General features: G+C 39.6%; 1 protein-coding gene across 16 annotated transcripts; it reads left to right on the top strand.

The window, feature by feature from the left end:
* The first annotated feature begins 25,200 nt into the window (after positions 1 to 25,200).
* On the top strand, positions 25,201 to 143,419 carry ARHGAP12 (Rho GTPase activating protein 12). Of its 16 annotated transcripts, none has more exons than XM_027559788.1 (21): positions 25,224 to 25,370; positions 42,766 to 42,801; positions 44,804 to 45,567; positions 85,757 to 86,020; positions 92,568 to 92,708; positions 93,875 to 93,955; positions 103,662 to 103,787; positions 106,710 to 106,784; positions 107,139 to 107,153; positions 114,458 to 114,519; positions 122,617 to 122,698; positions 126,322 to 126,444; positions 128,257 to 128,358; positions 130,981 to 131,079; positions 134,022 to 134,124; positions 135,727 to 135,843; positions 137,604 to 137,702; positions 139,611 to 139,688; positions 139,791 to 139,925; positions 140,175 to 140,277; positions 141,044 to 143,419. In XM_027559788.1, the coding sequence occupies exons 3-21, from the start codon at positions 44,887 to 44,889 to the stop codon at positions 141,216 to 141,218; spliced, it is 2,661 nt and encodes an 886-aa protein (XP_027415589.1). In that variant the 5' UTR covers positions 25,224 to 25,370; positions 42,766 to 42,801; positions 44,804 to 44,886; the 3' UTR covers positions 141,219 to 143,419. The 16 variants fall into 16 exon arrangements, with proteins under 16 accessions (XP_027415604.1, XP_027415605.1, XP_027415606.1 ...); XM_027559789.1 differs by having other exon boundaries at positions 25,224 to 25,375; XM_027559790.1 differs by lacking the exon at positions 42,766 to 42,801.
* Positions 143,420 to 144,179: the final 760 nt, after the last annotated feature.

Raw genomic sequence — 144,179 nt, 5'->3', positions numbered from 1 at the left:
TCTGGTCATTCTGCTTCAACCTTTTTTCTCCGTGTGTTTCATTTTGGAAAGTTTCTATTACTATGCAGTATACTCTATTTATTTGGCCACACTGGGTCTTAGTTGTGGCCAGTGGGACCTTTTTTTTTTAGTTGCGACATGCAGGCTCTTAGCTGTGGCACGTGGGATCTAGTTCCACCACCAGGGATTGACCCTGGGGCCCCTGCTTGGGAGCTTGGAGTCTTAGGCACTGAACCACCAGGGAAATCTCTGCATCACTACTCTTTTCTTTAGTTGTGTCTTATCTGCAGCTATTCACATCCAGTATGTTTTTCACTGTAGACATTATATTTTTTGTACCTATTATGTTTTTTAAATTTTATTCCATTTTGTTACTTCAAGTGCTTACTCTTTTGTTTAGATTCTTAAACATATGGAATATATAATCACATATAATTATTAACATAACAACTGTTGTAATGTCTTTGCCACTAATTTTATCTTTGTCTAATGTCCATGTCATTTCTGGGTCTGTTTCTATGGATTGCTTTTTCTCCTCATGATTCATGGTATTTTTCTGCTTGTTTGCATGCCTGGTCATTTTTCACTGGATGCCAGACATTGTGAATTTTTCCTTCTTAGGTGCCAGATATTTTTCTATTCCTATGAAAGTTTTCTTGAGCTTTGTTCTGAGAAGCAGTTAAATTACTTGGAAAGAGTTCAATCCTTTCCACAGTTCTGCTAAGCTTTGCCAGGCGGGCTGAGAATGGCCTTCATTCCGGAGCGCATCTTGCCACTCCTCTGAGGCAGTGGAGTGGCTTTTTGCATGCTCCCACCTGATGCCCTGGGAATGATAAGGTTCTTCATTCCAGGATGAGTCCCTCTGGTCCTACCTTTGAGTAGTTTCCCCACACTCAGGGGCTGACCAGTCCTCAACTGAAGGCCCTTGGGGACCCTCCGCTGGTCTCTGGAGCTATTTCCTTGGGTGGCACTCCCATCACTGCCACTGGACTGCTCAAGGACACAATGTCACAGCCTCCCTGGACACCAGGTCCACCGGGGTTCCCACTGTCTGAGCTGCCCCTGCAAAACTCTCCAGGCAGTAGGCTGAGACAACCACAGTGCTCACCTCACTTGTCTCCACTCTCTCAGGGATTGTTGTCCTGGGGTGCAGTGTCTGAAAACACTCGTTTCTCGTATTTTCCTGTCTTTCAAAATTGTTTCAGAAAGGAGAAAGGTAAATCCAGTTGTTGCTGTCACGCCATCTGGGCCGGAAGTAGAAGTCCAATCTTTTGAAACTAATTGCAGTTTTTTTTTTAAACTTTAATCTCATGAGATTTCCCTGGCAGTGCAGTGCTTAAGACTCCTGGCTTCCATTGCAGGTGGCACAGGTTTGATCCTTGGTGGCGAGGGGCCTAAGATCCCACATGCTGTGCATTGGAGCCAAAAAAATCAATAAAATGTGTGCACAGATCAGAGCGTCTTCATCTTTGCATCTTGGAATTTAACACAGCAAGTGCTCAACATATGTTTAGTGAAAGGAACTGAAAACTGTGTATAATTACACCCAAACAGAGACCAATCTTCACTGTTTATTCCACAGTGTTTTTAAAGCTGTTACCTGCAAACGTGGGCTATAATTTAAACATTCCTATATTCTGGACTTGACTACATGTGTTTAAATCAAGTATGTCATTAGCAAAATTCTCAGCCATCAAAGGCGATTCTCAACAAAAGTGGTTTAGTTAGAAGTGTATTTCTGAAGCCCTCCTACTGATGAGGGTGGCAGACGGTTGGCATATGTCTTCTGTGCATTTGGTTTACTGCTTATGTTGAATATGAGATCTTCTAAGTGTGTCACAGATTTTTGAAAAAGGGCTTGTGTATTTACAGCTCATGTTGAGCAGAGTGCAACTGCAAATTCCAAGCAAACAACCTCATCATTTGCTTCCTCGTGTAGTGAAACCCTTCCCTGACCGAAAAGGAAGTCAGACCACGTCTCCAACAGTGCATTCAACCCTGTGGAGGTGAAATGGTTGCTCAGCAGTAATAGATGCTACCGTTTGATATTAGGCTTTTCAAGAGTCAGACCTCTGAGATTCTGTCATAGGTCTGTCCTGGACTGCACATTTTCTCATATGATTAAGTCCATCCACAGCCCCTTCTCAAACCTCTGGGATACTTTGTGTAGTTTGAGCTTAAACCTACTTGAGGGCTCAGTGCTTTCTTTTCTAACCTAAAAAAAAAAATATCCCAAGAAATAAGTGACAATGAATTCCCTAAGTCCAGTGCTTAGGGCTCCATAATTCCACTGCAGGGGGCACGGGTTCTATCCCTGATCTAGGAACCAAGATTCTGCATGCCATGTGATGCGGCCAAAATATTAATTAATTTAAAAAAACCTCTTCATATGCAGTAGTGTGGATGGACTTAGAGATTGTCATATGAGTGAATAAGTCAGACAGAAAGAGGAATACCATATGCTATGTCTTATATGTGGAATCTAAAAATAGGGTACAAATGAACTTATTTACAAAATGGAAAACAGACCCACAGACATGGAAAACAAACTTATGGTTACCAAAGGGGAAAGGTGGGGGAGATGGATGAATTAAGAATTCATGATTAGCATATACGCACTGTGTGCGCCCAGTCGCTCAGTCGTGTCTGACTCTGCAGTCTCATGGACTGTAGCCCACAAGGCTCCTCTGTCCATGGGAGTTTCCAGGCAAGAGTACTGGAGTGGGGTGCCACTTCCTACTCCAGGAAATATTCCCGACCCGGGGATCAAACCCACATCTCTTGCATCTCCTGCGTTGGCAGGTGGATTGTTTATCACTAGTGCCACCTGGGAAGCCATATATATACACTACTATCTGTAAGATAGACAATCAACAGTAACCTACTGTATAACACAGGGAACTCTGCCCAATACTCTGTAATAACCTAAATGAGAAAATAATTTGAAAAAGAATAGATATATGTATATGTATAATTGAATCATTTTTCTGTATACCTGAAACTAATACAACATTGTAAATCAACTATATTCCAATTAAAAAAAAAACTCTTAAAGACAAAATGCCCAACCCAAAGGAAACTCTCAAGTGCTAGAGTTTCAGGCGTAATGGGGATAAATATTTTGAGTACTTTTAAGTTGCTCATCTTACCCATACATAAGGCTAGCCCTGCCAGAGTATGGATGACAATCGCTCTATCACTAAATAGGAAGAGGGGTACTAGAAGAGACCATTTAAAAAAATTCCAGATGTACTGTTCCACTGCATCCTAAGAAACGGCTGCTTTTACTAACAGCAATGATATAAGTGAAACCTTATTCCCTAAAGGAAAAGATAAAAGAAAAATCAGTGGTTTGGAACCTTTAGTCTTTTCCAGCAACCTACTCAAGCCAACAATGACCAGTTCCATTGATTTTGTTTATTTTAATCTAATTAAAGTATCCAACAGCCACTTTCCTTCCCTCTTATTGTTTTGGGAAAATATCATGCTTTGAAGTAGTCTAATCTAGGCTGATAAAAACAATCAATGTTCAGATTTCTTTACGAAGATATACTAAATTCCATGATGACAGAAATGATGCTCACCTTTATTCTGTCCATTGATTGCTCTGTCTCATTTTGTGCCAATGGCATGTTGTTTTGATTCATGTAGCTTTGTAGTATTGTCTGAAGTCTGGGAGGATTATGCTGTCTGCCTTGTTCTTTTTCTTCAGTACTGCTTTGTCACTGCTGGGTATTTTATGATTTCATATACATTTTAGGATTATTTGTTCTAGTTCTGTGAAAAATGTCATGGGTAATTTGATAGTGTTAGTTGCCCAGTTGTGTCTGACTCTTTGTGACCCCATGAACTGCAGCTCACCAGGCTCCTCTGTCCATGGAATTCTCCAGGCAAGAATACTGGAGTGAGTATCCATTCCCTTCTCCAGGGGATTTTCCTGACCCAAGGATCAAACCTGGTTCTCCTACATTGCAGGTATCTAAGCCACCAGGGAAGCACATTAAATTTATAGATTTCTTTGGGTGGTATGGTCATCTTAGCAATATTAATTCTTCCAATCCAACAGCATGAGATATCTTTCCATTTCTTTGAATCCTCTTCAGTTGCCTTTATTAATGCTTTGTAGTTCTCAGCATATAAGTCTTTCACCCCTTGGTAAGGTTTATTCCTAACTGTTTTATTTTTTTGATAGAATTTTAAAAGGGATTGTTGGTACTTCCAAGGTGGTTCAGTGGCTAAGACTCTGAACTCCTAATGCTGGTGACTTGGGTTTGATCCCTGGTCAGGGAACTAAATCCCACATGCCACAACTAAGAGTTTGCATACCACAACTAAAGATCTTGCATGCTGCAACTGAGACCTGGCACAGTCAAGTAAATACGTAAATATTTTAGAACATAAAAAGTAAAATGGATTGTGTACATTCCCTTTCTGGTATTCATTGTTAGTGTAAAGAAATGCAACCAATTTCCGTATATTTATCTTGTATCCTGCTAACTTGCTAAATTCTTTTATCAGTTTGAATAGTTTTTGTGTGGAGTCTTTAAGATTTTTTTACATATCAAGTTCACGAATCTTTTCTTCTGTATCGTCTGATCTGCTGTTAATCCCATCTAGTGTCTTTTTTGTGTGTTTTCCATATTTAAAAGTCCAGTGTGGAAATGTGGATTACATCTTTTCTTTTTCTTTTGGCCATACTGCACAGCTTGTGGGATTTTACTTCCCAACCAAGGATCAAGTCTGTATCCCCTGCAATGGAAGTGTGGAGTCCTAACCGTTGGACTGCCAGGTAATTCCCAGATTACATCTCCAAGTATCCCTTTGTCATGCTTCTTTAACACATGCAGTATAACAACTGTTTTAATGTTCCCATCCACCAATTCTATCATAAGTTCCATATTGAGGTCTATGTCTATTGATTGATTTTTTTTCTCACTGTGGGTTGTGTTTTCCTGCTTCTTTTTGTTCTGTCATTTTGTGCAGACACTAGACTGTGAATTTTATATTGTTGGATGCAGGATTATTATTATATTCCTATAAGTATCTTTTGAGCTTTATCCTGATTTGCAGTTAAACAACTTGAAAACCATTTGATCTTTTCAAGGTTCACTTTTACATTTTGTGAGGTGGAGCCCAAGCAGCCTTCCTTCTAATCTGGCCCCTCTCCTGAGGACATATTCTTTTTAGTGTTTGACTTAATGTGTGGTAGTGAAGAGGTTTTTGTTCTGGCAGAGGTTTGGCCTCTAAGGAGTGTTCAGCCTCCTCCTTACAGGTGGTAGTACTTTCTCTAGCCTCGGGCTCTTTCCTCACAGGAATGTTCTGATCGCAGCTCAGCTGAGGACTTGAGGGAACCCTCTGAAGTTCTCCAAGGCTCTCTCTCAGAGGGTTCTCTGCTCTCCTGTGCTCTGCCCTGCAAGTTATAACCGCTTTCACTTCAGTTCTGTCATTTTCATGGTTCTTCAGCTCAGAGATTCCCTTGGGCACCATTTGCGTTTCTCCCTCCTGGAGCCGGAGAAGACTCTTGAGATTCCCTTGGACTGCAAGGAGATCCAACCAGTCAATCCTAAAGGAAATCAATCCTGAATATTCATTGGAAGGACCAATGCTAAAGCTGAAGTCCCAATACTTTGGCCACCCGATGCGAAGAGCTGACTCATTGGAAAAGACCCTAATGTTAGGAAAGACTGAGGGCAAGAGGAGAAGGGGGCGACAGAAGATGAGATGGTTGGATGGCATCACCGACTCAACGGACATGAGTTTGAGCAAACTTTGGGAGATAGTGAAGGACAGGGAAGCCTGGTGTGCTGCAGTTCATGGGGTCACAAACAGCTGGACTTGACTGAGTGACTGAACAACTACAACTCCTTGAGCTACAGCCTGGAAAGTGTGGATGGTGAGCTGGGACCCCTCAGGGGTTTCCTTATCTGAGGGAACACTGTCTTCTTCTTTGGCTATGCCATGTGGCTTGTGGGATCTTAGTTTCCCAACCAGAGATTGAGACCAGGCCTTTAGCAGTGAAAGCACTGAGTCCTAACCACTGAAAAGTGAAAGTGAAAGTTGCTCAGTCGTGTCCAACTCTTTGCAACCCAATGGACCACAGAGTCCATGGAATTCTCTAGGCCAGAATATTGGAGTGGGTAGCCTTTCCCTTCTCTAGGGGATCTTCCCAACCCAGGGATCAAACCCAGGTCTCCTGCATTGCAGGTAGATTCTTTTACCAGCTGAGCCACAAGGGAAGCCCCCTAACCACTGAACTGCCAGGAAATTCCCAGGAACACTGTCTTAAGCTTTTTTTTGGGTCCATATCTGTGAGCCAGTGTTTTATATTTCCAATTTCTTAATTAAGGTAAGAGGGTAAATCCAATACCTACTACATCATGGCTGGAAGCATAACCCACCTGATGTTTTTGATCCCACTAAGTGACCTTATTCATGGTATTACATCTGGTAACAAGACTAACAGGCCCAAGGAATTGCTAGGTGGAACAGTGGTTAGGACTTGGTACTTTCACTGCTGAGGGCCTGGGTTCAATCCCTGGTTGGGGACTAAGATCCCATAAGCCACATTACACAGTGAAACAAAACAAAGCAAAAAATAAGACTAACAGGCCTGTAACTGGAATGATACACTCCAGTGAATGATATACTTACTCAATAATGACATTTGTATCATAGGGTGACAAAGAAGTTCTCTTTAAAGTTTTTTTTAAAGACTAGTTGTTTGTTTGTTTTTTTTGGTCCCAATTTTTTTGGCCTCATGGTATAATGGCATCTTAGTTCCCTGACCAGGGATTGAACCTCACTGCCTGCAGTGGAAGCTTGGAGTCTTAGCAATTAGACTGCCACTGAAGTCCCCCAATTTTTTATTTAAAAAAATTGAAGCCTATGGAAACTTGAAAAAATTAAACAATGGAAATCCATAAGCCCTTCTGCTAGATTCACAAATTATTATTTTGCTACATATACTTCATTTCTCTATATATACTTTTCAACCAATTAAAAGTAAGTTTTACACCTAAATATTTATTCTGCATCTTCCAAGAAAAAGACATTCTCTTATATAATAAGAGAATTATCTTCTCTAAGAAATTTAACACTCTTACAATAATATTCACTATTATATAGCCTGTATTCAAATTTCCTCTAGTTGTATTTTTCTCTTTCCAGAATCACAGTCCAATCAAGAATCACTCACTGTCTTTGGTGCTTATGTCTCATAAAGCTCTTTTTCTCTGCCATCTTTGTCTTTTATAATGTTGACAGTTTTGAGGTGTTCAGACCTGATATCTTGTTGAATTTAGATTTTTATAAACAGTAATAGTGTTAGTAAATTTTATGACAACTTGGGAAAAAGAAACGCCTCATTGTTTTGGAATCATATTCATCCTGTCACTTTGAATACTATTAAATTTTGACTATGAATGAATCTTATGTTAAGAACTAATATATCTGAAAATTGCTCAGTGACTCAACTGTGCTATTACAAAACTTAGAAGTAGAAGCAATCTAATACTGTATTTCTCCCTGGTGAAGGGAAAGGCAATTGAGAAACTTTAGCTGTTTTGTTTTGTCATTTTTCTGTCTTAAGATCATAGGGTTGCTTAAAAACATAGTGAAACTTCTTTGCAAGCACAGTTCTTATAATCAAAATAGAAAGTCAACACTTTCATGTTGACTCTTAAGCAGCTGAACTTGCATACCCCTTCCTCCTCCAAGTGAAATGGAATAGAAAAATACTTATTCTATTTTTTTTTAACTTTTTATTTTTATTGGAGTATGGGTTCAATCCCTGGCTTGGGAAGATCACCTGGAGAAGGAAATGGCAACCTATTCCAGTATTCTTGCCTGGGAAATCCCAGGGACGGAGGAGCTTGGTGGGCTACAGTCCATGGGGTCACAAAGAGCTGGACACAACTTAGTGACTAAATAACAACAGTTGATTTACAATGTTGTGTTAGTTTCAGTTGTATAGCAAAGTGAGTCAGTTATACATATCCATGTATCTATTCTTTTTCCAAATTCTTTTCCCAATTAGGTTGTTACATAATACTGAGCAGAGTTTCCTGTGCTACATGGTAGGTGCTTGTTGGTTATCCATGTTAAATACAGCAGCGTGTACGTGTCCATCACTTGTCGTATTCAGATTCCCAGGAATATGCATGAGAGAAAGAAATGCATTTTTCTCCTGATGAAAACAACTTCATTTTACTTTCAGAAATTTCAAAACTACCATCTGGTAGTCAACCCTGTTTTTCCACCAGATGGCAATAATCCATAATGGCTGAGCACGATGAATGGAATGTACACAAGGGTGTGAGCATTAAAAGGGCTGTGAGTGCTCAACATGTAATGTAGGAAAAATGATAAGTCCCAGGAGAAGAGGATAAACAGTGGGTTGCTAAGCCTGACCCTCTGGGGGCCAACAACAACCGTCAAAAAAGGGATCACGTCACTCATCTTTATTATTGTGGAATCACAGAAGGAAACGATCTGCACCGTTTCTTTTCTTTTCTTTTTTTTTTGTTTCTTGAATCATAGTAAAAAAAAACAGAAGATAAGGTGGAGACGGTGTTGATATGTAAGTATCAACCACATTTTTTGGCCACATTCATGGCCAAAAAGATGTTGCATGGTTCCTAACAGGAGACACAAATTCAGGAAGGGTATTTTAAGAAAAAGGAGGAAGAAAGAAGTTGCAGAAACTGCTGATGAAATCTGAAGTTTGTGTCTCTGTCCTGCTGACACCAATTTGCTGGTCTTTCAAAATCTGTTTAGTTAGTGTATCTACTTGGTTTTGATTTTAGACGGCATCACAAATATCCAAGCCAACAGTGGACCATCTGGCCCACATGATGCCTGGTGCTCGATAGTCCAAACTCAAGGTGCAGGTCTTTCCGCGACAGGCTCAGGGGACAGGACTTCCGCCTCCCACTGAATAGCTGTCGTTTTCTCCTCCTCTGGGTTCTTTGTTTCCGAGTACTGGATAGTTCTCTGATAAAGGCCAGGCTGTTCTTTTTGAAGACTAAATAATACTGACTTTTATCATTGTTTTCAGCATTTTCCTTTTTGAAAAATAACAATAGAGTCACAAAGAAATTTTAAAAAGAAGTTCTGGCTTGTGAGTGAGATGACACTTCTAGAGTTCACAGTGAAGTGGGAAGAATGGAAACGAAGCTGTGTTTTAGGGCACATTCATACGAAATTTCCAAGGAGACTGTTAGCAATATTTCTTTTTGTTTTAGTTAATAGATCAAGTGGTCTATTTAATATAGGTGAGGATAGTATAGAAATCAAAAAGAAAAAATAATAGTTATGAGAGATGTGATCCAGGGAATTCAGTTTTTCCTTCAGACAAAATTGTTAAAGGAGATGGTCATGTTTAGTCGCTAAGTCATGTCCAACTCTTGCGATCCCATGTACTGCAGCCCTCCAGGCTCCTCTGTCCATGGGATTCTCCAGGCGAGAATACTGGAGTGGGTTGCCATTTCCTTCTCCAGAGGATCTTCCCGTTCCAGGAATTGAAGAACGGGGTCTCCTGCATTGAAAGCAAATTCTTTACCAACTGAGCTATGAGGGAAGCCCCTTTTAAAGGAGGCTATAATGAAAAATGTTAAGCTTTTATCTTTTTAATTTATTTTTTAGTCATGTTGTGTAGTATTCAGGGTCTTAGTTCCCTAACCAGGGGTCAAATCCATGCCCCCTGCATTGGGAACTTGGAGTCTTAACCACTGAATGTGCCAGGAAAGTCCAACCTTTTATCTTTTTCAAAAAATATTTTTATCACTATAAAAAATCCTAAATGATCAATATAAAACTATTGAAGAATGCAGAAAAATAAAAAAGAAGAGTTACCAATCTGAAGACAACTCCTATTAACATTTTAGCAATTTCTTTCATTGTTTTCTTTCTTCTAGAAATAAGTTTGTTTTTTTTTTATCTTTACGCAAAACTGTTTTCATGGCTTTTCTGACCTAATTTCCACATTATATAATAACATATCTGTTTTCTTATGAGATTAGAATGACTTAATTTTAATTGTTTCACAACGTTTTGGTAAGGATGAGTCATACCTAACTAAGCCATTATTGGACAATTATTTAGTGTCTCCTTTTTGGTTTAACAAACAACCCTATGATGAACACATCAATGTATACAAAATGGTTTCCATACTTAGACTTTCTTAGAATAGATTCCCAAGAGTGGAATTACTAGCTCACTGGTGGTCCAGTGGTTTAGAATCCACCTTGCAATGCAAGGAACAGTGGTTTGATCCCTGGTCTGGGAAGATTCCTCATGCCTCAGAACAACTAAGCCCCACAACTGCGCCATAACTACTGAGTCCACATGCTGCAAGTCCTGAAACCTGCATGCCTAAAGCCCATTCTCTGCAACAAGAGAAACCACTGCACTGAGAAGCCAGAGCTCTCCAATGAGGAGAAGCCACCACTTACAGCAACTGGGGGCTTCCCTGATAGCTCAGTTGGTAAAGAATCCGCCTGCAATGGGGGAGACTCTGGTTCAGTTCCTGGGTTGGGAAGATCCCCTGGAGAAGGGAAAGGCTATCCACTCCAGTATTCTGGCCTGGAAAATTCCATGGACAGTCCATGGGGTTGCAAAAAGTCGGATGTGGCTGAGCAACTTTCACTTCACTTTCACTTTCACAGAAAATAGAAAAAGCAGAGTGCAGCAAGACCCACCACAGGCAAATTTTTTTTTAATGAAAACATAAATAAATCTTTAACAAAACATGAAAAAAGCATGAAATATTTTAATGCTTTAGTTCTGATTTTTATCATTGCCAATTTTCTTTTTTGCAGAGCTGCTGGTTTCCCCTAGCAATGGGCAAGAAAGCAGCTTTCACACTGATGCCAATATTATCATAAACAACAAACAACAAACCACTTCCCTAAATGGTCTCTCATTAGTATTTTAATTTGCATGTCTTTGATTATGAGTGAGATGGAACCTTTTACCACTGTTTGCCAAAGACCTGAATTTCCTCTTTTGTGAATTGTTTACTTATGTCCTTTGTCTGTTCATCTCTTGGGGTCTTTGTTATCCCTACTTACAAAGAGAACTAACAAGCACTGTCCAGAGAAAGGCCTTCTGTCTGCAACGCTGTGAATTCCTCCTCTTTATATCATTCCAGACTCAGCATCCGAACAGCAGAGTCAAGGGGAAACTGGGAAGAATAGGAAAGACAAGTGATACATTTCTCTCTGTTGTAGAAGGGAAATGAAAGGTCATGCTACTGAGATAAAAGGCTCTGTTCTTTCACTAAACCCTGTTCTCATTTTAATACTGCTTTCTACACATTTTCAAATATCATATTATGTATATTATGTATCATGAGGCATATATCTCAGCATGAGCCACTGTGAAGCCATGGTGGCTTCACAAAGTGTCCATTCCAGGGAGATTTGTCAATGACTTAATTAGATGTTATTTAATTTGGAGTGGCATCCTTAATTTTGTAACCACTTCCTGAAAGGCAGGCACTTCCACGTATTTTTCTTCCCTGGATGCAATAAGAGCACGTACAAGACAAGATGGGGATATAAATACAGACTCCCCTGCTTTGCAGTGATGGGTCAGGAGCTAAATAACCTATTTGTTCTCACCTTGAGCTGGTGACTATGGAGAAAGTGAAAGTCGCCCAGTCATGTCCGACTCTTTGTGACCCCATGGATTATAAAATCCATGGAATTCTCCAGGCCAGAATACTGGAGTGGGTAGCCTTACCCTTCTCCAGGGAATCTTCCCAGCCCAGGGATCGAATCCAGGTATCCCGCATTGCAGGTGAGCCACAAGGGAAGCCCTTGTGACTATGGAGAACTAGCCTCAAAAAAGGGCAGACCAGTAACAGGAACTCAAATGCTAATAATGACTCTGCAACTGCTTAGTCGCTCAGTCGTGTCTGACTCTTTGTGACCCCATGGACTGCAGCCCACCAGGCTCCTCTGTCCATGGGGATTCTCCAGGCAAGAATACTGGAGTGGGTTGCCATGCCCTCCTTCAGGGGATCTTCCCAACCCAGGGATCGAACCCAGGTCTTCTGCATTGCAGGTGGATTCTTTACCGTCTGAGCCACCAGGGAAGTCCAATAATGACTCTGAACTCCCCAAATTTCTGCGTCTGGAAAATGGGGATAATAGTTCCTCATCTTATCCAAGGGGTATTTGAAAGATTACATTATACAAGAAAAATATTTTGTGGGTGAAAGGAAGAGCATTAAGTGTGATTACACTGCAGTGTTAGTTTTAAAAGTTAAGTTAAGGGACTTCTCTGGTGGCACGGTGATAAGGGATCCACCCTGCAATGCAGGAGACGTGGGTTCGCTCCCTGGTCCCCGCGTGGATAACATCCAGCATGACACAACGAAGCTTCTGTGTGCCGCAATTAAGACGCGATGCAGTTCAATAAATAAATAAATAAGGTTTAAAAAATTAAGACCCCAGAACGACTTCCTTTGTCAAATATCTTGAGGTGATACAGAGAATCAAGGAACACTGGGGATGAATAGGATCTCATCCCAGCCAGCTCTCTCGATTCACTGGCGGAGGAACTGAAGCTGTGAGAGGAAGTACCCAAGATGATACTTGTTTAAGATGACACTGCTAATTAATGACAGAAATGGACTGTTAATCTAGGGGTCTGAATTCCCTCCAGAAGTCTTTCTACTGCCTTCCTCTCTCCCCACACGGTCCAGTGAGTTGAAAGTTACTAAGCACCATCAAGTTAAAGAACTCAATTTGATTTTCTTACAATCTTTTCTTTTTCAGCGGGGTCCGGTGGCATGCGGAACTTCCCTGACCAGGGATCGAACTGGTGCCCCTGCACTGAAAGCCCAGGCTCTTAACCTCTGAACAGCCAGTGAAGTCCATTTTCCTTATCATCTTTGACAGAAACTGTTTCCAGCCCCATTTGTGTTCTATGAAAGCTAAAAAATTTTTGTATCTATTTATTTATTTGGTTGTACTGGGTCCCAGTTATGGCATGTGGGATCTAGCTCCCCGACTAGGGATCGAGCCTGGGCCCCCTATATTGGGAGCACGGAGTCCCAGCCACTGGACCACCAGGAAAGTCTCTAAATTTTTGTTGCTAGTAAAAATAATTACTTCACATAGGCTAAACTATGGGTGTAAAAATGTTCGACAACAGCATGTGAATTTATGTACATGTAAACGCTATACGTCTAAATGTTTAAGAAACAAGGGTCAAAGAGCAGACTTCAATCAAATGGACTCTTTTGGGACTCTGGCGTGCAAGGCACTAGCTCATTTTCTCTATTAGCCTAAGCAGGACTGTAAACACCCAGGAGAATGAAGGTCACCAAAATGAAGCAGAACCAGTTTGGCAGTGGGTGTGCGATCTCACTTCACTAGATGGACTAGGACGAAAAGAAATAAATCTGCTAGCCACTCAGAAAGAGGGCTCTGAGATCTTTTTCTTTTTTAAAATAAATATTTGTTCATTTGACTGTGCCGAGTCTTAGCTGGGGCACGCAGGATCTTCAGTCTTCATTGTGGCACGTGGGATCTTTATCTGTGGCATGTGAGATCTAGTTCCCTGACCAGGGATTGAACCTGGGGACCCTGCATTGAGAGTGTTGCATCTCAGTCACTGGACTACCAGGGAAGTCCTGGCTCTGGAATCTTTATGGTTTAAGAAAATAGCTCTTTCTTTTCAGTTCATTGTTTAAGGAAAAGTGTGTGAACTCCAGCAATGATGTGGACTGCCTTAAGACAACTGAATGTCAGTACAGGGGAGAATCTTCTTTATCAGAGACTGAGTGAACAAGCAACATGTTGGTTTATTTGCGTGAAGCTATGGGAAGTTGTATTAGTAGATACATTCAAATGGTCAAGAGTTCAAACACGTGAATTACAAGTGGGGCCAGAGAAGCCACGTGCTCAGATGGAGAGCTGAGATCATCTGTCAAACCAAGGGAGAGAGTTTTTTCTTTTTCCTCCCCATTTCTTTAACTATTAAAGAACTCTTAAATCTTATTTTTATTTTTTGTTGTAGTTGATTTACAATGTTGTATTAATTTCTGCTGTACAGCCAAGTGATTCAGTTATACATGTATAGATATATTCTTTTTTATATTCTTTTCCATTATGGTTTATCCCAGGAGGTTGGATATACAGTAGGACCTTGTTGTTTATCTGTTCTAAATGTAATAGTCTGGGGGCTTCCCTGGTGGGCTAGTGGTTAGGACTCCATGCTTTCACTGCAGAGGGAACAGGTTCAATCCCTGGTAGGGGAGCTAAGATCCCTCATGCTGCCTGCCCCTCAAAGGTAATAGTCTGCATCTGCTAACCCCAAACTCCCAGCGCATCCTTCCCTGCCCCTGCCCTGCCTCCTCCCTGGCAACCACTCGTCTGTTCTCTGCGTCTGTGCGTCTGTTTCTGTTTTGTAGACAGGTTCACTTGCGCCATGTTTTAGATTCCACATGTAAGTGACATTATATGATATTTGTCTTTCTGCCTTCCTTTACTTAGTATGATCACCTCTAGGTCTCTCCAACTACAAAAGAACTTTCATTTTCTATCACATGCTTTCTCCGTCCTAGTTAGGATTTAATGTCTTCTTAGATGTACAAAATCCTCTCTTTCCTGGCTCTGTGCAGGCCCATGCACGTGTGCAAAGAGTATGAGCGTGTCAATCAAACTGAAAACCAATGGCAAGAAAGTCCTATGTGGCAAGAACTTTTCTGGTGATTTTTCAAAGTAGCCATATTATCTGCCTCATTTTATTCCGTCCGTTAAACGGCATCTTTTCAATTTTGCACACTGTGCAAAATCCTCAGTGTTGCAGAGCCATTAGATGGCTCACTCAGACCTCACAGACCTTTCAGAATTCTATACAAAGCACAGAGGCTTTACCACAACCCTGGATTTGAATTGGATAGCTCTGACCATTTTAGATTCTGCAGCTGTTATACCATGGAATGAAGATAAAAAAAACACCTCATTTTGGCCATTAGTTTCAATCTTATCTTTTACTTTCAAACCAAACTGGTAAGGCAGCAAAAAGAACTGTTTTACTCTCCCAGTGACCTTGCACCCAAAAGGAATAAGTTGCAAATATGATAATATTTTTTTTTTTCATAAAAAGGGGGCAGAGGAAGGAATTTCCTGGCAGTCCAGTGGTTAGGACTCGGTGTTTTCACTGCTGAGGCCTGGGTTCAATCCATGGCTGGGAAACTAAGATCCTGCAAGCCAAGAGGTGTGGCCAGAAACAAACAAATAACCACAGAAAACATACCGGCAGCATGTTATTTAAAATACATACTAATATATGTTTGCCTATGGATGGCATCACTGACTCGATGGACGTGAGTCTGAGTGAACTCCGGGAGTTGGTGATGGACAGGGAGGCCTGGTGTGCTGTGATTCATGAAGTCGCAACGAGTTGGACACGACTGAGCAACTGAACTGAACTGAACTGAAAAGACAAAAAGGAAAGTAAAACCTGCCCACAGCACAAAGTAAAAGTTGGTCTCAAAATCAATGAAAATAGATTTTACAGGACTGTGTAATGAAGCCCCTGTGGCCAGTGTCACAGATCACAGAGTGGCTGCATTTTATGTCTCATATAAGGTACCCTGACAACGCTGAGTGGGAGCTTTGGTATTTTCCTGACTCACAAGGAAGGGAGCGTGCCATCAGCTGAATCATCCTCCTCGCTTCCTGGGGTGCCTGGTTGTTCCAAGACACTAATGGAGGATTAAATTCTGGTTACCATGACAGCTACGTAAATGCTGTCATGATCTTATCAACAGATGTCGTACAGTGCTCCCTGGAATTTGAATTTTTTTCCCTGTCAAAAATTCAATTTCAACATAAATTCTTCAATAACTAGGCACAGTGGGTCTAAAGAATTGGTGATATCCTTCCTTTTCTTAACTAGCTGTATTAAGATACAACTCATCTTTTACTTAAAATGTATTCCTTCTAGTGAATGGTGTTTGTCTTGTGATGTTGCTTATTGTGCTTTTAGAAATTAAAATGAATAGTATGAATAGAAATAAAAATGAAAAGTATAATCAATTCTCTTAGACTTACAGAAACTCAAATTTGAGAAAACAAATCTGAATACCTAGAGCATTAGCTGGCATCTAGTGGCAATGGGTTGGTTTTATCTGTAACGGCGCTAATGTAAACTGTTTTGTGTAAGGACCTGATGGTGGAGACTGTGTTTTTGGTAGATGTTCTGTCCCTTTCCTTTCTCCATTCCAATGGTTAGAGTCATCCCTGAGAGGCAGAGTAGCAGCCACAGAGGTTCCTGAAACTCTTAGTTCCTCAGTCGTGTCCGACTCTCTGCAACCCCATGGACTGTAGCCTACCAGGCTCCTCTGTTCAAAGAATTCTCCAGGCCTAGTGAAACCTGCATTTTTATTTTAAAAACTTTTCTTTGGGGAGGTTTACAGGTGCTTCCCAGGTGGCTCAGTGGTAAAGAACCCGCTTGCCAATGCAGGAGATGTGGGTTTGATCCCTGGGTTGGGAAGATGCTCTGGAGAAGGAAGTGGCAACCCACTCCAGTATTCTTGCCTGGGAAATCCCCTGGACAGAGGAGCCTGGCGGGCTACAGTCCATAGGTTGCAGAAAGCTGGACACAACTGAGTGACTAAACGACAACTTTTAGGATGATTGCCGCCACGCTTCAAGGACTAGAAACACTTAAAAGTCTTCCAAACCGACATCATAAAAAAAGGTCAGTGACCTTCAGAGTTCTTGAAAAGCCTTTACTAAATGTGTTCAAAACAGCTCTGAGCACTAGTTGCTTTTTGTCTTTTCCCTGCTTTTTATATAGTATTTTCTCATTTCACTTGCCTTCAGATGTTGGTCATTATTATTTTTGCTGAAGTATTCCTTGGAATCCTTCTAATTTCAGTGGCACAAAAAAATTGCCAAGGGCCTGTTATATTTCTTTGTGTTTTGGTCTGCTTTACATGGCTTGAGGATCCCAGTTCCCCAACTAGGGCTTGAGCCCTGGAGTGAAAGCGCAGAATCCTAACTACCAGGCCACCAGGGAACTCCCAGGCCTGTTATATTTCTAACCTGTTCCTGGTTAGGAAGTCAGTTAACCAAATGTATCAGCCAGGGTCCCATCAGGAAAAGGTCCAGCTAAGTGAATTTAATGGAGGTGCTGGAACTATTCTCGGAAGTGGGGGTAGGGAAAAGGAACAGACAAAGGAGTGAGGTTTGCAGCCAGAAGCCATCCTCAGGCCTGGCCTCTGGGTACAGGAGGAAATACCAGGGTCCCAGAGCCTGGAGAGAGCGCAAACCATGCAGAAGGGCTTCCTCAGGGAAATGCATTTGGGGTGGTGAGCAGCTGTCTTTCCACCAGAACTTTCGAGGCACAGAATGGAGGGAAGTGGACACCCTGGCCTTTCTCTCTGTCCACCCTCTAACCTCTGTCAGCGCCTTCCAACCAAGAGCTGCAGGGCAAGGGAGACTGGCTGTGATGAAATCGCAAGGGGTTAGCCTCCAGGGCATGAAGCAGGGCAGAGAAGGCTGGAGAAGGCATCTGGGGATGGTGGTTGTGATGGAGAATAACCAGCCTGATGAATTCAGAATTTTGGATCCAGTAAAAGTTCTGTGCATGAACTCTGTTCCGCCTCAGCGCCAACAACATGCCTTGCCCTTTTTTCTTTTTTCTTTTTTTGGTTCTCAGCTATTTGGATAGTCTATATTGCCAAGATATCTGATTTATAGTTGATCTGACTTAGAGTTTTGTAGTATCATCACATTTGGATTTATGCTGGGAATTGATATGGTTATACTTCAGTGTAGCAATAAAGAGGACAACATGCATTTTAATATTCTAATATTTTAAATATAATTTGGATTGTACAAAAACATGTTTCTTTTTTGAAATTTATTAAAATTTTTATTTTATGTTGGAGTATAGTTGATTTACAATGTTGTGTTATTTTCTGTTGTATAGCAAAATGACTTGGTTATTCATATACCTAATATTTATTCTTTATCAGATTCTTCCCTCATAGATTATTAAAGAGTTTTGAGTAGAGTTCCCTATGTTATACAGTAGGTCCTTGTTGATTATCTATTTTATGCATAGCAGTGTGTATATGTTAATCCAACCTCCTAATTTACTCCTCCCCCAAAATGTGACTTCTGAAGTGTGGAACTGAGACAATTCTCCAGGATTGATTCCTCAATCAAATGTTAGTGATGATTATTAGGGTGAATTGAAAGTACAAAGGCTGCAGACAATGTAAATTTTACAGGCTCAACTAAAAGTGGCCTAGGCTCCTGCTGTCGTGGAGCTGGAGGACTCATGGAGCGTATTTGGGAAAATGCAGTTGTGCTGGCCAGCCCCATCTGCACATGTTTCAAAAATCCCACGAAATAAAGTTTGTATTTGAGCTTAGAGCCACTCAGTTGTATTTGAAAATAAAAGAGAGGTTATTATTTCTTGGCTCTTAGAATCTGCATAGTGGGATTAACCGCTAAGTGCCTGCAGGCTGGATTCAGCACCCTGGAGTGACTGCCTTCTTCCCCATCTCACTTCCTCACCCCTAACACTGGTCCTTCCATCACCTTCAGTCTTCCTGCACTTTAATCCTTGCCTCAGGTCTTACTGGAGGAACCCAACCGAAGAAAGAGGTATACTTTCTTCTTCTACCTGTGTAAATCTGTACACTTTATAACAATTTTATAACAAATTACTCTTTTACTAAGAGTTGAAAAAAACTCTACAGAAGTTCAATTTTATCAATTACTGACTACCTGCCCAATGTTGGTCGTTTAGTCCCAAAGTCGTATCCGACTCTTGTGATTCCATGGACCGTAGCCTGCCAGGCTCCTCTGTCCATGGGATTTCCCAGGAAAGAATACTGGAGTGGGTTGCCATTTCCTTCTCCTGGGGATCTTCCCAATGTTAGGTGGCAGGAAAAGGGACTAGATGCTTTTATCTCATTTAATCCTCTGACCCAGCCTGATGCACCTATCATATGGATTTTAGTAACATGATTTGTTTGGATGGTTGGTAGCTCAGCTGGTAAAGAATCCACCTGCAATGCAGGAGACCCTGGTTTGATTCCTGGGCAGGGAAGATCCCCTGGAGAAGGGACAGGCTACCCATTCCAGTATTTTTGGGCTTCCCTGGTGGCTCAGCTGGTAAAGAATCTGCCTGCAATGTGGGAGACCTGGGTTTGATCCTTGGGTTGGGAAGATCCCCTGGAGAAGGGAACAGCTACCCACTCCAGTATTCTGGCCTGGAGAATTCTGGGACTGTATAGTCCATGGGGTTTCAAAGAGTCGGACACGACTGAGCAACTTTCACTTTCATCGATACCAAATTACATACGTTTACATAAAGTGTTATTTGCACATTTACTTATCACCAGTTACTTGCTAAGAAACACTGACACAATGTTGACCAAAAGTGGTGAAAGCAGATATCCTTGCCTTGTTTCTAGTTAGGGGAGTAGCTTTATTTTTAAATCAAGAAATAGTATTTCTACCTTAACTATGTTTCACGTGGAAACACTGCACTACTGTCTAGTTTTGGTAAACATTAAGGCAATGGCACCCCACTCCAGTACTGTTGCCCGGAAAATCCCATGGATGGAGGAGCCTGGTGGGCTGCAGTCCATGGGGTGGCTAAGAGTTGGACACGACTGAGCGAGTTCACTTTCACTTTTCACTTTCATGCATTGGAGAAGGAAATGGCAACCCACTCCAGTGTTCTTGCCTGGAGAATCCCAGGGACAGGGGAGCCTGGTGGGCTGCAGTCCATGGGGTCGCAGAGTCGGACACAACTGAAGCGACTTAGTAGTAGTAGTAAACATTGTTCATGCAGTGTGAAAGGCTTAAATAATGAATTATGGATTATTGATTTTTAGGATCATTTCCTTACTGCCTTTTTTAAATGTTGGAGATAAATACAAAAGTGAAATGAATGCATATTTTATTTGGAGGCTATAGGCAGAAAATATTATCAATACAAACATATTTGATTGGCTGATAATAGTCTAAATTTTACTAATTTTCAGCATTGGTCAGTTTTCATTCCAATCCCAAAGAAAGTCAATGCCATAGAATGTTCATATTACTATACAATTGCACTCATTTCACATGATAGCAAGATTATGCTCAAAATCCTTCAAGCTAGGCTTCAGCAGTAAATGAACCGAGAACTTCCAGATGTACAAGCTGGATTTAGAAAAGGCCAGAGATCAAACTACCAACATACACTGGATCGTAGAAGAAGCAAGGGAATTCCAAAAAACATCCACTTCTGTTTCATTGACTATGCCAAAGCCCTTTGACTGTGTGGATTACAACTATCTGTGGAATGTTCTTAAAGAGATAGAAATACCAGACCACATTATCTGCCTCCTGAGAAACTTGTATGCAGGACAAGAAGCAACAATTAGAACCGGACATAGAACAACGGACTAGTTCAAAATTGGGAAAGGAGTACGTCAAGGTTTATTTAATTTATATGACGAATACACCATACAAAATGCTGCACTGGATAACTCACAAGCTGGAATCAGGATTTCTGGGAGAAATAACCTCAGATATGCACATGATACCACTTTAATGGCAGAAAGTGAAGAGGAACTACAGAGCCTCTTGTTGAAGGTGAAAGAGGAGAGTGAAAAAGCTGGCTTAAAAGTCAACATTCACAAAACGAAGATCATGGTGTCCAGTCTTACCACTTCATGGCAAATAGATGGAGAAAAAGTGGAAACAGTAACAGATTTCATTTTCTTGGGCTCCAAAATCAATGTGGACTGCGACTACAGCCATGAAATTAAAAGACACTTGCTCCTTGGAAGAAAAGCTATGACAAACCTAGACAGCATATTAAAAAGCAGAGACATCTCTTTGCTGACAAAGGTCCATATAGTCAAAGCTATGGTTTTTCAGGTAGTCGTGTACAGGTATGAAAGTTGGACCATAAAGAAGGCTGAGCACTGAAGAACTGGTGCTTTCGAACTGTGGTGCTGGAGAAGACTCATGCGAGTCCCTTGGACTGCAAGGAGATCAAACCAGTCAATCCTAAAGGAAATCAACCCTGAATATTCATTGGAAGGACTGGTGCTGAAGCTGAAGCTTCAATACTTCAGCCCTGATGCGAAGAGCTGACTCATTGGAAGATCCTGATTCTGGGAAAGATTGAAGGCAAAAGTAGAAGGGGACGACAGAAGATGAGATGGTTGGATGGCATCATGTCTCAGTGGACATGAGTTTGAGCAAACTCAGGAGATAATGAAGGACAAGGAAGTGTGGCATGCTACAGTTCATAGTGTCAGTTCAAAGAGTTGGACATGACTTAGCAACTGAACAACAACTAATTTTCTTGTTCTAGAAAGCCCTACATATAATTTTTTTTCCCCCAACCTTGGCTGGACTGCACTACCTGTGGGATCTTAGTTCCTGGACCAGGGATTGAACTGGAGCCTCCTACACTGGAAGCTCAGAGTCTTAACTGCTGGACCGCTGAGGAAGTCCCATCTGCCTATATAATTTTGAAAAGAAGTTCCAGGTGGCAGTTTTCCCTAAGTCGTAATTATTCATGCCTGCACTTGTTTTTAATGGGTGTAAAAAAACTGATCATGTAAATTTATATGGTGAAAATGGTGAGATTTTACAAGACAATATTAACAAAGTTTTTGAAATCCTTAAAGAGATGGTGTTATGTAAATTGGAATGCCATGCCTATAATTATAATTCCCTTTGATATTTCTGGAATTTAAGCCCACAAATAAATACACTCAAATACTGAAACATATTAGGTAATATAATTTCTAGAGCATCTGTGTAACCTGTGGCAACAGGAGGCAGTTGGCATTACAAAGCGGACCAGTGAACAGATACATACAGAAACACATGCCTTCAGTGTTTTTTCTCAACCATAATTAGGAGATGAACAAATGGTCCATAAAATTTTTATTTTAGTATCTAAAATAGAGGATCCAATTCATTAAAACTTAAGTCTCTACTTAAAGAAAAATAAAGCACTCTTGAAAATGTACCTACATGTGATATGATTTATACTAAGCCCTAAACTAAATATCATAATTCTTAGATTGTTAAAGATAGTTGAACTTAATGAAAATAACTCTGAATTTTTAAACCTGATAATGTGTACTAATATACCTGATATTCTCATTCTAACCAGGCGAACTTTGATAAAATAGATGAAACCTGAATGTCTTAATAACAAAATAAAGATACTAGAAAATTTAAAATATTTTTTTGTTTGAATAGGTAAATCCTTTTCATGGTTTGAATATCAAAGTTTAAATAGGAATACAGTGAAAAGTCCTTTCTATATCTTCTATCCACAGACTTCTCATAACTCAAGTTACTTTGTCCTACTTTAATATATGTACATGCTAGTACATTATTCTGTTCCATTTTTCTGCTTTTTTCATGGAACAAAAAAATCTTGGAAATCTTTTTTTTTTTTTGGAAATCTTAATTTTTAAAAAAAAGCATTTTTTTTTTTGGCTGTGTTGGGTCTTCATTCCTGTGTGGGCTTTTCCCTGGTTGCAGCAAGCAGGGGTTACTCTCTGGTTGTGGTGTGCAGGCTTCCCACTGCAGTGGCTTCTCTTGTTGCAGAGCATGGGCTCTAAGTCATGGGGGCTTCAGAAGTTGTGGTTCCCATGGTCTGGAGTACAGGCTCAATAGTTGTGGTGCATGGGCTCAGTTGCTTCACAGCATGTAGGATCTTCCCAGAACAGGGATTGAACCCGTGTCTCCTGCATCGGCAGGCAGATTCTTTACCATGCAGCCACCAAGGAAGCCCCAGAAATCTCAATATTAAAACACGAAGAACTTTTTGTTGTTGTTGTTGTTAACAGCTACATAGTGGTCAAATGTATGGTTATATTGTAATTTAGTGTCTTGCTTATGGATATATTTAAGCTGTTTCAAGGATAAGAAATACCTTGTCATTTCTCATGTGTGGAACTACATATGTGGGCTAGATCCCTAGAGGTGAAATTGGAGGTTCAGAGTATGCATACATTTGTAATTTTGATAGACACTGCCAAATTCTTCTTTCTATATATTTCAGCCAAAGCAGTGGGGCCAGATATAATTTTATGCCTTTTTCATTTCATTCAGAAATGCACAAAGTGGGTTACCTATTAAAGAATAAGGAAGAAAGGACAAATTTATTCAGCAATTTAGAGTACGTTTTCACTCAAAAATACATTCAACAGAAATTTACTGTACATCTACTGCATGCCAAGTGCTTTTAGGCTTTTGGAGCTACCTACCTAAACAAATCAGACTCAAATCTCTGCCTCTGTGGAGCTTACATTTTGGAACTCTATGCTACTTCTTAAGACACAAGTTAAATGTCAATATCCTGAAAATGATCTGTTGAGATCCTGGGCACAGGCACCAGACGTATGCTACCAGTGTTATTTAAAACCGACTAGAGGCAATGTTGCATATGATTTCATAGCTTTCCATCAGGTCCTTTTAAACAACACACTTGGGCGAGAGCTCTTTTTATCTGACTCCATCTGCTGTTGGTAGTGATCAGCATACTGTGGGCACTGTTGTAGCATCTGAGATTAGGTTGTGAAATAGGAAGTGGAGTTATGTGCAGATCAGCAAGTGTGTGCAAACTGTTTAGTTCTATCTGAAGCTGAAACCACGGGTGTCCAACTCAGGCTTGGGGAACACGGAAGATAAGGTTATCAGCACATGCCCATCAGGGCACAGTTTCCCTTTTGCTGTCTGTCCCTGTTTTGATTCTATAAAGAGATCCCAGGGGTTTTATGGAAAACAGTGTCAGAAGCATACACCAGCAGTACTCTTGTCTGCTGAACAAGGGCATGCAAAATATTACTTGTTAGGAAGTAAGGGAGACAGAAAGGACAAATGATGCCAAGCAAAGTGGGTGTATTGTCCAGTGGATGGTCAGAGAAAGTATGGCCTCAGGCTTGTGCATGTTTTCTTTTTCCTTTCTTGGCTGTGCTGCAGGCATGTGAGATCTTAGTTCCTGGATCAGGGATTGCTCAGAGTCTTAACCACTGGACCTCCAGGAAGTCCTTTTCTTCCTAAAAGAAGATCTTAAAACTTTAGCTCCCCCATTAGATTTAATTTTATAAGAAGTCAGTAAACTACAGTTGTTAAAAGTCTTGCCAATATCCCACTGGGTTCTTTGCAGTCACTACAGGATAACTGGGAGTTCAGCTTGTGACGGGGAAGTCAGACACAACAGCATCTTCAAGCATGATGTGAAGAATACAAAGGAGCCAGTTCCAGAGACTGGCTCTTGAATCATACCCTGACCTTTTTTCTTTTGCTTGTTTTATTAAAATTTCATCTCTGCACCATAATAGACACAATTGGTTAGTAACCAATGTTTTCTGCAGTCCGAATACATAGCAGTGATTTTTCTGTCCTTGAATCTTAGAAGGAGGCTTTGGACTCGCCAACATGCTCCTTTCACAGTTGAGGTCGAGAAGGGCGAAGTGACAATGGCATGAGCCAGGTCTCTCTCCCGATTCCCAGTTCAGCAGAACTCCCTCCACAGGCTCCCCAGGGAAACCTGTTATGCCTCCGACTTCCAGATTCCGTGCTGTCATCCTGCAAGCGCTGCAAGCTGGGGTGACTTTGGGCAATGACATCGTGGCCCTCACGGGGTTTGCACATGGCAGAAGCCTCCCTGGAGCCGCCCGCCCGCCCGCGGAGTGTGCGCGCTGTTTTCGCACTCTGCCGGGTAGTCCCGGCGAAGGTCCGGGACCGGGTTGTGGACCAGGGTCTCCAGAGTTCCCTTCCGTCAGGTGAGGTCGCGAGGGGACTTCCTCCGATTTCTGGGCCCGGAAAGGCTGACCCTCGCCCGGCAGCGCTCCTAGCCGCACGAGAAAGGGGACAGGCGGGCCCACGCCCCCTTCTCCCCTGGGCCCCACTCCTGCCACCCCAGGGCTCGGGCCGTTTTCCTTCTGCCCTTCCCTCGTTTTCCCCACCGGCGTCTCCTCAACTTTTCCCACTTGGTGTTTAAAGGCGCCACCGCCCCCCTCCCTCGGCGAGCAGCTCGCGCGCCTAGTGCGATCCTCGGCCCCTCCCCCCGCCTCTCCCCTCCTCCTCCCGGATCCACGCCGCCCGCTCCCCTGGCGCCCGCCCGGCGGTCACGTGCGCCGCGCCCCGCCCCGTCACGTGGCCCCGCCCCGCCCCGCCCCGCCCCCGCGCCGGCGCGCTCCGACGTGCCCTGGAACTCACCCGCCCCCGGAGAGCCGCCTGCGGGGACGCGCCGGCCGCGGCCGCCGCTGAGTGAGCGCCCTTCAGGTTCGTCTGGGCGCCCCGCCGCCGCCAAGCAGGGCCAGGAGGGAGCCGCCCCCCCGCGAAGCCGCCGGGCCCTCGGTGAGGTTGGTGAGGAGAGGGGAGCCCGGGCGGAGGGCAGGTCGGGGCGGCGCTGCACAAAGGCGCCCGGGGCCGGGGCTGCGGGGCCGGGGGAGGCGTGTGCTGGCGCGCGGCGACGCCGGGGTGCGCGAGGTGCGGCCGGCGGGGTCCGGGCGCCGGGCGGGCGCGGGGCGCCGGGCCGCTGCCTGCCGCTCGGCCGACGTGGGCGACGGGGTTTTAAATGGCTGGAAGTTGTGGCTCCTCTGCCCCCCGGGTTTCCTGACTTCCTGTGAGAGGGCAGTGCCCGCCGCCCCGCCCCCAGGAAGGAGGGTGGCGGGCTGTGTGTGTGTGTGTGTGTGTGTGTAAAAGACTGGCGGTGCCGCCCTCCTTTCTGGCCTCCGGCCGGCGGCGAGCCCGCTCCTCAACTGCTGCAGGGGGTGCAACCCCCGCCCGCCCAGCAGCCCCGGGAGCCGATCTGGGGCTCCTCGAAGGCTATTGATCCCCCCAGACTGGGCATGGGGACTTCTGAAGCTTCTAGAGGTGCCCCGCCCCTGCTCAGTGGGCATCTGCTTCTTTCTAGCCCTTCTGCGAGGATTCTCCTCCACCGTTCTTAATTTCAGAGCACCCTCTGTGCTCTTCTCAGGTGTATGTGAGTGTGTGTGTGTGTGGATTGTCTTCTAAGGATGACTGTCCTTGACGTGTGGCGTCTGAAGTTACCGCAGACCCTTTGACACGAAAAGGCCACAGGGTCATTCTCGAGGCGTGGTGATGTTTTCCTCCTGACGGCAGCCGCCGTTTTCCAGGCACTCGGGAAGGCGAGCATGTTCAAAGCGTGGCTGTATGAAAGTTCTGATGTGTCTCCAAGTGAAGTATTTGTTCTCGGGACAGGTTGTTAACATTCGTGTTGCTTTTTGGTTAATTAGAACATGGGAGGTAATTAAAAGAAAAGATTTGTTTACGTTATTTTGAGCTGTGCTGGGTCTTCGTTTGCTGTGCGCAGGCTTTTTCTCTAGTTGCGGGAAGCAGGGGCAACCGTTCGTTGTGGTGGGTGGTCTTCTCTTTGCTGTGGCTTCTCTTGTGTCCTCTGGGCTCTAGAGTGCGGGCTTTGGTAGTTGGGGCAGGTAGTTGTGTCTCAAGGGCTTAGTTGCTCCGCGGCCTGTAGGATCTTCTGGGACTAGGGACCGAACCCGTGTCACCTGCATTGCAAGGCGGATTCTTACCCACCAGACCTCCAGAGAAGCCCCGGTGGTGGATTTTTTGGAACATTGAGGTATGTGTTCCTAACAGGAGGTGAATACGGGGAGGAAGGAAGGAACTTTGAATGAAGAGTCCACTCGGGTTCTGATTAAGATTCTGCCTCTCAACTTCTGAAGGTGAGACCTTGGAAGACTCTGAATGTTACAGTGAAGGGTGGCTCAAAAACGTCCAGCTCCTGGCCGCGCCTCTTTAATACCCAGACACTGGGAAATGGTGGCCTGGAGGTGGATCTATATCCAGTGTTCTTACCTGATCCGCAGGAGGGTGCCTGACAGGACAGGATGTCTTTTGTGTTATCTTTTGGTCGGAGTAGATGGTCTGGCTGCTGGGGCCAGTATTTCTCTCTTTCTCTCTGTTTTAGACAATGCCTCGGAAATGTTTCTGAGCAGAGTTTGGCTTGACTCAGCCTCTAAAGATTTGACCCTGAGTGGGGCAACTGGAAGAACCTGAGGAGCTGGGCATGTCGGTGTGACCCCTGGTTGTAGGATGCTCTGCTGCTCTGGAAAGGGACTCTCTGGGGAAGATGAGTTAAATGAAGTCTAATGTACCATATTGCACGTGCATGCCCCAGTATGGGGTGGTAGGTTTCTGTTCCTACTTTATGGAGGACAGAAGTTGGAGAAGATTGCTAACGCACTGATTCTTGTGATGTGATGTGATGCCATCTGTAGAGTGGTTGTCCATATATAGTCAATATTTTATGTATCTTTAGTTTTTTGTTTTTTTTTTACATACTACACTAGTTGTGAGGCACAAGTGAAAATACGTAAATACTGCAGAAAAAACAGTGTATTATTTGTAGTCAACCATTTGGCAGTTCTTTCATTAATAAGAAAGTATCTGCAGAGTGCTTTTTTTACTAGGTTGACAGAAAATGTGTTTTACGAATGTAAAGTGCTTCAAGTGATGCAGTTGACAATTCTGAGAATAAAAGGGTAACAAACAGTTTAAGTTAATTAAGACAGTGAATACAATGCTGTGTAAAATTACTAAGTGGTAGCTTCCCTGATGGCTCAGCTGGTAAAGAATCTGCCTGCAATGTGGGAGACCTGGGTTTGATCCCTGGATTGGGAAGATCCCCTGGAGAAGGGAACGGCTACCCACTCCAGTATTCTGGCCTGGAGAATTCCACGGACTGTGTAGTCCAAAGGGTTGCAAAGAGTCAGACGTGACTGAGCGACTTTCACACTCACACACTCATTTTTGCGTATATGAGAAAACTGGTGCTAGGAAAAAGCAGGTTAAGGTAAATCTGCCTAAAGTGGACATTACAGTTTTGTAGTAGTGAGAGAGAAGAGTGAAATTAAACTTTTATCTTATATGGAATAGTTTTAGTTGTACTTGCAAACATGCATTGTTTTGTTGAATGAATCAAAAGTGAAAAGGCACGATGGTACCACATAGCATCATTGTGCTTCAAAATCATGCTCTTTTGAGGAACCAATTGGGCCGCTATCTTTGTGGTTTCTTTAATTGTTAACTGTTCTAATTGTGCCACATCCTCATTTTTGGATGGCTTTGCAGTGATTCAGCCATTTTCCTGTTTTATTGACTTAATATTTTGCAGTTTCAGTGTGCAGTTGACCAGTTTTTTAATTGAACTGAACTACCAGATCATGACCTCTCTAAGCACCTCTTGCCTTGATAATCTAGTGCTTCTCAAATTTTAGTGTTTGTGGGAATCACCTGAACTTCTTAAGCCCCATGTAATACCAGTGCTGCCAGGACCTCACACTAGTGCTGTCACGTGGAAATGTGATGCCAGTCACCTTTGTAATTCTCAAGTGTTTAGTACTCACACGATAAGTAAGGAAGTTACAAAGAAGCCATGAGATAAATCTTATTATCATTTTGTCTGTATGACAGCTTCAGACTCCCATGTGTGTTTTACACTTAGAGCACGCCTCGGTTTAGGTTAGCCACAAGTTACATGCTCAGTAGGCACATTCGCTTAGCAGTGGCTGCTGTGTTGAACAGTGGTGGTTCTGGAGTCTGCAGTCTAAATCACTGCTGTTCTAAGTGAGCTTTCAGATTGGCTGCATCAGCAACCCTTGGGAACTTGTTAGAAATGCACATTTTTGGGCCCCACCTCAAACCTACTCTCATTGGAATATCTGGGATTTCATTAATCTACAGCATATGACTATAGAATGCGTATGTGGTGTTTTGGATATGATCACATGACAGGAAAAATTCATTAGGGGAAAATTAAGGAATATGGTCATTATTGTCAGTATTGGTTCATGGAGTGTGATGAATATACTGTACTAATGTAAGATGTTTGCAGTCGGGGGAACAGTGTACAGGGTATATGGGAACTCTGTACTATCTTTGCAGTAAATCTGTGAAGCTAAAACTCATCTAAAAGAACGTGTTTTTAGTTGTTGTTGTTTCCACACCGTGTGGCATGTGGAATCTTAGTTCCCAGACCCGGTGTTGAACCCGTGCCCCCTGCAGTGGACGCTCAGAGTCTTAACCACTGGCCCATCAGGGAAGTCCCAAGAATGTTTTTTTTTTAAAGCAGCTCTCCAGGTGATGCCGTCTTTCACTAAAAGTGAGACGCAGTGATCTGGATCACTAATATGACCTGCCCTACTACAGCTTGGGTGGCAGGATGGAGGCTACAGTTAGGTCTCCTAGGGTAATAATAGTATTTTAGTATTAAGAACTAAAACTTACAAAGCACTTAACATGTGCTAGGGATTATACCAAGTCCTTTGCGCATATTCACTTGTTTAACTTTCACAATATGTGATATATACTATTAATCAGCTCCCTTTCACAAATGGAAAAAACGCTGAGGCTCAGAGAGGTTGGGTGCCTTGTCTGAGGTTACATAGCTAGCTAGAGGCAGAAACAGGGACATTTGACAAGGTGCTCATTTTAAAAGCAATCAGTTCAGTTGTGAGTGTTCTCTTTGAGTAAGTGCTAATTAATGTGAGTGTTTTGTATCATGCATTCCAGTTTACAAAGTACTCTTTCTCTTTCCATTTTCCTAAGGATCTTTTGAGGTATGTATTGCTTCTTTAGTTTTATAGATAGTTCAGGTGCTGAGGGCCTGTGAGTTGCTAAATGGCAAGCCCTGATTTAAATTTCAGTCCTTCAACCCTGAGTCCTGTGCTCCTTCACCACTGGAGAATTCAAACTGTTAATACGTTTTGAAGTTAGAGCAGTGTCTTTAAAAGTTAAGCTGAAAATTGCCTGTATGTTGCTGTGTATTACTAGTTTGTTTTAAAAAATAGTTTTATTGAGTTAAAATATACATACACTAAAATAAAAGTCAACAATAAAACGGCGTGAGCAGCGACATTGCTTAGCATTGTTCTAAGCAAAACAAGCCAGACATTGATGGTTATATACTGTATATGGTTGGTGCTTTTCTGTCTCCGTTTGGTTTCCTTGAGGAAGCTGTGATTAATGCGATGCTTTTTTATCATGCTTTATAGTTTACTAAGTACTTTTTCATGTTTTCTCTACCCATTCTCACAGGGATCTTCTGAAGTTTGTGTTGTTTCCTGTTTTACAGAGGGTTGAACCACAGTTGGTTTAGGCCTTCACCACTTGATAGGCCTCTGGGTCATTTCCAGTTTCTGGCTGTTATGAATAAAGCTGTTACGGATGTTCATGTAAGGCCTTTGCAAGGACTTATGCTTTCGTTTTTCTTGGATACATACCTAGAAGAGGAATTTCTAGATCATATATTAAATGTATGTTTAACTAAGAAATTGCCAAAGTGCTTTCCATGGTAGCGGTACTACTCTGCATTACCACCAGCAGAGAATGAGAGTTCCCAGTTGCTGGTATCCTTGCCCTGCAAAATATCCTTAATGTGTATTTAAAGCCATTCTGGTAGGGGCGTAGTGATACCTGGTGTGGTTTTTTTTTTCTTAATATTTATTTATTTTTGGCTGCTTCAGTGTTAGTTGTGGCAGGCATGGTCTTTGCTTGTGTTGCACAGGCGCCACAGCCCTGGGCTCAGTAGTTGCCATGCACCGGTCCTCTAGTTGAGGCTCTCAGGCTTAGTTGTCTGGTGGCACGTGGTATCTTAGTTTTCCCACCAGGGATTGAACCCGAGTCCCCTGCATTGGAAAGCAGATTCTTAACTACTTGACCTCCAGGGAAGTCCCTGATATCTGGTGGTTTTAATTTGCCTTATTAGAGTTTTGTTTAACAGCTTTATTGAGGTATAATTGCTGTAAAATAAACTGGACATATTTTAAGTGTGCATTTTGATGAGTTTTGACATAGGAGTAGGCCTGTAAAATCATCACCATTTTCAGGATAGCAGACATACCCATCTCTCACCTCCTAATTTCCTTAAGCCCAAAGGTAATTCATTGCTTTTGTTCCCTGGTAACTATTTCTGTGTGTTTCTGATCTGCTTTCTGTCACTGTTTATTACTTTGTATTTTCTAGAATGTTATGTAGGTGTAATCATAGAGTATGTGCTCTTTCTTGTCTGGATTTTTTTCACTCAACAAAATTATCTTGAGATTCATCCAGTTTGTTGTGTATATCAGCATTTTGTTCCTTTTTATTATTGATTGATATCCCATCGTGTGGATATTACACAGTTACTTTATGTGGTCACCTGTTGGTGGTCATTGGGTTGCTTCCATTTAGGTGCTGTTACAAATAAACCACTGTATACATTCGTGGACAGGTCTTTATATGGACTTGTGTTTTTATCTTCTTTGGTAAATACCAAGGAGTAGAATCCCTGGGTCGTATGGTTGGTGTATATTTCAAGGTTTTAAGAATCTGCCCAACTTTTCCCAAAGTAGTTGTACTGTTCTACATCCCCACCAGCAGTATGTCAGAATTCTGGTTGCTCCACATTCTCAGAAATACTGGTATGGTCAGCCTTTTAATTTTAGTCATTCCAGTAGGTGTGTGATGTTATTTGTGTTTTTAATTTGCATTTTCCTAAGGACTAAAGACTTCGGGCATCTTTTCATGGACTTCTTTACCATCTATAAATCCTCCTCCTTGGATATGAATACTTGTCCATTCCTATCTTTTGCCCCTTTTTTATTGGGTATTTGTCTTCTTGACTTCTACAGTTTTTGTGTATTCTATGTATGAGTTCTTTGTTGGAGATAAGTTTGTGTCTGAGATATTTGTGACTATGTTCATAAGGGATATTGGTCTGTAGTTTTTCTCTTTTATAACTTCTTTTTCTGGTTTTGGCATGAAGACACGCTGACTTCATAGAATGAGTTGGGATGTGTTCTCCGTCTGTTTCAATTTTCTGTAAGAAGTTTGTTTAGAGTTGGTATTGTTTTCCTTACACTTTGGTAAAATTCACCAGTGGAGCCATCTTGGCCAGGAGTTTTCTTTGTGGGAAGATTTTTATAGACAGATTCAGTTTATTTAATAAACATAGAATGATTTAGGTTATCTGTTTCTTAAGCAAGCTTTAGTAATTTGTCAAAGACATGTATCTGGTTCATCTAAATTGATGAATTTATTAGCATAAAGCTGTTTATAATGTTCTCTTATTTTCCTTTTAATGTCTTCAAGATCTATAGTTATATCCCTTGTTTCATTCTTAATGCTGGCTATTTGTGTTTTTTCTCTTTAGTCCTTGGTCAATTTGGCTAGAGGATTGTCAGTATTACTGATCTTTTTTGAAGAACCAGCTTCTGGTTTTCATTGATTTCCTCTAACATTTTTCTGTTTTCTCGTTTACTGATTTCTGCTCTGATCTTTATCATGTCCTTTCTTCTGCTTGCTTTGGGTTTAATTTGCTCTTCTTTAGTTTCTTAGAGTGCAAGCTTACATCACTGATGTGAGACATTTTTCTTTTCTGATTGTTGGCATTTGGTATATAAATTTTCTCTGAGCACTGCTATGGCTGCATCCCACAAACTCTGAGATGTCACCTTTTCATTTTCACCCAATTCATATCTCTTATTTGATTTCTTGTTCGACCTGTGGTTTATTTAGAAGTATGTTGTTGTGGAGTTTTCAGAGTATATTATTTATGTTATTCCAGTCCTTACAGATTTATTAAGATTTGTTTCATGGACTAGAATATAGTCAACAGAACATGTATGTTTATAAGAAACTACTGAACTAGCTGTACCATTTAGCATTCCCACTAGTACTGAACGTGTGTCCAGTTGTTGGTATCTTTGTCAGCCCTTGATATTGTCTTTGTTTTTTAAAAATAACTTTATTCTAATTGGTGGGTAGTATCACCTTGTTTTGATTTTAGTTTGCATAATTGGTTTTCTAATGTTTTGTAAAACAATTTAAATTTGAATGAGAAGAGTCATGTTTTTTGTTTTTCCTTCCAGTAGAGGACAGGAACTTGTAAGGCCGCAGTCCCTAACCTTTTGGGCATGAGGGGTTGGTTTCACGGAAGACAGCTTTTCCACAGACCTGAGCAGGGTGGTGGGGGCGGTGGTGTTCAGGCAGCAAGCAGCCTGAGCGATGGGAGCGGCTGGGCTGCGCACCGGCTCCCGTCTGCGGCCTGGGCATTGGCAGCAGCAGCAGTTCATCACTGTCTGTGCTACAGAAGTGCTACTTTTCAGTTTTCTAAAAGGGTGAATGTTTATTTGCCTTTCAGTCTTTACTTTTTAAGAGGATTGAAAGCTGTGTGAGGATTGAAGTGATTTTTATAGTTTTGGGGTAGACTTGTATAAACTGATTTAAATTATATTCTCCATTTTACATTCCCACCAGCAGGGCACATGAATTCCAGTTTCTCCACCTCCTCACCTCCTTATTTCTGTTGTTATTTTTACAGTAGCCACTCTCATGGATGTGGCATGGTGTCTCATTATGGCTTTGATTTGCATTTGATTTGCTTATTGGTCATGTGTGTATTTTCCTTGGAAAAATGTCTATTCAGGTCCTTTGCCTACCTGACTCTGCTTATTGCAATTTATTTTGAAGTAGATTGGCATAATTTAACCTTTATAATGAGTACTTTTTTCTTTTTTTTTTTAAAGTAAGTTATTGATGCCTGACTAGACCTTTGCAATGACCCCACCATAATAATCACTATATTTGTTTTTTTGTTTTGTGAGCTATATGTTTTTGTTTTTTAAGCATGGAATTAAGTTGAATGTAAATAGTCATTTCAGAGATTAGGAGGGTAATGTGTATAGTTGCAGAGGAATATCTGAGTTGGTCAGGGTGGGGTGGCAGTTAATGCTTGGGTAACCAGTGGAGTCCTGAAGTGAATGGAGTTTTTCTTCTAAAGTGAATTATTAGAGGATTAGAGGTCTTATAAAACTTAGTAAACACCAAGTTTATGATTTTCTCTTTAATATGTAACAACGATTAGTGACGTGAACTGAGACCCTGGGCAATGAATGGGTGCTCCCCAGAGGGAAATCAAGGTGTTACAACAAGCACAGTGGGTGGGATGCCGCAGAGGCAAGATGAAAATTATGTGAACTGTAAAAATGATAATTTCTTTTTTTTTTTTTAAGCTAGTTAGTTAATTTGGCTACGTGGTGATTGTGGCTTGCAGGGATTGAGCCCCGGGCCATGGCAGTGAAATCCTGGGATTGTAACCACTAGGCCACTGGGGAACTCCCTTAGCTGATTATTTTAGAAAGTTCTTAGTGAAAAATTAAAATGTGTGACTCAGGTGTTCAGAATCTAGGAGGAAGAATCCATAGACTGGAGTGCATGTAGAAGGGAGTGAGAGCTGAAAAATGTGGAAGCCGAATGTTGATCATAGTTCAGTTCAGCCGCTCAGTCGTGTCTGACTCTGCGACCCCATGAATCGCAGCACGCCAGGCCTCCCTGTCCATCACCAACTCCCGGAGTTCACCCAAACTCATGTCCATTGAGTCGGTGATGCCATCCAACCATCTCATCCTCTGTCGTCCCCTTCTCCTGCCACCCTCAATCTTTCCCAGCATCAGGGTCTTTTCAGAAGAGTCAGCTCTTCGCATGAGGTGGCCAAAGTATTGGAGTTTCAGCTTCAACATCAGTCCTTCCAATGAACACCCAGGACTGATCTCCTTTAGGATGGACTGATTGGATCTCCTTGCAGTCCAAGGGACTTTCAAGAGTCTTCTCCAACACCACAGCTCAAAAGCATCAATTCTTCTGTGCTCAGCTTTCTTTATAGTTCAACTCTCACATCCATACATAACCACTGGAAAAACCATAGCCTTGACTAGACGGATCTTTGTTGGTAAAGTAATATCTCTGCTTTTTAATATGCTGTCTAGGCTGGTCATAGAGGAGTGATTTTAAAGGTTCATGGGAAGCTACTATTGTATAGTTAGCGTTTGGTGACATAGACTACGAAGGAAAAGGAAGTTTAACCTGTTGCATCAAGCAAATATTCCTTTTGTTTTTTAGTCTTTTTAATAATTGAGTTTTTTTACCTTTAGACTATCCCTCGTGGTAGCCTATGTCATCCCATTAAAATTCTTCGTGTGTGAGTGAATCTGAAAGGATTAAAAGCCAGTTTAATGGTTTTTAATGTGAAAGGGCTTGATCAGGACTGTTCAGTAGAGTACTGAATTTACAAATTTTTTGGGAATACAGTAGGCTCCTCATTTTCTGCTCTGTCATTTGGGTCAGTATTTATATTTCCATGTATAAGATGAGGTCACTTTAGAGTGGACCCAGAGCTATAACAACCACTGATAATGGAGAACTCGTAGTACCTCTTAAATGTAATTTGTGTTTTGATGAGAAAAGCATTGTATGAAAGTAAACAAGAGATGGAATGTAAGTTTATTTAAAGTGGGGCAGCATAATGTAAGATATGTTCATAGGAATGTCAAGTACGCATGATACCACTTTTAGTTTGAGTTACAGTTTAAGAAGACAGTTCTCTAATGATAGGAAGCATTGAAATCAAGCACATAAAAGCCAGGTTGGGAGAATGTGTCACTACAGGCTCCAAGCTCATCTTGTATATTTCCTGCCCCGGGCCTTGAATCAGTTATTTCTCCAAAAAGCCTTGGTCCTTTTATTTGAAGAATGGTATTAGAGACCTGTGTGTGAGTGCTGTGTGTGCTTGTTGCTGCTAAGGTGTCATTTCTTCTGACAGCAGGATTCATGTGTGGTGTACTAAGCATATAGCCATATATCTGTAATACTTGTTTGTGCAATCTGAATCTGTGGTAAACAAAGTGAGTTCACATTTCTGTTTCCAGGTCTAATCCGTTATCGCAGAATCATTCTAGCTTCCTCCCTTGCGTGTCTATAAATTCCAACATTGGGAAACTTGGCTCCCACCATCTACATTCTCTATACTTAATTTTTCAATTCCAGTGTGTGTATGCGCGTAGCAGTATCAGAATTTTTAGTTCATACTCCCACAGGAGATGTTGTTTATGTGTTAGTTATATGCAGTTCCTTTGTGTTCTTATAAACTTGACTTATTTCCACAGTAAGTGACGTCAGCCTCTGCCGCCATTCCTGCTCTGTTCGGTGAGGTCATTCCATCCGTGTGTAATACTGCTTGACCATCGAGTCACATCTGCTTCCCTGCTGGGATCCCCTCAACCTCCTAAATGATTATTTAGAATTTGAAAACATTGGAGTACATGCTTGTGTTGTAAAGATGAATGGGTTTTGACAAGTGCATAACGTATTGTGTACACCATTACAGCATCATACAGAATAGTTTATTGACCTGAAGGAATCCGCAGTGCTTCACCTGTGGAACCCTCCCTCCCTGCCTCTCACCCCTAGCAATCACCGTCTCTGTGGTTTTGACTTTTCCAGACTGCCACACGATAGAATCATTCTATATGTTGCCTCTTCTGTCTATATATTTTTCTTTCACTTAACAAAATAAATCTGAGACTCACTTCTGTCTTCATAGCTCAATAGCTCTTTTCTTTTTATTACTGAATAGTAATGAAAGGTCCATCTAGTCAAGGCTATGGTTTTTCCTGTGGTCATGTATGAATGTGAGAGCTGGACTGTGAAGAAAGCTGAGCGCAGAAGAATTGATGCTTTTGAACTGGGGTGTTGGAGAAGACTCTTGAGAGTCCCTTGGACTGCAAGGAGATCCAACCAGTCCATTCTGAAGGAGATCAGCCGTGTGTGTTCATTGGAAGGACTAATGTTGAAGCTGAAACTCCAATACTTTGGCCACCTCATGCGAAGAGCTGACTCTTCTGAAAAGACCCTGATGCTGGGAAAGATTGAGGGTGGCAGGAGAAGGGGACGACAGAGGATGAGATGGTTGGATGGCATCACCGACTCAATGGACATGAGTTTGGGTGAACTCCGGGAGTTGGTGATGGACAGGGAGGACTGGCGTGCTGTGGTTCATGGGGTTGCAAAGAGTCGGACACAACTGAGCGACTGAACTGACTGACTGAATAGTATTGTTTGGCTGTCTCACAGTCTATCCTTTCACCTTTTGAAAGACATTTTGATTGCTTCCAGTTTTGGGCAGCTGCTCTGAATATTTGCATGCAGGGCTTTTTGTAGAAATAAGATTTCATATCATCAACCTTGTTGCTAGATTGTATGGTAAGACAACATTCACTTGTGTAGAAACTATTAAATGACTTCCAAACTGCCTCCACCATTTTGCATCCCCACTAGCAGTGAGTGAAAGTTCCCATTGCTCTACATCCTTATCAGCATTTGGTGGTGTCAGTCTTTGGGATTTTAGCCATTCTAATAGTGGTACAGTGATATCTCATTGTTTCAGTTTGTTCCGTTTTCATTCCAGTCCCAAAGAAAGGCAATGCCAAAGAATGCTCAATCTACAGCACAGTTGCACTCATTTCACACGCTAGTAAAGTCATGCTCAAAATTCTCCAAGCCAGGCTTCAGCAATACGTGAACTGTGAACTTCCAGATGTTCAAGCTGGTTTTAGAAAAGGCAGAGGAACCACAGATCAAATTGCCAACATCCCTGGATCATTGAAAAAGCAAGAGAGTTCCAGAAAAACATTTATTTCTGCTTTATTGACTATGCCAAAGCCTTTGACTGTGTGGATCACAATAAACTGTGGAAAATTCTAAAAGAGATGGGAATACCAGACCACCTGATCTGCCTCTTGAGAAACCTATATGCAGGTCAGGAAGCACCAGTTAGAACTGGACATGGAACAACAGACTGGTTCCAAATAGGAAAAGGAGCACGTCAAGGCTGTATATTGTCACCCTGCTTATTTAACTTATATGCAGAGTACATCATGAGAAACGCTGGACTGGAAGAGAAACAAGCTGGAATCAAGATTGCCGGGAGAAATATCAATAACCTCAGATATGCAGATAACACCACCCTTATGGCAGAAAGTGAAGAGGAACTAAAAAGCCTCTTGCTGAAAGTGAAAGAGGAGAGTGAAAAAGTTGGCTTAAAGCTCAACATTCAGAAAACGAAGATCATGGCATCTGGTCCCATCATAGGAAATAGATGGGGAAACAGTGGGAACAGTGTCAAACTTTATTTTTGTGGGCTCCAAAATCACTGCAGATGGTGACTGCAGCCATGAAATTAAAAGACGCTTACTCCTTGGAAGGAAAGTTATGACCAACCTAGATAGCATATTGAAAAGCAGAGACATTACTTTGCCAACAAAGGTCTGTCTAGTCAAGGCTATGGTTTTTCCAGTGGTCATGTATTGATGTGAGAGTTGGACTGTGAAGAAAGCTGAGTGCCGAAGAATTGATGCTTTTGAACTGTGGTGTTGGAGAAGACTCTTGCGAGTCCCTTGGACTGCAAGGAGATCCAACCAGTCCATTCTGAAGGAGATCAGCCCTGGGATTTCTTTGGAAGGAATGATGCTAAAGCTGAAACTCCAGTACTTTGGCCACCTCATGCGAAGAGTTGACTCATTGGAAAAGACTGATGCTGGGAGGGATTGGGGGCAGGAGGAGAAGGGGATGACAGAGGATGAGATGGCTGGATGGCATCACTGACTGGATGGACGTGAGTCTGAGTGAACTCCGGGAGTTGGTGATGGACAGGGAGGCCTGGCGTGCTGCAATTCATGGGGTTGCAAAGAGTCGGACACGACTGAGCGGCTGAACTGAACTGAATGACACAAAGTTGAGTATTTTTTCATGTGCTTATATTCTTTCATGATGTGTCTTTTCAGATTGTTTTCCATTAAAAAAGTTGGTTCTTTTGTTGAGTTTTAAGAGTTCTCTGTGTGTTCTGGATAAAAGCCCTTCATCAGACATCTATTTTACAGATATTTTCTCCTTGTCTCTGGTTCATGTTTTCATTTTCTGTATCTTTCACAAAGCAGGAATTTGTAATTTTAAGAAGGTCCTCTTTAATTTTCTCTTTCATGAATTATGCATTTGGAGGTGCATTTAAAAATTCATCATCAAACCCAAGGTCATATTACTTCCTTTTAAAATTGGAATATTTTTGAGACTTCCCTCCTCTTCCAGTGGTTAAGAATCTGCCTTGCAATGCAGGGGTCAGGGGCTCAATTCCTGGTTGGGGAGCTGAGATCCCACTTACCACAGAGCAGCCAAACCTGACCCCTGCAATTTAGAGAGTCCATGCCCAGCAATGGCAAGGTCCTGTATGATGCATCAAAGATCTGTGCTGCAACTACGACCCAAATCAGCCAAATAAATGAATATCTAAAAAATAAATTGGAATATTTTCGCACTCTCATAACAATCCAAGAAAAATTCTTAGGTCCCCCTCTTTTCTGACTAAAGGAGGACTTCCTGGCATAGATCTTTCTGAAATACTACATGCAAGTATCACTTTTATTAAAAGATGCTTGCTTTCTGAAATACTTCTTTTGTTGTTTCCTCTTTTTGTATTTAAATCTGGTTTTGAATTTCCTTTATCAGTTTATGCTTGACTGTGTTTTCTATTGCTTTCCAGTTAACTGATTATTTCCTGTATCCCTCCTATTTTTACTGTTTCTTTTTTTTTTTTACTTTTTTTTTTTTTTTTTACTGTTTCTTTATGACCAGAATAGTTTATGACAACGAATCAGTATATTTTGCTTGTCTTCTTTAGGCCTAAAGAAATACCTTATATCCTATACATTTTTATTCTTGGAAAACAGGGATTGCACATTCAGAAGAAACCTTAGTATCCCTATCATGGCCTATAGTTTCTTGTTAAGTGAATGATCTAGAGAACTATTCGGTGAAATACTTTCTTATTCTGGAACTTATGCTGGAGTTGTTTTAAACTTTTTTGTTGTGCTCATTAAGGTCTATTTGATTTCTTTAGTAGAGGCCTATTCAGGGAGTGTTAAACAAGTACTTGTAAAGCTGCTGGAGGACTTCATGTCAAGAATTGGTACTTAAATTGTGATATTTTTAAGTGGATTGATACATATGTGAGGCTGTATTAGGATTTTGTTGTTCATGGTATTAAAATTGTTAAATATTTAGTACATATATGTATCAAACTTAAATTTGGATATTTGGTCTTAAATTTGGTCATTAATTATGGATACATTTGTCACAGTCCTCTTGAGACTTTGTTTACTTGTTTACTTCCTGTTGTACCAGGTAATGATCTCATTCTGTGAGATGTAGTTGATTAAAGCAGATGTCCAGGGGGAGGAAGATAGCATTTGCTGAGCTGTGTAATTTGTGCTCGGAAAGAAATGAGAAAAATTGTAGACAGAAAGGAGGAGGCCATTAAGAGTTTAAAATAGCAAGGTAGAAATGTATCTGATTTGGTGGGGAGCGAAGTAAAAGCTCTAAACAGTTGTGTGTCTGTTCTTATTGAAATAGCAGAAGGTCCATGGGTAAGAAGTGCTTCATGCCGCAAAGAGAAGCAGTGGTTGTTACTGGACAGTAGACATGCAGAGCTCTATCCTAATGGTTGGGTTCTTAGTAGTTGTGTGTGTGTGTGTGATGAAAAAGGGTAGAGGAGTGTGGTGATGGATGTTGAACATATTTCAGTAAGTGGAGTGTTGTGTTTAAGAGGGTGATGGTGTTAAATGAGTAAGGATGCTAACCAAAATACTTGAGAGGTTAAGATAGCAGGATAAACAGTAGTATGTAATAGGGCTTCCCAGGTGGCTCAGTGGAAAGGAATCTGCCTCCGGTGCAGGAGATGGGAGTTCAGTCCCTGGGTCAGGAAGATCCCCTGGAGGAGGAAATGACAGCTCACTCCAGTATTCTTGTCTGGCACATCCCATGGACAGAGGAGCCTGGCGGCCTATAGTCGGTAGGTTGCAAAGAGTTGGACCCAACTTAGGGACTAAACAACAGCAACAAGTAACCTAAAGGGAAAGGAATTTGAAAAAGAATGTGTGTGTGTGTGTGTGTGTGTGTGTGTGTAACTGAATCTCTGTGCTGTACACCTGAAACTTGCACTATATTGTAAATCAGCTATGATTCAATACAAAATAAAAAAGAATCCATAGTTTGGGGAATAGAGGAAGAAGCAAACCAAAATTAAAACCATAAACATCTGTTTTAATACAGCTTACGTTTTTAAATAAAAATAGGAGCATGAGTTATCCATGTATTTGCAGATCAGTTGCCCTTAGATCTCAGTTTTTAGAGTGTGTGTGTGCTGTGTGGTGGCATACTGTTGTTCAGTGGCAAAGTTGTGTCTGACTCTTTGTGGCCTGCTAGGTCCCTCTGTCCATGGGATTTCCCAGGCAAGAATACTGGAGTGGGTTGCCATTTCCTATTCCAGGGGAAGTATTTTAGAGCCATCCCACAATTTTATTTGTACATATAGTTTTTAATAGGGCTTTTCTCTTCATATTTGTTATGTCCAACTTTTCTTAGACCTTGGATTGCAATATATAATTCCTGCGATATGACTTTCTAGAAGTTTATTATTTTAGTCGTCTCAGGGGCTTCCCACTTCACCCCTCACCCCTATTCCCTTGTAGCTCAGTTGGTAAAAAATCTGCCTGCAGTGCAGGAGACCCAGGTTCAATCCCTGGGTTGGGAAGATCCCCTGGAGGAGGAGATGACAACCCACTCCAGTATCCTTGCCTGGAAAATCTCAGGGACAGAGGAGCCTGGTGGGCTGCAGTCCATGGGGTTGCAAAGAGTCCGGCATGACTGAGCAACTAACGCTTGCTTACTTACTGTCTCAGTTCCTGTTATTCGCCTCCTCTCCCTCGCGCCCCCCCCGCCCCGTGCCCTCTGGCTCCTGTCACCTGCCTTGTGTCTACCTACCTGTTTTGTCTGCGGTCTTTGAACTGCTTCTCCATCTTCCTCCACCCTGCAGTTCTCATTTCCTTTACAGTAATGAAAGCTTGAGTCTGGGCGTCCCATGCTGAGTGTAGTGAAACTGCCTTATGTTCTCCCTGACTCCTCCTCCTCCTTCTCCTTATCTGTGTGCGGTCAGTGGGGCAGCTGTGGTGGCAGGGCCGCCTCTCACTGCCCCTCGCCCCTCCCCTTGCAGTTTACTCCTTATTCTTTTTGCTTCCTTTGCTCCTTTCCTGCGGATCAGTGTCTGACCAGCTCTGGTTCATCTGGGCGCCCCTAGCCTTCTGTGGATTCCCTTATTTGTTCATTATCTTCAAAGGTGTTTCTTAAATTGTTACTTCCTGGAAAGTAACAAATTGCCTGAGGGTAAGTATTTCAGTGTGGAATTTTGAAAAGCTGTAGTGAAAACCTTTTCTGTAGGTAAAAGGATTAACGCTCCTGGTGACTAATGTTCTGGTAATGCTTGAAAGTAAAGGCGGAATGATTGGAAGCTTAGAATTTCTATTTACCGTGTCAGGAAGGACTGGGTGGATTTGGCAAGGTAGTTTCTGGCGGGGTAGATTCTGGATGTGGTGAAGTTTTGGGTGCCTGTTGGAACACCCCAGTGGATCTGGCGGTTGTGTCCTAGTTGTCTTTAATCTAGAAGACTCCCTCATTTCATGAAACTGTTTAAAGCATTCAGGTGTGTTTCTCATAGAATGTCTCACATCCCGGATTTATTCAATTTTTATAAAAGTTGTTTCTCATGTTAACAACTTTTAACATGAGAAACATGTTAAATTTTAAAAAGTCATTTCTGTCAGGATAACAAAGGTGGAAATGAAGTTGAAGCAAAGTGGAAATGAAGTAGGAGGGGCAGTGGTGAAGTATACTTTGTGTTTTTATGTGTTTGGAGGGTGTTGCTGGACACAGCCCTGATGTGCAGAATTGTTGGTGTTCCTTACAGCTGTTGTAAAAACAGTCATGCACTGCCAGTAACATCGCCTTTCTTAGTCTTCTTTCAGCAATCCTGGTTAAAATTAATGAAATTTATTTTTTTTTATAGGTTTAAATGTAATGCTGGATGTTTAGTTCTTCTAAGGTACGTTTCTTATTTTTACTATTTTTTGAAACAGCATTACTCTATTAAATTCATTATCCAAGTAATTTGTTTCTACAAAGTAAATTTGAGTTGCAGAAATTGTGTGACTAGTTATCACCTGGGCTTTATCTGTTTTGGAGGATGTTGTCCTCAGGGTGTGGTGGTTATGGCACATACGGCGTCAATAATGCCGTGCCCAGTACTTGGGTGCTGAGGAAAATTGGTAGGCCGTTGTGGGACCTTGTGTAAACATTTCTGGTGTAGTCAAGAGTTACTCAGGTTTGCCTGAGAATTCTCGAGTATTGGGCTGAGTGTGTTTTCCTGGGGCTGCTGTATCAAACAAAGTGCTGCAAACTGTGGACTTAAACTACAGAAACTTGAGTCATTTCCTAGGGGTCCAGTGGTGAGGGCTCTGTGCTCCCACTGCAGGGTGTGTGGGTTCAATCCCTGGTCGAGGAACTGAGATCCTGCATGCTGTGTGGCGCGGTCAAAAACACCACCAAAAAAACCGGAAATGTGTCTACTTGTTTTGGAGCCGGAGGAATAAGTACTCCAGGGAGAACGCTTCCTCGCCTGTACCAGCCTCTGGCGCCTGCTGGCAGTCCTTGGTGTTCCTTAACTTGTAGCTGCTTCATCCCCAAGTTCTGCCTCTATCTACACGTGGTCATCTTCCTTTGTGTGTCTCCTCTCCTTATCTCCCCTCTTCCCTCCTTAGAAACACATTGGATTTTAGAAAAAATAGAGAAAGTGAAGTCACTCAGTTGTGTGCAACTCTTTGTGACCCCATGGACCATAGCCTACCAGGGTCCTCCGTCCATGGAATTTTCCAGGCAATAGTACTGGAGCGGGTTGCCATTTCTTTCTCCAGGGGATCTTCCCAACCCAGGGATTGAACCCGGGTCTCCTGCGTTGCAGGCAATCGCTTTACCATCTGAGCAACTGGGGAAGCCCATTGGATTTTGGGCCCACCCTAATCAGCACAACTCATCTGAGATTGACTGTATCTGCCAAGACCCTATGTCCAAGTATAGTCACATTCACAGGTCCTGTGTTAGGACTTAGACGTACCTTCTTGGGAAACCGCCTTCATCCCACAGTGGTTGGGGCCTGACTTGAATTGAGCAAAATCGAGCTCCTGTGATCATTTTGAAGCCTAAATGCTGTGTTTTACAAGGTACTAAAATATTTGAAATTGGTATAGAAATAAAAGTGAATCCTAGATTTCTTAAGCCAGGTTAGGTCTGTTTCTAGTAGATTTTGAGTGGTGTGTATATAATTTATTTTTGACATTTACAACTAAAAAGATTGGATATTTGTTGGAGTTTGTGGAATTCAGCTTAATGAGGATTGTGGTCCTCCTAGGGGGGTTGTAAGAGGAAACAAAAGTAAATTAGCAGTTTATTTTCTCTGTGTATTTTGCCTAAAAATAACTGGTGTTTTTTTCCCATTAGTACTAGGAAATTAAACTTACATATTTGGATCACTTTTTTTTTTAAAGCTCAGTCATACCCTTGATCATTTTAGAAAATAGAGAATTTTCGAGAATTCATTGAATGGCATTGAGGATCATTGAAATTGTAGCTTCAGCTTCAAAGAGGGTTTTAGGTGAGACACACAGTGAACCTGGCTTAATGCCTGGCCCTTGGTCAGTGCCTAACATGTATCATTGTTAGTGAGCCTTTCTGAGAGAGAGAAGGAGGTGTGAGCAGTCAGGAAGAGAAGGAGAGTTCCTCTCACCTCTTATTTTTGATAGTCGTATGTCTGACTGGTTAGCGTATTTGCCATTTCAGTCATTGGTTTGGCTTTGGTCATAAATGATTGAAATATGTAGATTTCCTTTAGAATGAGAGCATTTTTACTTCAGGGTGGTAAATACAGTATTAGGCACAGGTTTAGTTTCTAGATTTGAGATTTGAAGGTATTGTTCTTTATCATGTGATGCTTGTGAATGAATATTAAAAATCCAGACCAGGTTAACTTTTTTCTGTATTCTCTTCCCCAGTTAAATAAAAACAGCTGCAGTGATCCACAAAGCCACAATGTGGCCAAGCGTCCTTTCTGAGAGGTGAATATTGCTGAGTGAAGATGGCTGACAGAGGCGGGAAGGCTCTTCCAGGGCCAGTGTACATCGAGGTGGAGTATGATTACGAGTACGAAGCGAAGGACAGGAAGATTGTGATAAAGCAAGGGGAGCGGTACCTCCTGGTGAAGAAGACCAATGACGACTGGTGGCAGGTCAAGCCAGACGAGAGTTCCAAAGCGTTCTACGTGCCGGCCCAGTACGTGAAAGAGGTGGGCCGCCGAGCCCTGATGCCGCCGGTGAAGCCGGCCGCGGGGCTGCCGAACCACTCTGTGAAGACGGCGCAGAGTCTCCACCTCCAGAGGTCTTCGGAGAATGTGAACAGGTTGCCCGAGCTGTCAAGCTTTGGGAAGACATCCTCGTCTTCTGTTCAAGGAACAGGTCTTGTTCGTGATGCCAATCAGAATTTTGGGCCCACTTACATTCCAGGTCAGACCATCAACCTCAGCCTGGACCTGACCCACAATAATGGAAAACTCAACAGTGACTCACATTCTCCCAAAGTTCCTGGCCAGAATAGGACACGCTTATTTGGTCACTTTCCCGGTCCGGAGTTCTTGGAGGTAGAGAAACCTGGCTTCCCCCAGGAACAGTCTTGTGATTCAGCGGGAGAAGGCTCAGAACGGATCCAGCAGGATTCGGAGTCTGGCGATGAGCTGAGCAGCAGCTCCACTGAGCAGATAAGGGTAAGACCGACTGACGGGTGGTGATGGAACACTTGTGCCACCTGCAGAACCATTTGATTATAGGTGTTATTATCTTTACAAATTTACTTTATCAAAGTATGGTGGTGTTAATTTCTGCTGTACAGCCGAGTAATTCATGTATACATATATATTTTTTTTCATATTTTTTCCATTTTGTTTACTACAGGATATTGAATATAGCTCCCAGTGCTATACAGTGCGACCTTGTTTTTTACAAACTCTTTATTATAGGTGTTATTTTAATTAAAATCTTTGTAAGACTTAAGAATTGTTTTGCTTTATGTTCAGAGTACATAGGCTTTTTTTTTAAACTTTATTTTCAGAGTACTTTATTTTTTTTTATTTCAAAGTATTTTTTTTTTACTTTATTTTTAAATTTTACTTTATTTTCAGAGTACGTAGGTTTATCCAGAGAGAGAGAGAGAGAACATGTGAAATAACTTTTTGGCTGATGGAGGTTCACTTTAAGGTTTCCCTAAGTATTCCTGTTCCTCTGTAGGACTAGAACTGCCCCAAGTTTGGACACTTTTCTTTTACTAGAAAATTTTTGTTTTCTGACTGCACTTACTCTGACTGGTTTTTACTAAGTCTTCAAGTAATAATGAAAGTAAGGGAAAATGTCATAGGAATACTAACTCTTGTTGTTTGAAACTTGTTTATTAATTTGGAATATTTTAAAAATACAAAAATATATATACATATAGAGAGAGAGAGCGAGCTTACACACTTTTATCTGTTCAAGCACTTTTGTGTCTTAAGTGTCTTGGAAAAAATTTTGTATCTATGGTTTGATTCCCCCCCGTGCCCCGCCCTCTTGTGTATTGTTTGAAATTAGTTTGTGCCAGTTTGTCAAGTAAAGTGAAGTAATTTTAAAAGCATGCATGAAATTGAAACCTGAATGTATTTAGAAAAGTTTAATATTAAGTGAATTTGATAAGTTTTGGGCCTAAAGCTCTGTTGTAAGATCTCATCAAATTAAGTCAGTGAGTAATTGTGAGGCTGCTCTGCAGTGTGGTCTGATTGTAATGAAACTAGTATGTTCTTTTTCTTTTATAGGCTTTAATTTTTCTCATGACGTTTTGAATGGAGATAGGAAAAAGGGAAGGTTCTCTAGAAAATCTTGTGATGCTTGAGGCCAAGGCAGTTGCATGAAGAGTGCTGCCAGCTTATCATCATTCGCCTTAGTCTTTTCTTCAGTCCTTTTGTGATACTTTGATGTAGAATATACAGCGTGTTCTGGAACTTTTCTGTACATGACTCCTTATTGTACCAGTTGCACTTGGGAAAGGCATGTGTTATCTTCTCCATCTGGCCATCACCACTGTTTCACACTTGAACTTACGCTTTGTGTGTGGGCACACTAGAAGCCCTCTGTTCTTTTCATTGTGCTCATCTTAAATTCACTGTGTAGGTCATGCCTCCTGATCTCTCATGGACTGTTTGGAAATCCTGTTAGATTTCTCTAGCCAGACCCTGTCCTAACTCTTCATGGCAGTTGTTTCAAATCTTTTCCATTTTATTCAGTTCTCTGATTCACCTGCTTTTCCCTGTTCTCTTACCAGAGAGTCTTTCCTCCTATATCACAGCAGAAATGTAAGCCTTGGAATGGGAACTGCTTCTGTTTGGGAATGCGTGCCCAGCAGTTAATTGAACTGACTTTAGATTTGAATCTGGATCCATCTCTCTCTCTCTCTCTTTTTTTTTAAAAACTTTACAATATTGTATTGGTTTTGCCATACATCAGCATGAATCCGCCATGGGTGTACACGTGTTCCCCATCCTGAACCCCCGTCCCATCTCCTTCCCCATCCCATCCCTCTGGGTCATCCCAGTGCACCAGCCCCGAGCATCCTATATCATGCATCGAACCTGGACTGGCGATTTATTTCACATATGATATTATACATGTTTCAATGCTATTCTCCCAAATCATCCCACCCCCGCCCTCTCCCATAGAGTCTATAGTCTATAAGACTGTTCTACACATCTGTGTCTCTTTTGCTGTCTTGCATACAGGGTTATCGTTACCATCTTTCTAAATTCCATGTATATGCGTTAGTATACTGTATTGGTGTTTTTCTTTCTGGCTTACTTCACTCTGCATATCTCTTACCAGCTGAGTGATGATTGGGGCAAAGTGCTTAACTTCTGTGTATCTGTTTGCTCCTCTTGATGTGGGGATCACAGGTGAGTTACTTTGTACCTCACATGCTTAGAACTGTGCCTGGCCTGTAAGTAAGTAGGTAGGTCTCTACTGCTGCTTGGTAACTTACTCTCAGATCTCCTGGCTTAAAACAGTAAACATTTATTCTCTCACAGTTTCTGTGGGTCAGTCATTTAGAAGCAGCGTATTTGGCGGTTTTAAAGGCGTAGGGTCTCTCATGAAGTTGCTGTCTCATGAAGGCTTGGCCAGGCAGGGGCAGCTGCCTCTAGGATGGTCACTCACGTGGGGCTGGTTGGGCCTCTCTGCAGATACTTGGATATTGCATCTAGCTTTTCCCTCAGAAGGAGGTGCGTTGTCTTCTTATGGTCTGAAGTTGGAAGTTGCACGCTGTCACATCTGACCACACACCCTGTTCTCTGTGGAGGAGACCCCGCAGGGTGTGAGGGTCAGATGCTGGACGCTGGGGCCGGCTGTCCCAGTGTGCACGCAGTACCACAGAGCTGTCCGCCCTGTTGTTGTCGTTGCTGTCACTGTATTGCCAGCATGAAACCTACGAGTGCGTCTGTCCACAGTCATCTCTCCCGGTGCAGGCTGTGCAGGCGTGGCCTCTCCTGTCAGAGAGTGGCCTCTTCATATTTGTTCCTTCTTTTTCAGAAACCTCTTATCAAACATTGTGTAGGGGTGTGCTCATGTGGCTTTAAAGTCATTATTTACCAAGTTTGTCCCTTCAGTATGTAAATTTGCTCATTTTTTTCTGTTTTAATAAAGCTTTTTAGTAGTACCTTCCCCTCTGAGCATCACCTTCCCCTCTTTACTGGCAGCTTCTGGGAAGAGTTGCGCGTGTTTACTTCTCTGCATCTGCTCATTTCCTGCTCCTTCCGTAATCTGTTCTCGTATGGCTTCAGCACCCCATGTAAACAGCTTCTGCTGAAAGCTACCCATGGTCTCATTGTTGACCAATTTACAGACAATTAGGATATTTTTATATGTAATCAATACCATGATTACAGTGAACAATATGAATAATCAAAAGGCAGTGTAAAGTAATTTTTCATTGAGGCATATCACGTAATCCATTGTGTGCATTGTACTAATCTTGATGGCTTTGTGCTTCTGCACAGCCGTGAGCCCCCTCTCAGTCAGCAGCCACACCCCTACCCTCCATTTTTCTGCTAGGAGATTTCCGTTTTTCTGACATACTACCATTGATCAGTCTCCTTTAATTAAACTTTGCATTCTGAGAAGATTGTAGCTTCTTAAGCAATTGTAGGAAGTCATTTGGAGGGCTCGCCTGTGCCCTCTGTACCTGCAGTGGTGACATCTTGGATAACACCACAGTTGAAGTGTCGACGTTGGTACAGTCAGATGCTGACCATTTCCATCAACAAGAGGACCCCTTATCACCACACCCGCTACCCCCCCACCCCCAAAGCTACTTAACCCCTCGTGGCCACTAATCTGTTCTTCATTTTTATAATACGGTCATTTCAGGAGTAGTATATAAATGGACTTAAAGCCTGTTTAACCCTTTGGGGTTGACTTTGATTCAGCATAATTCTTGAGAGATTGGTGCAGGTTGTTGCTGTATCAGTGTTCTTTTTGTTGATGACTAGTATTCCGTGGTATGGATGTACTGTGCTTCACCTGGCTATTGCCAACAAAGCTGCTACATGTAAACATTCCTGCACAGATTTTTCTGTGAATTTACCTTTTTATTTCTCTGCCGTAAATGCCCATGAGTATAATTGCTGTGTGCATGTTTGATTTTTCAAGAAACTGCCAAACTATTTTCCAGAGTGGCCATACATCTTAACGTTTATACCATTAATAGCGGTGCTTATGATCCAGGTTCTCTGCGTGCTCAGCAGCAGTTGGTGTTGTCACTTGTTTTTTCTCTTTTTTTGTCTCCACTGGGTTTTTGTTGTGGCACATGGACTTCTCTCTCATTGTGGGTGGGCTTAGTTGCCCCATCAGGGACCAAACCTGTAACCCCTGAATTGGAAGGTGGATCCTTAACCACTGGTCCACCCAGGAAGCCCCTGTGTCACTTTGGCCATTCTGATAGGTATGTAGTAGTAGGTTGTGGTTTTAATTTGCATTTCCCTATCATTGAACCTCTTTCATGTGCTTATTTGCCATCAGTAGATCCTTTTCATTCAGTGTTTCTTCATGGTTTTGCTTTTTTTTTTTTATTGTGATGGTGTGGCTTTGTGTGTGTTTTTTGGTATTTTGATATTTGTGTGGGACATGACTGAGCAACTGACACTCTCACTTTCACTTTGGTACTTATCGTGTTTTCAGTTTGGGAAATTTCTATTGACGTATCTTCACGCTCACTGATTCTTTTCCCATCCATGTCCAGTCTACTGATCATCACTTCACAGCCATTTTGTCTGTTACAGCGCTTTAGTTTGTAGCATTTCTTTTTTATTCTGTCTGAGATTTTCCATTCCTCTGCTTGAATTACTCATTTCTTGTAGTATTTTGTCTACTTTTTCTTTCACAGCCCTTAAGATATTAAAAGCAGTTATTTTGAATTGCCTGTCTGACAACCCCAGCATCTGCGCCGTGCCTGAGTTTGGCGCTGTAGTGTGGCTGGCGTTCTCAGTGCCTTGGCTGTGCTTGGAGTTTTTCCTGAGAGCCGCCTGTGTGTTGTTGGGCCTCTATTGTGCAGTGTTAGGTTGCTGCTGCTGCTGCTGCTAAGTTGCTTCATTCGTGTTCCACTCTGTATGACCCCATAGACAGGAGCCCACCAGGCTCCCCCATCCCTGGGATTCTCCAGGCAAGAACACTGGAGTGGGTTGCCATTTCCTTCTCCAATGCAGGAAAGTGAAAAGTGAAAGTGAAGTCGCTTAGTCGTGTCCGACTCTTCGTGACCCCATGGACTGCAGCCTACCAGGCTCCTCCGTCCATGGGATTTTCCAGGCAAGAGTACTGGAGTGGCTTGCCATTGCCTTCTCCAGTGTTAGGTTAACCTGGCTAAAAATTGTTGTTGTTGTTGAGTTGCTAAGTTGTGTTCGACTCTTGCGATTCTATGGGCTGTAGCCCGCCAGGCTCCTCTGCTCATGGGATTTCTCCAGGCAAGAATACTGGAGTGGGTTGCCATTTCCTTCTCCAGGGGGCCTTCCCAACTCAAGGATGGAACCCGTATCTCCTACATTGGGAGGCAGATTCTTCTTTAACACTGAGCCACCTGGGAAGCCCGGCTAGAAATTGGACTGTTTTTAATGTTTGATGTGGGTATCAGAGGCTTGAACTTCTTTAAGTCCACATGTTTTGGGCCTTCTCATTAGTGAGAGTTCCTCATTAGTGTCTGGTTCCCCAGTAAATCTCTGTGTTGCCTTTTCTGGCTGGGGGTGCTGAAATGCCTCATTGCTTGCCCCACATGGCCCCACTGATCTCCTGCTCAGGAAGGGCTCCTTGCTGCTCGGCACTGGCGGAAGCTCTGATTCCTCACTCAGCCTCCTCTGTTGGGCGTGTGTGTGTGGTGCGGTGGTGGTGAGGGGACGTCTGTGACCATCCGGCAGTGGTCGCCCTGGTTCCTTCCCCTGCCTTCTCTGACGCCACCTTGGTGGGGCTTTGGGGTGTTTGTCACCACTGGTGGTCTGTGGGTGGAATCGTTGGTTTGTTCTGTGGCATTTGGCCGGACTAGAGTGTTAATATCCAAAGCTTTCAGTCTTGCTGGTCTTCCCCTTTCCTGGATCTCTTGCTCCATCTGCAGCAGGGATTTGTTGGGGCTCTTTTGGTCAGTGCCTGTTGGTGTTTCTGGATTTGCTGACTTCCCTCTTCAAACTTGGATGGATGAAGCCACAAGTAAGCTCAGGGAGCTCATCAGCCTGTGGTTCCTTGGGTCCTGAGGTCATAGGAGGTTTATCTTCTCTCTGCCTTTGAGTCGTCTTCTGTTTGTTTTATATGTTTTTATTTATACCTAAGTGAGGGATAGGATAAAGTACCTTTCTTTCCCCCAGAACTGGAAGTGATTGGAAAGTTTTTAATGGTAGTTTTAAAGTGTTTTAAGTGTTCCGTATCTTGACCACCTAACAGTCTTGGTTAGAGGGTGGCCTCTCTGCCGCTCAGCAGTGGCAGGGGAGGGTCTCTCGTCATGAGCTTCTGCTGTGCCCTGTCCTTTTGCTTTGGTGTACTCATCACACTTCTGCTTGTTTTCTTTCTTCTCATGAGTCAGTCTATAGGAGTCTCCAAGGCCAAGCTCCCTACTGTGTCTTGTTCATTTCTGTATTTCCGGTGCCTAGGATAGTACCCGGTACCCTGAAGAGGGAAATGGCAGCCCACTCTAGTATAAGAATACTATGGACAGTATGGATGCCTGGGAAATCCTATGGACAGAGGAGCCTGGTGGGCTACAAAAGATTTGGACACAACTTAGTGACTAAACAACGGCAATGACGTGTAGTAGATGTGCCGGATATAATGAGGATCAGTGTTTAGCTATAGATACATGGAAGGGGAGACTTGGATTAATATCCCATCAAAGATGCATGTTTCTGTTTGAAGTCATTTTCTGTTTAAAAGTCATCCAAAAGTGCTGTGTGACCTGTGACACAGCATAGGGTTTATGAAGAATGTTATTAGAGAGATGAAGTTAGAGGCAAAAAGCTGTGATGCAATATAGATATTCCAAAATTTGAGTCAAAGAAAATCATAAAATTCAATTCACCTCCCTGCCCCACCCCCCATTAAAATAGACATATCATATGCAGTGTCTTCATCAGAACAACATTTTTTTTTTGTCGTGCCGTGTGGCATGTGAGATCTTAGTTCCCCAGCTAGGGATGGAAGCCGTGCCCCCTGCAGTGGAAATGCAGAGACCTAACCACTGGACTGCCAGGAAGGTCCCCAGAGCAACAAGTTTTTAGGTCATTTCAGAGTTTATACTAACGGTTGATCTGAGGATGAAACTGAAAAATCAGTGTTAGTTCAGTGCTCCAAGCCTTCGAACAGCTTAAAAAGAGTGCACTTTGCTCCTGATGTCCTATTTTTCTCTCATGATCTCATTAATATTCCTTTAATATGTGTCTTACCAGCCTTGAGTGTCAAGTTTCCTGATTCCCTGTAGTTCGAAAATGAGGTCTAAAGCTGGAGAGTCGAGATGGCAGACTTTCATCTGTGAGGCTAACGGGATGCCAGAGGGAGAACGATGACTTTAGGAAGAAGGCCAGAATGCTGTCAAGCTTAGAATCATGTTATTTTAAAAATACAATATGAATATTTATGATGACTGTAAATCTAATAATGTTTAAATTATGTTTATAATAGCTTCTTATGTTGGCAGATATATTTATAGAAAGAATTTCTTCTTTGACAGTGCCAACTCAATGTATTTCTGCCCTTTGAAGTCTAATATTAAATTAATCTGGAAAATTTTATATATGGAGCTGTTCATCAACATTTCAAGATGTTATCATTGTGTACTGGGCTCATAAAATCACCCCTCTAATTTTTATAGATTTAAGCTTTGTTTCTAATTCAAAAATATTTAAGTATTTCCTTTTAGTCTTCATTCCCAAATTATGTGGACTATTTATATAGATGTTTATTGTATTAAAAAATACAAGACTTTAATTATACATGCGTATGCACAGCTGTGTATTTACCAAGTAAGAGTCACACTGTGTGTGCAGTTGCACTCTAGGGAGTATTTAAAAGATACCTATTATACAAACAGTATTTATTAAACAAAGAAGAATGCTGAGAGATGTAATTTTTCAGGCTAATTGGATTTTTTGGTTGATTCAGGATTAGGTATAAAAGGTTTCAGTGTTTGTTAGAGATTTTCCTAAATCTGTTTCCACAAAGATGGTGCTGAATCTAAAAACAGATATAAATTAGCTTTGTATAGCGCCAGCTAATAATGTCCCCTTTCATCCAAATCCTCGTTTGCCATTGGTAGATCTTTCTGTTAAGTCCTTCCCCTGCCATGCTGCTGGAACCAGGACTTAGCTGTCTTAAAATTTGCTGAAATGCTGCTTTGTCACCTGCTCAGACTCACCACAAACTTCCTGTTTAATTTATTGCTTTACAGCAGTTCGGAAATTAGAAATTTTAGGAGATTTGGGGGCTGATGACTTCTGCTAGATAATGGCTTGACTATGTTTTGGTGAATTTGTCTGAAAACCTAATCTTCAGTATTTACATCATAATTGTCTTTGGTCAAGTGTGAATGAAGTCCAGTGTCTTACTTAGAAAGCAGTTGGAATTGTCTCTTGAGTACTGTTGTTGTTATTATTTTAAAATATTTTCTTGATTGCACTTGAGGGCAAGTGGGCTCTTAGTTCCCTGACCAGGGACTGAACCCATGCCCCCTGCATTGGAAACTTGGAGTCCCAACTACTGGTTTGCTAGGAAAGTCCTCCCGCCTCTCTTGTTTTGGGTATTGTTTATTTTAGTTTTAAAATTTAGGGCAGTGAACTTAGAATAGGTGTGGCTTTCGAGATTTGAAACCTGCTGCTGTGTAGTTGTATGTCCACGGGCAGGTTCTGAACTCAGTCTTCTGATCTCTGAAAATGGAGCTGAGAATTGGGCTTCAGCAGCTGCAGCTCGCAGGCTCTGGTTTAGACTCAGGAGTTGAGGCGCGTGGGTTCAGTCGGTCCATGGCATGTGGGATCTTCCCAGACCAGGGCTTGTCCCCTGCATTGGCAGGTGGATTCTTAACCACTGGACCACCAGGAAAGTCCCCTCAGTAATTTTCTTATCCTGTTAACCTATCGTGGCAAGTAGTAATGTGGTTTGATTGACATTTCAGTTTCACTCCATTTCTTTGACTGTCCCTTGCTTTGAGCATATAAAGTACTAATGGGTGGTAAGAAGTAAAGGAAAAGGATTCTAATAATCTGCAAAAATGATCACCACCTCCACACAATGGAGAGTTGTTGGTATTAAAATGGAATCATAGTGCAGTAATATTTTAATTAGTGACATTCCTGAGAGTGACAGGATCAGCAGTGTTTTTTTGGGTGGTATTGTTATTTTGACTTTTTCTTCTGTAATCAACCTGATCACAACTGTAAATAAAGAGAGCCACGCTTAGGCAAAATTGTGAGGTTTTTCAGCTGCAGCATCCTTTTGGCTTTGTTTTCTTTATATTCTCCTTCTCTGAGTAGTGTTTGGGAAACACCATCTTCTGTTTCTGCTCTCTGGGATCATCATCTGTCAAACTTTTCTACTAAATCAAAACAGGAAAGAATAAAAGTTTTTTTGTTTGGTTTTATGTGTTTGACTACATACACGTTCATACAGTCCCAGGAGTCTTATTAGAATTTGATGGAAAGTGAACTCCTTCTCAAGAAATGCACACACATTTACACCAAATTTTGCTCTAATTTCATGGTATCCAGAAACCCAGATTATTAAAGTGAAGATTTTGGACAAAGGAATTATGGAGTGAAAATTGATGAATCTTCTTTAAGGAAGTTTAGGCATGAATGTCTAATTATGTGGAAATTTGGGAGAGAAACTAGATCTGTTTGAAATTACAGATGGGTCAAACCTGAAGGCAAAATTAATTGAGATCTCTTAGGATGACTGCTCTTATTCTCCTTGGCATGCCTTCTCTTCTCCAGGAGAAGAGCACCTGCTTCTAACTGTTGGGGGTCTTCACTCAGAAACTGCTGGTATTAGAAAGTAAATGCTTTATTATCTGTCATTAGCTTCCTTCTGGAACAGAGCCTCTTAATTTAGCATTGATCTGCTTACCAGGCCCCTTTCTCTTGTTTGGTTGCGCCCTTTTTGAGCATCTAGTGAAAACCATAGGCCATCTTTCCAATAAAACACCTGTATGTATATTCATGCATGCCCCTGAGCTTAGAGTCCACATAGAACTTCTTACATTCTCCTCCTTTTCACGTCTTTCCTGACCTTTTTTTTTTTACCTTTTCCTTTTCTAAGACAAGTCGGTCTCTTCTTTCGGTTCAGTTGAGTTCAGTCTCTCGGTCGTGTCCAACTCTTTGCAGCCCCATGGACTGCAGCACGCCAGGCTTCCCTGGTCTCTTCTTTACCTTTCTTCTAACCTTTACCTGTCCTTCTGCCTCATGATTCCTAGATGCATTTTACCTTTTTTCTGCTTTAATTCTTGTCTTTTAGTCAGAGCTTAAGGGTAGAAACCCAGCTGTGTCCTGTTTAAGCAAAAGTGAATTTATTGACTCACATAACCAAATTGCAGGATGGATTTACGTATGTAGGTGTTAAGGGTGATTGGAACTGGGGCCTTTTCACTGTGAGGATTGCTTTTTTTAAAATATTTTTGGCTGTGCTGGGTCTTTGTCACTATGTACAGGTTTTCTCTAATTGTGGTGAGTAGGGGTCTTCATTGCTGTGCATGGGCTTCTCATTGTGGTGGCTTCTCGTTGCGGAGCATGGACTCTAGGCGCACGGACTCAGTTTTGGCGCATGGGCTTAGTCGCTCCATGTCACGTGGGGTCTGCCTGGACTAGGGATCGAACCTGTGTCAGGGAAGGCCTATCAGGATTCCTTTTATCCTTTTTCTCTCTCATCTCTGATTCTCTCTCCACGATGCCGTCATTCTTCCAAACAGACGTCTTCCCCATGGCTGTAGACAAGTTGCTGCTGGGCACTGGGGTCACATTCTTAGTTTTTCTATCAGAGCATCTGTTTTTCCTCCCGTAATTCTAGTTCAGAAAATCTTGGAGAAGGAATTGACTTGGCTTGCGATATTCTTATGCTTATGACCTGGGCATGGTTGGACCCTACCCAAACTGCATAGATGAAACCTGAGGAAAAGCACTTCCCCTAAAGAAGTGGCAGACATGCTGTTCCCAGAATAAGGGAGAGTGCTGGGCAAGCAGACAATAGCAGGTGACCACATCCTCTTCTGAGGTTCAGTCTTGGGTCTTCCTACTTCATGCCCATTCTGTGCCAGCTCAGTCACCAAGTGCTGTGAAGGCCAGGGGAAGAGCTGGCCACGACGCCGTTACCAGGCTGATTCTAGTCTGGCACAGGACGAGCAACGTGATATTCCCTGTGTACATGTCCTACCCTTCAGATTGTCGTCCTTAAAGCCAAAGATTGTATCCTGCCTATTTCTGCCAGCAAATTTCTGACAATATATAAGACAGTCAGTAATCTGTGTGGTGAAGGCAATATTGAGTTTTTTTTTTTAATTAAAAGAAATTTAAAAATGTTTTGGCCATGCTGCGTGGCATGTGAGATCTTAATTCCCTGACCAGAAATCCAACCCATGCCTGCTGCAGTGGAAGCGCAGAGTCTTAACCACTGGACTGCCAGGAAAGTCCCAGGGCAATACTGATTTTTTTTTTTAATAGCAACTTAGGGGAATTCCCTGGTGATCCAGTGGTTAAGACTCCTTGCTTTCATTCCTGAGGGGATGGGCTCAATCCCTGGTCTGGAAACTAAGACCGTCAAACTGTGCCATGCAGCCCTTCCCCCCAAAAAAGGTGGGGGGAGCAACTTAAAATGCTTAATGTGATATATCTGTAATTGATAATAGATGAACTTGTGATGGTTAAATTTTGTGTCAGTTTGGTTAGACCATGGTGCCGAGATATTTGGTCAAACATTATTTGACCAAATGGATATTTCTGTGAAGGTATCTTTTGGGATGAGATTAACATGTAAATTGGGAGACTCTGAGTAAAGCGGATTGTCCTCCATTTTGTGGGTGGGCCCCCTCCAGTCAGTTGAAGGTTTTAATAGCACAGAGAACAGAACCTCCCCTTGGTAAGAAGGAATTCTACCAGCAGACTACCTTTGAGCTCAACTGCTGTTCTTGCCTTGGTCTCCCGGCCTGCCTTGCAGGTTTTGGACTGGCCGAACCTTCACAATTTCATGAGCCAGTTCCTGAAAGTAAATCTCTGTGTCTGCCTACCTACCTCCATCCATCCATCCATCCATCCATCCATCCATCCATCTTACATCTTGTATCTCTTTTTGTGGAGAGCTCTAATACACAGGTTACAGCCATGGACTGCTCCAGGCATTTATCATCGCAGTCAGATCCAGAACAAAGGCCTGAAGTTCACGTGTGAAACCCTTTGCAGGGACGTCCCCCCTTAGCTTAATTGTCTTGGACTCATCTACGGATCAATTGCGCTGGTAGGTGGGTTGAGCACTCTTCTACATCAGCCCCTTCACAAAGAAGGTGTGAGGTGTGCAGGTGGTGTAATTGGCATTTCCATCAGAATCTCATCATTTGGTGGAGAGCAGATAATCGAAGAAAGGATGGGGCTGGTGCCTAGGTCCTGGAGGCTTACTCGGTAGTCAGAAGCAATAAATGTTCATATGGTACAATTATTTGCTGTACATTGGAATATATCTATCTTTTGGAATGTGGAATGATTGCATTCTTTATGTTTTAGAATTCCTGGATACTGTGTAAGATCGATTGGATATAAATTTCTTCACATCTGTAGACTGATTCTGATAGTCTTTAATGCATGAATTTTCCAACCTATGATTTTAAAAAGTCTTAGACATTGTTTAAAGATTAAAATCACAGTATCAGTTGACTTGAGATTTTAGAAATTTCTCTGTCTCTTTAGATATATGTATGTATACATACACAGACATAATTTTAGTATGATAGTAGTGAAGCAGTAGAAAAAGATGGTTGAAAAGTTGATATAATTTTAATAGTCATTAAAAAAATGTGTATATTAAAAATGTTCTATGTTTTCACCCTGTTTTCTTTCTCGGAAAGAATTTGTTAATCTAGGTGACATAGCAACAAAAACAACAGATGTGGAAACATTTTTGCTTTTTTGTTGAGAAAAATCTCATCTGTATGCATAGAATATCTTTAGCAATTGCTTCAGTAAATGCCAGACAGATGGTGTAAACTCAGAATGACTCCTCAAACAATTTTATCACAACAATTATTTTGAAGCATATTATAACAACACTCGAGCTCAGATTTCTGGGAAATCATGAATGTAACTAGGTACACAAAGAGGGAAAGGACTAGACTTCTAAACCAGAGAAATTTGTGTCTATGAGATGCTTAATTTCTAAAGCCCTCTTTTCATAACCTGTGGTTGAATACTATCTGTTTTTCTGTCTCATAGAGTGGAATTCAGTAACTTAAAAGTGGTTGAAGGTAGGTAAGTGACAGGTTGGCCTTAAAAGAGAAGTAGAAAAATAAAGAGCTAGAGGGAGTTCATGGATATTAATATTATAGTGAAAGAGAATGGTGGAAGGAACCCAGTCATTGTTAGTTGGGCATCTTTGCTGTGTCATGTGCTGGAATAGATGGTTACATGTGTGCTTGCTTCACAGCTCTCTTTTTACATTGAAGAAACAATTGCATATTTTCAGTTTATGAAGTCACGGGAGTATTTATACCCTTAAAATACTTTAAAATAATTATATCAAAATCCTGACTTTGATTGAGCTGTGTGAGTCTAACCAGTTTTTTCATGGAACACCAATTGTATTTGAAAGAATGGCGGACAAACTGCTTCTTCACAGCAGGCGTTTGTTAGACATTCTCTCTCAAAAATGAACAAAATAAGGCTGTCTCTTAGGGAAAAAAAAAGATTTGTGTTGCAAATGATAAAAATCAAGATTTCAAGTGAAAATTAGAATCTTGAAAACTTGCATCTGCTACCACGAACTTATAGTTTTTCAGTTTTAAGACTTTCCTGATGAAAGTGATGATGTTAAGGATTTTGTGTTCGGTTTTTGTTTTTGATATCATGTAATGAAATGTTTCAACATTTGGAAAATAAGATAAGCCTAACTCAGTAGATTAAAAATTTTCAAGTGATCAATGCATGATGGATACAGGAATCTTTCAAGGACAAGGTAGACCAGTGGATTTTAATTTGACAAAGTACTAATAGTTAATTGGTGTGATTTTATTTAGTTATTAAAAAATTTTTTTAAATGTCTTTTTTTGGCTGTGCTGGGTCTTCACTGCTGCACGGGCATTCTCTAGTTGTGGCAAGTTGGGGCTACTCTCTTGTTCGTAGTATCGAACTTCTCATTGTGGTGATGTCTCTTGTTGAGGAGCACAGACGTGGGCTTCAGTAGTTGTGTGTTCAGGCTTAGTTGCTCTGTGGCATATTGGCTTTTCCTGGACCAGGGATCAAACTCATGTTCCTGGCATTTGGCGAGTGTATTCTTGACCATTGGACCACCAGAGAAGTCCAAATTGATGTGATTGTAGATTCCACATTTCAATGAACCTTTAAGAAACTACTACTCATTGAGTTTTGGAGGAATGTCAAAGAATGTCCACAATTACCTGAAAAGCCTATTAAAATATTTCTCCTTTTATTATCTGCATAAGACCATTTTTTGTTTATGTACTTCAGCTGGAGCAACACATTGCAAAGATTTAATGTGGAAGCACTTTTGAGAATCCAGATAATGAAGAGATTTGTAAATGTAAAATGGTGCTGTTTCCCTCACTAACATTTTTTGGGAGACCATCATTATTTTTCTAAATACATATTCATACTAGCATGTGACAGGTTTATTATTTTGAAATAAATTTAACAATTAATTTAAAAATTTCCTTTTAGTTTTAACTTAAAATACTATACATCAGTAGATATAATCTCCGTGAGCAAAAGCTCTTCTGTATCCCAGGTAATTTTTAAGAGTGTAAAGGGGCTCTCAGACCAAAACTGTTTTTGAGAATGCTATTTTGGTGAAAGGGTGTGCACGTAGCTCAGAAAGCAGTATTTGAGGGAGGCCTTGTAGGATTCTTCTCCTTAGAATCAAATGCCTTTATGTACGGTTCAGGGTATATGTTAGTGGTTCAGGGCTTGATGGTAAGATTTTTTTTGTAAAATGTTTAACAATTAGGCTAGAGACATGTTGGCTAAACTGTATCTCAGACAGATGAATTATATGTTAAAATCTGTTATCAGTAAGTTTGGTAAGCCAGATAGTCAGTGATCTTTTAATCATACATAGAATTAAATTTAACTTTTTGTTGTAAATGTATATGGAGTATTGAGTATTGGAGTCGTGTGCCATTGCCTTCTCTGATTATGAACTATAGTAATATTAAAATGTTGAAAATTTTCTTGCCTTAGAAATGGTTTATACTTACATAAAATATTACTTACAGTGTACATAAAGAAAGTCCCGTCTCCCCAAGGAGGGCACAGTATGAAAATTCTCAGTTTCAAGATTGGAAAACCTTTAGTATGCAAAAATGAAGTGAGAAGAAGTGAAAGACTTGTGTCTCTATACAGATGGAAAAGAGGAAGGGATGATTTCCCGTAGTCAGACTGTGGAAAGTTTTTTTCTGTGTGTGCTGAAGTTAGAAACTGGAAAGGTTGCCAAACGGACAGTGGGAGGATGAGTCTGCCTGTGTGTCAGTTAGGCTTGGTATGCTGAGCGGGGATGCCTGCCTCAGTGGCGGGACTGTTTTCCCGGACTTTCCTATAAGATGAACTCAACATTGCTCTTCTTTTATCTGTTTAGCTTGTTGAACTAACATTTGAAGCAAGTTTGGATGAGGAGATAATTAACGTGAGTCTTAGGGAGTAAATAAATACGTATTTCTCAATGCACTGAAACCTCAATCAGTTTTTCTGGGGAACAGAAATTTTTGCCTAATTGAATAGCCAGCATCCATGTTTGATTCATCACCGATTAAAGGCTTTCTACATGCTGGAATAGATGCCACGTCTAGTCTGGCTTCTGCTTTTAAGGAGCTCATATTTTAGCATATTTCAGCTCACTCTCCAACAGAAGTAAAAGCATTGAAAGATTACCAGGGCTTTCTTTAAAGAATCAGACTTTTGTAGGCATCATCATTATTACGATTCGTTGCCTTTATAGCAGTATATTTATTAGTTTGTAGTGTCTCCAGGACATACGCAGTGTTACTTTTGAAGAAAAAAATAATCATACTATCATGTGTCATTTGTCTTAATTCTGCTAAAGTGGAAATGTTGAAAAATTCCAGTTAACAGTTTTGATTAGATAGGCTCTGATTACTATAATTTTTTTTAAATGTAAATGTTTACTTTTCTATATGTCTGATTAAAAAAAATTCATCTAAACCAAAAAACTTGTTTCTCCTATTCTGTGATCTGTTTATTTCTGTGTTCACTATTCTGATATTCACTTAAAATCCTACAGATGTGGACTTATTTTGATGACTCTACCTTTTGAATTTTACTTTTTGGCCTCTTAATGAGAGCCCACAGTGTATGTCTGACCTTATTTATCTTCCTGTCTACTAACTTTTCCACAGATAAAGACCACAGTCGTGTTAGTTAGAATCTCAAGGACCCAAGTGCATCATCTAGCAGAAGGTCCTGAGAGGAGGATGCTCGGCCTCCCTGTCTCTTTGAGCAACTAGTTGAGTGTGAGGCTGTCCCATCCCTGGCTTGGGAGAGCAGACAGGTGTGTAGCACTGTAGACAGAAGAGTATGTGAAGCTCATTTTTTTATATAAAACTTATTTATTTTTGACCACAACTTGAGTGGGTCTTCATTGCTGTGTGGGCTTTCCTCAAGTTGTGGTGAGCAGGGGCGACTTTCTAGTTGCAGTGTGTGGATTTCTCATTGCAGTGACTTCTCTTGCTGCAGAGCATGGGCTCCAGGCAAGCGGGCTTCAGTGTCATGGCCCCCAGGCTCTAGAGCACAGGCTTAATAGTTGTGGTGCACGGGCCTAGTTGCTTCGAGGCATGTGGGAATCTTCCCAGATTAGGGATCAAACCTACGTTTCCTACACTGGCAGGTGAATTCTTCACCACCCAGCCAGGGAAGCCCGTGAAGCTCGTATTTGAAAGAAATGGGTAGGTGTGTCTTGGCAGTTATTTTATAGTTTCCAAGTGATTGTGATTTTTTTGTTGTTGTTGCTTCAAAATACTGAAGAACCTTGAAAATGAATCTTGAGAATTCTTTTTTTGCTTAAAACTATCTAGTGCCCCATATTTGTAAATGCTCAGGTGTTGAATTATGTAATCTTTCCTAGTGGAACATACTTTCGGACTGTTAATTATCCTGCTTTTATGTTGCATCACAAAACTTACCAACATTTGGAAGTTGGATTTTTCATAGTGTTATGGTGCAGCACCCATGATGACACATTTGTCCTGACGCGTATAAGTGAGAATATATTGATGCTTCTGAGAACGAGTGGGAGGTAGTAAATCTGAACTAAGTTGATTGGCTGCCATGCTCACAGAGAGGAAACACAGTATTTAATTAGTTAAAATATTTATTGATTACTTTTGCTGTGTTCAGTTCAGTTCAGTCGCTCAGTCATGTCTGACTCTTTGTGATTCCATGAACTGCAGCCGCCAGGCCTCCCTGTCCATCACCAACTCCCGGAGCCTACCGAACTCATGCCCATTGAGTCGGTGATGCCATCCAACCATCTCATCCTGTATCGTCCCCTTTCCTCCTGCTCTCAATCTTTACTGTGTTAGGTTATGATTTACAAAAAGTATAAAACAGTATTCTCAAATATTTTACTAAAAGATAGGCAAAATGAAATTAAAGTGAAATAACTTAGCACTTAATATTTCTTAGTGTTTTTCTGTTTGTAACTTTAGGGAGAGAGAATGTGCCCGTTATTAAATTTCAAAATATTTTACACTGTAGTAACAAAAGTGTTCATTAAGCACAGCTCTAAGAAATTGGTTGGGACAGTATAGGTAGTGAGTAATAGCCTGGACTTTGAAATCAAACAGACCTAGTTTTAAATCGTAGTTCAGCAACTTCCTCATGAGGAGCAATTATGAAACTCCTGGGTGCTGAGAACAGTAATGAGATGAGTAAGTCAAGTGCCTCAGACAGAGTATATCCTTAGTAAATATTCATGTCTGTGTATTTTTGTTGTTGTTATTGCGAAAGGAAAATTTTATTGAGAAAGACAGTTCAAAACTCTGGATTTCTATTTGATAATCTTCAAAAAGGATTTTCTAACTTCTAAGGAGGCATGCCTGTTTTTTTAAAAAACACATGGTTGGCACATTGGTTTAGAATCTCTTTGAATGTGCTTTGTGTATTTTGTATACTGTATTGGGCCTCTTACATGTATCTGTGGGCCCAGGACATCTATTCCTGTGACGGTAATGTAATTGTCTTAGGCACATTTTTATTTTATTTTTTTTCTCAAGGACAGGAACTCCTTTCTGTCCTGTCAGTCAGGATGTATTGAACATTTCTTGAATGAATAAGCAAGTGAAGGAGAGCATGAAAGACCAGTTAAATCAAAAGACATTCATTCCCTGGTGGCTCAGATGGTAAAGAATCTGCCTGCAGTGCAGGAGACCTGGGTTGGATCCCTGGGTAGCGAAGATCCCCTGGAGACGGGAATGGCTACCCACCCCATTGTTCTTGCCTGGAGAACTCCATGGACAGAGGAGCCTGGCAGGCTACAGTCCATAGAGTGGCAGAGTCAGACACGACTGAGCGACTAACACTAAGTCAATGGAGGAGAGCCTGAAAGACTAGTTAAATCAAAAGACATGAAAAACTATGACTTCTCAATTCTGTTTCATAATTAACATGTGTGTTGTCAAACAGAGATCTTATTCACGGGCCAAAGTCTTATTCTTGTTTTTCCAATTTTAGCCTGTAATATACTTCCAAAGGCTAGTTTTTGTGTGCTTGCAGTACACAAGTTTTTTATAGCTTGTAACTGTTAACCTTTTCTGAAAATTCATTATTATATTTATAACTTTAATAAAATTTTTACCCATTAATGAAGGAGAGAGGCAGTATAGGATAAGACAGGCAAAGAGCCAGGTTGCCTGCGCTCAGTGTTCAGGTTGATCACATTTTGGTTGTCTAAACCTGGACAAGTACTTGAATTTTTCTGGAAGTATTTCCCCCTCTGTAAAATGGGACTTACCATAATACCTCTGTCACGGGGTTTTTATGAAGATTAGTTGAATTTATATAAGTTCTTAGAGTACTGGCTGGTCCACAAACTATGTAAGTCCTTTCTTAGGTGTACTCCTAGTACTAGATAGAACTATATATTTTTGACTTTTTAATTAAAAAATAGAAAAATATCAAAAGCCTAGTTTTATTATGCAAGATATAAAATTTATTTAGCAAGTGAATGAATGAATACAAATCATAGAAATACAATTATCTGATCAAAATATTAAAGGTGGAACTTAAATACTGAGGTAATTTGATGTAGATACTTACATGTATATGTCTACATTTGATTATTTTCTATTAAGTGATGTAAGGCTATGTTTTCTAGATAAGTATTTTTCTGAGACCATAACAAGACAGAATATTGAAAACAGAATCTGCAGTGTCTTCCCTGTAGTTCAGAGAAGTTTGGACACATCAAATTAAGCAGTAATTTTTTTCTTTTCCAATTGTATCAAGATATATTTGACATACAGTACTGTGTAAGTTTGATGAAATATAGCATGATGAAATGATTACATACATAATGAAATGAGTGATCACAATACATTTAGTGAATATCCATCATCTTATGTAGATACAAGGTTAAAGAAAAAAAAATGAGTTTGATGAGAACTTTTAGGATTTACTCTTAACTTTCATATATAACATACAGCAGCATTAATTATATTGATTAATCATGTTGTACATTACATTCCTACTGCTTATTTATCTTATAACTAGGTTTGTACCTTTTGACCACCTTATCCAGTTCATCTTCCCCGCCAACATTCCCCTTCTGCCTTTGGTAACCACAAACCTGATCTCTTTTCCCATGAGTCTGTGTTTTGAAGTATGATTGACCTACAATACTATGTTAGTTCCTTGTGCACAACATAGAGACACTTTACAGGATGATCACCACTGAACAATAGTTTTTTGATACCCACTGAGAACAATTGACTTTTAATAGAACTGTTAGATTTTTTTTGTACATATTTGTTAAATATTTTAATCATTTTTTTAATTTGGAAAGGAAAACACTGATGGAAAAGAATAAAATAGGAATCATGACTTTAGATTTACTGGAATAATATAGTCATACGTGCATTCCTTAAATATTTGTTGAGCACCAGCTGTGTATCTTGTATTGTACAAGGTTGTGGGTATTTGATGGTGAGCACACAGCATATCTTTTCATAGAGCTCTACTTTTGAATGAATACTGGAAACCTGTGTAGAATGGTAGATCATCTCTATTGCTTCCCTCTTCCTTCCCTGACCTCCAGGCATTGCTGAAGGAGAGACCTGCGGGAAACCTTGCAGCAGCGTGTGGGAGCCATTGCTGTGGCATGTGGGAGCCATGGAGGAGACTGTAGCATGACTCTGGTAGTGTAGGTGGCTGCGATTTTAGTTGAAGAAATTATGTGATACAAAAACTGCCAGCCTCCTGTCAGTCTGTTAGTCTCTGTTGACTTTTGTTTAAGCTGGAGCCAAATGTAAGCATGTTAGGTGATTTGTGGGGATGCTAGTAGGATAAGGCAACGAACTGGGTGATACAAGATAGGAGGTCAAAGGAAAAGTTTGTAGGGAAGGATAAGTTAGATAAGTTAGACAATAAGTAAGAAAGCTAGAAATTCTGCACTTAATTTTTGTGACTGTTTGACTTAGGCTAGGTTCTAATAAAGTTAAATGTTTTAAATAAGATTTTCCTTTCTTTAAAGGAAACCACTGAAGTTCTTTGTGGTAACTGTATTTTCGTAGTTAAGCAAGGGAAATTTTCTTGTCTTTGAAATAGTTGTTAAAATTACCATATAAATTAAAAAAAATGAGTTGACGCTCACTGTTAACAGGAAGGTGACACTTACATAGCTGAAGATTGCATTTTCTCTTCATCCTTTCTGAGGTCCTTATGGAAGGAGAATGTCAACCTTGAAGGAATATAAATTTTGTAGTTATTTGAAGTAATTACTTGGGAATAATGCAGTATAGTGCATATTCATCGAAGTTTTGTGTACTTGGTTTTAATAAAATCTAGCTTACAGTGGGGGAGGGTGTTGACACAGGAGTTGGCAGCTTTCTCTGAAAAGCCAGATAGCAAATACTTTGGGTTTTGTGAGCTGTATGGCCTTAGTCACAAGCATTCAACTCTACTGTTGTGAAATAAAGCAGCCAGAGACATTGGGGACAAAGGAGCATGGCTGTGCTTCAGTCAAGCTTCCTTTACAAAAACAAGCAGCAGACTGGGTTTGTTCCATAGTTTGCCTGTCCCCGTACCATAAGGAGATAGGGAAAAGCTGCAGTATTTTTTTTTCGTTTTTCGTATTTCATTTTAAAAGGTGTAAAATACAATAAAATATTCAAATACAAAACTACAGAAACATTGTTACACAGATAACATTTGAGACTTCTGAAACAGAATTGTTATTTAATTGCTCAAAAAGTTCATCAGCTGGCATAAGACAGTTGAGATTTTTATGTATTGAAGGAAACAGGATTTTCATTTTGAAATTATGGAAGTGCAGGATGTTTAAAAATTAAACATTTTAAGCAAAAGTTCACAGCATGCACCTGTTATAGTTACAGCTTCATTGGGAACATCAATTGATTATACTTGAATCAGTTTTTTGGAGGTTTTTTCTTTTTAATTATTTTCTCCATTTTCCAGTTTTTTAAAAAAGGGAGGTAGATTTCTTGTGCAGCTTATTAATATGTTACTTTTCTGGCCAGCAAAGTGTGGTTTTAAAATTTTATCATTTACGGGACTTCTCTGACAGTCCAGTGGTTAAGACGCTGTGCGTCCACTGTAGGGAGCATGGGTTCCATTCCTGGTTGGGGAATAAGGTCTTGCATGTGTGTGGTGTGGCCATAAATAAATATATATATATATATTTATCAGTTATCTGCTAAATATCTCCCTTGAGTATGTCGATTTTCTTTTATCTTGTTTCTATGTCATGTGGATGTTATTGCTAAATATTCAAGTAATGTAACATATGTAGAGATAAAAACTTTATAGAAAAACCATCTCTTTCATGTTTCAGTTAAAGTAATTTTTCTCATTGACGGTTTTGGTACTGTAATTTAAATGAGACTATGGAGAAAAATGATGTTTTTTCATCAGTTACAGTAACTTTTAATGTGTATGTACTCAGTCACTCAGTCATGTCCTGACTCTTTGAGACCCCATTGACTGTAGCCCATGAGACTTCTCTGTCCATGGAATTTTCCAGGCAAGAATACTGGAATGGGTTGGCATTCCTTCTCTAGTGGATTTTCCTGACCCAGGAATCAATCCCGAGTCTGTTGCAGCTCCTGCATTGGCAGGAGACAACACCGCCTGGGAAGCCCGCAATAACTTAACAGCCGGCTGTTAACTCTTGATACAATCAAGTGGGGGGAATGTGGGCTTTTTATCTTTTCAGCTATGGCTTTAAAGATTTAAGTAGGAATTAATAAATCTCAGTGTTCCCCTAAAAACAAAATGTACTGTAATAAGAAAAATGGTATCAGTTCAGTTCAGTTGCTCAGTCGTGTCCGACTCTGTGACCCCATGAACTGCAGCACGCCTGGCCTCCCTGTCCATCACCAACTCCTGGAGTCCACCCAAACCCATGTCCATTGAGTCTATGATGCCATCCAACCATCTCATCCTCTGTCATCCCCTTCTCCTCCTGCTCTCAATCTTGCCCAGCATCAGGGTCTTTTCAAATGAGTCAGCTCTTGGCATCAGGTAGCCAAAGTAATTGGAGTTTCAGCTTCAGCATCAGTCCTTCCAATGAACACCCAGGACTGATCTCCTTTAGGATGGACTGGTTAGATCTCCTTGCAGTCCAAGGGACTCTCAAGAGTCTTCTCCAACACCACAGTTCAAAAGCATCAATTCTTCGGCGCTCAGCTTTCTTTATAGTCCAACTCTCACATCCATACATGACCACTGGAAAAACCATAGCCTTGACTAGATGGACCTTTGTTGACAAAGTAATGTTTTTGCTTTTTAATATGCTGTCTAGATTGGTCATAACTTTCCTTCAAGGATAAGCATCTTTTAATTTCATGGCTGCAGTCACCATCTGCAGTGATCTTTGAGCCCCCCAAAATAAAGTCAGCCACTGTTTCCACTGTTTCCCCATCTATTTGCCATGAAGTGCTGGGACTGGATGCCATGATCGTAGTTTTCTGAATGTTGAGCTTTAAATCAACTTTTTTACTCTCCTCTTTCACTTTCATCAAGAGGCTCTTTAGTTCTTCTTCACTTTCTGCCATACTCTTAATATAGTTACTTGCTCTGATAACATACGTGCCATAGATTTTATGTTAGTCCATTCACCAAAATAGAATATGGAGCCTGAGAAGACTGTTCCTTCCTATGACTAGCTTTTTATTCTATTAAAAGGAACCAGACATTTTGATGCCACTTTCAATATATCTCATTCTGAAGAGCCAGCAGTGCCCCAAAATGACAGACTAGGCAAGAAGTTGGTAAATTGTAGCTGAATGTAGGTCTCTGCTGCAGATCTTCTTGTTTGTCTGCTTTTATATGGAGAGACTTCTGAATCCTGAATGGAAACCTTTTTATTTGTCCTGTGAATGTTCAGATACCTAATATAAAGGAACAGACATATAGGGAGCCGCTATATCTCACATGAGCCTTCGAACAGAGCAATAATGTCTTTAGATGACGATTGGGGTTAATTTGACTTAAGGGAAATATGTCTTGTATTTAGGAGTCTTCTCTGAAAATTCTGAACTGAGAGCCAGTTTTGATGAAGAGAGGTCAGCAGGGCCCTAAAAGGATACGAAAGATCTTGGATAACAAGCTGCAGCTTTGAGTAGCATTAACTCTCTGTAGACCTGGAGTACATTTGTTAGGTAGATATTGTTTTCTGCACTTTGAAATATAAGTAGAATGGCTTATGTTTTTCTCCCAGGGAATGCAACTGTATGAGGTGGTCGAGAGGAGCAAAAAGAAATTGTTTTTAAACTTAGCTGCTGACTGATTTTCCCTTTCTTTTGAATTAATGTTCTTTAGCTTGTGTGTAAGATGTTGGGAAGCAGAAAACACATGAAGTATCAGTCTTATTTTTTCATAAATGCCCTCTGAGGGTAGCAGTGAGTCTAAAGGAGTTTCAAGAGAAAAGGACTCTGAGTATAAATCTCTACCAGTCAGGGTTCTCCCAAGAGACAAAACCCATAGGGTATATATAGATACATATCAGAGCAGATGTTTTATAGCAATCGGCTCATGCTGTTCTAGAGACTGAGAAGTCCCACAGTCTCATCTGCTGTCTGCAAACTGGAGATCCCGGGAAGCCAGTCTGTGATTCAGTCTGAGTCAGATACGCTGAGACCTGGGTGGAGGGTGGAGGGGGTGGTCCAAGGCCCAAGAACCAGGAGAGCCAAAGTCCTTGGAGCAGGAGATGTGGGCATCTCAGCTCAAGCTGGGAGTAAATTTGCTCTCCCTCTGCCTTTCTGTTCAGCTGAGATCCTGAACTATTGGGTGGTGCTTGACCCCACTGGTGAGGACAGTCTTCTTGATGCAGTCTGCTGATGCAACCCTAATCTCTTCTGAGGATGCCCTTACACACACACACACAAAAGTAATGTTTTACTGTCTATCTGAGCATCTCCTTAGCCCAGTCAAATGAACATATATAGTCAGTCATCACAGGATTTGAAAGCAGGGGCTACAACAGATACTTGTGTGTCTATATTCATAGCATTATTCATGACAGCCAAAAGGTGGAAGCACCCTAAGTTCCATCAACAGATGCATACATAAGCAAAATGTTGGATGTGCATACGTAGAATGGGATGTTATTCAGCCTTAAAAAGAAGTAAATATTGACATATACTAGAGCATGGGTAGAACTTGAGGATGTTATGAAATAGGCCAGTTACAGAAGGACAAGTATTGTATAATTCCACTTATCTGAAGCACCTAGAGTAGTCAACTTCAAGAAACAGAAAGTGGAATGTTGGTTGCCTGGGGCTGGGGTAGTGGGGGCTGGAGGGTATTGTGTAATGGGTATAGAGTTTCAGTTTTGGAAGATGAAGAGTTCTAGAGATGAATGGTGGTGATGGTTCCTAAGAAAGAAGGACTCAGAATGATTACCTAATGTCTAGACAGGCCTCAACTTGTGAAACTAGGATGAATGGCTCAAAGAAGTGCTAGACTTTTGACCACTGTCATTACAGAACAGTCCCATTCCACCTGCCCTGCTTTATCCATTAGCTACTTGCAGAACTTGATAAAGGGAGCTGTATTCACATTGTGACTTCCTGTGAGGATCATAATTCCAAGTTCAGTGACTACACTTTTGGTCTAGAATGAACCCAGAATACTTACAATCATGATGAAGCACTTCATTCCTTGCCTGCTCTAGATTTTCTGGGTAACCTTGAAGTTTTGATGGTTGACCTTCATGGATATCATAAATGTTCCTACCTTTGTAGCTTAGGCTACAGAACTTCTTAAATGTCATTCCAGAATGGTTTTGTGGGTTTAAAACTAATGGCCCTTTTTTCCCCCACAGATTTTTAATCTTCAAAATAAATGTGTGCCTTGAAGAATAAATTAGAAAATGTAGATAAACAAAAACAAACAAACAAAACCAGCCATAAGTCCATGAAATAAATTGCAAAAGCTTACATGGTCTTTTGAACGTCTTTTGTACATGTATATGTGTGTGTGAGAGCGTACATATTTTTATATTTATAGACTCATACTGCTACGTATTTAAATACCTATTTTGAGCATTTGTAAAGGAATTCAGGGCTTTAGTATTTCTCGCTAGGCAATCAAAATGGTGGAAAATCATCTATTTTTTATTCACTTTGGATACTTCAGAGGTTTTCAATATAACTTTAAGGAGATAATGCTTCAAAACTTAAAACTAACACTCAGTTTGAAATTAATATAATAATAAATTATCCAAGGAGCTGTATTACACTGTTCTCATGCAGACTTGTTAATGAATTATGACATGTGGTAAGTTAGAAACACATTTATTTAGTTGTATTTATTCAGAGTAACAGTTTATAAATTCTTTTCCTTGGATAATGAAAATTTTTCAAAATATTTTATTTCTGGAATCTTTATTTTTTGAAAAAACATCAAAGAATAGTTTGGTGGGAATGTAAATTGCTAACAGCCACTATGAAGAACAGTATGGTGATTCTTTTAAAAAGTAGGAATGAAACTACCATACAACCCGGTAATCCCACTACTGGACACATACCCTGAGAAGACTAACTGAAAAAGACACATGTACCCCAGTGTTCACTGCAGCACTGTTTACAGTAGCCAGGACACGAAAGCAGCCTAGATGTCCGTCAATAGATGAGTGGTTAGAGAAAATGTGGTACATATATACACTGGAATATTACTCAGCCATAAAAAAGAATGAATTTGAGTCAGTTCTAGTGAGGTGAATGAACCTAGAACCTGTTATACAGAGTGAAGTAAATCAGGAAGAGAAAAACAATTATCTTATATTAAGGCATATGTATGGAATCTAGAAAAACGGTACTGATGAACCTATTTGCAGGGAAGGAATGAGACACATACAGAGAACAGACTTGTGGACACAGGGGAGGAGAGAGTGGGACGAATGGAGAAAGTAGCATGCTAAGTCGCTTCAGTCGTGTCCGACTCTGTGCGACCCCAGAGATGGCAGCCCACCAGGCTCTCCCGTCCCTGGGATTCTCCAGGCAAGAACACTGGAGTGGGTTGCCATTTCTTTCTCTGATGCATGAAAGTGAAAAGTGAAAGTGAAGTCACTCAGTTGTGTCCGACTCTTCGCAACCCCATGGATTGCAGCCCACCAGGCTCCTCCACCCATGGGATTTTCCAGGCAGGAGTACTGGAGTGGGTTGCCATTGCCTTCTCCGAAAGTAGCATAGACCTGTGTAAAATGCTAGCTGGGTAAGAGCCCAGCCTTGCGTTCTGTTGAGGATCTAGAGGGCTAGGATGGGGGAGGGGAGGGAGGCTCAAGAGGAACATTGTAAAGCAATTTTCCACCAATTAAATTAAAAGAAAAAATCATTTTTCAGAAAATGAGAGAAAAGATAGTGTGTCAACTCTTTAAATGTGTCCCATATTACTATTGATTAATTTTGTATCCTTTTTAAATTATTATATTTTTTATTCTTGCTGGAAACTTCAGCTTCTAAGATTACATTTGTACGTGTGGTGCATACTTTCAATAATTAAACAGAGCATTTTTTTCCCCTTTGTAATTGTACCCTAAACTTTTACCCTCTGGAAATTTCAGCAACAGAGTATTCTTTGGTCATCCCCTGGGTGCTGAGTGTAGAGTTACCATTCATGTCCCCAGGGAGGGAGATTTATAATGTGAATGGCAGCAGACTAGGCGGTTGCACCATGGCTTCATCAGCATAAAATAGTAACTAAGGCACGTTATTTCAGCAGAATGTCCTTCTGAGGAATTTTGTTTGCTTAACCCACCAAGGGCAAGCATCTCTGGCTGAATACTTTCAACACAGATTAATAATGAGGTTTCATCAATAAATATTAGTTCCTAGTGGCTATCTCCTTTACCTTTCTACCTTAAACATTCTGTGGACTGGGAAAGCAGAAATCATTAGACTGTTGAGTCAGAACTTCAGGAATCTTCAGTTCTAGACTTTGAAAACCTGTGATAATTAAGACGTGGTCTTGCTCTAAACTCTTCAGGGGCTTACAGTTTACCGGGAGGCAGAATGACAACTGATTACTATGTGATGTGCTGGGGACAGTTAGTACATTTGAGTACGAAGTGCTGCAGCCCGGCAGCCACTGGCCAAGTATGGTTGTTTAACACTTAGAATGTGGCCAGTAAGACGGAGGAACTGAGCTTATTTTAGTTATTCCAAGTTAAAATTTTAAAACTGATACTTGATTCATGTATTGGAAAAGTGTTTAAGATGGTTTAGAATAATTTGAATCTGTGAATCTACTTTTCAACTTTAAATTTTATGAAATCCAAATACATACGCAGTATTTTTGATGAAAGTTTTAAGATCTGAACTGAAAAGTGCTGTATAATACACTCTGGTTTTGAAGACTTAATAAAAAAGAGTTCAATTTTGACATTGATGATACAGTAGAATACTAATATTTTACATACTGGTTTAAACATACATTATTAGAATTCAGTTCACCTCTTTATTTTTACCTTTTTAATGTGGCCATTGGAAAATTTTAAATGATCTGGCTTACATGGTATTTGCGTTAGTGCTGCTCTAGATGCACAGGAAATCTGCAAATTCTGCCCCTGATGAATAGAGGAGCATCTCAAGAGAAAATGCCCTTTGAACCAGCTCTTTATGGTTTGTATGTGGTTCCTGGATTGCGGACAGTTTATCATAGATAGAGGGATAATGTTTTAAAATTTTTAGGAGCCTTAAATTGTCTGCTGTGAAATTTGAACTTCTACAATCATTGAAATGTTTGTTAATTTTATATATATATATAAACTTATGTATTGCTGGGCTGGGTCTTCGTTGCTGCATGGGCTTTTCTCAAGTTGCGGCAAGCAGGGGCTACTCTCTAAGTGTGGTGCACAGGCTTCTGGTAGCAGTGGCTTTTCGTCGCAGAGCATGGGCTCTAGGGTGTGTGGGCTTCAGTAGTTGTGGTGCGTGGGCTCTGTAGTTGCAGCGCCCAGGCTCTAGAGCACAGGCTCAGTAGTTGTGGTGCACAGGTTAGTTGCTCCTTGGCATGTGGGATCTTCCTGAATCAGGGATTGAAGTGATGTCCCCTGCATCGACAGGTGGATTCTTTACCCCTGAGCCACCAGGGAAGCTCCTTTTTGATGTTTTTAAAGTAGGTAAGTAATAAGATCAGATTTGTTTTCAGAGAAGGACTTGTGGGACTGGAGGACCATTTGGAAAAGATGAAGAAATGGGACTTGTACTCATTCAGCCAAATGATGGTGAGAACCCAAACTGAGGCAGTTGTCTCAGGATAAGAGGGGAAGGAATTCAAGTTAGAGTAGGAGAAAGAGTTGGTGGAAGCTCATGGAGGTAGAGAGAAGAGACGGGGTGACTCTGAGATCTCCCTGTGAGGAGCTCCTGATGGTGTCGTGATCGTCTGAGCCACCAGGGAAGTCCTGTGAAGATAGGAGGACAGTATATTATGGGCAGAGGTTGCGGCCGAGGAGGTGATGAGTGTGGGCTTCTGTGGAGGAGCCATGCTGGTTTTAGACACCACGTCTGCCGTCCAGGGGAAGGAGGTGGGTGTTTGAGAGAGAGTTTGGTTTTACTGAAGCAGTGCTGTCAGTTAAGATGTCCCAGGGAGACTGTAAACAGAGGAGTTGGAAATTAACTTCAGTGCATGGGTTTCATGACATCTTCTTTAGTTCCGTCAAAAGGATTTCCCTTCAGGAGCATCCTGAGGGCTTGCCATGTGCGGGTGCTGTGCTCAGCGCTGAAGAGGAAGAGAGAAACCGGGCAGACATTTGTGCCTGGAAGGTGATCCAGCTCCAGAGAGAAAGGCACACGTACCCCTGGGATGACAGTGCAGTGTTGTGAGCTCCGCAACAAGCTGCTGACCAGTAAGGCCCAGGGAGGACGCACGTGAGGGCAACAGGAGCTGATGCTGGAGAGGGGCGGGCTTCATTTCCAAGGGGAGATTTGTCATTTGTTCCTTTTTGGCAAATCCCTTACAACCCCCAGCTGTGCACACACCCCCTTGCGACTGTGTATGTGTGGTCCTTGGGACCCCAGGCTCTTCACTGTGGTATCTGTCAGATCCTGTCCACCCCCCGGTAGGTCCAGAGTTGTGAGTCACAGTGATTTTTGTTGGCCGCGGTTCCTGCAGGTTTGGTGGCACAGGAGTGACTCCATCAGTGTGTTTGTGTGGTTCCCAGAAACCAGCGTCCGTAGGCCTCCCGCTTCCCTGCTCAGGACCTGCCTTGTTATGTCTGTCAGGGAGGAGGCGGAGATGACAGACCTGTGATATGTGAAAGGGGTTTCAGGGTGTTGGCACAGTGATCAGAATGGGGGAGGACAGAAGCCAGGTGACACTTCAGTAGATGAGTGTCAGGCAGCAAGTCCTAGAGAAGTTGAGCGGCCTTGAGTTGCAATAGCTGGAGAACCAGTAAGAAAAATAAATTATCTACCATGAAAATAACATCTGCAAAAGCTTTCCACAGCACTGAACTCACTTAGCTACCAGTTATTGGAAGACTGCATTTCCTTTCCTTGGGTTATGTCAGTTTAAAAACATACGACCGTGTGTACTTGGAAGGTCCCTCCCCACTTCATGGAGTCCCCAGCTTCTTCTGCTTTCCTTAAGGATGCAGTTAACATCTGGTGGGAGCCTTTTCCTGACCATGTCGTACCCTCTTCTCTCTGTTCAGTGCTGTGCTCACCTCCTGCCACTGGAGGCCTTGCCTGCCCATCTCTCTCTTCACTCAGCTGCTGACCCTGAGAGGTTGCATCATGTTCGCCTCCTGCCTGGCTCACGTTGTTGCTGTTTAGTCGCTAAGTCGTGCCTGACTCCCTGCGACCCCATGGACTGTGACCCGCCAGGCGCCCTAGTCCATGGAGTTTCCCAAGGGAGAAGACTGGAGTGGGTTGCCATTTCCTTCTCCAGGGGATCTTCCTGACCCAGAGATTGAACCTGCATCTCCTGTGTCTCCTACATTGCCAGATAGATTCTTTACCTGCTGAGCCATCTGGCTCATTATTCATTTTTAAGTGATAGTTAAATAAGTGAGTCACAGAAAATATCAGTATACTGTTGAGAGCCTGAGATCTCAATGCTGACATGCTTTCGTCTCTTCAACTTGCAAGTTTTTGTGTTAAAAAATTATTAAAGGGTAATATATTCCTCTCCCCTCCAAATTTGACTTTTAAGGGAGAAGATTGTCTATTGAAAAGTCAGATTTTTCAGTTTAAAATTGATACAAAGTTTTCAGTTGTGAAACTAAAATTTCACTTCTATTTTAACTGAATATTGGCTTGTTGACAATTTTTTTTTCTTTTTGTCCTCATTCTGCTAACTGGCCCTAATGTTATTATAATTAGCAATTATGGTAAAGCAGAGTTTAAACAGGTAAATTACCAAAGGCAGTAAATGTCATTTTCCACATGAATTAAATAGAATTTAAAAAGTAATTAAAATTCTATTTTGGAGTCTGATGCTTTGGTAAATGTATTTTTCCTCCCATAAATCTAAATATAAAGGTATGATTATAGGTTGCAGGGACTTATACTGATTATTCAGTAATATAAATCAGCATTTATGGTAAGGTAGATATAATACTTAATACTGAAGTGTTAGTACAGAGTAGCATAGCTCTTACTAGTTAAGAAACAAGAGGTATAGCTAATATGTATTCTGTTCTCTAAAATTTATTTTACAAGCAGTTATTGAGCTAATGTCAAAGAGGACAACTTTCAGTATTTTTGCTATTAAAGTAAGGATTTAGGCACAATTGAAGTTTAAAGTTACCTTCTTTGTATGTGGTTCCCCAATTTTTCCTTTCTGTGGATAGTGGGAAGACTGTTTTCATCTGTGTATGGATAAAAGTGGAACAGGCCAGATCTTTTTTTAAATACCAAATTGGGTCATGTGCAGAGATACTGGTCCCAGTTCAGTTGTTAATTAATGACAGGTATGACCCATAAAATTAACTTTGTTTCTTTGTTCTCCTTTTGAAGTTTTTTTTTTTTTTTTTTTTTTGTATGAAAAATCCACTTATTTTTGTTGGTGGCAATCCATGAACAGTTCATGTTTGTTCACTTTAATCGTATAATAAGTTATATATTTGAAAACTGATTTTTCATTCATATATTGGAAGTACTTCTTATTTCCTTTGAATTGTATGCTGAGTAAGAAGTGATTGGTGGTATAGACTTTAAGAATTGTCTTTTAACTTTATATATATATATATATATATATATATATATATATATTATATATGCTGCTAAGTCGCTTCAGTCATGTCTGACTCTGTGCGACCCAATAGACGGCAGCCCATGAGGCTTCCCCGTCCCTGGGGTTCTCCAGGCAAGAACACTGGAGTGGGTTGCCATTTCCTTCTCCAATGCATGAAAGTGAAAAGTGAAAGTGAAGTTGCTCAGTCGTATCCGACTCTTAGCGACCCCATGGACTACAGCCCACCAGGCCCTCCGTCCATGGGATTTTCCAGGCAAGAGTACTGGAGTGGGGTGCCATTGCCTTCTCCATATATATATTTTGCTGGCCCAGACAGTAAAGAATCTGCCTGCAATGCAGGAGACCCAGGTTTGATCCCTGGGTTGGGAAGATGCCCTGGAGAATGGAATGGCAACCCACTTCAGTATTCTTACCCAGAGAATTCCATGGACAGAGGATCCAGGTGGGCTACCTACAGTCCTTGGGGTCCCAGAGAGTTGGACACAGTTGAGTGACTAACACTTTCACTTTTTTCATAGTTCAAGCATATTGGACCAGGGAACTGGTTTGCCATAAGTCCATTTAGAAAGATTGAGTATCTTCTGAACAATAGTGCACATAAAAATCACAAAGCATACTTAAAATTAGAGATTCTCCCCCCCCCCGCCCCCGCACCCCCCGCCCACCCGCCAAACACTTTCTTCCTTTCCCTTCCTTCTTAGTTTTTTCTTTTTCCTGTCACTACCATGTGTTTGGAGCTGATGTGATGAGTCTGTGTATAAACTCACTATAACTTTTTTTTGGCCCTGCTGCACGGCATGTGGGATCTTAGTTCTCTGACTAGAGATAGAATCTGTGCCCCTGCATTGGAAGCATGAAGTCTTAACCCCTGGATTACCAGGGAATTCCCAAGAAAACCAATTTTTTAAAATTGTAACTTTTGAATTTTTTCCTCCAATTTTATTGAGATATTGTTAACATATGGTACTGTATATGTTTAAGGGTATATATTATAATGATTTGGTTTACATACATCATGAGGTGATTATCACAGTAAGTTTAGTGAACATCCATCTTCTCATACAGATACAAAATTAAACAAATAGAAGAAAATTGGTTTTTTGTGATGAGAACTTAGAATTTACTCTCTTTCATATAAAACATGCAGCACTATTATATTTATCATGTTGTACAGTGCATTCCTAGTACTTCTTTATCTTACAGCTTTTGACCACCTTCATCCAATTTCCTCTGCCTCTGGCAGCCACAAATCTGATCTCTTTCACTGAGTTTGTTTGTTTGAAGTGTAATTGACCTACAACAATTCATTAGGTCCTGTTACACAACATACTGACTTAGTATTTCTGTCTTTTCTTTCCTTGTGACTTTCTGGCTGTCTTTGTTGCTGTGTTTGAATTCTTTTCTCTTTTCTATGTGTACTATTGTAGATTTTTGGTTTTGTGGTTACCGTGAAGTTTATATCTGTCTGTAAATGATTATTTCAAGTTGCTGATCTCTAAACACATTTTAACAACCCTGCATTTTTACTCCCCACTCTCCCACATTTACTGTTTTTGACATCATATTTTACACCTTTTCCTGTTTTGTATCACTTATTGTGAATATAGATGGTTTTACTACTTTTGTCTTTTAACTTTCCTATGAGGTTGATTTACTTCCTTTCCTGGATATTTGCCTTTACCTTTCATAATTTTCATGTTTCTGGTTGTAACCTTTTTTGCTTAAGAGAAGTACCTTTAACATTTCTTCTAAAGCTGATTTGGTACTGAACTCTTCCCTTTTGCTTGTCTGTAAAAGTTTCAATCTCTGCATTAGATCTGAGTGAAAGCCTTGTCAGAGACCCATAATGTTTATTAACTTTTTTTTTCTTCATACTTTAAAATTTTAAGTTGGAAGTGAAATGCACATTTCTATTTTGCTTTTCTGATTAACCTCATAAAAATTTTTTTGTCGTGTTCAGAAACCATTAACATTTCATTGCTTTTATGGTATTGCCTCGTATGTTAGGTCATTATTTACTTAACCTTCTGTTGTTGGACATTTAGATTGTGTCTCATTTATTTCTGATAAATAACATTGGAATAAACATCTTTGCAGGAAATTTTTTTCTATGTGTAGATTTTTTTATCTCCCCTTTTTCCTGAAAATATTTTTAAAAGCTTTTGAAACATACTGTCAAAATGTTTTCCAGAAGGATTCAGCTGGCTAAAATCACCAGCAATAAACTGGAGTTAACATTCATCTTCACCAGCATTATGTTCATTTAAAAACCCATAGTTTTGGTTCACCAGGAAAAAATGGTATGTAATTATGGAACCATCCCTTGTTGTAGTCAGTACATGTTTTGTGTACATGTAAGCATAAATTTGGTACTTCATTCTAAGTATTTTTTCTACCAAGAATTTAAATTTTCAAGAGTTCTTGAGGAAACTTGTTAGTGATCAATGAGTGGTAGTTCCCTTGAATTTTTCTGTCATTTAAACAGTTGGTAATAAACAGGGACAGTGTCTTTTTTGCCACGATCGGAATATTAAAAACACTGAGCCCTCTTCTGTTCTCTTTCTATACATTTTGGAAATTGAAGGTTTAAGTTGATCTTAAGTTTGTACTCAATCGTTCAGTCGTGTCCAACTCTTTGAGACCCTATGGGCTGTAGCCCACCAGGCTCCTCTGTCAGTAGGATTTGCAGGCAAGAGTACTGGAGTGGGTTGTCATTTCCTTCTTCAGGTCTAAGTTTGGAGTTAGTTTGTTAGAAAAACAAAGTTTTTATTTCTGCTGAAACTATTTGTAACAGCAAATGAACAACATTTCAAATGAACATCTGTCCAAACATTTAGTGGTAAATTAGAGTGTGAAATATTGAAGTTTTACCATTTGTCCATTGTCAATAAACCTCTTCTAATTGTGTGATCTACTTAGATTGCTGTTACATCTCTTGATTTCAGACATAACTCTTGTCTCTGTTTCTTGGTTTATCAGTTTTGAAGATTCTCTGATTTAAAAAAATTGGGGTCTATACTTTTCTCCTTTTCCTTTCTCCTCAATGTTTGATATTTATGTATTTTCTTTCTTTCTTTAAAAATATTTATTTTTGTTTAATTATTATTTGGTTGTGCCAGGTCTTAATTTTGACATGTGGGGTCTTTTAGTTGTGGTGTGTAAACTCTTCAGTTGCGGCATGTGGCACCTAGTTCCCTGACCAGGATTTGAACCCAGACCCCCTGCATTGGGAGTGCAGAGTCTTAGCCACTTGAACTACCAGGGAACCCCAATTTATATGTTTTCATTTCTTGTATTATTTCATTTGTTACCTTAAGTGGTAATTGCGAGCCTGTATCTCTGTTGTGTTACTAAGATTCCTAGACTCTTGGTTTCCCCTTGAGTTCTGGAAACTGCCTCCAAGCGGAAGTGCTGGGGGGCGGTTGGTGCTTGTCCTTCGTTTCTTCTCTTAGGGATCGTAGTTCTGAGCTGCTTGTTCTGTGGTATAAGGCCTGAAAATACTCGTTTCCTATATTTTATTTACTTTTCTAGTTGTTCATGGCAGGAACATAATTTTGGATCCTCCTGGCTGGAAGCTGGTGTCTTTTAATGGCTTCTTAACTCCTGAATCTAGTGTTTGCTTCATGGCCCTTGTATTGAAGTCTTCAGAGGGAAGCTAGTTCCTTTTCTTTTTAAATACCATCTTTTCCTGTGAGGCTGCCTATTTCTGACTTTCTGTTTCCTTTACTGGATCCTCCTACTTTGCTTGATACCTTATTAATTGCATTGGTAATTGTAATATTACCACCAAAAGTCACCTTTGCCAGACCCCATGCTAACTTGATACCTGTGTTTTCATTTTAATTCATAAAGCAACTGCTTAGTATTCTCTAGGGGTCTGTGTTACCCCTTCCTTCCTTCTGTGTATTCTCTAGTTTGGGGCCCCATCTGTTTGCTGATGACTTTTATATTTTTAGCACTGATTTCTGTACTGAGCTCTCAATCTGTCTACCTGATAGTCTGAGCATTTCCACCCAGACTTTTAAAAGGAGTACTGACCTACTGCAGTGTAAGTGGAACTCCTCTGTCTTTCTGTGTCCTATTCTTCATCTCAGTGTTATTTAACCCATGGTTAAACACACACCAAAAAACAAGCTTCCCACAGACAGACATACACTCTGCACGTTAATTTGACTTTCTAATCTCTTCTTGCACCTAGCCCTGCTTCTCCATTCCTGCTCTCCTTGTGTCGTTGCAGTTCTCATCTTCGGTCTGTTACTGACCTCCTAACTCATCGCTGCCTCTAGTTGTGTTCATCTAAAATCTGCAGTATTTCTAAATTTTAAATCAGAATGTGCTTCCTGGCTTAACTTGTCCAGTAATTCCTTAAATGCTGCTGGGCGACATCTGCCTTTGAACACAACACACAAATCTCCTTGTTAGACGTTCGCTTCTCTTACATCTTTCTTGTGTTGTTCCTATCACCTGCCCTCTCAGGCGGCATCCTCCCCGACCACACCATGCTTTTTTTTATATGTTTGTTCTTGCGGCTTCCTGTATCCACAGCTTTGACTTGGCTAATACTTCCGTGTTCATTTTTGAGGCTTATTCCCTTATTTCCAGGCCTGTTCATTTTTTGCTCCCACACTCTCCCACGTGTAGCTCTAACAGTATGTCTGTTATGCATTTAAAGGATCTTTGTTTCACTTTCTTTTACTATATTAGAGGTCCTAGAAGACAAGACATTTTAAAACTCATATTTGTAACCTTTGCACTGCGGAATGCTTGACTGTCAGTCCACTTTTAGATAGTTCCTGTCTTAAATGACGACATGATTATCCATCCTTTTCCCTAATAGAAATGTGGATGTTTTCCTGGTCACCTATCTTTATCACATGTAACCAGCTCCGAGTTTCTCAATTCTGCTTTTACTGGGGTATATGTGTTTGCATTCTTTTGTTCACTTGTTTGTTCACTTGTTCATTCAGTAAATTTCCCTCAGGGCTACTGCCTGTAAGACTGTGAACTAACTATAATGCATGCCAAACATTGCATTGAATTTGTAGAATTTATAGATTAATTTTTGGAGGAGTAACATGTAAGTATTAATATAATTTTGGGTACCTGAGGAAAGTTTTATAAGTATTCCTCTTTTTTTTTTTTTTAAAGCTTACTTGTAAGTGTTTTAACACTTCTCTTAGTGTAGATGAGATTTTAAAAATTCTGTTGTATTTTCTAATTTGTCATTGTTCATCTGTTGGGAACTGACCAAATGATCATCTTATCTGGCCAACTTACTCACCTTCTTGGTACTTTTCATAGGCTTAGGTTTTCAAATATTGGTTACATCAGTGACAAATATCAGGGTTGTTTTCCTTCGAGTACTTAGGAGTTCACTTTTTTTTTGCATCTTAGTACATTTCCTATCTTAGTACATTTGTTGAATAAAAACAGTGATATTTGGCATCCTGGAATTATTCTGGACTTTAATGAAAATGCTACTTTCTTAGCAGTACCTTGCTGAGTATGATGTTTATTTTGAATAATTTGTAGTCATTTTAAGGAGGCATCACCTGTTCACTTGCTAAGAGTTTTATCCTTAATCCATGTTGAATTTTATCAGTAACTTGGTTGGCATCGGTGGTGATCAAGTCAATATATTAATGTAAAGAATTACAGTAATAGATTTTCTGAAGACAGATCCTCAACATTTCTGCTTTTTCCTGATTTATTTAATGCAGTGCTAGATTTGAATGCTAATGGTTTATTGAGTATATTTTCATTTCCATTTGTAAGTAAGATTGGTTTATACTTTTATTTCACTTAGTTCTCTGCTTTTGTTTCAGAATTATGCTAGCATTATAAACTTTTTAAAGCATTTCACTTTTTTTAGATTGGAAAAACTGAAGTGTCTAAATAGAAGTTAGTTAATTAGTTATTTCTTAAAGCTGTAGTAGCATGTGTTGTAAAATCATTTAGAAAATGGCTATTTCTTGGCATCTTTATTTCCCCAAGTTTAGTAAAGTACCAGGGGCAAAGAGCTTCTTTAACTCTTGTTGAATTCTCTAGGTAAGTTCCTAGGAAATGATTTACTATGTAGAATTGTTTGTTATATTAACAGAGTTTGTTTTAGTCAGAGAAGCATTGTTACCCTGGCTAATTCAACAGGGTATGAAATTAGTCTGGAAATGAAATACATGGAAATCTGTCTTCATGGATAGATTTTCTTCATAGAAAGATACTGTTTGGTGATAGTCTAAATTCAGAGCTGACCTTTATAGGAAAATGGTCTCATTAGTATCACTTAATAGAGTATTTGCATAATTACCATGTGTAAAAAGACCAAAGGTAACCATTTTATAAATGTATTCATGTCTTGGGTAATTTTTACTATTTTCTTTTTTTTAAAGCTTATTCTGTGATTTAGAGTCATTATAATTAATTTATAAGTAAATGATATTTTAGAAGTTAAAGAGCTTTAATTTCAATAAAATTGATTTGGTGTATACATTCACATTTCCCCCTTTTAAAAAAATTCAGTGTTTTCAGATATTCATAAAACTCTGGTATATTGTAGAAGTAATGGGACATCTGAGTGGTTCTCAGATTAATATAGCAAAGCAGTGGTTCTCAATCAGGGGCAGTGATGTCCCCATAGAACATTTGGCCGCATCTGGAGACTCTTTAATGGTCACAGTGGGAAGAAACCGCTGTCATTGAGTAGGTGGAGGCCGGAGGTGCTAGTGGACATAATGTACTGCACAGGATAGCCCCCTATAAAAAAGGATCTGTCCCCAAATGTTAGTGATGCCAAGGCTGAGAAACTCTGTTGTAAAAGGAAGCTAATATATACAAACACCCAACATAAAAATGTGTTCTTAGATGTGTGCTTATTCTTTCAGCATCTATAACTGTTAGTACAGTTTGCTGCTGCTGCTGCTGCTAAGTTGCTTCAGTCGTGTCCGACTCTGTGCGACCCCATAGATGGCAGCCCACCAGGCTCCCCTGTCCCTGGGATTCTCCAGGCAAGAACACAGGAATGGGTTGCCATTTCCTTTTCCAATGCGTGAAAGTGAAAGTGAAGTCGCTCAGTGTGTCCGACTCTTAGTGACCTCATGGACTACAGCCTACCAGGCTCCTCCATCCATGGGATTTTCCAGGCAAGAGTACTGGAGTGGGGTACCATTGCCTTCTCTGTAGTACAGTTTACAAGGTCCTTATGCAAAGTGTGTGAAGAGTATTCTGCTCTTGACTGACATCTAGTGAGACATTTACAAATAAATGTAAAACTGAAAGTTGAAATTAAATAAGCGTGTAAATCAGAGTTACAGCTAGTTGTTTTTTCTGCTCTTAGGAATTTCACATATAAATAAACTAAGAAGAGAGTAAAGATTTGTTTAGGGCTACTGAGAAACAGGCTTCCCAGGTGGCTCAGTGGTAAAGAATCCGCCTGCCAATGCAGGAGATACAAGAAACGCAGGTTGGATCCCTGAGTTGGGAACATTAGTTGGAAAAAGGAAATAGCAACCCAGTCCAATATTCTTGCCTGAAAAATCCCATGGACAGAGGAACCTTGCAAGCTACAGTCCATAAGGTCAAAAAGAGCCGGGCACAACTGAGCGACTGAGCACACACACGCACACACACACACTGAGAAATTATAACTGGGAAGGAGTAGTATGTGGTAAATTCTTGGCTGAAGTACTACTATATCTCCTTATCTTTTACTTATATTCTTGATTTAATATTAGAGCTTAGGATATAAAATTTTTTTATAGTTTTCTGAGTAAGTGCTGACTTCTGTGTAAGACGTTTTGTATTTTAAAAATTGCTTTAAAATTGTGGAGTTTTAGAGCCAGTGGAGACCTAAGTGGTTTAATCCAATTTCTTCACTTACAGAGATTAAACAGTTCTGTTTCATAGAGATGAAGCGATCTAGTCTGTGGTTTTGCAGCTTGTCAGGCCAGATCTTAAACTGGAGCCCGCCGCTCCCAGCTGCTAGTTGAGTGTGCTCTCAGGGTGAGGGGCAGTAACTAAGTACACTCTGGGTTCTTCTGAAAGCTTTTATGTTTGTTTTTCAAACTATGAATATTAAAACTGTTAAATTCTTATTTTTTCAAACTATGAACATTAAAACTTAAATTCTCATTTCCTTTAATATATATACACACCTCCATATATGTTTTAAAATGAATTTGCATTTATGTTTATAAATCTCATGTTTTATTTAATTTTTATTTATAAGCATTATACATGTGTAAACATGGGTATTTCAAATCTTTCATAGGCAACGACACCTCCAAATCAAGGGCGACCTGATTCTCCTGTCTACGCTAACCTGCAAGAACTGAAGATATCCCAGTCGGCTCTTCCCCCGCTCCCCGGAAGCCCAGCAATTCAGATTAATGGAGAATGGGAAACTCATAAAGATAGTTCAGGGCGTTGTTATTACTATAACAGAGGTACACAGGAAAGAACTTGGAAACCCCCTCGTTGGACTCGAGATACGAACACAAGCAAAGGAGATTCCCAGAGTCCAGGGGATCAAGAGGTATGAGGAGCTAGGGGGTCAACCAGTGAGTTACGGAGCTTTTTCTCTTTTCGTTCCTCAGAGAAGTATATAGGTTTGCTTCTAACCTTTGAAATCTCTAAGATACTAAATCTTCTTTCCAAGTTTTATCATATTACTGCTTGTTGCTTCCTAGTGTGTAGATAGTAGACGGCAGCTAGCCCTGTGGCATGCTTACTTGTCTAGAGTTAACTGGGTTAATGTTGCCTATTGCCCTTGGTTTCCCTCACATGCTAGAAGATACTAATCCAGTCATTGTCATTGCCAAAGCAGTTACGATTTTTTAGAAAAAGAAGGGAAGAAAATATGTGATGTGATTTAGCCAAACAAAAACCCAGTTATTTGATGCTTTTCTTTATGATTTGATGGGACTGGCAAGATACTTCTCAGTTTTTGTTAGAGGTACAAGATCACTTTTTATGTCTGTGTAGGGGAAATAAGTATAATACAAGTCCTTTGCTACAGGCTGAACATCCTCTAAGTCTGACAGTTCACTCTAAAAACATTATTTCTTGATTGGCTGGTTGTTTTCTGTTTTTTTGGCCATGCCATGTAGCTTGTGGAATCTTAGTTCCCCTACCAGGGATCGAATCTGTGCGCCTGCAGTGGAAGTGTGGATCTTAACCACTGAACTACCAGGGAAGTCCCTAAAATCATCATTTTCTCTGACAAGTGTCCATTACCATTTCCCCAACCTTGGTTTCATAGACACACACACAGACACACATACTCAGTGCAACACACACACACACCCCTGGAGGGCGGTGCAACACACACACACACACACACACACACACCTACCCACCCATCCACACACACACACCCACCCCCCCATACACACACACACCCACCCACCCACCCCTCTACACACACACATACCCACACACACCCACACACACCCACACCCCCTCTATCCCCTGATCCCCCCGGGTTGGGACTGCAGATGTGCAGAGAAGCCTGGGTAGGATGGATGGCACGGAGTTACATCCCGCTGTATGGTAGACGGCAGCGCCTGCACACACACAGGACTACCTGCTCTTAGAGCAGCTGACTTGTACAGCAGAAACAGAACTCCAGCTAGGTAGGAGCTGGAGGAATCAGGCAACACATCCTGTGTAAGGCAGAGTCTAAGAGCTTTGTATAGTTAATAACCCCTCCTCTTGTCCTATTTTTCAGTTGGTTATTTATAGCTATGCTTTGGTGGTAGCTTGTATTAATACTTTCAGAGTTGAGGAATGAGGTAGAGGGTTAGTGAGAAATTGTTCATGCGTTACTATAATAAGAAAAGTGTTAGGGAAGTGATTTGAATTTGTGTGTCTAGAAAGATTTGAAAGTAAGTTGTCCTGCGTGTCCATAATAAAGTAAAGCCTTATCGTTTGGAAGAATTAGGGAAATGGCTAAATTATAGAATAAAGGGATTTAAAGTATACACGGAAACTTGAATAATAGCCTTTCGTAGGTTTCTGTTACGCTTCAGAGACTAGATGGGAGTGATCTGTAGATTGCAGTCTGAGCTCACACCTCTACTCTCTGCACATATTGTGTAAAAATAGATGTTTCCAGAGTGGCCAGGGCACACCTTCCAGTAACTTCTTGAGAAAGGTTGCATATGGAGGTAAAACAGACCGTGTGTGTGAAAATGTAGACACTGTATTCTCACATTTACTTGAGAGTTTGCCTGAGAGCAGAATTCTAGGTTGGAGATCATTTTTTCTCACAATTGCGAGGCATTTTGAACTTGACTTTATGGTGATCTTGGTCAACTGCATGTTGGATGTCTCCAGTGTTGGAACCATGAGGTCTTCCCTTTCAGACTGACCAGTCTGCAGAAGTCAGAACACTGGCCAGTAAGAGCTGCCCAGGGTGTTGGTAGCAGCATTTATTTCACACACAGCCCATTAGTCTCCCCTCTTTCTGTCTGGTACCCGTGTTCCAGTTGTGCCTGTTGTTTCCCAGCTCAGAATTTCTCTTGAGAGGGAATCAGTCCCTGTGCTTCTGCTGCAGGAACGGAGGGTGCACACTGGTGGCCCCGCATGAGAAGGGGATCCTGGCTATCTCAGTCCTCAGTTTAGTACCTCGGTTCCAGGAGGAACCCGAGCCATTTGAAGACGTTGCTGTGTAAACTTGGTGGATTTCATCTTTCCTCCTCAGTGCCACCCCAACCCCCACCCGTTTAGATTCTGCTTGCTTTGTGGATAATTTAGGTTTTTGTTCATCTGCTTCTCAGCCTCCAGAGTTCTATGGCTCTTGTGTCTTTCTGTGTTCTCCCTGTTCTTGGGGGTTCAGATCTTTTTGAGCTTATTTCAGTACTGTTACCTTATTGGGGTTCAAGTGGGAGCAAGCTTCTCTTTCATTCTAACTCACAAGCTTGTTATTTTAGTGGTTGCCCTAGAACAGTGGTTCTCACCTAGGGCAGTTTTGTCTGCAGGGAACATTAGGCAGTGTCTGGGGATGTTCTGAGTTGTTACAGCTCAGGAAGGGTTACCAGTGTCTCGTGGGTAGAGGCCAGAGAAACTATTGTGCATCCTGTGATTCACACGACAGCTCCCACCATGAGGAATAATCTGGCCCTGACTGTCTGTGCTGCTGCTGCTAAGAACGCTACCTTAGAAGCTGTAACCAGCGTATGTGTCAGCGTCTACAATTAATCAGCATCTGCTTGCTCCTTGAAACCCTCCAAGAACTCTTTAAGTGCTGTGGGGCTCTTTGTTGTTGTTTATTTCCATTTTCTAGTCCCCTTTGCCCCCCACGACTGTGGTACATTTGTTGTTTAGTGACTAATTCATGTCCAGCTCTTTGGTGATCCCATGGACAGTAGCCCACTAAGCTCCTCTGTCCATGGGTTTTTCTCTCGGCAAGAATACTGGAGTAGGTTGCCATTTCCTTCTTCAGGGGATCTTCCCAGCCCAGGGATTAAACCCATGCCTCCTGCTTGGCAGGTGGGTTCTTTACCACTGAGCCACCAGGGAATCCCCACTGTTGTACATGGGGGGCTTAAAATTAATCCTCATATTTACCACTTTCTTTTTGAGATTTCTTAGGCAGATTACATTATCTTGAATAATTTTTTTACTGCCTTAAGTACATATCCATACCTTTAAGTTTCCTTGGTGAGCCTCCATTAGTGATAGAGTCTTGGTTTTCATTTGCCTGGAAATTTATTTTTCATTATTTTTCAAGACTGTCTTTACTGGTACACATTTCTAAGGTGATTGTTTGCTTTTTGTTTTTTTCCCAGTTCCTTGAGACTTACTCTCATGTTTTCAGGCTTCTGTTATTAATATGCACAAATCAGTCTATAGGTCTCTTCTTGCAGGAGGCTTTGAGGACCTTGTGCCTGTAATTTCACTGTGATGTGATTAGGTGAAGTTATCTTTTTTTATTTCCTGCCCAGGCTTTGTTGGGAATCCCAAATTTAAGGAGTTTCTACCTTTGATTAGCTCTGGAAAATTCCTGTATATCTATATGCATTATCTATATACAGCTCCTGTCTCATTTTCTCTTTCCTCTCATTTTGGGACTTTGATTAGATAAATGTTTAATCTGCTTACTCCGTTAGTCCTGTTTCTGGATTTCCGTTATACTTAACATTTTATTGCTGTCCCTCTCCGTGCTTTGTCTTCAGTCATTTTCAAGTTAGGCTCCTGTTTGCTGTTTCTCTCTTCATCGTGTGTGTTTATGTGATATTAAACCAACCCTTGAACTTAAAAGAAGTGTTATTTTTCATTTGTTTGGGGGAGCTACCCATGTTACTAGTTTGAAAATTGTGAAACATACAGAAAAGTGGAAAGAATAGCACCTTGAGCCCCTGTATACTCGGCACCCTTCATCTGGTGTACAAGTTGTTACCACTTCACCACATTTGCCTGGTTTCTTTCTTCTTTACTGGACTGGGTCTTCGTTGCTTCACACGGGCTTTCTCTAGTTGCGGTGAGCAGGGGCTACTGTCTAGTTGCGGTGTGCAGGCTTCTCACTGCGGTGGCTTCTCTGCGGAGCTTGGACTCTAGGGCGCGTGGACTTCAAGAGTTGCACACATTTCTTTCTACCTCCTTTCACCCTTCTATCTCCACTAATTATTTTAATCTGAATCATTTGTCCAGACAATGTAATGTTTTATTCTCTAAGTATAAGGACTTTTTCCAGTAAAACAAATTGAAAACATTGAAAAATGCATTTATCACATCCAAGAAATTTAATATCTGAATATTATTTAATACAAAGTTAATATTCAGTGTTTCTCACTGGTTAGTTAATATCCTTTATGTTTTTTATTCCTGCAGTAAAGGATCCAGTGAATGATCGTATATTGCATTTATTTGTCATATTTTTCTTGGATCTTATTTTCTACTTTATTTTTGATAATTTCAGTATATAAAGGCTTTAAGAGTCTGAATATGCTGTTTTTCTGCTGACTCTCACTCATGCTGTTTGATTCATATCGTGTGTGTATGTTTTAATGTGAGATGATAGTTGTTGGAAATCATAGATAACAAATCTTAAATGCTGACTTTGAAAGTTTCCTTCTGAGAGGCTATCCTTGTGTTTCTCTCACGTGCCTGGGGAAACTAGTATCCTATGAACATTTGAAACTAAATTTTCAGTTTTAGTTTCCCTAGGCCACCTAGGTAGTAGTAATTTGAATGCATAAAGACTGGCTTGTTGGGTTCTCCTCTGATTTCCCCCAATTATTCCTGTGATTTTCCTAGTATGCAGTAGAGAGACAAGATTTGTTTCTGGTTTACCCTATAATCTGCAGGTATAATTCTTTGGGGTCCCCTGTCTTTATTGTGGGACTCCCTGCCTTACATTGTCCCGAGTCCTGTTCCCCAGCATGTCTGCATGGTCTTGAAAACTAATGTTTTAGCTCAAGGTTTGGCAAATGCCTTCTCAGAGAATGCTGCCTTTTTATTCTCCTTACCGATCTGGATTCATGCTTCCAGTTAGTTTTGTTCCTGAGTGTTTCTTAACCTCTTGCTCCTTGATGGTTTTGGAAAAAACTGTGATGTAATATGATGTGACATTTGTATATATTGCCAAAATGATCACAATAAACCTAGTTAGTATCTGTCACCATACATAGTTGCAGCATTTTTTTTTCTGGGAATGAGAACTTTTAAGATCTACTCTTTTATTAGCAAATTTCAAACGTGCAATGTTGTATTATTAACTCTGTAACCATGCTGTAGACTCCATCCTCAGGACTTAATTTGTTTTGTCACTAGGAGTGTGTACCTTCTGACCCTCTTCGCCCATTGCCCATGTCTCTGTCAACCACCAGTCTGTTCTCTGTGCCTGTGAGCTTGCTTGTTTGGTTTGTTTCCACATTCCACATGTGAGTGAGATTGCTGGGTATTTGTCTTTCTTCTGCAAGTTATTTCATTTAACATACTGGCCTCAAAATCTATCTGTGTTGTCCCAAATAACTAAATTTCTTTTTTTTTTTTAATGGCTGAATAATATTCTCCATATAGATTGCCTTTTATTCTGTTTCTAAAAGATTCTTATTGTACCTCTCTGATATTAGCTTATGTTTTAAGTGGTCTCAATTGGATTAAAATAATCCTGATTTTTCAGGATTCAGTTAGGTTTTCCATTTTTTTTAACCACTGCTATTACAGAACATGTACAGCTCACTCCATTCAAGACTTCTCTAAAGTTGTCTTTGTCAGTTTTTATGAACATGTTACTGACATTAGGATGTTTGTTACTTGTACACATCTGAGTGTTTCAGACCAAATACGATGGTAGAAAATTTGATCTATTGAGTAGATGTAATTGTAGAAACTGTTTTACCTGAATGTGACCCTGGAAGGGTCATTTGCAGAATTAGCCCAGTAAATATTACACTGAATTTCTTAATTTTTCGGTGTTATGTTTGAATTCATTCAATTTTTTTTCTTTTAAAGTATAGTTTTGAATAGTTTTTAACAAGCATTTGTGTTGAGTGAGTCAGGAAAACTTTATGATCAATTAGAAAATAAAATACAGAGTTACAGAGCTAGTGTCTTTTCCTCCCCTCTCCCATCCCACACACTTTAAAAAAATTAGCTCAAGATATATTTAGTAAGCACTTTCTATTGGGTGTTTGGCTAGGAACTTGCAATTAATAGGTGAAATGTTCAAGTATCTCAGTCTAATGAAGAGCCCTCACCTCCTACTTTGCTTACATATAAATGTGCGTACATACATTTGCTCTGTCCCCATCATTTTTTAACCTGATTTCAGTTGAAAGTAGCACAATGTAGAAGGTAGCATTTTTATCTCTCAGTCTGAAAACATTGTTTTTAGTTTCATTATAGTGAATATTTGTAGGCTTGCATTAATGCAACATAATAACTTATTAATTTCCCCTGCACCACTTACAATGTACCATTAAAAAGACTAAACAATTTGTTTTGAAAATTAAATACTTGAATATATTCAAGATCTTTTAGTACGTATAGCCAAATAAAGTCAATTGCTTAGATTTTCAACTGCTGTATATATATATTCAAAGAAGAACAATCCTTATGTTTCTGACTATTTGTAGCTTTTTTCATCAGAAGAAAACTACCACAGCATTTGTCACAGCCAGTCAGATAGTCAGTGTGGTTCTCCTCCAAGGGGTTGGTCAGAAGAGTTGGATGAACGTGGGCATACCTTATATACCAGTGACTATACTAATGAAAAGGTACATTCTTTTTTTCTCATCTAGTTTTCTTGGCAGATTCCTCTCATAAAATTGTTGTGTACTGAAGCTCTAGTAGTATTTTAAAAACTCATGAAAATATTTTCTTGTAATTCTGTAGTCCTGTCAGCTGACAGTCGGAAAACTCAGTGTAACTACTGATTCATGGTTTTAAACTGCTTCCAGTTATCATAATTTTTGTGGTGTCAACCTGTTTAAGACAGAATCTTTTTAAGAGTTAGACCCGTTGAGTGTCATTCTGTTTATGCCTCTTCAATAAACATATTTCTTTGTGTTTTTCTTGGCAAATAGTTTTTTGGGAATAGTTTTCTCAACATGTCATAATAATCCCCCTCACTTCCTACATTGCTATTTCTTTTATAACCAAGTTATGTAAAACAAAAACCATGAATCTAGTGCTTTATGATTAATTAATTAGTGTGAGAATACTTGCTGTAATTTTATGTGTTTATCATCAGAGAAGGTAATGGTTGGTTGTGCTAGTTTAAAAAATAAAAGCCTTGTGAATAAATGGAGATAGGTTTTTTCACTCCACATTGTTTCTTTAATTATTTAACACTAGAACACATGAAAACAATAATTTTCATTTATTTCACAATCAAGATCATATGTTTTAGTCTTTACTCCTTCATATTTCCGGTATTATATGAAGTTTTGTTGTTGGTGTTACTTAAATTGTATGAATAAGCTGTGTTGGCTATAGCAGGTAATTCTAAGGGTTTGTATGAAGTTTGGATTAAATCGTTTAGTAGTTTCATCCTTAAAGATTGAAGAAAAATTCCCTTTTGTTAATTTCTCAACCTGATTTCAGGGTTGTGTGTCCTTGTGTCCACATACATATATATGTTGTCCGTATATGTATCTTTGTATCTTTATGTTATCCATTTCTTGTTGTGTTGTTAAGTGGTGCTTGGATCACTAGCTTGACACTGGATGAAAGAGAGAAAATAAATTTGCATTTAATATTTAGTTACTTATTTTTATTGAACTTAAAATGCAAGTCTGTTAGTATAAGTTTGTTATATTTCTTTTGGAATGTTTTTGAGCAAATAGAATAAAATTCATAAGAATATCATCTAATACCTATGATTTTATAAGCTTAAGCTCAACTTTGTGTTTAAAATATAACACCTGTTTTGTTTTTATAGTGGCTCAAGCATGTTGACGATCAAGGTAGACAGTATTACTACAGTGCAGATGGATCTCGGTCAGAATGGGAGTTGCCAAAGGTAATAAACCTTAACTCTGAGTTTCTGTGTAAAAATAGCGGATGAAGTAATACCTGAGAATGGTTACAACAGGTTTATTTTAAAATTTTTATTCAGCGCTTAAAAAGCAGCAAGACTAGTTTTTCCATAATTCATTGAGAAGCTGTTGCTTTAATTATTCTGTGACATACATTTATAGCTATATAATATTGATAATCCCTATTTAAAAGTTTTTTGACTCAGTTTTCAGTGTTCCTGGATCTAAGATCCCCTTTAAGTGGCAGTAATGCAAAGAGTTCTCTTAAATTTGTTGAGTTTTCTGCAGGAAGTTGGTGTTAAACTTATTTAAAAGAAAAGCAACTCAGTATTCAAGTTTATTCTTGTATGTAGATGTGTATTATAGTTGAGTCAATCATTAGCAGCATGTAGTAATGAGACCTTCCAGGGTCTCACTGGCTTTCTAAAGATAAATGCTCCAGGGCTGAGTTTATCTAAAGCAGTAGGTTTCAAAATGGTTGTGTACTTACCACTGTTAGTATTAAGATATAAATATATATAAATATTAATGATATCTGAGCAACCATTTACATTTTAATTGGTACCTTATTTTAACATTTTAGAAAACACCTATGAGTAGCAGATGTATCTGTAGTGTCAATTATCAGATAGACATTAGTTTCTAAATAAATTTTTCTTTTTCCCAAAGTAAGTCAATTTAAAGAAAAATATTAGTAGTTTAGAGATACATGGATATATAAAAAAATCATTAAAAAATATAGTGCAATGGGTAGAATAAACTATAGTCAGAGGGACAGGAAGATAACAAATATTAAAATATGGTTAAAGGAGATGGAACATGGGTGGAAAGTTTCCTGTATGCACAAATGAGGAATTCTCGAAGAAGAAAATGGAAGAAGTGGTAGATAAAAAGTATTTTGGAAATATAATTTCTTGGAATTTTCTGAAACTAAAGGAAAGCATCAGTCTTCAACTGGAGCCTTCAATACTGACAGAACACAGAAAAGTAAATACACCTATTGACAAATTTTACTGAGTCCGTGAAACTTCAGTAGAGGGAGACAGTCTTAATAGCCATCAAAGGGTAAAAAGCAAGATTACCTGTGGTGGCAGTTTGTATCACTTGACCCACTCCTCACCCACTGCCGTATCAGTGCTTTTTGCTGTGTACCTTTGTAGTGACCTCTTGCTGTGAATGGGGGCGTATTGTCCTGCTGTTACCATGACTGAATATAGTCTAGACATGTGACTTGCTTCCACTGATGGGATGTGAGCAAATGTGTCATAAACATGGTATTGAAAAGGGCTTGTACACCAGGGCTTGCTTTTCCACCTCTGCCTCTGCTGTGAGAGGAATATAGGGTCCTAGGTAGAGTAAATAAATACATTTTAGGAAAATGAACAGGCTCAGAGATCTGTGGGACCATACAGAAGACCTAACATTCATTTCATGAGAATTCCAGAAGGAGTGAAGAAAGAGTGTGAGGCTGAAAAATATTTTCAGAAACAATGTTTGAAAACATCTCAGATTTGATAAAAGACAAACCACCAGATTCACGAAGCTGAGTAAATACCAAACAGTATGGACTCGAAGAAACCCACATCCAGACACACTGTAATCAGATTTCTGAAAACTAAGGACTTCGTCTTCCCCCCCGCTCCAAGAAATATCGTGAAAGCAACTCAGTGAAACCACACAGTACTTTGTGGGGGTAATAATGATTTGAATAACAGAGGATGTCTTATTAGAACCCATGAAGCCAGAAGGAAGTGGTGCAACATTTTACAAATGTGGAAAGAAAAAAATTCATGATTTCATGATTGTATATCCAGCAAAAATATCCTTCAGGCATGAAAGTAAAATAAAGACATTTTCAGATTAAAGTAAACCCAGAGATTTATTACCAACAGTCTTGTTCTCAAAGAATTGCTATCAGAAATCCTTAAAACGGAAGAGAAATGATAAATGAAGAAAACTTGGGACGTTAAAAATGAACAGAGTATAATGGGAAGGCTGAATATCTGAAGACACATTTGTCTTGCATTTTAAAGGGATATAAGAAGACATTACGTGAACTGTGAACTTCCTGATGTTCAAGCTGGTTTTAGAAAAGGCAGAGGAACCACAGATCAAACTGCCAGCATCTGCTGGATCATGGAAAAAGCAAGAGAGTTCCAGAAAAACATCTATTTCTCCTTTATTGACTATGCCAAAGCCTTTGACTGTGTGGATCACAATAAACTGTGGAAAATTCTGAAAGAGATGGGAATACCAGACCACCTGACCTGCCTCTTGAGAAATCTATATGCAGGTCAGGAAGCAACAGTTAGAACTGGACATGGACCAACAGACTGGTTCCAAATAGGAAAAGGAGTACATCAAGGCTGTATATTGTCACCCTGCTTATTTAACTTCTATGCAGAGTACATCATGAGAAACGCTGGACTGGAAGAAGCACAAGCTGGAATCAAGATTGCCGGGAGAAGTATCAATAACCTAAGATATGCAGATGACACCACCCTTATGGCAGAAAGTGAAGAGGAGCTAAAAAGCCTCTTGATGAAAGTGAAAGAGGAGAGTGAAAAAGTTGGCTTAAAACTCAACATTCAGAAAATGAAGATCATGCATCTGGTCCCATCACTTCATGGGAAATAGATGGGGAAACAGTGGAAACAGTGTCAGACTTTATTTTTGGGGGCTCCAAGATCACTGCAGATGGTGACTGCAGCCATGAAATTAAAAGACGCTTACTCCTTGGAAGGAAAGTTATGACCAACCTAGATAGCATATTCCAAAGCAGAGACATTACTTTGCCAACAAAGGTCTGTCTAGTCAAGGCTGTGGTTTTTCCTGTGGTCATTTATGGATGTGAGAGTTGGACTGTGAAGAAGGCTGAGTGCTGAAGAATTGATGTTTTTGACCTGTGGTGTTGGAGAAGACGCTTGAGAGTCCCTTGGACTGCAAGGAGATCCAACCAGTCCATTCTGAAGGAGATCAGCCCTGGGATTTCTTTGGAAGGAATGATGCGAAAGCTGACACTCAAGTACTTTGGCCACCTCATGTGAATTGTTGACTCATTGGAAAAGACTCTGATGCTGGGAGGGATTGAGGGCAGGAGGAGAAGGGGACAAACAGAGGATGAGATGGCTGGTTGGCATCCCTGACTCAATGGACGAGAGTCTGAGTGAACTCCGGGAGTTGGTGATGGACAGGGAGGCCTGGCGTGCTGCGATTCATGGTGTCGCAAAGAGGCGGACACGACTGAGCAACTGAACTGAACTGAAGAAGATATTCTATGCAAATAGAAATCAAAAGAAAGCTGCAATAGCAATATTCATATCAGACAAAATAGGCTTTAAAATAAAGATAGTTATAAGAGACCGTGGACGCTGCATAAAGATCAAACGATCAATCCAAGAAAAAGATATAACAATTGTAAATATATACATACGCAACATAGGAATATTTCAATATATAAGGCAAATGTGAACAGCCATAAAAGGAGAAATCAACAGTAACATAACAGTAGTGGGGGACTTTAACACCCCACTTTGATCAATGGAGAGATCATCCAGACAGAAAATGAATAAGAAAACATAGGCTTTAAATGACACCCAAGGCTGGATGGGCTTAATTGATATTTATAGAGCATTCCATCCAAAAGCAGCAGAGTACACATTCTCAAATGCACGTAGAGCATTCTCCAGGATTGATCACATGCTGGGCCACAAAGTGTGCCTCAGTAAATTCAAGAAAATTGAAATCATGTCAGGCAACTTTTCCAGTCACACTGCTTTGAGATTAGGAATCTAACTGCAAGGAAAAAAACTGTAAAAAACACAAACACGTGGAGATTAAACTATATGCTACTAGACAACCAATTGATCACTTAGGAAATCAAAGAGGAAATCAAAAAAATTATGTTTGACCTTTAAAAAAATTAGAACATTTCTAAGGTGGAGATGGTATCTAGGACAACTGTATTGTGAAGAGGGGAGAGTAGTGTGACATAATTGTTGGTAAGGTTTCTACATTTCACTTGAAATAGTAAAATTCTGATATTGGTAGATTGGGAGGAATTAAATACATAATTTGTAATACCTAGAGTAAGCACTAAAAAACTGTAATGCAAAATAGACTTAAAGAGCTATAGATTAAATTATATTAGTAAAAACTCAGGATAGTCCATAGGAAGACAGGAAAGGAGAAACAGGCATGATAAACAGAATATAAAACAAAGCAACAGACTTAAATCCTAACATATAAATAAATTACATTAAATGTAAATGGTTTAAACAGAGCTATTGAATATTTCTGGAAATGATAAAAACCATGACCCAATTATATGTTTCTACAAAAAGATCACTTCAAATGTAATGATATATTACATCATGCTGAAGATTACTTATCATATAGTTTATAGTAAGTCTCATACTTCATGGTGCCATTGCAGAAGCTTTGCCATTAGAATTAGGTCTTAGACTATAACTTTCCTGTCAGTGCTTCTATTCAACAATTAAAAAAAAACAAAGAAGAATTAAGAGACGCAGTTGTTCCTTTTATTATTAGAAAATCAGGAGATTTGCCAAACTTAGAACTGTTACTAGTTCAGCAAGTTTGCTGGATATAAAATCAACCTAAAAACTACCCAATTCTCTAGTAAAAAGTTAATTTGAAAATATGATAGGAATAAAGTTCTTTTTTATATTAGCAGCAGCAACAACGCCAAGAAGAATCCTAAGATTATACCTATAGAAAGTTTGTAAGATCTTAAGAAAATTTCAGAGCAGAATTGAGGGACATAAAAGATGACCTGAAATGATGCGATATACCATTATGATCTTGGGTTGGGATGCTTAACATTGTAACAGTGTCCCCATTGATCTGTAAATTCACTGCATTTCCATTTACTATTCCTGTCTCTACCTTTTTTGTTTTTTGAATTGATGCTAAATTTTACTTGCAAGCAAAAGTCTATGAAGAACCAAAATATTCCTGAGTAGGGAGAATGTCTACTCAAGAATAGGAGAGGGGTGGGGTCCCTGCTTTAGTGATTAAGTTGTAGGCACATGTGCAGAGAAATAGACCAGCAGAATAGAATAGAAACCTCAGATGTAGCATCACAAATCCCTGGGTAAAGCATGGACTGTACAATAAATATTTCGAAGATTATTGGTTATTCCCAGGGGGGAAAATGAAATAAACATAGATCTTGACTTCTCACCTAATGATTAATTCCAGGTAGATGACAGTTGTAAATGTAATAAGCAAAACTTTAAAGGCTATAGAATGCTGGATCAGAGAATGTCTTTGACTTCAGAGTAGGAAGCATTTCTTCAATAAGACTGTGTAAGGAAAAACTATAAAGGAAAAGATGGACAGATGTGACTACCTACAATCCAGCAGCAGAACACCTTTTAATATTAAAGATACCATACACAAAGGGGAAGAGATGAGCTTTGGGCTCAGAAAAGCTACATTCAATTTGCAAAGCTTACAAAGGCTTAGAAACCAAAATGTATAAAGAACTTGCTGGTTCTTTATGTACACACTAGTGAGAGAGAGAACCTAATTGAAGGTAGGCAAAATACATGACTGTCAGGGTAGTGTGTAATTTCCTTGGTTCTGTCTCGTCACAACAAAAATTTGAAGCGACGGACGTTAAAGCCCTAGGTGTGTCACAGTTCTCAGACAGTGTTACAGCTCCGTGTTACAGCTCAGTTTTATTTGGAAAATACATCCTCCAGGCATGAGGGCATGCTGACCCAAAAGCCGCGAAGTAGAGGGGGAGAGAGAGAGAAAGAGAGACAGTGCGCGCGGGAGAGAGACCCCGGGCCCTCTGGCTCCTCTTTTTATGTGTTTTTCCTCCCCCTGGGCCTGCCCTATGTAACTTGGGCTAGTCAGGAGTGCTGTTTGTTCTACCTGAGGTCCTCACTGTGGTCCTCAGACCTTCCTTTGTTCTATTTTCGTGGGCTTTTCTCTTCCTTGTCTTTTAGCCACCACCATTCTGGACTCCTTTTTCCTATTCTAACCACCTAACATGACTAAGCCATATGGAGGAAAGGAAATTCATGAAATAAGTATTTGAAAAGAATTTCCACGTCACCAGGAGAATGAAAGCAATGAAGTAACATTATACATAAGTATATACATTTATTTTCTATACACAAATGCATATAAATTGAACAGTACCAAGTAAGGCAGTGGAGAGTATTATATTCTGCTGGTGGAGTGCTGTCAGTACCCCACCGTTCAGAAGGTTAAATTGTGCTGTCTGTGAAACTGCTAGGTGGCGTTTCACTGGGCTCCAGAGAGCTCTGGTCCTTTGTATCTCAGCACAAAAAGAATTCAGCAAGAGGCAAAGTAGTGGATAAGATGTGACTATTAGAGTAAGACACTTGTGGGGCTTACAAGTGGGTGGGTGAGAGAGTGACAAATGCTGAGAACTTACTGGGTTGCAGTTTTATAATCAAAGGAAAAGTAGGGAAGGGCAAAAGACCATCTGTCTCATTCTTGAGTAGACATCATGCTTTCATCATCAGCTCCTCCTCCAGATGGGGCAGGGGAGTTTTGTCCCTGCCTGGTCAAGCCAGGGCTGTCATGCTGCTATGGAAAAATTACTTCAGGTCTCAGTACAATGAGGGTCTTTCACTTTGGAGTGTCACCTTTCCATAAATCACTCTTTTCTTTATGCAGGCAGAGAGCATGTCCTAGGTATCGTTAACTTAGTTCACTAGGCAGGATGTGGGTCTCATGCCAGCATTGTTTTATTGTTTGGGGGCATGTCTCAGGCTTCGGTTGCATGGGTTTTGCCGCTAAGCAAGCCTGCTTGGTTTTGTGGTTAAGCAAGCCTGCTTTCTTCAGTGATCATTAACGTATTGTGGTCTTCCAGAGCCCCCTAAAGTTCCTCTCTATCTACACTCCTCAAATGGTATTTCTGAGCTATTTGATTATCCTACTCTACCCCTATCATCCACATACAAGGTAGTGTTATGAGGAAGTGAAGTATAAATGAATTTGAGCTGCAAACTCACCAACATGGATTTAGTTTTTTGTTGTTGTTGTTTTTTAATAAAAAGATTATTGAGTGAAAAACCAAATGGAAGATTGATATGTGTGATATGATTCCATTTATATAAAATTTAAAAGCCCACAAATAATACGTAGTTATGCTGCTGCTAAGTCACTTCAGTCGTGTCTGACTCTGTGTGACCCCATAGACGGCAGCCCACCAGGCTCCCCCGTCCCTGGGATTCTCCAGGCAAGAATACTGGAGTGGGTTGCCATTTCCTTCTGCAGGGGATCTTCCAGACCCCGGCATCGATCCAAGGTGTCCGGCGTTGCAAGGCAGATTCTTTACTTTCTGAGCCACCAGGGAAGCCCTTGCTGGGGAGGGGAAGAGGAACGGAATCTAAAAAATGTGCTCAGGGTACCCTCATATTTTATTTCTCTATTAATCAGAAAGTTACCTGTCTTAGTTATGTTGGAGCTCAGTGGTGGGTTTTTACTATAGTTGCTATTCTCTTGTATGTTTGAAATTATTCAAATAAAAATGCAATTAAAATTCTTAAAAGAGGTGTTTTTTAAGATTTTTTAAATGTAAAGTTTTAGTCATCTTGTTCAACTAGATGTGTTTGTGTGTGTATTTTAACTGTGGTGTCGTCTTACTTTTCTTTTCTAAAATTACGTGACACTTTATTTTTGTCTTCTGTCTACATTAGATTTTATATCACATTTTATTTATGCTTTATTTGCTTTTATGAACATACGATTGCCTAGTAAAACTGTCAACACCTTTAAAATGGTGATTATTACCCAGTTTAATTTTACATTGTTTTTGTTGCCCTGCTAAAAGGATTTCTAAACAGTTGTGGTAATTATAAAGTTCAAAAGCTAGGGTAGATATCCATTAAAGTTCATACACAAGCTACACACAACTGCACATTTTAATTGTTCCTAACAATGATTGTATTGAAGTGATAATACAACTCTACTTAATAACTGGGTTTCTGCACTTAAATTTATTTCACAGAATTTTTTGGGGGGAAGCCTTTAATCTTCATCTTTGTTCATTCTATAAATGATCCTTTTGTGAACTTGTGTAACAGATTTTAAGATTGCTGTTTGTTAGGCAACAGTGAGTGAAAAACATATACCCATGTGACTGCCTGGCTTTGGCAAATTCTGATGTGAAAAATGAAGTAACAGCTTTGGGAAATAGTTTGGAGGGCCTGCATGGACTCATTTTGGAAAGGGAAGAAATGACATACTGTGGAGAAAGATGTTGGAAGGTTTTTTTAAAATAATAAAAACAGTATAAATTATGTATTATTGAAATTTAATAAGATAAAATAATTTAATTTCACTGAAATTACAAAGAGTCATTAAAATTTAAGATTTACTGGGGTTTTTTGAGAAGTAGGTATTAGGAATACTTTGGTGTCAGGAGAGGAATGTATCCCTTAAAAATAGATGAATTTTCTTTTGTCATTTTATTATAATTTATTATTTATAATATATTAAAACTGCCTGTATGAAACAGCATAACTCTTAAACCTCACATTTCTCAAATGTTTATGCCTGGTGGTCTACTTGACATTTCAAACATTGCAAGACTTAGAATCTTATTAATAATGTGTTCTTAATTTTATATGTAGTTTTTTATTGGCAGTTACTACTTATCCTTTGTGAGGAGGGCATGACGACCCACTGCAGTGGGGAATCCCCGTGGACAGAGGAGCCTGGTGGGCTACAGTCCATGGGGTCGAAAAGTGTGGGACGTAACTGAGCGACTAAGCACAGCACTTATCCTTTGTACACAACTGATATATTCACGATTGGTGTCTGGCACTAGTACGGTCACTACTGTTTGACTTGGTTGCATTTTACCACTTCAGAGAAATAAATAGTAGTGTACTTGGCCTATAAATGGAAAGTAAAAGTAAAAACAAAAAGCCCTTTAAAATGTGAGTATACTATTGTGTGGAGAAGGCAATGGCACCCCACTCCAGTACTCTTGCCTGGAAAATCCCATGGATGGAGGAGCCTGGTGGGCTGCAGTCCATGGGGTCGCTAAGAGTCAGACACAACTGAGCGACTTCACTTTGACTTTTCACTTTCATGCATTGGAGAAGGAAATGGCAACCCACTCCAGTGTTATTACCTGGAGAATCCCAGGGACGGGGGACCCTGGTGGGCTTCTGTCTATGGGGTCGCACAGAGTCAGACATGACTGAAGCAACTTAGCAGCAGCAGCAGCAACGTACTGTTGTGTATGAAAGCATCATTTTAAAAACATAAGCCAATAACTGAATTCATGTGGATTTTCAGAGTAGAAGGAACTTTAAAAAATTAATTAGTCTGGTAATCTCATTTTACAAATCATAATAACTAATATTTATTGAGACCCTATCAGGGCAACATTTAGCACTTTTTATATGCTATTTAACCCTCTGCTTCTGTTGTATCTGTTTTACAGTGAATGCAATTTAGACTTGGGGATATTAAGTATTTTGCCAAAAATAACATGAACTCGGTCTCTCCAACACCCAAGTGTGTGAACTTGTGCCAGGTGCTGGTCAGAGATGAGTGAACTCCTTTTAGTGTCACCTGGTGAGCTTTGCCTGATGCCACGTGTCACTCGGAGCCAGCATGTTTAGATTCCACTTTTGTTTCTATTATTTATGAGGTGTAATTTGTTTTCTTTAGTACAACGCTTCATCTCAGCAGCAAAGAGAAATTATTAAAAGTAGGAGTCTGGACAGGCGGCTGCAAGAACCAATAGTATTGTCAAAGTGGAGACATAGCACCATTGTGCTGGACGCCAATGACAAGGTAGGACATTCTGAGAAAATAAATCTGTTGAGAACTTGGGCAAGTTCTTTATGCTTTATTTTCTTCTTTGTTGAGTCTCATACCTTGGTGGTGACTGTTTTATTGCATGCCATATCTGTTTGTCCCAGAGTGGGGATTGGTTTTGAAGTTTTCTGGTTTTTGACTTATGGCATAATGATGTATGTATACCTGATAACATTTGGGCCTGGTGGGTGATAGATTTTTTTCATAATCTCATTTTAAATTCACACATCATTATTGTTTGTCTTCAGTTTCTAAGAGATTTAATGGTAAAGACATTTAATTAACTTTCCCATCCCAGGAAGATTGAAAGCCTGCTCCTCCTGTTTCCCTAACAGCTCTCTGCTCAAAGTGCTTCTGAGAAGTCTTGTTCTCTGTTTGAAATAGGGAGTGGATTTTGATGCAAACATGAGATTGGAAAAGCGGTAGAATTTTTAACTTCCTTGTGAGTTACATCTTTACCTTGTGACCTCAAGTCCGGTGATAGAATAGGAACTTACTACAGATTTATAGACATCAGACATACTGATGTTAAAGTGGTGCTGATGAAGTGAGAGTGGCAGTAACACCCTAAAACTGAAATATTTGGCACTGGGGACTCTATTTTACCAACAGGATTCTCCTTCGGCATAGTTAATAGGTTTCCTGCATTTGCAGGCACGTTAGTGAAAGCAGGAGGCCCTCTCCTGAGGCATATTTCTCTGTGTTTGGATACTTTCAGTCCTAAATTCATTTTTAAATTGTCTCTATCAGTCAGTCAAATAAGAACTTCTAATTTCTATTTGTAAGGATATTAGGTGGTGGAGTGTAGAGGGCATATTAAAGGAATGAAATTCTGGAGTCTGTGCTATTGAAGGCTTGGAAATATATTAGAATTTAAGTTAACCTATATAGGTAAGAGTCCTAGAGATTTTATTAATAATAGAAAAATTCATTTAACTATAAGAACCAGATTACACTTCATTGTATACAAAAAACTCCTGTACTGTATGTGATGAATGCTCTAATGCCCAAGCTATGGTTGAACCAACTCTATTGCATCATCCAGTGAACTCTAGAATAAAAAGGATGCTTTTTTTGCTGGTGTAGACTTAAAATTTCTTACCTCTTTGTAATCTTTCTTGAGATTCATTTTCAGTATATTATTAGAATAACATGTGGAGTTCTTATTTCATATCCTTTTTTATCTAATTGTTTCAGAATATGATAACGTGATTTTCTTGAGACTAGACTTATTTTTGTAGAAATGGCTTTTTCCCCTCTACCTTTATAAATGGGAATCTTAGATAATTATTTCATCAGATAAACTCTGTTACTTATCATCATCTTCTAGTATATATGTTTTTAAGATTCAAGATTATAAAAGAGGGACTATACCAGAACAACCTGGTGGACTAATACAAGGGGTAAAATCTGCATAACTTGAAAAGTAATCATAGAAACCTAATACTGTGTGGCAAATGTTGTTACAATGCTATAGGTCCTAATTCAGTTGCCAGACAACCTTGAAGGAAGTAGGTGAGGGTATGTAGTTACCACTCATTTTATTCAGTTACTTATTTTCTAGTTTATGGGTCATCAAATCTTCCCTCTTTTTCTCACACTGTTTTAATATTAAGCACTCTTTGAGAAGTCAAGAAGTGGAAAAGCAAAACTTCTGAAGCTGTCGAAAAAAATACTTAAATGAGGCTAAACTGTCATTTGGACATTAAATGTAATTTCTTTTTATAAAGAAATATTTGATATGATTTTAATGTTTTCTCTATTTATATGTAGGCCTTGGATGTTTGCTTTTAAGGTTGTCCCTTCAGGAATTCTTCCTGTAAAATTTCACTGCTGCCTAGTTTCTGTATTTACAAATTGTATAGGTTATGAACCTGAAGACTTTTTTCCAAGTAAATGGATGTTGAATTAACGGTTTTGTATTGTGATTTAATAAAAACTCCCAGGCTCATCACCAGTATTTTATCCAGTTTCATAAGTATAGAAAAGTAGATGATACAGATGTGAAGATGAATGTCCAGAGAAATTATCTGGCTTTATCGGAAAGTTAATAATAGATGTTGGCATATGATTTTCCTAATTCTCTTTTCCTGAAATTATTCAAAGCTTCTAGGAGAACAGAGAACATTTAAATGGAACTTGGCTGTTGGTACCAATAAAATGTTTCTTTGGTCCTATCCTCCATGAATAGTGTTACAAATACCTGAGGTAGAAATCACATACCATTCTAATATTGACAAAGCAGAATTTCTTTGAGAATGCACATTATTGGCTTCCTTCTATTATACTCTTGTAGGCTTAGATTTTAAAATATTCCTTTTTTTTCGGGTGAGTTATTAATCTGTAAATCTGAGGTTTCTTCTTTGCATACTAAAAAAAAATCTTTGTTTATTTCTAATAACTGGGGTTAGCTATAAATTATATTAAATATTAATAGCAGTTTAATTAAATACAAGTTCTCATTCTGGCAGTTGCCAAGTAGTTCCTGTGAGTGTTCTGTGCCAAATCCTACCAGGATTCACACCAAGAGCAAATTAACATGTTGACTGTTAACATTTTTATCCACAAGTGTGCAGATTTTATTTATTTTAAATATGGTTAATTTAAGCTGATGCAGCATCATGATTTTAAGGCAGCATGCCTCATTTCTTTTGAGTAATCCTGTATATGATATTTAAGTTTATAGTAATTGGTACAAAATATGCCATATTTTATAAACTTTATGACATCTGTAGTTTTCACATCTGTACCATATTAGTTTCATAGCTAAATATAGAAGGGAAGTAACTAGGAAAAAATTTTTCTCAGCCTCCCTTATTAAGCTCTCCTTCTATGAGTAGAGGGAGAAATACAATTATATGAAATAGAGTAACATTTTTCATTACTTATTTTTTGTAGGAATCTCCATCTGCCTCAAAACCCTGCTATCCTGAACATGAGTCTTCTCCCTCTTCACCAAAGCACCAAGATACAGTTAGTATGATAGCAGCAAGTAGAAAATATAGTCCAATTATTTCAATCAGTTTCAGCAAATTAATTTTCTCTTAAGTGTAATGTTTAAATATCTCTTGAGCTTCTATAAAATTTCATTGGTCTCTCAAAAAATAACCAGATAATAGGTTTAAATTAAAAATTAAATTAAATTAATTAAAAATTAATTAAATTTTACTGATTTAAAAATTCTCTGCTTTGTGCAAAATATGGTACCTTCATGATCAACTTGTATACCATATTTATAAGGGATGAATTTATGTTTGGCTTTTGAACATAAATGTTAAAGTCCCTGGAGAATACTATCAAGTTTACACATTACCCTTTCTTCCTCAGGCCAACAGTCCAAAGGTAAGAAGCACCCTCCTCCTTATTAACGAGCTTAGATGCCCTTTTCCCTTCTAAACCGTCAGATGCATCAACCAGCCTATGCCAGGTAATATTGGCAGTACCTAACTCAACCTGAGGTTTCTCCTAAGCTTGGAAAACCGCCGGTGACTTCTCTTCACTCTTAACGATGGAGAAATTCTACTTGACCTCAATGTTTGCAGGACCTCCCTCCCCAAGTCTTCCTGCAATTTGCTGCTCCTCCTCTTCCCCTCCAGTGGCTCCATTTCCTTTCAGAAAGGGGGACTAAACTCTGTGTTGAGGTCTGCGAGGCTGTGCCTGTCCTGGGTCCTCAGCCCCGCTCACTTGTTCTCACTGCCCTCTGGCTCTTCAGCTCCAGGGCCTTCATGTACTGAAACCCGTGTCCCTCATATCTTTGTCCAGTCAACTTCTAGGTCATTCCTTAGAGCTTGGTTCAGACTCAGAATTTTATTCTAATCCTCTAGATTTGGTCAGATTTCCCTGTAGTGGATTTCCCTGGTGGGTCAGTAAAGGATCTGCCTGTAATGCAGGAGATCTGGGTTCAATCGCTGGGTCGGGAAGATCTCCTGGAGAAGGGAATGGCTACCCATTCCAGTAGTCTTGCCTGGGAAATTCCATGGACAGAGCGTGGCGGGCAACAGTCCATGGGGTCACAAAAAGTCGGACAGGACTGAGCCACTATCATTTTCACTTTCATACTTTCCCTGTAGTCCTCTTCATAGCATTTAAGTATATGTTATTTGATTCCATAAAATAGAGCAACTCTTTTCATTTCTTATTTCTTGTAGGAGCTTCCAACCCTTAGTTAATGTCTTCCCCACTAGACAAAGGAGAGCTTTCTTAGAGCAGAACCAGAGTACTCAGTGCAGTAGAGTTTTGCTGTTCCAGGGAGTTTTGCCGAATGAAGAAATAAAATTTGTAAAGTTTTTTAAAAAACAAACTTTCATTGTTATTTCCTTAATTTTAAGGAATAAACTTTATTAGGATACTTCTGATTTCCTAGGGACCCAGATTTTCACAGATGGTGCTTTCCTTTTACAGGCTCTTCCTCCCTTCCCTGAGCAAGTCTGGTCTTTTGATTTGTCTAACATGTTGTCCACCTGTCCTTCTGATGTTGCTCAGAAGGTTTCATTGCCTACCCTGCTCCTTGGCTTCTCTGCACTTACAGTTAATCCTGAGCTGACTTGGAGGAGGACTCTGTAGGTCCTGCCCCCACTAACCTCAGCATAACAGTTCTCTGAGTTGCAAGTCATTGACTGCATCCATGGAGTGAAAGTTACCTTGTGTTCCCCCATCTCCCTGCTGAGAGTTTAAACTGCAAAGGGACTCATAGGGATAGATAGGGGCTGTTTTCTCCTTTTTTCTTTTACATTGTTTAACACAGTCCTGGGTACGTAAACATCAAATAAAGATAAAAGTAAATGTGATTTTAGTGGTTTTGTCAAGAATTATTGTATGAACCTAAGGTACTGTTACTACAGTATCTTAATTTATCCATCTATCTAGAAAAAGGAAAACCTTTTTAAACTAAAGTATGGGTAATGTATAACTTCTAAGAAGACCTTTTATAAATTATTTATATTTTGGTAAAAGGGAATTTCTAGGTAATCCTAGAAACATGAGTTTATAAATGTCCCACGTAGGTTACAAAGGACTGTTTGCAGCTTTTTCCCCCAGGCAGTTATCCTTTCTCAAGGGTTTGCCAAGCACCCTGACTGTCTGGACTCAGGGTCCCCTCTCATGGCTGTGGCAGGGAACTACCTCACCAGGATTCTGTTTCGTTCTTTATTTGCTTGCATGTGGGGGGAAAAAAAAAACAACTCTGTTAATTCTGCCTAAGGCTATTCTGTTTTCTCATAAGTGTAGAGTGTCCTTCCCCCCATCCCCCAGTTCAGCACCCTCCAACTGCCCCCACGCCCAGAGGCTTCTGTCCCCTGAATATCTTCCTCAGCCTCTGCTCCCTGTCCTCCACTCGTACTGTTTGAACTGAGTCTTTTACCTGTCTTTCCCACTCTTACCCAGTTAATATGAGCAAATATCTTCTTAGTTCTTTGACTTAAAATCTGGTTGGCATAAAGCCTTAGTGGTAAGAAAAAAGAAGCTACAAATGTAGAAATGAAACTGACAGTGTTAGTTACTTGGTGTCATCTTTAAATCTCTGCAAATTGCCCAGCTACCTCTCAAATCTCTCTCTTTTTTTTTTTAATTAAAACTGTATTGAAATATAACTAACATACTGTACCATTCACCCATTTAAACTGTACAGTTTGGTGGTTGTTAGTATTAATATATTCAGATACATGAAACTATTGTTACACTTATTTAGAATATCTTCATCACCTTGAAAAGAAGTACTCATCTGTCATGACCCCTTCTACCTCCACACTCCATCAAGCCCTAAGCAGCCAGTAATTACTTTATATCTCACTAGATTTGCCTGTTCTGGTCCTTTCATATGAATAGAATCATATAATACGTGGTCTTTTTTTACAAGCTTTGTTCACTTGCATATAATGTCTTCATTCCGTCTCTTCTAATCAAAACAGATTAAAATTTCATCCGTTAATACAAATTTTAAACATGTTCATTTTTTTCTTGTTCTTTCCAGTTTTCAAATACATTGTTTTTCATAGTCACCTGAAGTCCTTTTTAGAAATAGGTAGTCTATACATCTTTTAAAAAATTGATAATATTTCTCTACAGTATGACTAGAGCATGGATTCAGTAGGATTTTGTAGGCTGATCTAAAGACCTAATCTCTATTTGTCCCAATGTACCTATGAGAATATGCATTTTAAAGTTTTCAGTTACTAAATAGTGAATACAATTTTGAATATATAATTTGGAAACAAGCTTTGACCTTATGTTTTCAAATAATGGTATTAAAGTGCTTGATCCACTTTGGAGCAAAGGACATTTCAACACGTTCTTTAACAAGTGTGTTTAGTGGATAGATTGTCTTAATTTTTTTCCATTGAACATGATTTAGACATTAATTTTTTTTAAATAAAACTGGTTCTTTAAACATTTTTTTAATCTAGGTGAAACTCACTTAACATAAAATTAGTCATTAACTATTTTAAAGTTTGTAATTCAGTGGCTTTAGTGTATTTACAATATGTGCCTAGTTTTAGGACGCTTTCATCAGGAGACCCCTACCCATCAAGCAGTCACTGTACATTTCCCTGCCCCTTCTCCCGTCCCCGCAGTAAGCTCTAGTTTGAAGATCTGTATGGATTTACCTGTCCTGGAAGTTTCATTACAGTGGTTCTTTTTTGACATTATATTCTTCCTCTGTGTGGAAAGAATCTTTTTATTACATTATTATAAGATGATTAACTGAAGATAAAAGTTTTCTTGGGAGATATTGATTTTGATATTAACAGTTATTACCCAAAATTGGGAAATGTTTACTAAATGAATGCAAAATCAGTTACAAATTCTGGAGCCTGCAAAGAGGTTATGAACCTGTGGAAGTTTTCCCAGATTACTCAACGGAACAAATATTTGATTGTTTTCTTGCCTTATTAGGTTAAGACAATCTTATTACAGTCTTTTTGGTTCAACCTTAACCAATTTTACTAGTTCTTAGTAAAACTTTCCTGCTTATTTTCAACTTGAAGTTTCCTTTGGAAACTTTGGAGTATCAGCATATTTAGACTAAGAAATATTTGTGTGTGAGTATGGACAGTTTTTAGAGGGCTAAGAAATATTTGTGTGAGTATGGACAGATTTTAGAGGACCTAACAAAGTTTTTATGAAGTTATTTTAGTAAGCTACACAAACACATTGATGGACTTTGATCCTAAGTGGAGAAAAGTACACCAAATAGTATGAAAAATCTGTCTAAATTCCTTTTTCCAAAGCTCACACCTGGATAGTCAAACCTGTATCCTCCTGCTCATCACTTTTATGTCAGATGCAGAACTTCAGTGTTTAAGAGCTAAAGCTTTATTTTCTCCATCACTGACCTTCTCTTACATTTCTTTTTTTAATGCCTTCTTTTATTATTAAATTTTATTTTTTGGCTGTAGCACACAGCATCCAGGATCTTAACTTCCTGACCAGGGATCAAACCCACACCCCCTGCAGTGGAAGAGAGGAGTTATTTGTTTGTTTTTGGCTGCGCTGGGTCTTTGTTGCTCTGCACAGGCTTTCTCTAGTTGCAGTGCGCAGGAGCTACTCTAGTTGCAGTGTGCCAGCTTCCCACTGTGGTGGCTTCTCTTGTTTTGGGGCACAGGCTCTAGGTGCACGGGCTCCTACTGTTGTGGCATGCAGGATCTGCGTTGTGGCATGCAGGATCTGCATTGCGGCATGCGGGATCTTTCTTTGTTGCTCTGTGGCACGTGGGGGTCTTCCTGAACCAGGAATGTAACCCATGTGCCCTGCGTTGGCAGGTGAATTCTTAACCACTGGACTCAGGGAAGTCCCTCTCTTATATTTCTTAGTAGTGTGATAGCACAGCTACTTTGTTCTTTAATTACTGACCTTCCATCACTGACCTTCTCTTATATTTCTTTTCTTAATGCCCTCTTTTATTTTATTTAATTTTATTTTTTGGCCGCACCACACAGCTACTTTGTGGGTTAATTACTTCAATAAATATATATTGAGCCCCAGGTTGCTGCTAGCCACTGTGCTGGGCGCTGTCATACAGCGATGAGCACAGCAGATCTAGTTCCAGCATACAGCCTGATAGAGGGTGAGTAAATTATATGTAATAGTGCTTTGCATTAAATGCAACACAGTAGGTGAACGAGGGGCCGTAGTCATAGGTGGAGGAGCTCCTACTTGAGGGGTTGGGAAAGCTCCTCTAGAGAATGCCTGGTGGTCCTGTGGTAAGACCCTATGCATCCAATGCAGGAGGGACAGATTCAGTCCCTGGTCGGGGAATTAAAATCCCACATGCTGCTTGTCGCTGCCAAAAAGTGAAAAACAACAACAAAGAGCGTTCTTGACGCTGAGGGACCCCCCTCTACCCAGCTGCTCGAGCTTGGGAGATTCCCAGCTCTTCCCTCTTCCCATCCCTGTCAGCTCTGCCTTCTGAATAATTCTCACATTTGGCCCCTGTTCACTCCTTCACTGGAGAAGGGAATGGCAACCCACTCCAGTATTCTTGCCTGGAGAATTCCATGGACAGAGGAGTCTGATGGGCTACAGTCCACAGGGTCGCAAAGAGTTGGACACGACTGAGCGACTAACACTTTGACTCGCTTACTGCCCTGGTCCAGGCCTGAGCGTCTCTTGTGGTAACTAGGAGTGTTCTGCTTGAGTCCATTGTCACCTGCGTCTGCTTCATTCTCTCCACTGCCTTTGTTTCTTGCTACTTCTCCACCTCAGTACGTGGAGAGAACTTACAGCTCTTGCAGCTGATGCTCCTTTGGCCTCTCTGGCCTCACCGGTTTGTCATCTCCACCCGCTGTGTTTCCATCTAGCTCCTCCTGGTCCTCAGTCTCTAGCAAGCTGCTCTGACCCCCTTCCTTCCTCACAGGGGGAGTTAGGGGTGCCTTTCTCACTGCACTTCTCGTTGGTGTGGTCATTGCTTTGCACCTGTATGCTTTGAATGTGGCAGATTTTGTTCTTACGTTCACGTTGAGTGCTTGCTCCTTAGAGCGTTAGTGCTTGGGTCTTGGTCCCTGTGAGAATTTCCTGGGTACTCTGGGCCCTGCCCTTGAACGATGTCTGCACAGGCACGGTTTTGTGCAGTATCGGTCCATTCACAGCTCAGGTAAGAATCCCTGATCCAGAGTGTTTTTTCATCCCTTAGGCTCTGGCCATCTGTCACTGCTGCTGTCCCTTCCGTTTCTCTTCCTGTTTTGATGCTGGCATTTCCGTCGTGTCTCTGCTTGTTCACCCACACTGTTCCAGCTTTGGCGTTTTTAGTAGGCTTATTCCTGCTCCTGTGCTTACACAACCAGGGCCCATCCTTTCAGATTAATGTTACTTAGTTTCTGGATCATTGAAAGTTTTTTTTCCCCCCTTCTCTGCATTCTGAAATAGGGAATGTTCTTAATGTCCTGTGCATGCTTTTAACTGTGTAATTGATGTTTTTATTGAGAGGCAATAGAGAGTTCTTACAAAAAGAATCAGACTTGGCATATCTAAGGAGAGCCAACCTTAAGCTTTGTGAAAAAAATTTCAGTAGTGTGGATATTTCCCAAGTTCCCAGTGTACAAAAGTGATTAATAGAACAGTTAGTCAGCTTTGTCTATAGATGTGACTTTTTCTTATCAGACCAGGGAAATATTATCTTTTAGACATTAGTGAGAAAATACTCAATATTTATCTCCTGTACAAGAAAAATTTGGTTGTTTTTCCTAATTAAAGTACATTGAGAACATAGCTGAGGTATGAGTCAAATAGTTAGAAGTAAATTCTGAATTGGGAGTCTTTTTTCCCTGTGTGTGTATATCGTATGTATGTTTCAGTTGAAATAAAATTGACTGCTTTGTCCTGTGTGTACAGTGCTCATTAATGCTGATGATTGCTATAGGCATCAACTCATTTTGATTAAATTGATTTGAATATAGGAGGCGAGAGCAGTGAGAAGCCCTTCTTCAGTCCCACCTGGAAGGATGTTAAGATGATATTTAACTTGAGCACAGCGGCTTTTGCCTTCCTAGGGTGTGATGGTAAAGCTGTGTAACTGGGTTTTACATCCACTGACTAAAAGGTGTAGTTAGTCTAGAGCCCAGTTCACCATGTGATCATATGTTTAATGGAGCATGTAGTGAATTCTTTATGCCACATTAAGGCCAATTCTATGCAGAGTACCAGTTACTTTATTAAATACAGTCACTGCATTTGTTCCACCTGGTTATTTTTATATTCTGACAAAGTGGGTATCTTAAATAATTTTCAGACTATAATGTTGTACAGTGACAACAGAATAAATAATTCCTTTTCTTGTGATATTTATCCTTATAGCATTGTATCCCTTGCTTTGAACAGAAAGTCATAAATCACTTTTCCAGTGCTGACTTGTAGCATTCATATGGAAATCTAGTTTGACTTTACCTTATGGCTGCTGTTACTTGAGAAGACCAAGTGCTTAATTATAAAAATAACTGAAAATAATTTTTTTAACTGAAAATAACTTTACAGAAGTATTAGAAAATTGTATTTTTAACATATTATACAACTAAACATATTACTACTGACTAATCTTTTCTTTTAAGCTAATATTAGAGTACCAGATCATTTTGATTCAGTTGTATGTAAGAATTTAGACCTCATTGCCTATATGAATGATGTATAAACAGTAATACCTCTGTTCCATACCATAGGGTCAAGAGAAATATGGATTATTAAATGTAACAAAAATTACTGAAAATGGAAAAAAGGTTCGGTAAGTACACAAATCATTAATGATATTTTTTATCTGATATAAATAAAAACTATATAAATTATATTCTAGTAGAAGTGATTAACAGTTTCAAAGCATTTCAGATGTATTTTCTAATACTATATATATATATATATATATAAAAGATTGTTAGGAAGTGTAGCAAAAATTTTCTTTATCTTGACACATTTCTTAGGGTAAGGTTAAATTCAGAAATGATAAGGCAGGCGATTCAGAGCAACCATTAGCTTTATTAAAATTCTTTTCAATAAGTAATGAATGCACATGGCAAAACACAAAGGTATACAGAAGAGTCAAATCCAGTTACCAGCCATCAGTTCCCTCCCCAGAGACAACCAGTTAGGTCTAGTGAGATGGACTGTTTTCCACCAGAGATAGAATGAATATATATATATATATATACACATACACACACACACACACCCCCCCCCACACACACACACAAACACACATAGGTTACTTTTAACAATCTTTTAACAGTTTATCTTGGAGATGGTTCTGTTTCATTGCATGTACAATTGGCACGTTGATTTTAACTGCTGCATGTTGATGATGTTGCTCAGTCGTGTCTGACTCTTTTGTGACCCTGTGGACTGTAGCCTGCCAGGCTCCTCTGTCCATGGATTTGTCAGGCAAGAATACTGGATTGGGTTGCCCGCCCCACGGATGGAACTCCTGCATTGGCAGGCAGATTCTTTCTTTCCCCAGAGCCACCTGGGAAGCCTATAGTTATATGGCTGTATCATAGTTTATTTAATTGTTCTTTGCAAGTATATGCCTGTCTATTGGTAGACATTTAGGACTTTTACATCTTTTGCTATTACAAACAGTATTACACTCCGTGTCTTGCACAGCTCATTTTGTGAGTATGTAGATATGCCTGTAGAATAAATTTTATAGAAGTGGAGTTGCTAAGCCATATGTAGTGGTCCCATTGATACAATTCCAGATTATACCTCAAGGTCCTCAGTCAGTCCCAACTTCCAGGAGCCTGGGTTTTCTCTGCACCTTTGTCAGTTCATTATGTTGTCAGACTCTTTGATCTTTGCTACTGGAGGTTAGAGAGAAATTGTATTTTTATTTGCGTTTCTTTTAGTGGGGTAGAGTGTCACAAACCGTATGTATTTCTTTGTTGTTGTTGTTGAATTATCAGTTTATACTCTGACTTTTTTTCTCTTGGATTGTTGGGTTTTTTTTTAACTAATTAATTCATTTTGGCTGCGCTGGCTCTTTGTTGCTGTGGAGGCTTTCTCCAGCTGCAGCAAGAGGGCACTACTCTGGCTACAGTGAACGCGCTTCTGATGGCAGTGGTTCTCGTGTTGTGGAGCACAGGCTCAGTAGCTGCGGTGCGTGAGCTTAGTTGCCCCACTGCTGTGGAATCTTCCCAGGCCAGGGATCTAACCTGTGTCCTTTGCATTGGCAGGCAGATTTTTATCCATTGCGCCACTGGGGAAGTCCAGGTTGTTGGCTTTTTGGGTAATGAATTTAGGAAATTAACTCTTTTTAAGTTACATTTTCTCTGATTTAAAAAAAAAAAATGTTGAAATGCTGTGGTTTTTAGTGTCAATCTGTTTAAGAAACAGTTTAAAATTTACGTGTAGTCGAGGTTTTTAGATTTGCTTTAATTGAACTGTCTTTGTCAGATTTTTGTACTTGGAAGTTTGTCTCTTAAGTACTCTGAAATAACTTTTACAAGTACTGCAGTTGTCTATTCCTTAAGCTGTTCCTTGGTAGAAGTCGGTGAATTGGATCTTTTTTTTTCTTTTGGGAATAAGTAGTGCAAGTAGGTCTTTGGCTACTTTGTTTTCGTTGTTGTTTTTCTCATAATAGTTTTTTGGATTTTCTTCTTCTAGAATACTTTTCCTAAGAGTACATCTATTTCATTATATTCAGATTTATTCACATTTTGTTGTTCAGTCACTCAGTTTTATCTTGACTCTTTGCAACCCCATGGACTGTAGCATGCCCTGTCCATCACCAACTCCCAGAGCTTGCTCAAACTCATGTCCATTGAGTCAGTGATGCCATCCAACCATCTCATTCTCTGTTGTCCCCTTCTTCTGCCTTCAGTCTTTCCCAGCATCAGGGTCTTTTCCAAGGAGTTAGTTCTTTGTATCAGGTGGTCAAAGTATAAGAGTTTCAGCTTCAGCATCAGTCCTTCCAGTGAATATTCAGGACTGATTCCTTTAGGACTGACTGGTTGGATCTCCTTGCAGTCCAAGGGACTCTCAAGAGTCTTCTCCAACACCTCAGTTCAAAAGCATCAGTTCTTAGGTGATCAGCTTTCTTTATACTCCAACTCTCACATCCATACATGACGACTGGAAAAACCATAGCTTTGACTAGACGGATCTTTGTCAGCAAAGTAAGTAATGTCTCTGCTCTTTAACATGTTGCCTAGGTTGGTCATAGCTTTTCTTCCAAGGAGCAGGCGTCTTTTAATTTCATGGCTGCAGTCACCATCTGCAGTGCTTTTGGAGCCCCCAAAATTAAAGTCTCTCACTGTTTCCATTGTTTCTCCATGTAATTGCCATGAAGTGATGGGATTGGATGCCATGATCTTTGTTTTCTGAATGTTGAGTTTTAAGCCAGCTTTTTCACTCTTTCACTTTCATGAAGAGATTCTTTAGTTCTTTGCTTTTTGCCATAAGGCTGGTGTCATCTGCGTATCTGAGGTTATTGATATTTCTCCCAGTAATCTTGATTCCAGCTTGTGCTTCATCCAGCCCAGCATTTGGCATGATATACTCTGCATAGAAGTTAAATAAGCAGGGTGACAGTATACAGCCTTGACATATTCCTTTCCCAATTTGGAACCAGTCTGTTGTTCCATGTCTGGTTCTAACCGTTGCTTCTTGACTTGCATACAGATTTCTCAGGAAGCAAGTCAGGTGGTCTGGTATTCCCATTTCTTTAAGAATTTTCCACAGTTTGGTGTGATCTACACAGTCAAAGGCTTTGGCGTAATCAATAAAACAGAAGTAGATTATTTTTTGGAAGTCTCCTGCTTCTTCAATGATCCAACGGATGTTGGCAATTTGATCTCTGGTTCCTCTGCCTTTTCTAAATCCAGCTTGAACATCTGGAAGTTAACATGGTTCATGTACTGTTGAAGCCTGCCTTGGAGAATTTCGAGCATTACTTTGCTAGCGTATGAGATGAGTGCAACTGTGGTGGTAGTTTGAACATTCTTTGGCATTGCCTTTCTTTGGGATTGGAATGAAACTGACCTTTTCCAGTCCTGTGGCCACTGCTGAGTTTTCCAAATTCGTTGGCATATTGAGTGTAGCACTTTAACAGCATACTGTTTCTGTCCTTTATTGTTCCCATCTTTGCATGAAATGTTCCCCTGATGTATCTGATTTTCTTGAAGAGATCTCTAGTCTTTCCCATTCTATTGTTTTCCTCTATTTCTTTGCATTGATCATCTCATCTTTCTCTGCTATTCTTTGGAACTCTACATTCAAGTGGGTATGTCTTTCCTTTTATCCTTTGCCTTTGGCTTCCCTTCTTTTCTCAGCTATTTGTAAGGCCTCCTCAGATGACCATTTTGTATTTTTGCATTTTTTTTATTGGAGATGGTCTTGATCCCTGCCTCCTGTACAGTGTCACAAACCTCCATCCATAGTTCTTCAGGCACTCTGTCTATCAGATCTAATCCCTTGAATCTGTCACTTCCACTGTATAATTGTAAGGGATTTGATTTAGGCCATATCTGAATGATCTAGTGGTTTTCCCTACTTCAGTTTAAGTCTGAATTTGGCAATAAGCAGTTCATGATCTGAGCCACAGTTCCCAGTCTTTTTTTTTTTTTTTTGCTGACTGTATAGAGCTCCTCCATCTTTGGCTGCAAAGAATATAATCAGTCTGATTTTGGTATTGACCATCTGGTGATGTCCATGTGTAGAGTCTTCTCTTGTGTTGTTGGAGGAAGGTGTTTGCTATGACCAGTGCATTCTGTTGGCAAAACTCTGTTAGCCTTTGCCCTGCTTCATTCTGTACTCCAAGGCCAAATTTACCTGTTACTCCAGGTATCTCTTGACTTCCCACTTTTGCATTCCAGTCCCCTATGATGAAAAGAACATCTTTTTTGGGTGTTAGTTCTAGAAGGTCTTGTAGGTCCTCATAGAACCGTTCAGCTTCTTCAGTGTTACTGGTTGGGGCATAGACTCGGATTACTGTGATACTGAATTGTTTGCCTTGGAAATGAACAGAGATCATTCTGTCATTCTTGAGATTGTACCCTGCATTTTGGACTCTTTTGTTGACTTTGATGGCTACTCCATTTCTTCTAAGAAATTCTTATCCAGAGTAATAGATATAATGGTCATCTGAATTAAATTTGCCCATTCCAGTCCATTTTAGTTCAGTGATTCCTAAAATGTCAATGTTCACTCTTGCCATCTCCTGTTTGACCACTTCTAATTTACCTTGATTCATGGACCTAACATTCCTGGTTCCTATGCAGTATTGTTCTTTACAGCTTTGGACTTTACTTCCATCACCAGTCACACCCACAACTGGGCACTGTTCTTGCTTTGGCTCCATCTCGTATTCTTTCTGGAGTTATTTCTCCACTCTTCTCCAGTAGCATATTGAGTACCTACTGACCTGGGGAGTTACTCTTTCAGTGTTGTATCTTTTTGCCTTTTCATACTGTTCATCGGGTTCTCAAGGCAAGAATACTGAAGTGGTTTGCCATTCCCTTCTCCAGTGGACCATGTTTTGTCAGAACTCTCCACCCTGACCCTTCCGTCTTGGGTGGCCCTACAGAGCATGGCTCATAGTTTCATTGAGTTAGACAAGGCTGTGGTCCATGTGATCAGTGTGGTTAGTTTTCTGTGACTGTGGTTTTCATTCTGTCTGCCCTCTGATGGATAAGGATCAGAGGCTTATGGAAGCTTCCTTTTGGGAGAGACTGACTTTTCATACTCAGTTATGTTAAAATTCATGGGTCTGTGTTGCATTTTGCATGAATCTTTACCTGTGCATAATTTTGTAGCATCTTGTAGGTCATTTGGAATATACCAGTTTATGAAGTTTGCTGAGTTTTCAAATGTTGGCACATTTTATTTTATGATACCAAAGAATCACAAATCAATATTATCATTGTCAGAGTCACTAAGTTTTGAAATATTGTCAACCTTACCGTGGCACAAGTGCTGAGTTTTCCAAAATTCTGCTTTCTGTTTGACAGCTTTAATTTGTTATTGTCAACATATACTATCATTTATTTTCCTTGAAATGACAGGCTCACTTCATCCATTTTTGAGATAATGTCTACCTGCCAAATAGTCAAGTTTAAATAATCACAGTGTATCACAGCCAGTTGTTTTTTTAGGGGAAAAAAAATTGGTTCCATGAAAAAACGTGACTAATTTCTGCCTGCAACTCAGTCACACAGACCTCAAGGGAACTATCATTCACTCAGTATTCAAATATCCATTATTTATCCTGAGGTATACATTCCACAGTTTTTCTGATTTTGAAAATTAAAGTCAAAAAGCTTATTTAAAGTAGAAGTATATTTGAAGTGGAAATATATTTTAGCATTTTTCAGAGAGGCTAGTAAAGTAATGCTCAAAATTCTCCAAGCCAGGCTTCAGCAATACGTGAACCATGAATTTCCAGATGTTCAAGCTGGTTTTAGAAAAGGCAGAGGAACCAGAGACCAAATTGCCAACATCCGCTGGATCATCGAAAAAGCAAGAGAGTTCCAGATAAACATCTAGTTCTGCTTTATTGACTATGCCAAAGCTTTTGACTATGTGGATCACAATAAACTGTGGAAAATTCTGAAAGAGATGGGAATACCAGACCACCTGATGTGCCTCTTGAGAAATTTGTATGCAGGTCAGGAAGCAACAGTTAGAACTGGACATGGAACAACAGACTGGTTCCAAATAGGAAAAGGAGTACATCAAGGCTGTATATTGTCACCCTGCTTGTTTAACTTCTATGCAGAGTACATCATGAGAAACGCTGGGCTGGAAGAAGCACAAGCTGGAATCAAGATTGCCGGGAGAAATATCAGTAACCTCAGATATGCAGATGACACCACCCTTATGGCAGAAAGTGAAGAGGAACTATAAAAAGCCTCTTGATGAAGGTGAAAGAGGAGAGTGAAAAAGTTGGCTTAAAACTCAGCATTCAGAAAACGAAGATCATGGCATCTGGTCCCATCACTTTACGGGAAATAGATGGGAAAACAGTGGAAACACTGTCAGACTTTATTTTTTGGGGCTCCAAGATCACTGCAGATGATGACTGCAGCCATGAAATTAAAAGACGCTTACTCCTTGGAAGAAAAGTTATGACCAACCTAGACAGCATATTGAAAAGCAGAGACATTACTTTGCCAACAAAGGTCCGTCTAGTCAAGGCTATGGTTTTTTCAGTGGTCATGTATGGATGTCAGAGTTGGACTGTGAAGAAAGCTGAGCGCCGAAGAATTGATGCTTTTGACCTGTGGTGTTGGAGAAGGCTCTTGAGAGTCCCTTGGACTGCAAGGAGATCCAACCAATCCATTCTAAAGGAGATCGGTCCTGGGTGTTCTTTGGAAGGAATGATGCTGAGGCTGAAACTCCAGTACTTTGGCCACCTCATGCAAAGAGTTGACTCATTGGAAAAGACTCTGATGCTGGGATGGATTGGGGGCAGGAGGAGAAGGGGACGACAGAAGATGAGATGGCTGGATGGCATCCCTGACTCGATGGACGTGAGTCTGAGTGAACTCCGGAAGTTGGTGATGGACAGGGAGGCCTGGTGTGCTGCGATTCATGGGGTCACAAAGAGTTGGACACGACTGAGCGACTGAACTGAACTGAGTAGATACTATCTAAATAAATATAAGATTGAGTATAAAATAAATTTAGAAATGAAAATCCTTCCAAAATATGTTGCTCGTTGAAAGAAAAACGTGCTCAGAGTGAAGCACAAAGCAAAATCCAGCTCAGTCTTAAAAGAGACCTCTAAAAATGATTTAGAAAAATTAAACACAAAGGCATATCAAAAGAATATGAGAATATCCATTTCTATAGAGAAAGTAGATAGTTTCAACTAAGGGGAATCACTAACATCTTTAAAATGATAAAGCCCTGTGGATCAACTCACAGTGAAAACCTAATCATTAGAAATAGTCCAAGTAGGTAGCATAATGACTATTAGCAAAACAGGAAATAAAAGGAAAAATAGAGACCCCCGTAGGAGTAAACTTTATTTTACTTTTCAAGGCAAGTAGATGTAAAAAGTTGTAAAATAATAAAGTAGGTCTAATTGATAGATACTAAATTCTACATTCTGCAAATGGAGAATAAACCTTCTTAGGAATGTCTGTAAAGTTTTCACAAAACATGCTGTATGTTTGGCTGTAAGGCAAGCCTTAAATTCCTATGGAAGATATATTTTATGTTCATTTTAGCCTGCCAGCAAGTAAATCGCCTAAAAGGTAAACATTTTTACCTCTAGAGTAGGGATTGAAAGAGAAGAAACGAGGCCTTTCCTTTATACATTTCTGTGCTCAGCATTTTGATAGAGTATGTGTGTTGATTCTGTAATTTAGAAAAGTTTTTGAATGCCTCACTTTAGCAACCTTAGTGATGATCATTAAGCATGGAATTTAGAATGTACCTGCTGTCTAGTCCTTACCTAGTGCAGCCTCATTAGGGGAAGGACAATAGCTAAGACATATAAAACAGTCTACAGTGAATTAGGTAAGATAATCCTGTTTGTCTGCTTTTTGATTGTGAATAAGAATTCTTGCCAAATGTTGCTATCCATTCATATGATTTGGAATTGGTGTCCTTGGTCACAGATGTGTTTGCCAGATTACTCCCATGTGAACATGATTAGATGGGTAGTTATTCTGATAATCTGTATCTCTAATTTACTTCATTTGCTTTGGGGATATAAAATGATTGTAGTTTCCATTTGAATTATATCCCCAATAAAAACAGTAAGAATGTCAGTAATGAGTATAAATCGTGGACCACATTGATATTGGTGAAGTCGATTTTAATTTTTTAAGTTTGGTTGGAAAAACAGGGTATGGAGTTCTCACTGGCCATCTTTTCATTACAGAAAGAACTGGTTGTCTTCTTGGGCCGTTTTGCAGGGTTCATCTTTACTCTTCACTAAAACCCAAGGAAGTAGCACAAGTTGGGTAAGTATTTCTCTTCTTTGGAGGCTTTACACATTTAAATTATGTGGACAGTATTGCACTTGAATTTCATAAGGTAGTCCAGAGTCCTTCTAACTACCCCTCATGTGCAAATAAATGAGGCTTTCTTAGTTAAAGATGCATTTTGACTCAGAAAGAAAAGGGCCATTTAGAAAAGTTGACTCCTATTGTTAAAATTTTGCTCTTTCAGGTATTTAGTTAGAGAATAAGCTGTCATGTAGCAAGCCCCACCTTGATTTGTAACCTGACCCTTGGATACTAGTCAGGTTTCTGTGTCTATATATGATACCAGCCTGCTTTCAGAAGAAAATAAAATGTCACTATTACTTGTGGGACTTTGAAGCTGTTTGTATATTTGAGTGTTTACTACTGTTAATTCTCTGTTATTTATAATACAAATACCAAAAATTATAATTTGTGACATATCATAATAGGTTAACATTTTTTGAATCCTGAAAATGTATGAGATACTGTTCTAAGTATAGAAGATGGTGTGTGTGTATGTGTTGTGTGTGTGTGTATGTGTGTATATATATATATCTGTGTTACTCTCTTAACTCTGGGGGAATACTGTTTGTCATCCCCTCTCCTGCTGTTGGAGATGAGAAAATGAGATGTGAAACAGTTCAGTGACTCGCTCAAAGTCTTAGAGCTACGTAAGTGACAGATCTGGGTACCATTTTGGCTCCAGAGTCCATGCTCTGGGTATTTCCAAAAAGATTTAAAAATGAAATTAAGCTAATGTCTTTTGTCTGCTTTATATCCTACCTTAATGAATATTTCTTAAAATTACTGAGTTGCTTTAAAATGACTAGGACCTGTTGGCCTTATCTTTGATAAAAGAGAAATCCATTTCTAAAATCAAAGCAAATCTTAGTCACATACCTTTACAGTTATGTAACATTGTTCAGAGCGTGCTAGTCCTCAAATACCATGATGTAGTAACCTCCAAAACTGTTGGGTTGAATGCAGATAGGAACTTTCTGGAATATTTCTTCTGTTTTGCTTCTCTGATGCTTTGATTTGCTCTCTGGTCTGACAGTACAGTGAAACTGACCTGTAATACGCTTATCCACATTAGAAGATTGAAATTTTTATTTGACTTGTCTTAAAGTAAATTGATAATTATTTTTCCTTTGTCACCTGAGGGGAAGCGTATGGTACTTTTTTGTTATATTAATGCATTTCTAGAAGACGATGCATTTATTTATTCTTCCTACTTGTGGCTCAACTTTTATTTGAAATTGAGTGAAGGAAGTGAATGAAAGCAATGGAGAAGCAATTAGAGATTAAAGTAATAAAAAAGTTCCTGAAGAAAGTTGGATAATGATCATTTATTTGATAATTACGAATCCCTAGAGATTGCCAAGTTGTAGTATATACAGATAAAACAAGTACATAGATCACTGTGGTAAGTGAGGCATCATTGAGGTAGGCAAATATGTCCGTGCTGCTAATTTGCTTCAGTCGTATCCAATTCTTTGCAACCCTATGGACTATAGCCCACCAAACTCCTCTGTCCATGGGATTTTCTAGGTGAGAATACTGGAGTGGGTAGCCGTTTCCTTTTCCAAGGGATCTTCCCCACACAGGGATCAAACCCATGTCTCATGTCTCCTGCATTGGCAGGCAGGTTCTTTACCACTGGCACCACTGTGACTTAAAGAAAATGAATTTTTTTTTCTAATTAGGGGATGTTAAGTGAATACCCCAGCACAGAACCATTAGTATAGACTGATGGTTGCATTTTAAGATCTCTTGAAGACTTTACATAAATCAGAACTCATAATTAAAACTAATGCCAGCAGAGGGCGTAGGGCATTTCTGTTCATCATCTCAAGTTGGGTTACTGCATTACCATGTGATAATAGCAGAAACATAGTTTAAAATTCACTGAGCTCACCAATTTTGAAGTTGTGAAATTCTTAATAGCGTTTTAACTTTAGAGATTCACTATTTGAGTTTTTGCCTTTAAATGAAATTTTATTAATATATTGTCAGTAATACATTATGATAATCATTTCAGATTGATATAATTTGATAAAACAGTCACACTGTGTTTTATAGTCTTAAAAACTAAACAGATGTGGGATATGATAAAATGCTTGATTATGCAGTCAATTCTTAATTTTTATTGTATGGCTAACTAAAAAATCTCAAACCACCTTGCTTTTTCTTCCCATATGTAACACATAATAAGGGAATTGAAACTAATTTAAGTGGCCTAAGTAAAAGCAAATAAGATTATTCAAATTAAAAAATGTGTAAGTATATGTAATATATTTTGGTGTATGTAGCACTCATAAATATTAAAAATTGATGAAATATGCAAGATGCTTTTTAATTAACTCTGTAATTAGGATTGTTCACAAAGGATTTGAAAGACTCCTAGCTTTGTTTCTCTACTCACTCACCAGCTAGATCTATCACAAGTAAAATGTGTCCTGTTTATATAGTGAAATCACGTCTTACCTGAGGCTGGCATGTCAGCCAAAAAGACAAGAATCACCTCCAGTGAAAATTTCCTTTGAGTGTAACTTAGGAAGATGCTGTCAGGAGTCAGTCTCTGGCAGAGTCAGTTTTTCCCTTTGCTGTTGGAAGACATTACGTTTCCTTCAGTTGGGCTCAGATGGTTTGTTCCAGGACCGTGTTGGAGACGTATGATTCTTTACAGATTAGTTTCACACTAAGTGCAAAAACCTCTACTGATATCCCCTGGAAGAAATAGCCAATTCAGATCTTACACTCACTCCTGGGCATATATTCATTGATGGGATGCTGAGCCAAACCATCCATACTATTTGAACCTCTGTTTTTAGAAAACCATTCACGCTTTATATTTATTTTTGATTTCATGGGTAGTTAAGATGGAGCAAATGAAATGTGCACATGCTGCCTGTAAGATAATATGACACCAGTGCCGCATCATCCAGAATCCAGCCAGCCTCTCCTTCTCCTTTGGGATGGGTAGACGTCACTTGTTTCCTGGAAAGTATTAGTTGTCCCCTGGGTTGTTAGATCAGTAACTTAAATTACACTTGCCTTTTTCTTACTCCTTTCACCTTATTTGTTCAGCGGGTCATGGCAACACGCCCACCTCCAGCTCATCTCCAGACCTCGCCAGGTGTCCTCTGGGTGACAGCCTTGCCTCTGGTGGAGAGCCACAGTCCCCGAGTAAGGGGAAGGCGAGCTGGACGGCAGGGCCTCTCCTCAGAGAGATCTTAGACAGGAACCAGAGTACGTGGCCCCGCCAGCCACAGGGAGGAGGCTCAAGGCTTTGTGAGGAGGGGCTGTATGACTCCTCTTTATTACCCCCCAAGTCTTCCCTTGTGAATATAAGGGAGGACAGGTCTGTTCACAGTAAGTTGTAAAAAGCATTCATCTTAAAGATAAGCGTGAATTGATAGAATAACAAAGTCAGAAAATACTCTGAGGTAAATTCTAGGGCTTTTGCAAAATATTTTGGAGATGTAGCTTTGCCTGTGTTGTGTCTGCTTGCAGTTGTATTTTTGTCCTGCCTGGTTCCATTATGGTTTTCTCTTGTATGTCATTTTGCCATTGTGCACTGTAATGACATCGTCATTTTCTTCCCTTTTCCCATCAAGTCATTCTGCCAGCAGGGCTCAGTCTCTGAGCTCCTGCTCTCGCTGCTTTCTTCCTGGAAAATCTCTGTCCGCCGCCGGCCTGCTGTCGCATATGTAAAATCTGATCCTGTTTCCGCTGTCACTGTATGTGTTCTTGTTGCATGTCCCTTGCCACAGTAGTTCTGTTTTCTTTTCCATGAATGCATTGGGGCGATGATTACAGTGGAGAAAAGCAGTACTGGATTTTGAGAAATAATGGATAGCAAACATGAAATTTTGCCGACCACAGTAGAGTATTTTTATAGCATTCCTTGTCATGTCATTGTATTTGGTTACTGTAACTTATTCGGTTGGTTATTTATATCTTAGCTTATAACTATCTACCAACCATGTCATGATGACAAGTTAAACTGTATTTATTGTTTTGTTAAATGTATCCATTTAAGTTTTATAACTTTTGAAATACATCAGATTTGCTCAGAAAGTTATCTGTGCCCATCATAGCTTTGTGATTTAATTACAGTGATTTTTAAATTACAATGTGAATTAATTTTAATGTTTTTTGAATGACAAAAGGTATAAAGAAGGCAGAGGCTCTGTAGAATTGTTAAAATTTGTTTTGTGATTTTTAAATTGTTCACTAGTTCCATGAAATAGTCTGAATTTTGTTTTGATTCCACTAATAAATCCCATATAATACCTTGAGTTTTGTTTAGTTATGTCAGCTATAGTATTTAAAACCAGCTGAAAAGATGTAGTAAAAGGGAACAGATGAAGTTGAAGCATTTATGAAAAGTGAAATTACAAATGTTGTCATTGACGTTGTGAATAGTGAATAAGTTTTCACAAGGTTGGTGGGTAAGATTCATTTTCAATGACACATAGAATTTGAAAATATTTTAGCAAGTGAGATTTTCTATAAAAAATCTTTATGAACTTGAAGATTACAATTCATCAGCCTGTAAGGATTTTTTAAACCCCCAAATCCTACAGTAACATAGGAATGCTATTTTCTATTCTCAGTTAATAGATGAAACAGAAATTTAAGTTAATGATGGCAATATATAGAGTAGGTCTATATTTAACATACATTTTTCTGCTGCTTACTAACCTTTTCCTTATTTGGTTAACAAAATATAATAGCCAACTAAGTGCTGCTTCTTCTCAAACCACCCATGTTCACTGTCTTCCTGATCAGTTCACCATTCCTCTTTCAATTGCTGAGGCTTTAGAGCATCTGACTCCAGCTTTTATTTCCAGTAAAGGCTGAATAAAAGAACATGGGGCTCAGGATTTTGTTTTTACAAGTTATTGTTAGTTGTTGACAACATAAAGAGTCAATAAGGAAATAACCTTTGAAAGTACAGAATCCGGTTTAGAGAATGTTTATTTGGTGGAAAAGAACTTGGTTATCTGCCAGATGTTATTTGTATGTATATAAGAATATGACCTTTTGAACACGTCATTTTACATAATTATGGATAGTTTAGAATAAATTCAATAAAACAGAATTGCTCACAGTATACACGTGTTTATAAATTTGAAAATATAGTATTAGCAATTTTTCCTCTCCAGGAATTCTGGTTTATAGCCCACTTGCAAATGAGGGCCTATTACTCTCTAGCCTCACCAATGTCATTTTCCATCAAACTTTTTGTTGTTGTTTTTATACTAATGGGTGAAAAAAGATTTTAGCGTGGCTTTACTTTGTATTTTTCTTATAATGATGGAGGTTGAGCCATTTTGTTTCCTTTTCAATGAACTGTATGTAATCATGTCTTACAAACATTTTTCAATTTCAAGTAGGAATTGTTATTTTATGATATAAAGAGAGAAGAATTTGAGGTAACCCCCTGTTTTGTTTATTGTTAATAATACAAAATTGGTCTTAATTCTTCTTGGATACATGTATGTACATAAATATAACAAAGGTTTTTCCTTTTTTCCAAAACCAAGTTTGGGAGTAATCAGTCCAAACCGGAGTTCACAGTGGACCTTAAGGGAGCGACCATCGAGATGGCTTCAAAGGATAAATCCAGCAAAAAGAATGTATTTGAGGTAATAAATTATTGTCAAAGTATAATCCTCATTCTTATCCATAGTAATTTTATGTTCTGAATTATTGGGGAAATTGTCTTTCAGTGTGACAAGTTAAGGCAGAGTTAGTCATTAAGTCAGTTTGTATTTGACTTAACTTTTAAGTCAAAAAAGCTGGTGTAAAGATCTAACTTCATTTGCGTAAGTGATTAGATCTCAGACTTTATATTATAAGCCTTTGTTCCAAGTCTTGAATTTCCCCAGCATCAATAAAAGGTGTGGTTCCCTTTATCCACAAGATTGAATATTAAAAAGTAAGTTAAAGCCTTCCCAGTGTCATAAAAAGCTCCCCACAGTAACACATACTGCCTAAGAGACCACCCCAAACTCAGTAGCCCAAGAAAAGACTCACGTCGTTTGCTCAGTTTGGCCTGCCCAGAGCGGAGTGGTGGTTCTGATGCTTAGAGCTGAACGGTGGTTCTGACCTCACCCAGGTCCAGTCACCAGGCTTCAGTCGTCCAGCAGCTTGAATGGGGCTGAACAGTCTAGTTGCCCTCTCCAGGCTCAGTGCTTGCTGCTGGCTGGGCTCCTTCTCACTGGCTCTCTCTTTGTTCAGTGGAGTGACTCCAGGCTTCTTTGCATTCAGGTTTCCCAAAGGGCCAGAGTGGGAGCCCCAGGGCTTCTTGAGATCTGGATGAAGAGTCAAACACCAGTGTGTTCTGCGTCTTAAAGCAAGCCAGGTGGCCGGCCAAAAATTCAGGGTCCCCCTGCTGGTGGAGGAGCCGCGGTCACACTGCGTGTGTGGAGAACAGAGGGGTGTTCAGACCAGCTTTGCAAATAGCCTTCCTTTAGAGCCTCCTGTCTCAGGCCTTTCCTCCTGTTGTCCAGGGGTATTGGAAGAGTTGACGTTTCCCAAGTGGAACCTAAGTGTTTCTGTCCTGTTGATTTTTACTCCTGATGAGTCTACCTTCAGTACCAAGGGCTGCTAGTCTCTGCTTGTCAAATGTTTCCTCTGTTACAAGACTCACAATAGAGATGTTGCAAGTTTATGCATTTAAAATAGCACTTGTTTCATGTAGCTGGAGTTAACATCTTCTGTAAATTATTTCCCCACTAGATTATCCAAAAAGAAGAAAAAATTTTCAAGCAGAGACTGCATTTTTTGCTTAATTTTTTTTAGCATGTATCAAAAACTTTTATTTCATTCATTTTTAAAATTAAATTATTTATTTTAATTGAAGGCTAATTACTTTACAATATTGTAGTGGTTTTTGCCATACAGTCACATGAATCAGCATGGGTGTACATGTGTCCCCCATCCTGAACCCCCCTCCCACCTCCCTCCCAATTCCATCCCTCAGGGTTGTCCCAGTGCGCCCTGAGTGCCCTGTCTTAGGCATCGAAGACTGGTGATCTATTTCACATATGGTAGTATACATGTTTTAACGCTATTCTTATTTTTAAGTGAGAACCTCTAACAGAACAGAGTATCTTACGTGCAGTGAATATTCACTATTGATTGATTGCTTGGCCTGCTCTCTAAGAAGAAATTCAGGGAAGGAAATTACTGTTTCCTGAGGTAGCCTTGTTTCATTCCAGAATGAAGAGGGTCCCATGGCCAAATAAATTGGGGAAATACGGTGTATTTTATTCCTCTGTTAGAAAACCACAGTGCGCCCTGGAGGAACAAAACTCCAAGAAGTCTGGAAGGATAGAGTCTTGTTCAGATCTCCTCAATCCAGTATTTTCTAAATTAACATCACATAATGAATCGTTTGTTTATTTTTTGAGGGGTATCTTTTAAAACATTATTATAGGAGTTGTTTGAGGAATATATCTCAGAATGTTGTTTGATAAGCATTGCCATATGTTCCTCTGGGAAAAAAGGAAATCAAACATTCACCAGCCAGAAAATAGAAGGAATGCTCTCTGTGGCTAGTTCAAAATCCTTCTTCAGTTGAACCAAGGATGTCATATGTAAATTTGTTACCACATTCATATAGAATCATACATAGTATCCTTACTTTAGTTAGTTCATGGTTTGATAGCTCAGTAATGTTTCTGTCTAAAGGGGATGTGAAAATTATTGTCTGTGCCCTCTCTTTGTACTAGGTCACTATATTTTCATACTAAGTAGGAAATATTGAAAGTCTAACCCTTCTATATTCCCGTCTATATTTATCTTTTTTAACCAGAGAGAAAAAATTTCTCTAGTTCATGTAAAACTATCATAGGATTTATTTCTTTACAAATCATATTTCAATTCTCATTTAAAATGCATAGCCTAGATACTTGAATTTGCTTTTAATGATGACGTATATAAGATTTCAGCAAGTTTTGTGGTGTTTGTGTGATAGTTTGGTATCCTAAATTATTAGCTTTTTTTGAGAATGTATTGTGAGAAAAACGTCATGTTTTGTAAAATAATTCAGCTGGTATTATTTTATACTAAAATAAAGGATAATGACATTACTGTGGAATCTGTAACCTTGCATCACCATTAATATAATATATGGCATCTCATCTTCTGCTGGTGGTTTAGTAGACTTTGAATTAAATCCATTTACTTGATTGAAAGCACTAACCACATATATATATATATATATATATATATTTTTTTTTTTTTTTTTTCCTTCTTTAAAGCTGAAAACCCGTCAAGGAACTGAATTGCTGATTCAGTCTGACAATGACACTGTTATCAACGATTGGTTTAAAGTTCTCAGTAGTACCATCAGTAATCAGGTATGTGTTTGACTTAGGGTTGTTTTTTTTTTTACCTTAGAGCTGTTTAATCTTTCTTCCTTTTTTTTTTTTGGCTATTTATTGTATATCTAGTTTCCAATTTATGTGTGAAAAAATACTTTTAAAAAATGCATATTTGACAGTGATCAATTTAGCAATTCCTAGGGCCTGATGGGGCTTCCCCATTGGCTCAACGGTAAAGAATCTGTTTGCAGTGCAGGAGACATAAGAGATGCGGGTTTGATTGCTGGGTCAGGAAGCTCCCCTGGAGGAGGGCATGGCAAACCCGCTCCAGTGTTCTTGGCATGAAATCCTGTAAACAGAGAAGCCTGATGGGCTACAGTTCGTGGGGTCGCAAAGAGTTGGACATTACTGAGTGACTGAGCCATGAGCACATGAGAGGCTGATGAGTGATTTAACATTCACATTTATAGGATGTTTGCCACCAGTAGATTTCATGTAACTGTCACATGAGGCATTGGTTCAAAAAGAAATTAGCTCCAGAGGCAGGGCCAGCCACTATGCTCTATTGTCATCTTGTCATCAACTGGAAGTGCTGGAAATCATACCGTTTGGTGGAAACTGGTACTGAGCAAAATGGTGAGATGAATGAAGTCGTCTGGTCATTCGCACTTTCTCTTTCCTAGTAACTTTTCTACTTACAGTACCCTTGTGTTCCTGGTAAATTTCTTTTCATATGTATTATACCTAAAAGAACTTCATATTTATATTCTGAAGCTGAGTTAGTAAGAGCAGTATTGAACAACTTGAAGCTGCACTTTCTTAGACTGTATTCCTACTCCCTCAGCATATGGAGACATGGCTCCTGATTAAGGATCATATGTCAGTGACAGAAGTGAAAGGAAAGCGGATACTTAGGAGTATAATGATTTTAAACTAAATGGAGACAGAAGAAAGTTGGGGAATCACTGGCTTTAGTAGAGATTGAGGTGTCTCTCAGAGACTTTGTTAGTAATGCTTCATTATTCAGGTTTGTGATCATATGCAAGTGTTCTCTTTCTGTGGGTCTCAGTTTTTCTACTAAAAAAAAAAAATTGGACTGGATTGTCTCCAAGTATCCTTTTATGCTCCCAAATTCTGTGATTCACCCAGTTTAGAACACCCAGATATTAAATCTGAATTTTTTTTTTAACTCTTTCACCTCCAACTTTTACTCTTCTAGTAAATTATTCACCAGTCTAGATGTGAATTATTCCTTTGCAGTCTGTAATACTGTATGAAATTTCTGAACCTTGTCCTTTTTCATTTATTTCTGAAACCATGGACAGGTCTTTAAAATTTTTATACTAAGAGTAAGCCCCGAACAGTTTTCGTTAATTTCACCTTACACCATCCCACACCAATCCATTCTTAGTGCCACTACAGTATAAACTTCCTAAGTCACTTTTATAATCCCCTCCTGCTCAGAAACCTGATGATTCGTATTAAAGTTCAACAGCCTGAGCGCAGTCTGTCTATCCAGATGTACCTTTTCCTCTACCCAGAATGGGCTTTCTGCTCTAGTCACAGTAATCCATTCACTATCCTTTGAAAGCAAGGATATTGCTGTTCATTTACCAAACGCGTGAGTGTCTTATGCACTGGGATGTAGCAGCATGCAGCCAGACGCGTAGAGCTTACAGTCAAAGGCAGAAGACTACTGAAGACAGACAGCCGAACAGTTAATATAACGAACGTATAAAGACTCCGATTATGTAGAGGCTAACACTAGTGGAGGGATCAAGGGAGGCCTTGTGGAGAAAGTGGTTTTTTTTTTTAATTAAGGCCTCCAGGTTCAGGAAATAAGCCAACTGAAAAGGGAAGACTATATTATTGATTATAAAAATTTTAAATGTATACTGTTTGCAGAGTAGCAAAAGATACTGAAAGCAAGAGATGGGCAAAACTTCAGGGAAAAATACAAAACTTTATTGAGAGACATTGCCAAATCTTAATTAAATGAGAAGTATATTGTGTTCATGGATTAAAAGATTCAGTTATATAAAGATATAATATTCTTCCAAATGATTTATAAATTTTTAGGTTTGAGGTATTTGGATCTCCTTCAGAATCCCAGTGGGTTTTCTGATAGAACTTGACAAGCTTTTTCTAAAATTCATTTAGAAATGCAAAGGACTAAGGATAGACACCCTTGCAGAAGACTTGCAGTTTCATATGTCAGGCCCTGATAAAGCTACCTATCCATAATGGGAGAGGTACACAGACCCGTGGAACAGAATAAAGAAGCTGGAGACAGACCCACATACCTTTCAGTGTGCCGGGACAGGGTGCGTGCTGGTCAGCTGGAGGCCCAAGGAGAAGCCGGAGCTTTTCCTTACACTGTGCACAGAAATGGATTCTTGGTGGAATAAGGATCTCAGAATGAAAGGCAGAGCAGTGTTTTCAGTTTTGAGAATTCAGTCTGCTTTCTAACTTGTAGAAGTAAACTTAGTTAGGCTTAAATGAGTTCTAGGGTCTGGGAGTAAGGATGAACTGTTGACACAAAGTGCAGCTTTAAAAGACTGTTGCTGTGAAACGGTTACGGTGCCATTGCAGGTAAGCTTTGTCTGTCCTGTTACCAACAGTGTAGCCTCATCCTGATCTGTCACTGCAGGTACATCCTGACCTTCTAACAGTTATCACTGCCACTTGATCAAACGATTATTACTGTCACTTGAGGCAAGATAGTGTCACTATTAGTACAAACCCATTATTCTTGTGAATTATCAGTAATTTTTTTCTTTATTGAAATTCAGAATTAATGCCATCAATGGGGGAGAAAAAGTATTTTTTATAATATTTATCAAATATCTAAATCATGGATTCTGTATACTAAATCGTTCCTTAAAGTCATGTGGAAGAGTTGATCACTGATCATTCTGAGAATTGCATCTAAAGTAATCGTAAAAGTAATATGTGTTTGGAAAATCTCTACCTAACAGACAGTAGAACCCGATGAAGCAATTGAAGAGGAGATACCAGATTCACCAGGAATAGAAAAGCACGATAAAGAAAAGGACCAGAAGGAGCCGAAGAAATTGCGTTGTAAGTTTTTCTTTCCCAGTTTTGCTAGTGGTTTGAGTAAGCTCATTATTCTCTTAGCTCTTCAGAGTGTAAATGCTGAGTGGAGTCACCACTGTTACAAGAGTGTAAGGTTCAGTAGTAGCAGCCTCAGTGTTTCCGTGTTCTCTATCTTCGTTTACTCACTGTAATTTTTCACCCTAATCATATGCACCCCAATGGCAGCATATATTGCATTACCTTTTCAAGAGAAAAAAAAAATGTACACAACAGAATGCACTTATGTTGAGGTCTCTAGGAAGCTGAATTTTATGAACTGAAAAATATGTAATTACTGTTTAAGATCCTTACACATTAAGAAGTCAAAAGTTAGGGGATATGTACTGTAGTTCCAAACTGAACACCAGGCAGCCGCCTCTGACTCATGGATGTCTATGCAGGTAGGTGCATGAATTTAACCTCCAGACGACATTATACATACAGGACCAGAGTGAGCCAGCAGTTTCAGGGATTGCATTTTCTAAAGCAGGCCTCTTGTAAATTACATAGTTTAAACAGGCCATTAGCCATGACTCTGAACTTTGTTAAATCTATTTGAACAGATCCACATTTAACTCGGAACTTTTGGTCTTCACAGTAACTGAAGGAGTAGAAAAATCAGTTCTTTTGTTCTTTTACATTCTAATTGTTCAGGCCTATTACTGACACTGTCACCATATAACAGTGTAAACACATGAAAATTGTATTCTTTTAATCCTTTCCTCACATATTGTTTGTGCTCTCAACTTTCTTCACATATAGTTATTTTCAAGAAGTTTACTTTTCAAATTTGTGTTATGGTAATCAAAAAAGAAATCAGGACTACAAGAAATGTAGAACATTTTCCAGGTGATCCCATCCTTAGCTCAGGGTAGGGATACTTATGATGAGTCTGAGTTCAGCTTGAGGCACAAATAATGGTGATGGATATGTATATACATATATGTGTGTACATATGAGTACATCTTAATATATATGTGTACATACACAACCCCCAGCTCCCAGTTGAGTAAGGATCAGGAAGGGTGGAGGTTTTGTTTATGTTTTATAGGATGGTTTCTTTACTTTTTGCTCTTCATTTTATGCTCTAAAACGGGGGGATAGTCTAAGACTATACATAGCATCATTTATTAAATAATGAGTATATATTAGAATGGAAAAGGAAATGGCAACCCATTCCAGTGTTATTGCCTGGAGAATCCCAGGGACGGGGCAGGAATCTGGTGGTCTTCCATCTATGGGGTTGCACAGAGTCGGACACGACTGAAGCGACTTAGTATAACTTACAAATGTCTTGGCACACGTACCAAAGAAGGCACTGTTTGTGGCCAGTGTTTTCCACTCTAATATATACTCATTATTTAATAAATGATAGAAATGGAATGTTTTGTGTGGTGTATTACTTTGAAATTGGGTCTGTGTTAATTTAATTCTTCAAGAGTTACTCTTTAAACCATATTAAAGTTAGAATAATTGATTTACTGTGATTTTTATATATGAGATTAATATACTTTGAATGCTAGGTGGAAAATTTTTTATCAAAAAAGCGTTTATCTTATGAAATGCTTAATATCTATCTGTCTTAAGCCGCAAAAGTATCTAGCATAGATTCTTCAGAACAGAAAAAAACCAAGAAAAACTTGAAGAAGTTTCTTACACGACGCCCCACTTTGCAAGCTGTTCGTGAAAAAGGTTATATTAAAGGTAGGTAGAAGTGATGTTTATAGCAATGAACTTTGGCCAGAATCAGAAATAAGACGTTTTACATTTATAGCTGAGTAATTTCGAAACAGTAAAAATGTTTTCATTCCTTATTCATTATCAGTTCAGTGATTGCAATACATTTGAGTAATTAAAATTGATTTTTAAATGCATGTGAGTTTAAAGCATTGAACAGACGTAAATACCAAATTCAGTTTTTAGAAACCCTGCACCAGAGGAACTACACAGATGTGGTGGGTTGGGTGGCAAACTTTCAGAAGACAATTAAGATTTTTAGTTTTGAGATACACAGATCAGAAGAAATATTGAATAGTCACTAACAGTAGAAAAAAAAGAAGAAAGATAATGAACAATTTTATTCTTGATTGTTTGCCTTCAATTCTCATTTAAGGTAATTACAAAATTAGTATAAAGTGCTTTTTCCTAACTAATTTTTATATTTTTTTCAAGTGTAAGGGTCACAATTCACTAATAAGATCTTTTAATATTCTTTAAAATTACATGGGCTGTGTATACCTTTAATTCTTAAAAGTGTGTTTAATTTCAAAGGTAGAATTTTCTAATACATAACTCAAAAGACATTTGTTCATCAGTAAAAAATATAATAAAAGGTAGCATAATATATATATTATGCCTGTCTTTTGTCAAGATTCTAACAAAGACTATTGTTGGGACATCTGTTTGCAAAGCATGTAAACTAAAATATAGAAATAAGTTTCAGTAAACACTACTATGTGTAAAATGGGTAACTAAAGAGAACCTACTGTATAGCACGGGGAACTCCACCCAGTGCTCTGTAGTGGCCTATAGGGGAAAAGAATCTAAAAAAGAGTCAATATATGTATGTGTAACTGCATCATTTTGCTGTACACCTGAAATTAACACAACCTTGTAAATCAACTACAGTCCAATGAACATGTTTAAAATAAGCAAAGCATTTGCTGGGGAAAAAAAGAAACGTCTATAAAGATGAGATACAGACAAGGTAACTTAAAATAGTGATGAGTTCCACGAAGAATTGAACACAGTGATAAAATAGAGTGACTAGAGTTGGGTTACCTTAGGTAGCATAGTCAGAGGGGTTTTTTTTTCCCCCAGTATTTATTTATTTGGCTGCTCTGGGACTTTGTTGTGGCACACGGGATCTTCAGTTGCAACATGTGAACTCTTAGCTGCAGCATGGAAAGTCTTAGTTGCAGGATGTGGGATCTAGTTCCCCAGCCAGGGATTGAACCTGGGCCCCCTGCGTTGGAAGCATGGAGTCTTAGCCACTGGATCACAAGCAAAGTCCCAAAGAAGGTTCGTCTAAGGAGGTGACATATTAGCTGAGACTAGGAGTGATGAGAAGCTCCATCTGGGGTGGGGAGATTGATCCTGTCCTCTGCACGGGATGAGAAAGTAAGAAGGGAGTCAGGGACTTCCCTGATGGTCCAGTTCTTAGGACTTTGTGCTTTCAATTGCCAAGTGCAGGTTCAGTCCTTGGTCAGGGAACTAAGATCCTGAAAGCCGCGAGGTGTGGCCACCAAAAATGAGCAGAGGAGCCAGGCAGGAGTGAGGGAAGGTGTTCTGGAGCTTCATGAAGAAGGAAAACCATGTGGTGAAATACAGTTGGAAGCAGTCAACAGAGTACAGATCAGAAGGGCATGTGTCGTGGTGAAGTGCACCTTTGCAAGGATGCCTCCTGTTGAGCTCCCAGTGGTTTAGCCACTTTGTGAACTGTTATTTCTTAAAATCTCTTCCAGATCAGGTATTTGGAGCCAATCTTTCTAATCTGTGTCAGAGAGAGAATAGCACAGTGCCAAAATTTGTGAAATTATGCATTGAACATGTCGAGCAATATGGTAAGGAAAAAAAAAATTTTTTTTTAAATGTTAAGCACACCAGCCCACTGTTTTGCCATTCAAACCCCTAGGATTTTTGATTTTGAGTGTTGGAACCAGAAGTTCTTTTTAGTTGTAAATTGTCAAGAAAAGCATGTTTTGCAAAAAAAAGAAAAACTTACTCTTTTGTACTGTTTCAAATTAAGAGCTTTGCAGTCATCTGTTGAATGTTCAGTACTTAGGGTTGATTAAGGATATGGTATTCCTTGAAGCCATTTGGAGTTGATATTTGCTTAAAATGAAAGTGGTGATTGTGAAACTGTGTTTAAGAAATGATTGGACAGTATTGGAGATGGTGTTTACTTACCAAGAGAAAGTTTCTTCTGTTTATAATAAAAATGAGATGACCTTCCAAAACTGCTAAGTCAACTATAAAGTGTCCAAATAGACAAATCCTCTTTATATCATTTCTTGTAAAAGAAGACTTAAATTAATCTCTGTTTTGGTTAATTTTAGCATGTTATTTATTAGTGTTATTTATACTAGCTTTTAAAATAACAGTATCTTGACTGCAGTCACATTAACTTACATCAGTATGTCATTAAAAAATTCTTGTGTAATGAAAATGTTTGCATAAAATGTAATTACTGCTGCTTACGGATCTCTTGTCTGATCTTTATCAGCCCTACAATAGAGCAGCCATGGTCCTTGCCTTTACTGGAAGTTAAATGAATAATAAGCACATTAGATAATGTTAATATGTGCATCATCATTTATTGAATATTTGAACTTTGGGGGATTTCATTGTGTGAGTTTCAAATGATTCTATTCTACATAATAAATAAAAGAAATTAATAGCTATCTCAAATTATCAGTTCTTCTTTTAGAACCATCATTTTAGTTGCTGGCTTGTATTAAGTCTATTGGGCTTCTCTGGTGGCTCAGATGGTAAAGAATCTGCCAGCAATGCAGGAGACCCAGGTTTGATTCCTGGGTCAGGAAGATCCCCTGGAGAAGGGAATGGCTAGCCACTCCAGTATTCTTGCCTGGAGAATTCCATGAACAGAAGAGCCTCGTGGGTTACAATCTATGGGGTTCACAAACAGTAGGACATGACTGAGCGAGTAACACTTTCACTTTATATTAAGTTTATTATAAACACTGACTCTTTAGAGTCCCTTGGGCTGCAAGGAGATCAAACCAGTCTAAAGGAAATCAACCCTAAATATTCGTTGGAAGGACTAATGTTGAAGCTCCAATACTTTGGCCACCTGATGCGAAGAGCTACTTGTTGGAAAAGACCGTAATTGCTGGGAGAGGTTGAGGGCAGTAGTGGGAGAGGTTGAGGGCAGTAGTAGAAGAGGAAGGCAGCAGAAGATGAGGTGGTTAGATAGCATCACCAACTCAATGGACATGAATTTGGGCAAATTCTGGGAGACAGTGAAGGACAGGGAAGGCTGGTGTGTTGCAGTCCATGGGGTCACAGAGTTGGACTCGACTTAGCAACTGAACAACAGCAGTAATTTGACATTTTTTAGAGGGTGCCTTAATACGTACATTTACACTATCAAATGATATATGAAGAAATGGGTAGGCTGATTTTATCTACCAGCTTTCTTTACTGTTTGATTTATCCTCAAGTGTTTGTTGAAGTTTATCATAAATTGTTAGTATTTCAAGGTTGAGATGATTTCTGTGAGAGGATCCACAGTCTGCATGATAAAGTAGATTTGTTGCTGTTTACCAAACAGTTCAGAGTGAATCTCCACTCCTCTTTCCCTGCCAAGTAGCTATAAAAAGCCATTGAGAGGAAAAGAGAAATTTTATTTTAGGCTAAATGTTAATAAATAAGAATTCTAAGACATGAAAGCATCTGTAGATGAGACCAACAAGAACTTCAGTCTTGAATTATTGTCATTTGTCTCTTAGGACTGGATGTTGATGGGATTTACAGAGTTAGTGGCAACCTAGCAGTGATCCAGAAGCTGAGATTTGCAGTCAATCACGGTGAGGTCATATTCCCTGTTGTTACATACAGAAGAATCACTCATACTGTTAGATTTGGTTTAAAATAATTTCCAAGAATTTCCTATTCCTTCTGTTTTGCAGATGAGAAATTGGACTTGAAGGATAGTAAATGGGAAGATATTCATGTCATCACTGGAGCCCTCAAAATGTTTTTTCGAGAATTACCGGAACCTCTCTTTACATTTAATCATTTTAATGATTTTGTTAATGCAATTAGTAAGTATGTAGTTGCACTCAGTTTCCCCCCAGATGTTGAAAACCCTCTGTACATACAGATCAAGCTACTGCAATTCCTTTTGATCTTACTTGAAACAAGTTTTTTTCAAAGAATCGCTTCACTCAGAAATTTTAAATGTGACCACCAGGTGTCACTGCGTATCACCAAATACCAGGTTCCAAAACACCCTGTCACGGCTTTCAGTTTCATGCAGACTCTCCACTCTTTTTTTTTTTTTTTTTTTTCAGAACAAGAGCCACGACAGCGTGTCTCTGCTGTGAAGGACCTGATCAAACAGTTGCCAAAGCCAAATCAGGACACAATGCAGATTCTGTTCAGACATCTCAAAAGGTAAGAGTTTCACGGCGGCAGAGAAGGAGTAATTGGGGAAAAAGAAGGTCAGAGAAGTGCACAGACATGCTATGTGGTGTGGGACCCCGGGGGCCAGGCGACCAGACCCAGGTTCAGAGCCCAGCTGTGCTGCTCTGCTGTCTTTGTAACATAAGAAAGATAACGTCTCTGAGCCCCAGTTCCTTGTAGGTAACATGGTTTGGTATAAAGAATACATTAAAGTTAATTTTATATGTGAAACTTTTATTAATATATAATGTCTAGCATGTAGTAAGTGTTCAGACATAGTTGCTTAAGTTAATTATTATGGAGATGAGATTGGTTATTAAGAGAGGAATATTCAGTTACCTTAAAGTCGGGGTAATTAGGTCTAAATTACCATATAGTTACTTTAAAACTTCGGATAGGAAGAAGACCAGTTTTCTAAAATAAGTGATCACAGCATGAGATTTTTTTTTTTTTAATAGCAAAAATGAGTAAATTTCAAAGTTTATTCTCTGTGCTCTAATGAGATTTCCCTGTCACTTCAGTGGGGGAATCATTGTTATCTGAATTATAGCAGGTGTTCAATTATACCTGTCACCTAAGTTTATCCAAAAGAAAATTTTCCATATTATTCAGAGTGAATTCTGTTTGGTTAAATAGTTTATATGTACCTTAGGGAAACGAGCATTATTTCTCTTTGCTGAATGCAAACTGTTTATAACACTGAAGAATTTCCCCAATTTTTAAATTTTCTCTTTTAACAATTTTATTTTCCTCTTAGAGTTATAGAAAATGGAGAAAAAAACCGAATGACCTATCAGAGCATAGCGATTGTTTTTGGTCCCACTCTGCTCAAGCCAGAGAAGGAGACTGGTAACATAGCGGTCCATACTGTCTACCAGAATCAGATCGTAGAATTAATTCTTCTCGAGATAAATTCCATCTTTGGACGCTGACACTTACTGAAGACAACCTGTGGAATAGAAGCTGGATTTCATCAGATTCCAGATCCTTGTACCTGACGTATCTTATGTTTGGACCAAGCAGTGACTCTTTGATTTTGCACTTTTCTGAGGGATCAGAAGGGAACGGAAGAGTCCAGATGTGTGTTAGGCCCTCATATTTGCTGCTTTGTTGCAAGTTGATAAACCTGTGTGTACCTTTGAATTAATTTTATCCTAAATGTTTGCATTTCACACTCTGAATTTCAGTTAAAAAAAAAAAATCAAAACTTGCGATTCTAACCAGTCATATACACTGGATAATTTGGTAAGAATACATTTTTTTCTCCTTAAACTGGAAAACGTAGAATTTCTTCTCATGATTTGATAGGTTCATTACTTGATAGAACAAGCTTACAATCAGTTATTTTGAAAACGCTCCTGGGCATTTAAAACAAAGTGAAGTACGTCTGTTTCGAAACCTGTGTATTTCTTTCCAGGGTTTCTGCATGCAGTGGCAGTCTGAGTGCTAGGACTCATTACAACCCAGATAGCATCCCTTGATGAAGGCTGGCTGTCTTCACTGTGTAACACAGCAGCACACTAATAGTACTTAAAACACTGTGATATACTAGAGTTGAATTTAGCATAAGCCAGTTCAGGGTATTTTTGGGGCTGTCTATACTACACTGACTTGTAGCTAACAATCCTAATTCTCTCTAGTGCCATATTGAGTGCTTGGTATGACCCTGTGGAGAAGCCAACTTTCTTTGATGTAAGTTCAGGCTGAAGACTGTCCTTTAGCTCATGTATATAATTGTGTTGTATAGTCTCAGAGTGCATTCTAACCCCTTGTTTCTAATCACGATACTGATCATTCTTCTCTGTGAATATTAGGTTTCCTCCAGAAACAGGCCGTTATTTGAGGAAGTTAACTGTGTGCACTTTTAGATTTTAATTACATTTACAGCAAATCACTGTAATGCAAATGGTACTGGAAAAATGCTGAATAGACTTGCTAAATGGTAAATGCACTACAAGAGGAACCTTTTAGATTATTTAATATGTACAGAATACATTAGAAAAAAATTTATTACAGAATTCTAACTCTGCAGTATGAATAGTGGAAACCCATATGTAAATTAGATAGAGGTCAGATCGAAAATGACATTGCTAAATCTGAGAATTTCTTTTTACATTACTAATGTAGATCGGTTTGTATAATAAAACAGGGTTTGGAAGGTTTTGTTACAGAGAGCATGGTCTGCTGAAGATTTTTTTAAAATGTATTTTTCTAGATTAACTGCTGTAAATGAAATGTCTAATCCGAATAAAGAAAACTATAAGAGGTTTAGAGATTTTTTCCATTGGAAATGTGCATTTTGGTTTTTAATTTTGTTTTGCTTTTGCATTTACTGGCACACTTTTTATAATACCTCATTTTAAAAAAAATCCAGTGAATCCGGTATTTCCTGTGGCAAATACGTCTCCCTCATTTCACGCCTTTCCTGCTCCCCACCACACTAGTGCCCTCTCCACCCGCCCCGCCCCTGCCCTCTGTTTCTTCATCAGTATTTGAAAGTGAATGATTTGTAACCAAGACTCTTTTTCTTAGGATCACATTTACAATTTACAGATTCGTTTTCTTGGGAACAAATATTTTTTGTATGACCTGTCTAAAACCCCTCGCCTGAGTTTTGTGGTAAAAGTATTGTTTGTGGTTGTGATCTTATTAAATTGATAACAAACTAAGCTATTTGACAGCAGTGGGAAAGCAGATTGTCTTGGGCAGGGAGAAAAATCCCCCAGATAAGAATGTTTATATTTGCCTAAAGATGTCCATAACCGTATACAGTATGCCCTAGGCCTGGCCTGTGTAGTGATTGTATGCCAGGAAAACAATTAGATGCAAATCAGTGATGTTCTTTCTCTTGGTAGTTACAGCATATCAAAGAATAAAATTGTCCTGTGTTTCTTGTTTCAAAGTACACGTGTGTATGTGAAGTCTTAAATGTTTTAATAGTCCATGGCTAATCAGCTTATTGTAATATTGTATGTACAATGAGATCAATGTCTTGTGTTTTCATCCTCTGTGAATTAAAAATTCTCACTTGTTTTGTCATAACAAAACCAGTAATTTTTCCTGTCTTGATAGCTTGATTTTTAGTAGAAAATATATTAAAAGCTGAAATAAATTGTCAGTGAAATTTCATTTACTAATAGACTTTCCTTCAGAGTGTCATTTAAAAAAAAAAGTTGGAAATGGAAAGAAAAAAGTATATTCAAGTATGTTCTATTTCAATACAAGAAAATACGATTTATTTTTTTATTTTATTTTATTTTTTAAACTTTATTTTATTTTTAAACTTTACATAATTGTATTAGTTTTGCCAAATACTGCCGTAAGAAATTTTGCCTTTTACTTTAGAAAAAGTTAGTTAAGAAAAAAAGCATTGTTACCTTTTAGGTAGAGGCAAACCTATAGATTTTTTTTCTCTTATGTGAAAAGCACAAATGGAATAATTCAGCCAAACTTTGGGCATAGACAGTTGTGTTATGTATGCATACACACATGTATGTGTATGTGTGTCGTTCAGTTGCTAAGTCCTGTCCAGCGTTTTGGCACCCAGTGGACTGCATCACGCCAGGCTCCTCTGTTCATGGGATTTCCCGGCAAGAATACTGGAGTGGGTTGCCATTTTCTTCTCCTGGGATCTTCCTGACCCAGGGATCAAACCTGTGTGTCGTGCATTGGGGGGTGGATTCTTTGCCATTGAGCCACCAGGGAAGCCCGAATGCGTCACTGCTTACATACAAATGAAAACTCATCGATAATAATAATGGTAGATACCTGGAGACCTTTGTACTGTTTTAATTTTATCCCAAGGTTCTTTGTAAACCTGTAATATTAAATATTAAGATAGCAATGAGAGGAAAAAAAGATTATTCCATAATTGTGCCCCGAGATTTTTTTCT

The sequence above is a fragment of the Bos indicus x Bos taurus genome, chromosome 13 (assembly GCF_003369695.1).
Source record: "Bos indicus x Bos taurus breed Angus x Brahman F1 hybrid chromosome 13, Bos_hybrid_MaternalHap_v2.0, whole genome shotgun sequence".
Taxonomy (NCBI): Eukaryota; Metazoa; Chordata; class Mammalia; order Artiodactyla; family Bovidae; genus Bos; species Bos indicus x Bos taurus.
The sequence above is the reverse complement of the archived record's forward strand: the minus strand, read 5'-3'. Positions and strand labels throughout refer to the sequence as shown.

Coding starts and splice junctions, on each gene's coding strand:
- ARHGAP12 (XM_027559790.1), top strand. CDS start 44,887: ATGGCTGACAGAGGCGGGAAGGCTCTTCCAGGGCCAGTGTACATCGAG. Junction 114,520..122,616: donor GAAAATGGAAAAAAGGTTCG/GTAAGTACACAA, acceptor TTTTCATTACAG/AAAGAACTGGTTGTCTTCTT. Junction 128,359..130,980: donor GCAAAAAGAATGTATTTGAG/GTAATAAATTAT, acceptor CCTTCTTTAAAG/CTGAAAACCCGTCAAGGAAC.